The 109,198-nt window shown below is 43.5% G+C and overlaps 1 protein-coding gene across 1 annotated transcript; it reads right to left on the reverse strand.

Moving 5' to 3' along the window:
• Nucleotides 1–43,274: 43,274 nt before the first annotated feature.
• TBX4 (T-box transcription factor 4) lies at nucleotides 43,275–95,443 on the reverse strand (the record flags this gene model as incomplete). Its single annotated transcript, XM_081346705.1, has 8 exons — nucleotides 43,275–43,918; nucleotides 46,712–46,953; nucleotides 54,336–54,424; nucleotides 64,704–64,856; nucleotides 68,235–68,382; nucleotides 70,675–70,794; nucleotides 90,332–90,426; nucleotides 95,288–95,443. 8 exons carry the CDS (start codon nucleotides 95,441–95,443, stop codon nucleotides 43,275–43,277), a joined length of 1,647 nt encoding a protein of 548 aa, XP_081202831.1.
• Between the last annotated feature and the right edge of the window lie 13,755 nt (nucleotides 95,444–109,198).

Consider the following 109,198-nt stretch of genomic DNA (forward strand, 5'->3'; position numbering starts at 1 on the left):
TGTGTTTGTGTGTGTGTGTGTGTGTTAAGAAGAACTCCTTTAAAAGCCTTGTCAATATTTGCTCTGAATTTGGAAGTTGTTTCAGAGAGTACTTCTTTGATTCCCAAAACAAAGAGATTTCTTTTTTAAAAAAAAAAAATACATAGGTGTGTGCACTTGTGCCTGTGTGTACACACATACACACACGCAATGGGACTATGGAGAGGTAACGGACAATCACGCAGGTTTGCTAAGCTTTGTTGTGGCTTCTGGGGATGTTCCCACCGTGGGAGAAGGAGAGGACGTCCTAGAGGCAGAAAAAATTGTGTGGATGTTGATTGTGTTGTTGAACAGCGGGGAAGGTTGTCTGTAGGTTTTAATGGTTGAATTAAATCAATGAGGATGGGGCAAAAAGACCCACCGTTTCCCCTGCAGTCAGGTCTTCCCTCTCAACAACCCTTAACCCTTACTCAGCAGTGACCTGTAGGCAGTAGTGGAATTCAACCAGTTCGCACCAGTTCGGCAGAACCAGTAGCTAATTTTTTCTTGCCCAGGCCCAGAACGGACTTCCGGAAGCGGCATCTGCATATTTGTCCACACATTTGAATCCCACCACTGCCTGTAGGGAGTTCTCGACTTACAACCATTCATTTAGTCACTGTTCAAAAATAAAACGGCACTGAAAAAAGTGGCTTATGACGACGGTCATAGGTTTTCACACTTAACAACCGTTGCAGCATCCCCATGGTCCACATGACCAAAATTCGGACCCTTGGCAAGCGGCCCACTTTCGTGATGGTTACAGCATCTTGAATTTCCATTTGTGACTTTCCCAGCCAGCTTCCAAACGAGCAAAGTCAGTGGGAGCAGCCGGCTCTGCTTAACGACCACTGATTCGCTTAACGATGGCATGGATTCGCTTAACAACTGTGGCAAAAAAAAAAGATTGTAAAATTGGCCACTTGACAACCTCCTTGTTTTTCCATGGAAATTCTGCTCCCAATTGTGGTCGTAAGTTAAGGACTTCCTGCACCGGACTCACTTACAAGTAAGTCAATGCTAGCTAGGCCTTGTCAGTCAAAGTACTGAATCATCAGCTGCAGTTCTTTTAATTCATCACTAGGTGGCAGCAGTGCACAAGGGTATTGCATGGAGCAGTCTCTCTCTCTCTCTCTCTCTCTCTCTCTCTCTCTCTCTCTCTCTCTCTCTCTCTCTCTCTCTCTCTCTCTCTCTCCTCCATCTTCATGAGTCTTTCCAGTTTAAAGCATCCTACTCTCCCTCTCTCCCCCCACCCCATACAATATCTGAAAAAAAATTATTCTGGGGAAGTTAGATGTTCATCCACAGATACTTCATCCCTGATCAATCAATCATCATTGGCCATGGAAGGAAAACCTCTTCCTGTTGAGGTGCTAAACACCTACTGGGAGAACAGAGTAGAGTAGAATAGGATAGGATAGGACAGAATAATTAAAGAACAGAACAGAACAGAACAGAATAGAAATAAGGAATAGAATAGAAATAAGGAATAGAACAGAATAGAATAATGAAAGGATAGAATAGGATAGAATAATGAAAGAATAGAATAGAATAGAATAGAATAGAATAGAATAGAATAGAATAGAATAGAATAGAATAGAATAGAATAGAATAGAATAGAATAGAATAGAATAGAATAGAATTAAGGAGTAGAATAGAATAGGATAGAATAATGAAAGAATAGGATAGGATAGGATAAGATAGGATAGGATAATTAAAGGAATAGAATAGAATAGAATAGAATAGAATAGAATAGAATAGAATAGAATAGAATAGAATAGAATAGAATAGAATAGAATAATGAAAGGATAGGATAGAATAATGAAAGAATAGAATAGGATAGAATAATGAAAGAATAGGATAGAGTAGAATAGAATAGAATAGAATAGAACAGAATAAAGAATAGAATAGAATAGAATAGAATAGAATAGAACAGAATAAAGAATAGAATAGAATAGAACAGAATAAAGAATAGAACAGAATAAAGAATAGAATAGAATAGAATAGAATAGAATAGAATAGAATAGAACAGAATAAAGAATAGAATAGAATAGAACAGAATAAAGAATAGAATAGAATAAAGAATAGAATAGAATAGAATAGAATAGAATAGAATAGAATAGAATAGAATAGAATAGAATAGAATAGAATAGAATAGAATAGAATAGAATAGGAGAGTTGGAAGGGAACTATCTAGTCCAACCCCCTCCTTAAGCAGGAGACCCAACATCATTTCTGACAGATGACTGTCCAGTGTCTTCTTGAAAGCTTCCAGTGATGAAGCACCCACAACATCTGAAGGCAGTCTGTTCCATTGGTTGATCTGTTTAGTGATCATTCAAAGTCACAAAGGCACTGAAAAATGTGACCTGAACAGTCCTCACCCTCACAACCATCACAGGATCCTGATCACGTGATCAAAATTCAGGTGCTTGCAAACCAGCATGTATTTACCATGGATGCAGCATCCTGGGGTCACGTGATCACTGTTTGTGATCTTCCCAGACAGCTTCTGACAAGTAATGGGGGCGAGGGGGGAAGATGGGTTTTTTTTGAATGCTTGCGTGCTTCATTTAACAACTGCAGTGATTCACTTAACGTTTAAGTCTTAAACGTTAAAAAAAATCATAAAATTGGACACAACTTTAACAACCGTCTTGCTTAGCAATGGAAATCCTGGACCCCAATTGTGATCATAAGTCGAGGACTGCCTGTATTTTGAAAAGTAATTTAGAGTAGAATAGAATGCCAGAGTTGGAAGGGACCTTGTAGGTCATCTAGACCAACCCCCCCCCCACACACACAAGCAGGAGACCCTACACCAGGGGTAGGCAACCTTGGCTCCTTTATGACTCGTGGACTTCAACTCCCAGAATTCCTGAGCCGGCGTGGCTCCGCATGGAAACCTCTCCCTTTCCCCTCAGCATGGCTGGCTCAGGAATTCTGGGAGTTGAAGTCCACGAGTCATAAAAGAGCCGAGGTTGCCTACCCCTGTCCTACACCATTTCTGACAGATGGCAGTCCAGTCTCTTCTTGAACGCTTCCAGTGATGCAGCTCCCACAACTTCTGAAGGCAAATCTGTTCTCTTGGTTGTTTGTTCTCACTGTCAGAAAATTTCTCCTTATTTCCAGGTTGAATCTCTCTTTGATCAGTTTCCATCCGTTATTGCTTGTCTGGCCTACAGTTTCTTGACAGTGAGGACAATTAACCGGTGGAACAAATCGTGGGCGCTCCATCACTGGAGATTTTCAAGAAGAGACTAGATAGTCACTTGTCTGAGATGGTACAGGTTCTCCTGCTTGAGCAGGGGGCTTGACTAGAAGGCCTCCAAGGTCCCTTTCCAGCTCTCTTCTATCCCATTCTACTTTGGAGAACAGCTTGACTCCCTCTTCTTTGTGGCAACCCCTGAGATATTGGAAGACTGCTATCATGTCTCCCCTCATCCTTCTCTTCACTAGACTAACCGTGCCCATTTCCCGCAACCGTTCTTCGTTCTTCGTATGTTTTAGCCTCCAGTCCCCTAATCGTCTTTGTTGCTCTTCTCTGCACAGTTTCCTAATTCTGGGAGTTGGAAGTCCACAGGTCATAAAGGAGCCATATTTTGCCCCCCCCCCTTGGTTTAAGCACCTAATGAAGCAGCTCACCCTATCCTCTCCAGCTTTGGCAAGATCTGAAATCCTTTCCGTGGGTCTTCTGCTAGCTGACTTTTACCACCGAGGTCTGTTTTTCCTGGCTGCCTCTGATGTCTTTTATCTTATCAGGTTGTTAGGATTAGCCCAACTTAGTGTTAGACTCTTGTAAACATTGGGAGTCCCTGATGAAACTGGAGTGGAGATACAGGCTAGATAAAGTGAAATCGTCTGTCTCTGTGGCGTAATTAACTTAAGATTTTTAACTTGGGCTGAGATTTGGTGATGGTCATGTCCACTATTTGGAGAACTATAAAATGAGATGAAAGCAATCCATTCAAGAAGAGGAGGAGGAGGAGGAGGAGGAGGAGGAGGAAGAGGAGGAGGAGGAGGAGGAGGAGGAGGAGGAGGACTATCTATTGTCTTCAACCAAGAAACCCAGGGTCCATTTTTAAGCACCCAATCTTACCAAGTCTTCTTTGGTATTATTCAATATTAATGTAATATGATTAAATGCCTGGAGACTAAAACATAGGAAGAATGGTTACCGGAACTGTGGTATGGCTAGTTGAGAGAAAAGGATTAGGGGGTGACATGAAAGCAGTATTCCAATATTTGAGGGGCTGCCCCAAAGAAGAAAGGGGTCAACTTATTTTCCAAAGCACCAGAAGGCAAGATGAGAAACAATGGAAGGAAACTCCTCAAGGAGAGAAGCAACCTGGAATTAAGGACAAACTTCCTGACAGTGAGGACAATCAACCAGTGGAACAACCTGCCTCCAGAAGTTGTGAATGCTCCAATACTGGATGTTTTTAAGAAGGGATTGGACAACCATTTATCTGAAATGGTATACGGTCTCTTGCTTAAGCAGGGGGTTGGACTAGAAGACCTCTAAGGTCCCTTCCGGCTCTGTTCTGATCGATTGGATCTCAACTAGGCATTTTCATCGTCTGCTCTTCACATCTCTTTGTACTGTAAATGCAGTCCACAATGAAGGCAGTTGGTTCAGAACTCTAGCTGAGAACCTCCTGATCAGGAGACCTAAGGTGCATCACACTTCACATGACCAACAACGCCAGGGAGGGAATAGGTAGGAGCAATTATGGGGTCTCCTATCTTTCCTCATTGGAAATTACACATCAATGCCGAGCCAGGTCAGTAGTGAAGGATGCTGGGAGCTGTAGTTCAACAAGGAGGCCAACAAGTTCTTAGAGTAAATGGTTATGAACTTTCTCTGAGTCGGCCGAACTTGCCAGAGACAATCTGTAAAGTATTGTCTCTCCTTCCTTCCTTCCTTCCTTCCTTCCTTCCTTCCTTCCTTCCTTCCTTCCTTCCTTCCCAGAGACAATCTGTAAAGTATTATCTCTCCTTCCTTCCTTCCTTCCTTCCTTCCTTCCTTCCTTCCTTCCTTCCTTCCTTCCTTCCTTCCTCCCTTCCCTTCCCTTCCCTTCCCCTCCCTTCCCTCCTCCTTCCTCTTCCATTTCCCTTTCTTTTTCCCTCCCTTCTCCTTCCGCTCTTTCTCCTTCTCTCTCTCTCTCCCTGCCTCCTTTCTTCGATCCCTCCCTCCCCATGCCCCCCATTGACTCAATCTTTCAGGAAAGCAAAGTCACCCAGAACAATTCAGTAGCACTCAGGTCTTTGGGGACCCACCCTCTTGCTAACACAAAAACCTGCCAGGTTTGGTGAAGCCCTTTCATCCCCTCGCCTGCTCCGCTGCTCCGTTCACAGGACCAGCCCCGGCTAATTGTGGAGGCTTCCTTTGCCCCATGCCAAAAACCACAGAGAGGCAGATGGTTCGAAAGAGTCTAACGGCTAGTGAAATGAATCCTTTTGTCTGTTTTTTTTCTAAAACAGGGACACAAAGAAAACAACCCAACACAAGCCCAAAAGGAAAACATTTTGGCAGGTGTGCTAACATTGCTATTCAAAAATGTGAACATCTCTCGGCCCACATCGAGGTTTCGGTCTTCCCCCATTTTTATTATTTTTATTTTTTTAACAAAAAGTGCTTTCTTTCCTCCGTGGTTGGGTGGGGATTAGAGAAACACCGGCATGCCTTTTTTTTTTTAAAGAATACCCAGAGAAAGTGAGAAATTTGTATTGACAGGCAGTGCTTGACCTACAACCATTATTGAAAAAAAGGTGCACTGAAAAAAGTGACTTAGGACCGTTTTTCACACTTACGACCATTACAGCATTCCACATGGTCACGGTTTCAGACGCTTGGTCACTGATTCATATTTACGACGGTTGCGTGATCCCCTTTTGCCACCTTCCGACAAGCAAAGTCAGTGGGGAAGCCAGATCGGTTTAACCTCTCTGATACTAACTGAACAACTGCAGTGATTCCCTTAACAGCTGTGGCAAGAGAGGTCGTAAAATGGAGCGAAATTCACTTAATGAGTGCCTTGCAGTGGTCTTGTCGAGGACTACCTGTATATGTCTTCTGCTGTTTCCCCCCTGAGTGTCTAGGTCAGGGGTAGGCAACCTCGGCTCTTTTATGACTCATGGACTTCAACTCCCAGAATTCCTGAGCCAGCCATGCTGAGGGGAAAGGGAGAGGTTTCCATGTGGAGCCACGCCGGCTCAGGAATTCTGGGAGTTGAAGTCCACGAGCCATAAAAGAGCCAAGGTTGCCTACCCCTAGTAAAGGGTCTCCTGCTTGTGTGTGGGGGGTTGGTCTAGATGACCTACAAGGTCCCTTCCAACTCTGGCATTCTATTCTATTCTAAATTACTTTTCAAAATACAGGCAGTCCTCGACTTATGATCACAATTGGGGTCCAGGATTTCCATTGCTAAGCAAGACGGTTGTTAAAGTTGTGTCCAATTTTATGATTTTTTTTAACGTTTAAGACTTAAACGTTAAGTGAATCACTGCAGTTGTTAAATGAAACACGCAAGCATTCAAAAAAACCCCATCTTCCCCCCTCGCCCCCATTACTTGTCAGAAGCTATCTGGGAAGATCACAAACAGTGATCACGTGACCCCAGGATGCTGCATCCATGGTAAATACATGCTGGTTTGCAAGCACCTGAATTTTGATCACGTGATCAGGATCCTGTGATGGTTGTGAGGGTGAGGACTGTTCAGGTCACTTTTTTCAGTGCCTTTGTGACTTTGAATGATCACTAAAGAGATCAACCAATGGAACAGACTGCCTTCAGATGTTGTGGGTGCTTCATCACTGGAAGCTTTCAAGAAGAGACCGGACAGCCATCTGTCAGACATGATGTTGGGTCTCCTGCTTAAGGAGGGGGTTGGACTAGATAGTTCCCTTCCAACTCTTCTATTCTATTCTATTCTATTCTATTCTATTCTATTCTATTCTATTCTATTCTATTCTATTCTATTCTATTCTATTCTATTCTATTCTATTCTATTCTATTCTATTCTATTCTATTCTATTCTTTATTCTATTCTATTCTTTATTCTATTCTATTCTATTCTATTCTATTCTATTCTATTCTATTCTATTCTATTCTATTCTATTCTATTCTATTCTATTCTATTCTATTCTATTCTATTCTATTCTTTATTCTATTCTATTCTATTCTATTCTATTCTATTCTATTCTATTCTATTCTATTCTATTCTATTCTATTCTATTCTATTCTATTCTTTATTCTATTGTATTGTATTGTATTGTATTGTATTGTATTGTATTGTATTGTATTGTATTGTATTGTATTGTATTGTATTGTATTCTATTCTATTCTATTCTATTCTATCCTATCCTATCCTATTCTATCCTATCCTATTCTTTCATTATTCTATCCTATCCTATCCTTTCATTTATCTATTCTATTCTGTTCTGTTCTATTCTATTCTATTCTATTCTATTCTATTCTATTCTATTCTATTCTATTCTATTCTATTCTATTCTATTCTATTCTATTCTATCCTATTCTTTCATTATTCTATCCTATCGTATCCTTTCATTTATCTATTCTGTTCTATTCTATTCTATTCTATTCTATTCTATTCTATTCTATTCTATTCTATTCTATTCTATTCTATTCTATTCTATTCTATTCTATTCTATTCTATTCTATTCTATTCTATTCTATTCTATTCTATTCTATTCTATTCTATTCTATTCCCCCCAAGGTGGAGCAGTGGGCTAATGCCTCCTTAAGTAACACCAGCTGCCTGCAATTAGTGCAGGTTCGCATCCCACCAGGCTCAAGGTTGACTCAGCCTTCCATCCTTCCGAGGTAGGTAAAATGAGGACCCAGATTGTTGGGGGCAATTAAGCTGACTTTGTAATAATGCCGCTTGGGGTGTGTGTGAAAGCCCTAAGAAGCAGGCATATACATAGAATCAAGGCTACTGCTAAGCTTGTAAGCCGCCCTGAATCTTTGGAGAAGGGCGGGATATAAATGGAATAAAAATAAAAATAAAAATAAAATAAAAAAGAAGAAAAACTGGGCTTCACTCGTGTAATTCTAGCTGTCATTTTGACTTTCTTTAATACACACAAGTGGGTAAACCTGGTCCAATTACTTATTCTTATTTTTATTTCTATTTATTTGTATCGCGCCTTGATATATAAGTAACTCAACGGGGTGAACATACGCAACATACAGTATCTTCCTTCTCCTATTTTCCTCACAATGACAACCCTGTGAGGTGGTTTGGGCTATGAGAGAATGACTGACCCAAAGTCACCCAGCTGGCTTTCATGTCTAAGGTGGGACTAGAACTCACAGTCTCCTAGTGATTGGCCCAAGGTCACCCAGTTAGCTTTCATGCCTAAGGTGGGACTAGAACTCACAGTTTCCTGGTGATTGGCTTAAAGTCACCCAACTGGCTTTCATGCCTAAGGTGGGACTAGAACTCACAGTCTCCTGGTGATTGGCCTAAAGTCACCCAGTTGGCTTTCATGCCTAAGGCGGGACTAGAACTCACAGTCCCCGGTGATTGGCCCAAGGTCACCTAGTTGGCTTTCATGCCTAAGACAGGACTAGAACTCACAGTCTCCTGGTGATTGGCCTAAAGTCACCTACAGTAGTTGGCTTTCATGCCTAAGGCAGGACTAGAACTTATAGTCTCCGGGTGATTGGCCCAAGGTCACCCAGTTGGCTTTCATGCATAAAGGAGGACTAGAACTCACAGTCCCCTGGTGATTGGCACAAGGTCACCTAGTTGGCTTTCATGCCTAAGACGGGACTAGAACTCACAGTCTCCTGGTGATTGGCCTAAAGTCACCCAGTTGGCTTTCATGTCTAAGGTGGGACTAGAACTCATAGTCTCCCAATGACTGACCCAAAGTCACCCATCTGGTTTTCACGCCTAAGGCAGGACTAGAACTCACCTTCTCCTGGGTTTCTAGCCTGGAGCCTTAATTACTAGACCAAACTGATTCTTCGGTTGCCCTCATCATCCACCTGTCCAGCCTGGCTGTTGGTGACCCTGGCCGGTCTGGGCTGTGAAGTTCAACGACTCTGCAGGCTCCAAGCTTAGAAAAGGAGATTGTGAATCTGTTTGTGCAGAAGTAAAACGCCGGCAGCTGGAACACAAAAGCTGAAAGCAGAAATGGTGTGTTGTTATTGTCAAGGACACTTCATCTTCCCAAAACTGCTTTGCTTTTGGCAGTTTACAGAAAGAACAAACGCTTGAATGGCAGCCGGGTGAAAACATGGGGCCTTAAGAGCTTTCAAGGACTTCCCTGTTTTTAACCAGGGGTCTTTACGCTTGTGAACTTGGGCTGCCCCCTGTTCCTCCTTTGTGCCAATCAGACCCTTACGGTTCCGTTTTTATTGATTTATTCTTATTTTCTTTGACAATTTTATACCCTGCTTTGTTTGTCAGACAATTGCTTTCCTAGAGTTGCAGATCACTCAAAGCAGGGAACGCAGCCCAGAAATAAAACGTCGGATTGCATTGGGCCGTACAGCAATGATGGACACGAGCTGGACGTGGGAAAGCAAGGCCTTCAGCCTGGCCCCTGAATGTAGGTGAATCCACTCGATTCTGTTCCCCACAGCTACCTATAGTTGTGAAGTTTTAAATCCAGTGCCTTAACCACTACACCAGTGATGGCGAACCTTTTAGAGACCGGGTGCCCAAACTGGAACCCAAAACCCACGTATGTCTTGTCGGGTACCGGGTGGGCGTGGCCCATTGGGTGGGCGTGGCTGCAGTGGTAACGGCAGACTGGGTGGGACTAAAAAGTTCAATCAATCAATTCCAAGTTTGCGAGATCTTTCTTTTTCCCCCGCGAGAAATTGAAATTGATTGATTGAACCTTTTTTTTTTTGCACAAGGAGGCGGAGGCCTAAAGCGAAAAGGTTTTATAAAACCCAGCTGAAGGCCTAGGGCAGCGCGCGTGCCCACAGAGAGGGCACGCGTGCCATAGGTTCGCCAACACGGCACTACACCAAACTGGCTCTATATTAAGCACACACGGACCCAAGTTTTATTTTTATCTTATTATACTTTATGGAAGTTTTAATAGTTTGGAAAGTTTTCTAAGCTGCCAAAAGGTGTTGGATTGTGACAGGTAACAAAAACCAATACATTAAAACAAAAACCAATTAACCAATCAATAAATTCCAGAACGGAAAAGGCAGTTCTGCGGAGTCTTCCCAACAATATGAGCTCAATCAGATGAGCCAAACCTGGAAAACAAGGCCTAATGCACTCACCTGATCTGGCTGGTGACTCAGCCCCTCTTTCCAGTAAATTACAAAAGCCATTTTGCATCAATGCAATATTCCAAGCTTAATCTTTCCAAGGCCTTATACAGTGGTATTCACACTTCACTTAAGGCAGCCTAGGATCGCATTACCTTTTTTTGGCAGCTGCCACAACCTGCTGGTTCATATTTAAGCAATTGTCCACTAGGACTCAAAGATCCCTCTCATAGTTACTACTATTGACCCAGGTATCACTATACTGTACCTGTGCATTTGTTTTTTCTTGCCTAAATGTAGAACCTTACTTTTTTCACTGTTGAATTTCATTTTGTTAGATAGCATCCAATGTCCAAGTCTGTCAAGATCTCACAGAATAGAATAGAATAGAATAGAATAGAATAGAATAGAATAGAATAGAATAGAATAGAATAGAATAGAATAGAATAGAATAGAATAGAATAGAATAGAATAGAATAGAATAAGAGCTGGAAGGGACCTTGGAGGTCTTCTAGTCCAGCCCCCTGCTCAAGCAGGAGAACCTGTACCATCTCAAACAGGTGACTGTCTAGTCTCTTCTTAAAAATCTCCAGCGATGGAGCGCCCTTGATTTCTGGAGGCCAGCTGTTCCACTGGTTGATTGTCCTCACTGTCAGGAAGTTTCTCTTTATTTCCAGGTTGCTTCTCTCTTTGGTCAGTTTCCAACCATTGTTTCTCATCCTGCCTTCTGGTGCTTTGGAGAATAATTTGACACCCCCCCCACCTTGTGGCAGCCCCTCAGATCCTGGAACACTGCTATCATGTCTCCCTTATTTCTTCTTTTCTTTAGACTGGCCAAACCCAAGTCCTGCAGCCGTTCTTCGTATGTTTTAGTCTCCAGGCCTTTGATCATCTTAGTTGCTCTTCTCTGAATTTTTTCCAGACTCTCAACATCTTTTTTTGAGATATGGTGACCAAAATTGGCTGCAGTATTTGAGGTGTGGCCTTACTAGCGCTTTATAAAGTGGTACTAATACCTCGTGTGATCTTGATTCTATGCCTCTGTTTATATAACCCAGGATTATATTAGCTTTTTTGGTTGCTGCTGCACACTGTTGGCTCATAGTTAAGTGATCATCCAGCAGGATCCTTCTGTATCTTAAGCCTGTCTTCTGGAGTATTGGCTATTCCTGCCAGCTTGGTGTTGTCTGCAGATTTGATGAGTTCCCCATCTATCCCCTCGTCCAAATCGTTAATGAAGATATTGAAGAGCACTGGGCCCAGAACAGAGCCCTGGGGCACCCCACTACACACTTCCTTCCATGTAGATGCAGTTCCATTGAGGACCACATGCTGAGTACGGCTGGTCAGCCAGCTATGAATCCATCTGGTGGTGATGCTGTCTATCCCACGCTTTTCTATCTTGTCAAGTAGTAGGTTGTGCTCCACTTTGTCAGATGTCTATGGAGATTCTCAGTCATCCAGGTCATGGTGGGCAACTCTTTCGAAGACAGCAAAGTCCACATTTTGGACAGAGAGGACCGCTGCTTTGAAAGAGGGGTCAAAGAGGCCATCTATGTCAAAACTGAACGGCCCTCTCCCAACGAAGGAGTGTGTGTGTGTGTGTGTGTGTGTGTGTGTGTGTGTGTGTGTGTGTTACGACATCATCTATCTTCAGTCTACCACACAGTCCTTTCAGCAGTTGCAAGAAGGCTCCCCATCCATTTGCACCACTCAGGTGACCCTTAGGACACAAGCAAACCTCCAGGTGGCCTCAAAGACTCTCTCTAAAAGAAGGCAAATGACCAGCTGTCTGTAAGGAGTATAAGTCTTTCCATTTTCCCACCATCCCAGTCAGAGCTGAAGAAGCTTCTTGGATGAGAAGCGAAACGTCTTCAAAGAAAAAAACAAGAAAGTCCAGTTGCCTCCTGAAAAAGCACCTATGGGTCTACTTTGTCAAATGCAATTGGAGCACTGCTCGTTGCATAACCTCTCACACCCACCTGAAAGGAGAGCGAGTCCTCGTTTCAATGGCCTGCTGGCTATTTTGTCATTTGGATAAAAAGGATGGCTTTTGCAGATGCCTCTGGGGACGTTTTCTCTCTGCACGAAAGACAAGGGGTAGAGAAATTAAAAGGCAAAGCAAATCCTAGAGAAAAAAAGAGACAAGGCTGGATCACTGCATTAAAAATTGCATAGATTTGACTATTAGTGTCACCCTAGGGCAGGAGTCTTCAAATCTGGCCCTTTTATGACTTGTGGACTTCAACTCCCAGAATTCCTCAGCCAGTTTGAAGACCCCTGCATTATACACTAAAAGCTGCGGTGGATCATGGAGTAACTAAGCAATTCTGGATTCTCCCATTGGCTTTTTTGTGGGAAGGTCACAAAAAGTGATCACATGAGCCCGGGACACTGCTACTGTCATAAAGACATCCTGGTTGATAACTGCCCGAATTTTGATCACATGACTATGGGAATGCTGTGATAACAGTAAGGACCATCAACTAGTGGAACAGCTTGCCCCCAGAAATTGTAGGTGTTTCATTATTGGAGAAGAGACTATAGGGACACGTTGGCTCAGTGGGTTAGGACACTGAGCTTGTTGATCAGAAGGTCGGCAGTTTGGCAGGTCGAATCCCGAGTGCCACGTAACAGAGTGAGCGCCTGTTACTTGTCCCAGCTTCTGCCAACCTAGCAGTTCGAAAGCATGTAAAAATGCAAGTAGAAAAATAGGGACCACTATGGTGGGAAGGTAACAGCGTTCCGTGTGCCTTTGGCATCTAGTCATGCCGGCCACATGACCACGGAGACGTCCTTGGACAAACGCTGGCTCTTAGAGTTGGAAATGACTAGCACGCATGTGCAGGGGAACCTTTACCTTTAAGAAGGGACTAGACAATCACTTGTCTGAGATGGTATAGGTTCTCCACCTTGAGCAGGGGGCTGGACTAGAAGGCCTCCAAGGTCCCTTCCAGCTGTATTCTGATTCTGATTCTGACTGGTCATAAGCCCTTGTAATTACACTTATAATTTTGGAAAGTTGCCAAAGAAATGGTTATAAGTTGAGGACTCTCTTTACTAATGAAGCTCACGCTTCAGGTTGCTGCTGAGCTGCTGTGCGAGGGTCCACCTTCACAACCGTTGTGCATCTCTAGATCAATGTGTGTGAGAGAGACGCGGGATGGCTATTCTCAATAAACGGACTTGTTACCCTTTGCCAAGATGGCTATTTAGCATCCATAAAGCGCTGCCAGTTAAAACCTTCCATTTTGTGTCTCCAACTAATCTATCTCTCCCAGACCGGCTAAGCTGAATACATTAGGAATCTGGGCCAGCCTCCATTTATATTAATAGATGTTGCAAAAAAGGTCACTGAGTGGGTTCAACGTGCTTTAAGTGTTTCCATCTCAACTACATTAGCTTGAACTTTGAGACTCCCGGGGACTTAATATTCCTAATTAAAATATTTCAGCTTGACCCTCACTCCCTGTAAAAGTTGTGATGAATTTATGCCATTTGCAGAAGAGGCCAGTGAGGTGTGTGTGAAAAATATATATATATATATATATATATATATATATATATATATATATACAAGCTCCTTTATCTAACAACCTTATTTCACCTCTCTCCTTCCGTGGCTCCCAAGCCATCCTTGATAGTTCCCCCACCCCCAAACTCCATAAAACTTTTCTAGTTTAATGAACGTCTGGCAACAGGGTCTTTTTTTATTATTATTTTTTTCCCCCTCCACCGGGTTAAATGAATCTGGGCTCCAAGAGACGAAACCTTTTCCCGTGAGTTAAGATTACTGAAATCAGACTGAGATTTTCCAGACTCTGGAAATCAGGTTGCATTTTTGTTAGCTTAACTGTAAATCATCTTTCACTTAAAAAGATTTAGAGGAGGGTTTGGGCAGCACATTTGCCCTCTTAACCGGCCGCAGGGAAAGAATTGAAGCTGTTACCAAGCTTCTGAAAGGATTAATACAAACTCTTGGGTATAAGGTTTAGAGTAGGGCAACGCTGGGGCTGTTGCAAGTGACAAAGGCTGCAAGTTGGCTAGGATACAATTTGAAAAATAATAAAATAGAATAAAATAATAAAGAAATAGTAAAATAAAATAAAATTACAAAACAAAACAAAAATAAAACAAAACAAAAATAAAATAAAATAAATAAATAAATAAATAAAATAAAATAAAATAAAATAAAATAAAATAAAATAAAATAAAATAAAATAAAATAATAAAATAAAATAAAATAAAATAAAATAAAATAAAATAAAATTAAAGTAAAATAAAATAAAATAAAATAAAATAAAATAAAATAAAATAATAAAATAAAATAAAATAAAATAAAATAATAAAATAAAATAAAATTAAAGTAAAATAAAATAAAATAAAATAAAATAAATAAAATAAAATAAAATAAAATAAAATAAAATAAAATTAAAATAAAATAAAATAAAATAATAAAATAAAATAAAATAAAATAAAATAAAATAAAATAAAATAATAAAATAAAATAAAATAATAAAATAGCTTGCACTGATAAAAAGATATGCCTATCCTTTCGTTGCCTGCCACATTATTTTAAGGAAGAGAATTTGCTCAGACTGAATAAAATTTACTTTGTTTCTTAGCTGGCTAAGTATCTGGGCTGCTGTACATATATTTATTGGGAAAGATTTATTGTTGTTTTTTTTAAAAAATGCTTTAGATTGCTTGGATTGTTTTTATACTTCTGCCGCTCCGGGTCTACGATTGAGATGGGTGGCTATAGAAATTGAATTAAAAATCAATCAATCAATCAATCAATCATGATTCTGGTTGGATTGGGTTGACCCTTTCCTAAAACCAAAAAGCCAAATATTTTATTTATTTATTTTAAAAAATTTTTTTTACTCTGTTTGTCTTGGTGGGGCTTTGAACTGAACATACAAAGAGTATTTTATTTGTTTATTTATATTCCTACATTTATATTTAGCAAGGGACGTGGTGGCTCAGTGGGTTAGGACGCTGAGCTTGTCGATCAGAAGGTCGGCAGTTTGGCGGGTCGAATCCTGAGTGCCGCGTAACAGAGTGAGCGCCTGTTACTCGTCCCAGCTTCTGCCAACCTAGCAGTTCGAAAGCACGTAAAAATGCAAGTAGAAAAATAAGGACCACTAAGGTGGGAAGGTAACAGCGTTCTGTGCGCCTTTGGCATCTAGTCATGCCGGCCACATGACCACGGAGACGTCCTCGGACAAGCGCTGGCTCTTCGGCTTTGAAACGGAGATGAGCACCGGCCCCTAGAGTCGGAAACGACTAGCACGCATGTGCCGGGGAACCTTTACCTTTACCTTTATTTATATTTATAAATGTCAAAGTGGTGAACATTAAACCTCTTTTCTCCCTCCTGTTTTCCCAACAACAACATCCCTGTGAGGTAGGTTGGGCTGTGAAGGAGTGACTGGCCCAAAATCACCCAGATGGCTTTCATGCCAACAGTAAGGCGGGTCTAGAAAAAGTCTTCTGGTGATTGGCCCAAAGTCACCCAGCTGGCTTTCTTTTCCAAGGCAGAACTAGAACTCACCACCACCTGATTCCTAGCCTGGTGCCTGTGCAGCAATTTTACAAACTAGGACATTTTGAGTTAAACCTGAGCGTCCAAACTATAATTTCAACGAAGGATTTTCATCAGCACCACCTGGGGAGCAAGGAAAGAGTGGACGGAGGAATCTTGAAATTATTTTCAGGGACAGCAATTAGAAGAATAGAATTAGAATAAGAATTAGAATTAGAAGAATAGAATAGAATAGAATAGAATTAGAATTAGAAGAATAGAATAGAATAGAATAGAATAGAATAGAATAGAATAGAATAGAATAGAATAGAATAGAATAGAATAGAATAGAATAGAATAGAATTAGAATTATAAGAATAGAATAGTATATAGAAAATAGAATAGGAATATAGAATAGTTTATAGAAAATAGAATAGAATAGAATATAGAATAGAAAATAGAATAGAATAGAATTAGAATTATAAGAATAGAATAGAATATAGAATAGAAAATAGAATAGAATAGAATAGAATTAGAATTATAAGAATAGAATAGAATAGAATAGAATTAGAATTATAAGAACAGAATAGAATTAGAATTATAAGAATAGAATAGAATAGAATAGAATAGAATAGAATAGAATAGAATAGAATAGAATAGAATATAGAAAATAGAAAATAGAAAATAGAAAATAGAAAATAGAATAGGAATATAGAATAGTATATAGAAAATAGAATAGAATAGAATATAGAATAGAATAGAATAGAAACAGGAAGAAGAATTAGAATAGAATAGAAGAATAGAATAGAATAGAATAGAATAGAATAGAATAGAATAGAATAGAATAGAATAGAATAGAATAGAATAGAATAGAATAGAATAGAATAGAATAGAATAGAATAGAATAATATACTTTGGAATAGAATAGAATAATAGAATAGAATAGAATAGAATAGAATAGAATAGAATAGAATAGAATAGAATAGAATAGAATAGAATAGAATAGAATAGAATAGAATAAACAGAGTTGGAAGGGACCTTGGAGGTCTTCTAGTCTAACCCCTTGCTCAGGCAAGAAACCCTATACCATTTCATACAAATGGTTGTCCAATCTCTTCTTAAATCTCTTCTCTTCCTTCCTATTAAACCTGGCATTTACTCTTTCTTTCGGATTTGCAAAGGGGTCCCGTAGAAATATCCCAGTGAAATCTTCTGGAAGGCAATCTCTTCCTCCCTCCGGCCCCCCCCCCCCGTCACTCCAAAAAGTAGCGTGATTTCATTAGCTGCAGCTTTGCCTTCATTATTGATAAATGCCTCCCCCCCTCCAAAGAGGCTTTTCGGATTACGAGCTTCACTCTGATTAAAGTGCGCAAACTGACAAACCAGGTTGTCTTTGGGACACGTCTTCTCTAGGCTGATTATTGTCTTTCCGAGTGCGGGACCCTCTCTCGGGCTAATTCCAGCAACCCAGCAATGCCCAGCCCTTGGCTAAGCTCCAGTTGTCAAACTTAAAGACAAGATCAGCCTGGGCAGATTGGGGGCTGGAGGGGGCAGGGGAAAGCGGCATGGCCTTTAAGATGCCGGATGGGATTGAGGGCGTTTGATCATTGGAGATTTCAAATAGGTTTTCTCGGCTAATCCGAACCGCTTTTCCTGCCCCTGGCTCTTGGGCGGGTGGGTTTATTGCAGCTTAAGTGGGAAAGGGATCATGGCTGCCAAGCCTTGAGGCCTTCAGAGAGACGTCAAGGAGGCCAGCTTTGGCCCAGGATCAGTGCACCGGTCTGCGCTTGTGGGCCGATTAAAGAGAATATTTGTAGCTCAGGGTTGAATCGGAGGGTGCTCACTCAGCTTCTTGGAGATGTTTCATGACCCAACTGGGCAACATCATCACTGCTAGAAGGAAGTGTGGTTTGCAGAGAGGAGGAGGAGGAGGAGGAGGAGGAGGAGGAGGAGGAGGACAACTGTGGGGTTCTTGCTGCTCTCTGAGTTTGTTGGCTTCTTGCAGATGTTTCATGACCCAACTAGGTAACATCATCAGTGCTAGAAGGAAGTGTGGTTTGCAGAGAGGAGGAGGAGAAGGAAGAGGAGGAGGAGGAGGAGGTGGAAGAAGACAACTGTGGGGTTCTTGCTGCTCTCTGAGTTTGATGGCTTCTTGCAGACATCTCATGACCCAACTAGGTAACATCATCAGTGCTAGAAGGAAGTGTGGTTTGCAGAGAGGAGGAGGAGGAGGAGGAGGAGGAGGAGGAAGACAACTGTGGGGTTCTTGCTGCTCTCTGAGTTTGATGGCTTCTTGCAGACATCTCATGACCCAACTAGCTAACGTCATCAGTGCTAGAAGGGAGTGGGATTTGAAGAGTGGAGAAGGAGGAAGAGGAGGAGGACTGTGGGGTCCTGGGTGCTCTCCGAACTTGGTGGTTTTCTTACAGACGTTTCATGACCCAACTAGGTAACATCATCAGTGCTAGAAGGGAGTGGGGTTTGCAGAGAGGAGGAAGAGGAGGAGGACTGTGGGGTCCTGGGTGCTCTCTGAGCTTGGCGGTTTCTTGCAGGCGTTTCATTTCCAAACTAAATAACATCACCAGTATCCTCAGTGAGCTTGTGCAAGACTGAAGTGAAGGAGCCTTGACATAGTTACGCCATCTGTAAAACACCTTTCACCTTCGCCAAATATTTTTCAACGGGGTATCTGGAACCCCGTTGTCTCTCTGGAACAATCATGGCTCTCTTGCAACCATGGCTTTGTGGATGTAATTTTCTAAAGGTGGTTTGATTTCAGCCAAGGAAGAAAGGGTGGGATGCCAATAACTTTATTTGTTCTACAACTTTCCACCTTGGCTTCTAGCCAGGTTTTTCGGCCTTGGCAACTTAAAGATCTGCAGAGTTCAACTACCAGAATTCCACAGGCAGCCAGGATCAGTGGTGGGATTCAAAGAGGTGAACAACCGGTTCTCTGTGTGGATGCCGCTTCCGGAAGTCCGTGTTCTGTACCAGCCTGCTACCGGCCTTGCAGAAAAGGCAACCCCTTTACAGACGGCAAGAGGCTGGAATACGTCTGCCAAATTTATTACAAAAACAAACAAGACACGAACCAAGATACCGGAGCTTTGAAACACTATCTGAGCGGTTGCTTTCAGCAAACCAGCCCTCCCCACACATTCCCCTTATATAGAGTTCAGGGCGTGGCTTCTCTCTGCCTCCTTCCGAGGAGCCCCATTGCCTTCCGCTGTTTACTCCTAATTGACTGCCTCCTGCGTCGGGCGTCCTTGAACAGGGCCAGCTGTGGGTCATCTTCATCCACGCTGTCAGGCTCACACAGCTGGGTCTCCACCAGGTGGGAGGGGCCTGGCTGGGGGCTCTGCGGAGCCTCAAAGCCATCATCAGCAAGTTCTTCAACACCCCCCTCCTCCCCCTCATCTGAGTCATCCGACCCAACTGCCGAACCCACAGGCTGACCCTGAATCACAACAGTCCGTTCTGGGCCTGGGCAACAAAAAATTAGCTACCGGTTCTTCCGAAGTGATGCAAACTGGCTGAATCCCACCACTGCATGGATGGATGATAGATAGATAGATAGATAGATAGATAGATAGATAGATAGATAGATAGATAGATAGATAGATAGATAGATAGATAGATAGATAGATAGATAGATAGGCAGGCAGGCAGGCAGGCAGGCAGGCAGGCAGGAAGGCAGGCAGGCAGGCATGGATGCAGTAGTGGGATTCAAATATGTGAACAACTGGTTCTCTGTGTGGATGCCGCTTCTGGAAGTCCTTTCTGGGCCTGGGCAACAAAAAATTAGCTACCGGTTCTGCCGAACTGATACGAACCAGCTGAATCCCCCCACTGCACGTGATCCCCTTTTGCGTCCTTCTGACGAGCAGTCATTGGGGAAGCCAGATTCACTTAACAACTGTGATACTAACTTAACAACTTCAGTGATTCACTTAACAATTGTGGCAAGAAAGGTCATAAAATGGGGCAAAACTCACTTAACCACTGACGTGCTTAGCAATGGAAATTTGGGACTCGATTGTGGCCGTACGTCGAGGGCTCCCTTACCATATGCAGATGTTGTTGTTTAAGGAGGCCAGCTGTTCCCAGGTAAAGCCCCATCTGTGGGATGCAGGTAGCACACAAAACCATGCACTCTCTGGTCCGCGGAAAAACCTCTCCATGGAACCGGTCCCTGGTGCCCGAAAGGTTGGGGAGCTCTGTTCTAAAGAAAAGAAGAAATAAGGGGGACATGATAGCAGTATTCCAGTATTTGAGGGGCTGCCACAAAGAAGAAGGGGTCAAACTATTCTCCAAAGCACCAGAGGGAAGGACGAGAAACAACGGTTGGAAACTGATCAGAGAGAGAAGCAACCTGGAATTAAGGAGAAACTTCCTGATAGTGAGGACAATTAACCAGTGGAACAGCTTACCCCAGAAATCGTGGGTGCTCCATTACTGGAGGTTTTTAAGAAGAGGCTAGCCTCTAGACATTCACCCGTCTGAGACGGTATAGGTTTTCCTGCTTGAGCAGGGGGCTGGACTAGAAGACCTCCAAGGTCCCTTCCAGTTCCTATTCTATTCTATTCTATTCCATTCCATTCCATTCCATTCCATTCCATTCCATTCCATTCCATTCCATTCCATTCTATTCTATTCTATTCTATTCTATTCTATTCTATTCTATTCTATTCTATTCTATTCTATTCTATTCTATTCTATTCTATTCTATTCTATTCTATTCTATTCTAAACATTTTCCTGGGACATGTAGATTCACCTTCATTCATGGTCATCGCATTTTAAAATGTTGCCATCGTTTTTTCTTAAATGGGTTTATGGCCAACTGCTGTTGTTGCTGAAACGCTCATGTGTATACATAGCGTTGGGTTTGCGGTGCATGCTAAACCGGTCTTATGCATTCCCTGAACAGCAGGGGTCGTTGAGACATTAATTCTGCAGCAGGGATAAATCACCCACTTTCCCTTCCCCTTCCTTTCTCAGCTGTTCGGAGTCCTGTTGCATTTCAATAGTTACCTGGATCTGTGGGTGCATTTAAAAATCTCTACAGCTTTGCAAAGGGTAAGAGATTAAAGCCTGTCCCTTTTTAAAACAAAAAACAAAAAAAAAACACAGGGATTAAATAGCAAATTAACCCAGAAGGATAACCAAGCAGATCAACGTGATCAAAGCAAAAGTATCACTAATTATTTAAACGAGGCACTTGCCAGAGAAGTTGGCCGGCAAAGGAGCTGATTCTTTTGCATGTGGATTGAATCAGGAGCAATCCATAATTGATTCTTTACAAGGCCTTGAGCCGGTGAGATGGATTCTATGTTAAAGGCTCTGGCTATTTAAAAAGGCTTCTTCTAAAAGCAGGTTGGCCAGTAAGAGCTATTTTACTAGATTTGACACATTAACCGTATCATTCTGAAATGCTCTTGGCTCTGTGCTCTAAAGCTCAGAATCTCCAGAGGTTTTGGATAGTAAAATTGTGCAAAAGAGGGACTGCTTGAACCGTGATAAAATTAAGACCAGGTGGAGAGGCACTGCTTTATCTTTAGGAATTAGGGACCTCTGGCTTAAATATTTATTAATATGAAAAGGAATCAAAGTACAAATACATATTTGTAGTGTGATTTATATTTATATGTGTATATATGTGTCTCTGTCTCTCTGTCTCTCTCGCTCTATGTTTGTGTGTGTGTATGTTTATCATCCTTCTGTATAACTTGAGACTTTTGGATACTGTTATTGTTATTATATTATTGTTATCCTTGAGATGATACCTGGGGGTCGCCCTAGACAGGACCCTGTCTTTTGAAAAACATATTCAGAATTTGGCTGCCAAGGTTAACAGCAGAAACAACATTCTGCAAAAACTATGCGTAACAACTTGGGGAGCTTCAGCTCCAACTCTTTGATGCGCAGCTATGTAGCGGAATATTGCGCACCTGTATGTGTCGATGTTCAACTTAACTATACGATGAGATTAATTACTGGGTGTATAAAATCTACACCTATTCACTGGCTACCAGTTCTTAGCCATATACTACCCCCGCACTTACGATGACAAGAAGCTCTTATTCGGGAGTATAGTAAGATCCTGCTAAACTCCTCTCTACCCATTCATGGTTAATACCTCTGTTCTTTTAAGAGGTCGACTAAAGTCAAGAAATCCACCACTCCTTACAGCGCTTAAGCTGCTGGCCGAACATCAGAGCACCACACAAAAGTGGATGGAAGCATGGAATAGCTATACCTCCCAAGATATTTTCGAGCATATTAATCCTAATAATATACCTCCAGGGTTCAATTTACCCCGACACATATGGGTGACATACAATAGAATTAGAACAACTCATGGGGTGTGTGCCAATTCTTTGTATAAATGGGGGAAGACATCTTCAGCGCAATGTGATTGCGGGGCTCCCCGACAGACGATCCAACATATAGTGAGGGAATGCACTAATAATATGACCTACAAAGCCCTGAATGGCGAGGGTCCGGGATATCTGAGGGAACACCTGCTGCCGGCATCAAGCTCCCTTCGTCCAGTGCGCTCCCACAGGGAGGGTCTTCTCAGGGTGCCGCCGATAAAAGATTGCCGGCGGATAACACCCAGGGGAAGGGCCTTCTCTGTGGGGGCGCCTGCCCTCTGGAACCAGCTGCCCGTGGAGCTGAGGACTGCCCCCGACCTCCGCACATTTCGCCGGGACCTGAAAACCTGGCTCTTTGAGCTCTCTGGCCCAGGCTGAGAATTTTTAACTGGGGTTTTTAATTCTAGGGATGATTTAATTTTTTTAAATTTGTTTTTAACTTTTGTATTGGTTGTTTGAAATGCCCTGTAAACCGCCCTGAGTCCTTCGGGAAAGGGCGGTATATAAATTTAATAAAATAAATAAATAAATAAATAAAGAGAAGATACCCAGGAGATTTCAAGGACTTCCTCTGCGTAACAACGGCAGCTACTGACTGGATTTCCAAACTCGACATCAAACTCTGAAATGTTATTTCTGGTTTCCTCTTAGGTTTTATTACTGCTTCTTTTAAATTTTTTTTAACTGTTTTAACTTGTAAATATGAAATGTTTTTAATATTGTGTGTGACCAGCCATACGCTAAATAAATAGTAAATATCCTTGAGATGATAACATCAGCCTTATCAGCCTTGGTGGAGCAGTGGGCTAATGCCTCCTTAAGTAACACCAGCTGCCTGCAATTAGTGCAGGTTCGCATCCCACCAGGCTCAAGGTTGACTCAGCCTTCCATCCTTCCGAGGTAGGTAAAATGAGGACCCAGATTGTTGGGGGCAATTAAGCTGACTTTGTAATAATGCCGCTTGGGGTGTGTGTGAAAGCCCTAATAAGCAGGCATATACATAGAATGAAGGCTACTGCTAAGCTTGTAAGCCGCCCTGAGTCTTCGGAGAAGGGCGGGATATAAATGGAATAAAAATAAATAAAAATAAATAAACATGGTTGGGTGGGTGGGGTTTTTTTGTCCCTTTTCTTTCGAGAGTGGGCATTGCAGTTTCATTTTAATGTGTGCCATTGTGTATGCAGAAAAATGACAAAGGTTATCTTATCTCATCTCTTACCTTGTCTTATATTATCTTCACCATCATCATTTTAGCCATGGTCTTATCCACTGCAGGATGAAGGCCTCTTCCGCATGTTTCCAACCAATTCGATACTGAGCTTCTTTTTGCAAATTGAGCCTGGAATACTTGCTGATGTTGGCGATCCATCTTGTTTTAGGTCACTTTCCTGGATGCTTTCGATCAAGTCGGATCCATTCTGTGACTGCCTTGGTCCACCTGCCGTCACTTTTTCTTGCTATATGACCAGCCTCATTTCCATTTCAATTCTAGTACCCTAACGTTCCATCTTAGGCCCAGTACTCTTCAATATCTTCATCAGTGACTTAGATGAGGGAATTGAAGGGGAAACTCATCAAATTTGCAGATGACACCAAATTGACAGGAGTAGCCAACACTCCAGAAGACAAACTCAGGATCCAAAAAGAGCTAGACACACTTGAACAATGGGCCCTATCCAACAAAATGAGTTTCAGTCTGGAGAAAAGCAAAGTTTTACATCTAGGCAGGAAAAATCAAAGATTGGATGAGACCTGGCTTAGAAACAATAACTGTGAGAAGGACCTTGGAGTCCTAGTGAACAGTCACTTGACTATGAGCCAGCAGTGTGCAGCGGCAACCCAAAAAACTAATACAATCCTGGGTTGTATAAACAGAGGCATAGAATCAAGATCATGCGGAGTGTTAGTACCGTTTTATAAAACCCTAGCAAGACCACACCTGGAATACTGCAGCCAATTTTGGTCACCATATCTCAAAAAAGATGTTGAGACTTTGGAAAAAATCCAGAGAAGAGTAAGGAACGGTTGCTGGAATTGGGTATGTGTAGTTTAATGAAGAGAAGGACGAGGGGTGACATGATAGCCGTGTTCCAATATCTCAGGGGCTGCCACAAAGAAGAGGGAGTCAGGCTATTCTCCAAAGCGCCTGAAGGCAGGACAAGAAGCAACGGATGGAAACTAGTCAAGGCAACACCTGCGCCCGGCGTCAACTTCCCTCCGTCCAGTGCGCTCCCACAGAGAGGGCCTCCTTAGGGTGCCGCCGATCAAAGAATGCCGATTGGTGGCCCCCAGGGGGAGAGCGTTCTCTGTGGGCGCACCAGACCTATGGAACCGCTTACCGGTTGAGCTCCGGATGGCCCCCGACCTTCGCTCCTTCCGGCGCGATCTTAAAACCTTCTTTTTCGAACAAGCTGGCCTGGTCTGATGGGATGGGGTTGGGTTTTTATAAATAGCTCTAATTTTAAGATGTATTATTATGGGCATAATGGTTTAATCGCTTTTAATTTTTGTATTCGGTTTTTTACTATGTATTGCCCTGTTCACCGCCCTGAGTCCCTAGTGAGAAGGGCGGTATTCAAATTAAATTATTAAATTAAATTAAATTATTAAGGAGAGAAGCAACCTAGAACTAAGGAGAAACTTCCTGACAGAACAAATAACCAGTGGAACCACCTGCCTCCAGAAGCTGTGAATGCTCCAACACTGGAAGATTTTAAGAAGAGATTGGACAGCCAGTTGTCTGAAATGGTCTATAGGGTTTCCTGCCTGAGCAGGGGGTTGGACTAGATGAACTCCAAGGTCCCTTCCAACTGTATTATTATTATTATTATTATTATTATTATTATTATTATTATTATTATTATTATTATTATTATTATTATTATTATTATTATTAATCAAAGGCCTGGAGACTAAAACATACCAAGAACGGATACGGGACTTGGGTTTGGCTAGTCTAAAGAAAAGAAGAAATAGGGGAGACATGATAGCAGCGTTCCAGTATTTGAGGGGCTGCCACAAGGCAGAGGAGGTCACGTTATTCTCCAAAGCACCAGAGGGAAGGACGAGAAACAATGGTTGGAAACTGATCAAAGAGAGAAGCAACCTGGAATTAGGGAGAAACTTCCTGACAGTGAGGACAATCAACCAGTGGAACAGCTTGCCACCAGAAATCGTGGGTGCTCCATCACTGGAGGTTTTTAAGAAGAGACTAGAGAATCACCTGTCTGAAATGGTAGAGGGTCTCCTGCTTGAGCAGGGGGCTGGACTAGAAGTCCTCCAAGGTCCCTTCCAATTCTATTCTATTCTATTCTATTCTATTCTATTCTATTCTATTCTATTCTATTCTATTCTATTCTATTCTATTCTATTCTATTCTATTCTATTCTATTCTATTCTATTCTATTCTATTCTATTCTATTCTATTCTATTGATATTGTATACTTTCATTTGTTCTCTAATCCATGTGCGGGTCATTCTAATCATTATTATTATTGATGATGATGTTGGAAGGGACCTTGGAGGCCATCAAGTCGAACCCCTGCTCAGGCAGAAAATCCTATGCCAGTGATGGCGAACCTTTTAGAGACCGAGTGCCCAAACTGCAACCCAAAACCCACTTATGTATCATCGGGTGCCGGGTGGGCATGGCCCTTTGGGTGGGTGTGGCCAATTGGGTGGGCGTGGCTGCAGTGGTAGCTGCAGACTGGGTGGGACTAAAAAGTTCAATCAATCAATTCCACCTTTGCGAGAACTTTTTTCCCCCCACGAGAAGTTGATTAATTGAACCTTTTTTGGGGGGTACATGGTGGCAGAGGCCTAAAGCGAAAAGGTTTTATAAAACCCAGCTGAAGGCCTAGGACTGGGGCGATGGTGCACGTGCCCACAGAGAGGGCTCTGCGTGCCACCTGTGGCACGCGTGCCATAGGTTCGCCATCACAGCCCTATGCCATTTCAGACAAATGGCTGTCCAGTCTCTTCTTAAAAACTTCACAGCTTCTGGAGGCAGGTAGTTCCACTGGTTAACTGTTCTCACTGTCAGGAAATGCCAAGCACGTATCTCTCAATGGTTCTTTGCGCCCCTCGTAGCTTTTGTGTTGATTGTGAGGTTAGTGTCCATATTTCACCGGCATGTTATAGCAGGTAGCACAAACCGATCGAAAACTTTTCTCTTCAGGCATAGGAGGAAGTTTTTGAAAACTACAGTATCCTTAGCTTGCCGAATGCCTGCCAGCCAGATTTAACATGCCATACAATTTCCTTTATTGTATAACCTTCCATTGAGATCCATTGGCCCCAAACATGGGGCAAATCTTTATTTCCTGTTTTCAGCCTTATCTCAAAGGCCATCGAACAGGCTGTAGTCACACCGGACAGTTCATATATTTGTGTAAATTACTAACAAAGAATTTAGGGAGACTGATATGCATTTCAGACTCATTAGTCTTCATCAGTCAGTCATACCCTTCATACCCAGGTTCGAATCTCAGAAGGGTATGACTGACTGATGAAGACTAATGAGTCCGAAATGCATATCAGCCTCCCTAAATTCTTTGTTAGTAATTTACACAAATATATATATATATATCTTTCTGCGGTGAATTTATTAAACATAACCTGGCTCTTTTTCAGAGTTAGGTCTTACCTTACCTTAATACAGCAATGCAGGTAATTCTCAAATTATGGCCACCCAAAGTCTCCCTTGCTAAGCAAGCCAATTGCTAAGTGACTTTTGCCTCATTTGAACACCTTTCTTCACGCAGTTGTTACGTGAACCACTGCAGGTGTTAAGTTAGTAACGTGGCTAAGTGAATCCAGCTTCCCCATTGACTTTGCTCGTCAGAAGGTCGCAAAAGGGGATCATGCGACCCACGGTCACATGTATGAACCAGTTGCCAAGCATCTGAATTTTGATCACGTGATCACGGGGGATGCTAAAAAGGCTGTAAGTGTGAAAAACAGTTATAAGCCACTTTTTTCAGTGCTGTTGTAACTTTGAACAGTCAGTAAATGAACTGTTGTGAGTCGAGGACTACCTGCACTTCTTATCAATGGAAGAGAATATTTGTAGCTCAGGGTTGAACTGTGGGGCCCGTTGTGCTCACTGGCTTTGGTTGTTTTCTTGCAGACGTTTCATGACCTAACTAGGTAACATCATCAGTGCTTGAAGGGAGTTGGGTTTGTTCTTATATTTATATATGAGTGGCTTGCCCTGTCAGTGTTGGTGGGAGTGTCCTTGGTGGTTGTTTGATTAGGCTGAGTAGTTTACTGTTAGCTTATGCATCCGAGTTGGTAGTTCCTTGATTGGGATATTGTTTATTTCTCAATTGTTGGGCTAGTGCAGGGGTCCACAACCTTGACAACTTTAAGACATCATCATCATCATCATCATCATAGTTGGAAAGGACCTTGGAGGTCATCTAGTCCAACCCCCTGCTCAGGCAGGAAACCGTACACCATTTCAGACAAATGGCTGTCCAGTCTCTTCTTAAAAACTTCCAGTGTTGGAGCATTCACCGCTTCTGGAGGCAGGTTGTTCCACTGGTTAATTGTTCTAACTGTCAGGAAGTTTCTCCTTAGTTCTAGGTTACTTGATTAGTTTCCATCTGTTCCTTCTTGTCCTGCCTTCAGGTGCTTTGGAGAATAGCTTGACTCCATCTTCTTTGTGGCAGCCCCTGAGATACTGGAACACTGCTATCGTGTCACCCCTAATCCTTCTCATCATTAAACCAGACATACCCAATTGCAGCAGCCATCCCTTATATGTATTAGCCTCCCCTGATCATCTTTGTTGCTCTTCTCTGCACTCTTTCTAGAGTCTCAACATCTTTTTTACATCGTGGTGACCAAAATTGGATGCAGTATTCCAGGTGTGGTCTTACCAAGGCATTGCAAAGTAGTATTAATACTTCACCTGATCTTGATTCTATCCCTCTGTTAATGCAGCCTAGAACTGCATTGGCTTTTTTGGCAGCTGCAGCACACGGCTGGCTCAATTCAATGCCAGAATTCTGGGAGCTGAAGTCCACAAGTCTTTTTTTTTTTATTGAAAAGTTTTACAGTACATTTTATCTTTAACAATCCCCCCCGCCCCCCACCCCTACCTAACCCTCCCTATCCCTCCCCCCAATTCCCTCCTCCCCCCCCCCGACTTCCCAGAGCTAAGTACAAGGTATAAAAACAAAGAACAATCATAAACATCCATATGCTAACAACAATAAACTATTAATTCTATCGCCCTCTAGCTCATATAAAATGACTACAAGCAATACTAATGTTAGATATAAAAAGAAGAAAGAAAAAAAAAGAAAAAAGAAAAGAAAACTTATTCAAATGCTAAATGAAACTTTTTAGTCCCATATTTGTTCTGGATATAATCGATCCACTTTTTCCACTCCATAATATAACGTTCTTGCGAATGATCTTTCAAGTAAGCCGAAATCTTTGCCATTTCCGCCAGGTCAGAAACCTTTAGAGTCCATTCTTCTATAGTCGGCAGTTCCTCCTTCTTCCAATATTGACCTATTAAAAGTCTTGCTGCTGTGATTAAATTCAACATCAACTTAATGTCCACAACAGTAGCATCTGTAATTATGCCCAACAAAAACAATTGCGGACAAAACTTTATCCTTTGCTTAAAGATCTTCTGCATATTCCACCAAATTTTTATCCAAAAAGCCTTAACCTTTTTGCAGGTCCACCATATATGAAAATACGTTGCATCTTCACCACCACACCTCCAACATTTAGGTTGATAATTCGGATACATACTTGCAAGCTTTTTAGGATCTAAATGCCATCTATAAAACATTTTATAAAAGTTCTCTCTTAGGTTTTGGGCTTGCGTGAATTTTACGTTCCTCACCCAGATCTTTTCCCAAGTATCCATTGTAATAACTTCTTGGATATTCTGGGCCCATTTTATCATACAGTCTTTAACAAGTTCTGTTTCTGAGTCAATATCTATCAATGCAAGATAAATCCGTTTGATATGTGCTGGACCCTGGTTTCTAATTTGCTTTATCAAATTTTCATCAGTCATTGAGAAACCAATTTTCTGATCTTCTTTCCACCTGGCACGTAATTGAGTATATTGGAACCAAGTTTGAACGATCTTCTCATCTCGCAAGAGATTGTACGGCTTCAAACACCAGACGTTCCTTTCCAAACTTAAGATCTCCTTATACGTAGTCACATCATGTTTGAAGCCAACATTTATGTTTTCTATTGCATGTTTCGGGATTGCCCACAACGGCATCTTGCAGTCTAACTTATGTCTATACTTCTTCCAAACTCTCAACAATGCCTGTCTTAAAATATGCACTTTAAACACATTATCTACCTTCTTATCATACAACAAATATGCATGCCAGCCAAATAACAAGTCGTGGCCCTCAAGATTTAATAATCTCCCTTGTGTCAAATTAATCCAATCACTTATTCCTGACAACGCAGCAGCTTCATAATATGAAGTCCACAAGTCTTAAAGTTGTCAGGGTTGCAGACCCCTGGTCTAGTGTTAATCCTGGTGAATCACTGCTCATCTGGGTATTAATTGTTTGGGTCTTTTTGTTTCCTTTCTTTTTGTTTGGCTTTTTGATTGTCTCTTTTGAATGACGGGTAGCTGTTGTTTATCTCTATGTGCCTGTGGATGGCCGATATGTCTGAGTGTCAGGCTTCCCGGAATTCTTTGGCATTTTTTATACTTGGTTTGTTCTAGGATGCTTACATTTTCCCATTTGAAACTGTGTTGAAGTCTGTCCCTGGGTTGTGCAATTAAGGAGCTTTCTTCATGTCTTCTGATCGTTAGCTGGTATTCTCGGATGCTCTTTATTTCTTATTTAGGACATGTAAGTAGACATTTTCCATTGAGACAGAACAGGGATGGCATCATCATATTTATAGCTTCTGTTGTTTGAGGTTTGGGTGTCACTGCGTTATTTTATTGGTTTTGTTGACGATTTTTTATTAGATGTTTTATTGAGGGCATTTTTAAACTGTATTTTTACTGATTTACAGTATATATTGTTGGCTGTTGCCTCCAGCTCTTGGGAATTTGAATTTCAAACAAATAAATTGCTACTTCCTGGGAGGTTAAAAATGCAATTATTGGATGTTCCTTAGACTTTGTTTTTCATTGCAGGGCTTTTGAAGCATGATTTCACGAGCGGAAATGATTCACAGCCAGAAGGAAATAAATCTGATTTTAAAGTCATTTAGTCCTTTTTAGTCATTGGTTTAAAGGGGTTTTGTCATTTTTCATTGAGGCTGCCTCCTCTGAATTTTGCAGACAGGGCCCTGGTTAAGATTTTATGACATTTTAAATAGTGTCTTGATTGAGAATGATCAGTCCAACAGGAGAAAGAAATTAAAGGTTGCTTTTTTCATTCCTGGAAGCCACAATGTTTTTCCCCCCCGCTTATTTTTTAATGCCCTTTGAATTAATTTAAATTAATTCTTTTTCCCCCTTTTATTCTTTTAATGTCTCAGAAGGGGGAAAGTCTGCACAGCAACTGAGAATTCTGTTGTCTAATGAAAGTATTGAATTTATTTATGTATTTATGCAATTTATGTCTCATCTTTCCTCCACAGGTTAATGGCAGTACACATAGCAATCTCTCCTTGAATGTTAGCCCCTAAATGTACCTGGGAGTTAAATAATTTAAATAGTTTCCAAATCCCCTTTGCCCCATATGAGTTGGCCTTGCCATTCTTTGTGCAGTTTAAATCACTCTTATTAAACTCCCAAATACAGGTGGTCCTCAACTTACGACCACAACTGAGCCCAAATGGTGTTGTTGTTAAGCTGAGACATCTGTTAAGTGAGTTTTGCCCCAATTTACGACCTTTCTCACCACAGTTGTTAAGGGAATCATGCAATTGTTTAATTAGTCACACGGTTGTTAAGTCTGGCTTCCCCATTGGCTTTGCTTGTCAGAAGGTCGCAAAACTTGATCACACGATCCCGGGACACAGCGACCGTCATAAATACGAGTCAGTTGCCCAGCATCTGAATTTTAATCAGGTGACCATGGGGATGCTGCAATGGTCATAAGTGTGGAAAACGGTCAACAGTCACTTTTTGCCGTGCTGTTGTAACTTTGAATACCCCTGTAGGTTGCCCTGTTTCCTGATTCGAAGAAGCAAGATTCTAGTCCACATTGGGACTGAAATAACTAATAGGATACAGTGAAAATGAGTAGGAGGCAAGACTAAAGAGGATGATACAATAGCAATGCTTGTTTCTGTAACAAAAGATGACGATTTATACTCCACCAGTTCCGTGGAGAAAAGGCTTTTCCACGGACCAGAAAGTGCGTGGTTTTGTGTGCTGCCTGCATCCCACGGATGGGGCTTTGCTTGTTTGTGTGGACCAGTTGCTGGCATGCCATGGCCTGGTACCGGTCCACGGACCAGGGGTTGGGGCCCCCTACTCTAACTCTTTCCCAGATGAAACATTATTTATTTAATTTATACACCATCTATTTCCCAATTGCATGACTTCTGATTGATTACATTTACAGGCAGGTCTCAACTTGCAACCCTTTCTTTAGTAACGGTTCGAAGTTGCAATGACACTGGGAAAAGTGACTTACCACTAGTCCTCACGCTTACGACCATTGCAGTATTCCCCCCCCCCCAGTCATGTGATTAAAATTCAGACATTGGGCAACTGGCATGTATTTAGCACAGCTGCAACCGGTACGGCAAAAAAAAGTTCGGAAAGTTGGGTGCAACTCACTTAAAAGGCACTTTGCTTAGCAATAGAAATGATGGTCCCAATTGCAGTCGTAAGTCGAAGACTACCTGTAATCCTTTCCCTGGTTTCCTTCATCCCTTTCTCTTCAAACTCACTCTCCTGAGTCTAGTTAAATCTTTTATACTTGCAAGATTATCTACCTGCTGCCAATTTACTTGTGCCATTAGCAGAAGCCAACTCCGTTTGTAGTACTGTTGATCAGGGGTCCATCAAAAGGAGTCTCTCCGTGATGCCCACCCTCGAAGAACATTAAGGGGAGCTCTACTTTGACCGCTGATGGATTCTCTTTTGCTTTCGTAGGGTAGCTGATCCTTTAGGAAGCCTCAAATTACTCATGCCCTAAGACTTCTGGGTGTCAATTGCAGTCGCACGATAACCGGATCCTTTTTTTTTTTATGATGAACCTAGCCAGCCTTCAAGCCTAATTTAAAGAGATCTGGTTCCACAAAGTGGAATTCAGCTAGAATTTCATGAGTAAAACCTCAATATGGTTTTGAGTACTTCCATTGCAATGAATATCTGAAGGGCAAGTGCATTTTTTTTAATACCGACATCGCTACAGTTCTCTGGTTTGGAAGGAAAGGGAAAGAAACGAGAGGAATTTTTTCAATTTATACATATCCAAAGGTCCTGGGCATTCTCAGAAGAACATAGAATAACAGAGTTGGAAGGGATCTTGGAGAGCATCTAGTCCAACTCCTTGCTTGAGAGGGAGACCCTGTACCATTTCAGACAAGTGACTGTCCAGTCTCTTCTTAAAAGCCTCCAGCAATGGGGCACCCACAACTTCTGGAGGCAAGTCGTTCCACTGGTTAATTGTTCTCAATGTCAGGAAATTTCTCCTTATTTCTAGTTTGCTTCTCTCCTTGATTAGTTTCCATCCGTTGCTTCTTCTCCTGCCTTCAGGGGCTTTGGAGAAAAGCTTGACTCCCTCTTCTTTGGGGCAGCCCCTGAGATACTGGAAGGCTGCTATCATGTCACCCCTAGTCCTTCTTTTCTAGACTGTCCATACCCAATTCCTGCCTCCAACCCCCTAATCATTCTTGTTGTTTGCCCCTCCATCTCCCTTCTTCTCTTCTCTTCTCTTCTCTTCTCTTCTCTTCTCTTCTCTTCTCTTCTCTTCTCTTCTCTTCTCTTCTCTTCTCTTCTCTTCTCTTCTCTTTTCTCTTCTCCTCTCCTCTCCTCTCCTCTCCTCTCCTCTCCTCTCCTCTCCTCTCCTCCCCTCCCTTCCCCTCCCCTCCCCCCCTCCCCTTCCTTCCTTCCTTCCTTCCTTCCTTCCTTCCTTCCTTCCTTCCTTCCTTCCTTCCTTCCTTCCTTTCTTTCTTTCTTTCTTTCTTTCTTTCTTTCTTTCTTTCTTTCTTTCTTTCTTTCTTTCTTTCTTTCTTTCTTTCTTTCTTTCTTTCTTTCTTTCTTTCTTTCTTTCTTTCTTTCTTTCTTTCTTTCTTTCTTTCTTTCTTTCTTTCTTTCTTTCTTTCTTTCTTTCTTTCTTTCTTTCTTTCTTTCTTTCTTTCTTTCTTTCTTCTTCCTCTCTCTTTGTCCCTTCCTCTTCCTCTTCAGATCTGCCTGCCTCCAATACACCCAGCTGTTGCACCTAGCATTCTTAGCCAAGTCTGTGTTTTTTTAAAAAAACTGCCTCTTGAAAAACAAAAATGGGTACAGGCAACCAAGCTTGAAGAGGCAGTTAAGCTTGTGGAGTGTGTGTGTGTGTGTAATTGTAAAGTGACAATGCCCAGAAATCCCAAGGAAAGGTTTCTCCCCCTCCCCCACCCCTTTTTCCAGCCTGTCTTCCTTCCTTCATAATGATAAATGGCTTCATCAAGTTGGCTGCTTGGTGGGCAGGAGAGTAGCCAGTCCTGGCTGCCTTTGAGTGTCTCGCTAAACCTTTATCGTGGTTTATTTTCTTTCTTCGAGGCTTCTGTTGAAGGAGATTGAGGTGAAGAAAGTTTTATCGGCTGAGGACAGGGAAAGGGGCTTGATGCATTCACTGGCTCAACTACGGACATAAAATACATGACTTTTTTGCCAAGTGCTTTGTTCTGGCTGGGGTCGCATAATAAGGCTCCGGTAGGCCAATGTTTCTTAACCTTGGCAGCTTAAAGACGTGTAGACTTCAACTCCCAGAATTCATATCAAACCACGCAATCCAAGCCCCACCATGTATTTATTTGTTTGTTCATGTACCCTATCTTTATTATTTTTACAAATGAGATGGCAAACACATCCAACACAGCTTCCTATTCCTATTTCCCAACAACAACCCTGTGAGGTGGCTTGGGCTGAGAGAGAGAGGGAGGGGGACTGGCCAAAAGTCACCCAGCAACTTTCATGCCTAAGGCGGGACTAGAACTGATAATCTCCTGGTGATTGGTTCAGAGTCACCCGGCTGATTTTCATGGCTAAGTCCAGATTAGAACTCACCGTCTCCTGCTTTCTAGCCTGATGCCTTAACCACTAGGCCAGGGGTAGGCAACCTTGGCTCTTTTATGACTCATGGACTTCAACTCCCAGAATTCCTGAACCAGCATGGCTCAGTATGGAAACTTCTCCCTTTCTCCTCAGCATGGCTGGCTCAGGAATTCTGGGAGTTGAAGTCCACAAATCATAAAAGAGCCAAGGTTTCCTACCCTTGCATTGACTAGGCCAAACTGGCTTTCAGATTTATATATAATTCATATTATTGTATTGTTTTGTATTGTATTGTGTTCTGCTCTGTTCTGTTCTGTTTTGTTCTATTGCATTGCATTGCATTGCATTGCATTGCATTGCATTGCATTGCATTGCATTGCATTGCATTGCATTGCATTGCATTGCATTGTTTGATTTCTACACAATTAAAAAAGATCTTCTGCCCTGGAGATCTTACTTGGTAACGTAATGAAACATCTACAACTCCAAATGATTCAAACCATATGCAGAAAAGTCCAACAATGCTACATATATTTATCGCTTCAACTTCAGTTTGGCTTCAACACAACAGCTGGAATTGGGTATGTCTAGTAGTTTAATGAAGAGAAGGACCAGGGGGGACATGATAGCAGTGTTCCAATCTCTCAGGGGCTGCCCCAAAGAAGAGGGAGTCAAGCTATTCTCCAAGGCACCAGAAGGCAGGACAAGAAGCAACGGATGAAAACTAAACAAGGAGAGAAGCATCCTGGAATTAAGGAGAAACTTCCTGACAGTGAGAACAATTAACCTGTGGAACAACCTGCCTCCAGAAGTTGTGAATGCTCCATCACTGGAGGGTTTTAAGAAGAGACTGGACAGCCACTTGTCTGAAATGGTACAGGATCTCCTGCTTGAGCAGGGGGTTGGACTAGAAGACCTCCAAGATCCCTTCCAGCTCTATTTTGATTGGTTGACTTCAAGGACTGATTCTTATTTCACAGGTTTCTGCTGAAACACAACCTTTTAGCCGCGTATGACAAATCTGCAGTCAAGTGTTTCTCCAGGGTAGGGACAAAAAAGTCATAAAGGCGGCCACAGTTGTGGCATGGAAGTCCCACTTGGGTTTTTAGGTGCGTTGCACATTAAAAGTTGATTTATTTTATCTATTTTTGGATTTATTTATTCCCTTATTTTATTTTTTTTATTCCCTGCCTTTATTATTTTTATAAATAACTCAAGGGGGCAAACATACATAATACTCTTTAACTCACAGTTTCCTGATGATTGGCCTAGTGTCAATCAGATGGTTGTCATGCCCAACGCAGGACTAGAACTCATCTTCTGGTGATTGGCCCAAAGTTTCCCAGCCAGCTTTCATGCCTAAGGTGGGACTAGAACTCACAGTCTCCTGGTGATTGGCCTAAAGTCATCCAATCAGCTTTCATGCCCAAGGCAGGACTAGTACTCACAGTCTCCTGGTGATTGGTCCGAAGTTACCCATCTGGCTTTCATGCCAAAGGTGAAACTAGAACTCACCATCTCCTGGTTTTCACTAAACCAAGTGGCCACCATCCTGCCTTTTTTTTTAAGAAAACTATACTCTTCACACACCTTTGTTCCTTTATTTTGATCAGAATGGTCCAGGTGGGAGAGGAAGACTTGTGTGCCAAAACCCGAATTTCACTCCATATTTATGAGAACGCCGAAGAAGTGAACAAAGATTGCAGACAACGAAATGTACTTGTGATACAAATCTGGAACCAATGTTACTGTACTGATTTCAGGGAGAGTCTGCTCCGATTAAATCTGGAAGCAATCCAGAATTTGCAGATGTCCTGAGAATTTATTTTGCAGTGGATCAGCCCAAAAATTGTGAACCATTTGTACCTTCTGTCCAGGGGTGCCGGAGAATCCTAATATAGGCTGGAAAAATCCTGCCCTGGGCTTTCTCTTCTTGTAGGAAATTTCTCCTCCCTCTGAAAAGAAACTTAATTTTTTTTCCTACGTATGGCATTATGAATTAATGACATAATAAAAGTACTGTGAAGCAGCTTGAATGTTCCAGATTGCAAAGACTTCCTTTCTCCTTGTTGTAAGCAAATATCTTTTGCCAAAATGTGCCCCTTTTAATTCCAGATGTCGGCTTTTCTCAATTGCAAAGTCTGCCAAAAGTTAATGCATCCACTTTTTTTTTGACTCCATGAAATTAAGTTTCATATATATATATATATATATATATATATATATATATATATATATATATATATATATATATATATATATATACACTGCTCAAAAAAATAAAGGGAACACTTAAACAACACAATGTACTTTATTTAATAGTAGGATGTCTTATCTTGTGTTCCCTTTATTTTTTTGAGCAGTGTATATATATATATAACAAAAAGGCCCGGCATATTTTAACATGAGATTTAAAGATAGTCCTCGACTTACTAGTCTAAAGAAAAGAAGAAACAGGGGACAGGATAGCAATATTCCAATATTTGAGGGGCTGCCACGAAGAACAAGGTGTCAAACTATTGTTTAAAGCACCAGAGGGCTGGACAAGAAACAATGGTTGGAAACTAATCAAGGTAAAAAGCAACCTGGGATTAAGGAGAAAGTTCCAACAGTGAGGACAATTAACCAGTGGAACAGCTTGCCTCCAGAAATCGTGGGCGCTCCATCACTGGAGATTTTTAAGAAGAGACTACACTAGACAGTCATCTGTCTGAGATGGTACAGGGGCTGGACTAGAAGACCTCAAAGGTCCCTTCCTGCTTCTATTCTATTCTATTCTATTCTATTCTATTCTATTCTATTCTATTCTATTCTATTCTATTCTATTCTATTCTATATTCCGTTCTTTCATTATTCTATTCTATTCTATATTCCGTTCTTTCATTATTCTATTCTATTCTGTTCTGTTCTATTCTATTCTATTCTATTCTATTCTATTCTATTCTATTCTATTCTATTCTATATTCCGTTCTTTCATTATTCTATTCTATTCTATATTCCGTTCTTTCATTATTCTATTCTATTCTGTTCTGTTCTATTCTATTCTATTCTATTCTATTCTATTCTATTCTATTCTATTCTATTCTATTCTATTCTATTCTATTAATTCCATTCTTTCATTATTCTATTCTATTCTATTCTATTCTATTCTATTCTATTCTATTCTATTCTATTCTATTCTATTCTATTCTATTCTATTCTATTCTATTCTATATTCTATTCTATTCTATTCTATTCTATTCTATTCTATTCTATTCTATTCTATTCTATTCTATTCTATTCTATTCTATTCTATTCTATATTCCGTTCTTTCATTATTCTGTTCTGTTCTGTTCTATTCTATTCTTACTGTCGTTTGTTTAGTGACTGTTCAAAGTTACAACAGTGCTGAAAAAGGGACTTATGACGGGGTCTTTGCGCTTATGATGTGATCCAATGATCACATGAACAAAATTTGGGCGCCTGGCAACTGGCATGTATTTGTGATCATTGCAGCATCCTGTCATCATGTGTTCAACTTTTGCAAGCTTCCCAGATGGCTTCCAACAAGCAAAGTTGGGGGAGGGGGGGAAGAAAGTTGGATTCATTTAATGACCGCATGAGTCGCTTAATTGCATTGGTTCACTTAACGGCCCTGGCCCAAAAAAAGCCCTCATAAAATTGGGTGTCACTTAACAACCGACTTGCTTAGTGCGAACAGTCACTAAAGGAACTGTTGTAAGTCGAGGACTATCTGTAAGTCCTCCTCCATCTGCCTTAAAACAGGTAGTCCTCAACTTACAACAGTTCCTTTCGTGACCATTCGCACTGAAAAAAGTGACTTAGGACCATTTTCTCACTTAACGACCGTTGCATTTCCCCCAGGGTCACATGATCAAAATTCTGACGTTGGGCAACTGACTCGTATTTATGACGGTCGCAGTGTCCCGGGGTCATGAGATCTCCTTTTGCGACCTTCCCAGCTGGCTTCCGACGAGCAAAGGGGTTAAAGGGAAAGCCGGATTCCCCTAACGACCGTATGGTTTGCTTAAAAACGGCAGTGACTTGTTCCAAAAGGGTGGCAAAAAAGGATGTGATTCACTTAAAACCATCTTGTTTAGCGATGGAAATTCTGATCCCAATTGTGGTCGTAAGTCAAGGACCAGAATAAACAGTCCTGCACATTACAAGTGAACTCCCCAATGGTTTGGTTTTTTTTAAACAAAAAACAAAAATTCACTCAAGGAAGTTTCCACTGAGTAACCGCAATCCCAGCATCTATCTTCTAATCCAGGGGGAGGCAACCTTGTCTCTTTTATGATTCGTGGACTTCAACTCCCAGAATTCCTGAGCCAGCCATGCTGAGAGGAAAGGGAGAGGTTTCCATGCTGAGCCATGCTGGCTCAGGAATTCTGGGAGTTGAAGTCCACGAGTCATAAAAGAGCCAAGGTGGCCTACCCCTGTTCTAGTCCATGGGTAGGCAACCTTGGCTCTTTTATGCCTTGTGGACTTCAAGTCCCAGAATTCCTGAGTCAGCCATGCTGAGGGGAAAGGGAGTTTCCATGCTGAGCCATGCTGGCTCAGGAATTCTGGGAGTTGAAGTCCACAAGTCATGAAGAGGCCATAGTTTCCCCAAGCTGGCTGAGAAATTCTGGGACTTGAAGTCCACGAGTTATAAAAGAGCCAAGGTTGCCTACCTCTAGTCAGTGAAAGCCAGCAGTTATTTTTATGTACTGATATGCAAAATAAAAAGTTCATATTATAACAGGTGTTTTTTTTTTAAGAAAAAAACCAACAAACAAGAATCTCTTTTGGTTTCTAATAGAGATTTATCTGTAGCATATATATGTTATGTAACCAAATCTTAAGTTTTTACAACAGAGAATGGTGTAAATAATAATGGGGGGGGGAATCCTTAAATAGCTCTCTTTTTTATTTTTATTTTTAAAAAAACCTCCTTGCAACATTTCGTTCTTTTACTAGGAATTTTATCGTACAAAGAGCAAAAGCTGAATGGAACACGTGGGCCTGCGTTTGTGAGAAAGATAATACATATTTTTATATAAAGATACATAGGTATATAAATAACTATTCAGCATGCAACATTGGTAGTGATGCCCCAATTTTGATTATTATTTTCTTTTTTTTAAAAAAAGAGCCAATCTTCTGTATGAAAAAATAACCCTTTCTTTAGCAACCTTGATGACAGGAAAATATCTTTTTTTTTAAAAAAAATCCTTCTTCCCCCTGCCAAAAAAAGTACTTTGTGTTACTGACTTGTCCCTTACTATACAGATTCCTGTAAAAGGATGGGCTGGCCAAAAAAAAACACCTTGATAAAACTTGGAATTTTTAAGAAGTTCAAAAGTTGCTTAGATCGTGTATTAACTTTCCATCTTTCATTCTTCTTTAAAAGCCAGGAATAAGAGTAATTCCAGCCAAGCTACCATTGGTTGGATGCTTTGAAGATTATTGTTTGACTGGTATGGTTTTCTGAGTGTTGAAGACTCCTAATATATGTGTATTTTGTTTATTTATTTATTTATTTTTATGTTATTTTTATAAATAACGCAAGGTGAAAAGCAACCAGATATCCATTCCTATTTCTATTTTCCCCATAACAACAACCCTGTGAAGTGGGTAGGGCTGAGAGAGAGTTACTAGCTCAAAGTCGCCCAGCTGGTTTTCATGGGTAAAGCAGGATTAGAACTCTTAATCTCCCAATGATTGGCCAAAGTCACCCAGCTGGATTTCATGCCTAAAACAGGACTAGAACTCACCATCTCCCGGTGATTGGCCCAAAGTCACCCAGCCAGCGTTCATGTTTAAGGTGGTAATAGACCTCAGAGTCTCCTGGTGATTGGTCCAAAGTAATCCACACGGTTTTCATGCTTAAACCAGGACTAGAACTCACTGTCTCCTGGTGATTGGCCCAAAGTCACCAAGCCAACTTTCATGTCTAAGGCGGTACTAGAACTCGCAGTCTCCTGGTGATTGGCTCAAAGTGACTCAGCCAGCTTTTGTACCTAAGAAGGGACTAGAACTCACAGTTTTTAACCTGGTGCCTTCGCCACTATGTCAAACTTTTATGGAATAAATCAGCTGAATCCACTCTGTGTAAGACAAGTCAAAAAAAGTCAAGATGGCGCTCACACCCACGATGTGCAAGCCATGTCAAAAAGGGGTGGAGCTTCGGTCACACTGTTCAGCCACCATCTTGATTTTTTTTCCCTTACCCGCTTCACCTGGGATGTCCCTGGTCATTTCTTAATGCAAAAGGGTCAGCAGATGGATTCGCACAAACCACACAACCAAACATCCAGGGCTTGTTTCTGGGATAGGGTGACATGTGAACGCAGCCTGTATTGTTTATAAACCAGGGTTTATAGCTTAAAACATTGTGTAAGCCTATCTATGATTATTTTGCTAACCATAGTTAAATGAGTTAAGGCCTAACCTATGATGTGAACATCGATACTTAGTGTTGACCTTGCTTAACACACTGCTCGGATGGAAAGTAAGGCAAATTATTGGTTAGAAACCATTTCTGAGGCGTTCTCTGATTTAAAAAAAATGCTCCATGAAGTTCAGGATAAAGCATCTAAATCTATTCCCTGCTGTGCTAGCTTTCTAGTTGCAGAGAGTTCTGAAACTTCCATCCCAGAACATTTCAGAAGTAGAAAGATTTTGCCTTGGGGCTAATTCCCTGCAAGAAAAAGAGAAGGTTAAACACATTTTAAAAGTATTTAAAGTCAATTCTCCGATACAGATGGTCCTTGACTCACAATGATTAGTTTAGTGACTGCTCGAAGTTACCACAGCACTGAAAAAAAAGTGACTTACGACCGTTTTTCGCGCAGCCATTGTAGCATCCCTGTGGTCACGTGATTAAAATTCGGATGCCTGACAACTGACTCATATTTATGATGGTCGCAGTGTCCCAAGGTCACGTGATTTTCTTTTGCGACCTTCTGGCAAGGAAAGTCACTGGAGGAAGACCGATTCTGTTGCTGACTTAACAACTGCAGTGATTTGCTTAACAATTGTGACAAGAAGGTCACAAAATGGAGCAAAACTCACTTAACAATGGTTTCAGTTAACAACAGAAATCTGGGGCTCAATTGTGGTCGTAAGTCGAGGAATGTCTGTACAAATCCAGGCTGGAAATTGGAGGCGGGCCTTCACTATTTCATAACAAACCTGACTTTCTTACTAGGCAACACTGCCTCCTTTGCTGAAGGAGCTACAGCTGTATAATATTTCCGAGGGACAACTTCAACATTCACAGCTTCTGTATTTAGAATTTAGCTGGAATAATTTTCCGCGCTTCTCGATCGAGCCTCAGGATTAAGGATGGATTAAGGGACATTGCTTGGGTTGTGGGGTGTTTCCCCAAGGACGGAAATTCCATTCTCTGCAATCCAGGAAATTAGAAAAACATGACCTCATATTTCTTTGGTTTTATCCAAGACAATTTAGCATCGCTAAGAATTTTGCTTATTTTAAAAAAAAATGGCAGAAAAACACTGATTTGTTTCTGCTCTTGGGCACGTGGAAGGCAGAACGTGGAAGGGGGGTGGGGGTGGCACTTTACACCACAACGTTTGAGGGAAACCATTTAACGCTTTTAGAAGCGACTCCATTTTAAAAAAACACCCTCTCTTCTTTTTTTTTGATGATCAGGTCTCCTATCACCCTAAATCAGAGGTCCCCAACCTTGGCATATTTAAGAGTTGTGGACTTCAACTCCCAGAATTCCTCAGCCAGCTTGGCTGGCTGAGGAATTCTGGGAGTTGAAGTCCACAAGTCTTAAAAGTTGCCAAGGTTGGAGACCCCTGCCCTAAATGGCTTAGGTTTAAGCAGGAATGGAGTGCATTGTACCTGGTTGTGTGTGTGTGTGTGTGTGTGTGTGTGTGTGTGTGTGTGTGTGTCTTCTGTCTGTCCTTCAAACCAAGGGCACCCAAAGTGGGTTCACACACCCTCACATTTCCCTGCTGCTTCCCTTGCTTCCGGGCCACCAAGCCGGAAAGATTGGAGAACTCTGCTCCATCATGAATCTGGAGTCCCTTCCTGCCCACAAGAGAGGTAAGTTCAGCCCACCTTAAATTCCACTGACTCTTATCTACTGCCCATTTGCTTTGACCCTTAGTAGTTCAGACTGTTGTAGAGACCTTAAGCTTGCAATAAATCTTTATATTCATTTGAACTGCCTGGACATCTTGATTTTCCCCGCTTGACACTTGCCAGCAAAAAAACAACACTGGCCTTTTTTGTTGTTGTTGTTGGTAAGTGATAATAACCAGAGGTAAAATCAGCTGCAGCTAAGGGGAAAAAAATTGTGGTGTTTTTTTTTTTGCTGCCCTCACCTCTGGGAGCCCAAGTTATGTCTATCGACTTTTCTTGGATAGAGTGGAAGACCCTGGTTTTGACAGACAATCAAACGAAGCTTTGAGCGTTTTAGGAACTGTTAAGAGAAGGAGAGGCAGAGTCAAAAGAGGAATCAGCCTGGAATCGTTATGTTCCCACAAATGGTCTTAAGCCCAATCCCTCTTGAATTCCTCTGACTTTTATCTACTTAGTACTGAATGTTAGTTAATTAGATTCTGGTGTGCAGGCATGAGCAATGAATCTGTTTAACTGGAACCTAACATGTGATCCTGATTCTTCGCACCTGAAAGGAACTCAATGAGGGATGTGTCTCTCTAAGAGGCAAATACCCAACTGGATCCCTGGGACGGGGGTCCATGCTGCTAAGCCAAACCTCTTCCACCGAACTGACCCCACCCAACAGAGTTCATCTGGCATTGCACAGAAAGTTCCCAACGCCAACAGAAACACAAGTCGGCGTAGATGCTGCAGGTGTGCAAGGCCTCAGTGGATATTCACACCGAATTAAGCGTCCGGGAGCAGCGAATTGAAATCTCCTGACGACGCGTGGAATCATCCGTCAGTCCAGTTGTCCACTGTGCTCACTCCTGAATGGTATTGCAAGGAGGATTCCCTTGACAGGGAGAAAGTCTGGGAGTAGAGAAACTCGTTGGCCGGGCTTAAGTGGGGCGACGGAAGCTTCCTCTCTCCCATCCGTTCTCTGGGGAAGGGCGATGCGGGAATCCTTTCGCGGGGTTGGGAGAGCTGATTGTAGACAGTGAAAGGGCTGTTGCCCGGCAGCTGTGATCCTTGACCGGCTATGGGTGGGAGGCGTGGCATCATGGTGGTGGCCGTGAAGTGAGCGGGGAAGGGCTGGTAAGGGACAGTCTCCATGGTCTGGACGCTGTAACTGGTGTAAGGTGCAACCGAGGTCCACATATTGCAGCTCAGAGGGGGAGGGGGTGGGGGAGGAGGGGGAGGAGGAGGTGGAGGAGGAGGAGGAGGAGGAGGAGGCAGATCTTCCACTCCTGACACGCCTGCAATTTCAGACCCGGAGTACATGCATGCTTCTCGTGGGGTCACCTCGCCGCAATAGGGGGGGCTCAACATCTGTTGTTCGTAGGGTGGAGGTGACCGGAAGTAGGGGTCTTCTCCAGCGGAAGAGGTCGGTTCCAGATACGAACGTTTGCAGGGTAAGTCCAGATGCCGGGCGCCTTCTGTGGAGGTGCAAAGAATTCTGTTTAATCCTCACTTTTTATTGGCTAGGTCAGAGGTCCCCAATCCCCGGTCTGTGGACCAATACCGGGCCGCGGCATGCCAGCAACTGGTCCGCACAAACAAGCAAAGCCCCATCCATGAGATGCAGGCAGCACACAAAATCACGTCCCCTCCATCCACGGGAAAACCTCTCTCCACGGAACCGGTCCCTGGTGGTGCCCAAAACATTGGGGACCTCTGGGCTAGGTAGTTCTCATTTAACAACAGCTCGCTTAATGACCCTTCAAAGTTACAATGAACAGGTCGTCCTTGACTTACAACTGCCAGTGAGCCTAAATTTTCCACGGCTCAGCAAGACGGTTGCTAGATGAATTTGGGGCCATTTTACGACCTTGCTTGCCACCGTTCTTAAGGGAATCGCTGCAGCTGTTCTGTTAGTAGTACGGGTGTTAAGCAAGTCTGGCTTCCCCCATTGACTTTGCTTGTCAGAAGGTCGCAAAAGGGGATCACGTGATCCCGGGATGTTGCAACTGTCGTAAATACGAGTCAGTTGCCCAGCGTCCAAATTTTGATCACGTGACCATGGGTCATAAGGCTGAAAATGGCCTTAAATCACTTTTTTCCCCCAGTGCTTTTGTAACTTCGGACAGTCACTAAACAAATGGTTGTAACGAAGAACTACCGCTAGTCCTTAAGTGTGTAGGATAATTTTTTAAAAAAAAAAATCGATCTGGAACATAATAAATTGCTTAAGGAACTTCCACGTCCACAGCATCTCACCACCTTTATTTTATTTTTTTCCTCAAAGGATTTTCCTTGTTAGCCAAAAAAAAAAAAAAAAGAGCGCAGCCAGGGTCCAGCTAATCCTATCAATCTTAATTTTCAGGATTTTGTTCCATCAGCTGAGCATTTCAGTAACTTGGGCACCCGCTGCTTTCTTACATCCAGCGATTACTTTTTTTACAGACTTTGACAAGGAGCATGCCTCAGTGTTTTGATACTTGTGTTCAAAGGGGCCTTAAACAAGTACCGTGAGGGCTTTCCAGCAACGAAAACATGTTTTACATTTGCCAGGAGCCCTCCTTAGGAGACTGAAGAAATCTTGCAAGATAAAAATAAGGGCTTACTCCAGGAATGGTACAAAAAAAAAAAAAAGACAAGACAAGACCAGGGGGAAAAAAATCTAGTTGTTCAGAAAATATCTCCTTTCTTATCTGACAGTGTTCTGGGGTCAAGACGTTTTGTTAACTGTCATAGGTTGCCCTGAGATGCTTTTTAAAATTGTTATTATTAGATTTGTATCCTGCCTTCTTTTACACACACAAACACACAAACACACACACACACACACACACACACACCTCAAAGTAGTGAAGGTGCCTAATATTCCTTCCTCCTCCTGTTTCCCCACAAGAATAACCCTGTGATGCAGTTTGGGTTGAGACAGAGAACCTGGGCCAGAGCTACCCATCTGGTTTCCATGCCTAAGGCAGGACTAGAACTCACAGTCTCCTGATGATTGGCCCAAAGTAACCCAGTCAGTTTTCACGCCTAAGGCATAAAAGGTGGGACTAGAACTCACCATCTCCTGGTGATTGGCCGAAAGTCACCCTTCATGCCTAAAGTAAAACTAGAATTCATAATGTCCTATTGATTAGCCCAAAGTCACTCAGTCGGCTTTCATGCCCAAGGCAGAACTAGAACTCACCGTCGCCTGATGATTGGTCCAAAGTCACGCAGCCAGCTTTCATGCCTAAGGTAAAATTAGAATTCGCACTCTCCTGGTTTCTAAGCCTGCACCTTCACTATGACACCAAACTGGCTCACTTATGTTGAAAGTGAATGGCACAAATTAATTTATTTTTGACAAAGGGTTTTAAGAGCTGGCAATATTAATGATTTAGTTTGCTTTCGGCCTAGTAACCATGTTGCTAATCTGTCTCTCTGTTCTTCCATCCTGCTTATGCATTACTAAAAATAATCTCATTGCAGTATCTCAGGGTTAGTTTCCTAATGCTGACGAACAAGCCAAACAAAAATTAAATAGTAAGCATTCTCTCAACCAATCAGGAACCCTTAGAGAGATTCAGTATAATCCCAGCTAATGAAGAACCTTTGAGAGGTTCCTGATCCCAACCAATCAGGAACCCTTGGGAAGGTCCAGCACGATCCCAGCTAGTGAAGAACCTTTGAGAGATTCCTGATCCCAATGAATCAGGAACCCTTGGGAAGGTCCAGCACAATCCCAACTAATCAGGAACCCTTGGCAGGTTCAGCATGATCCCAACCAATCAGGAACTCTTGGGAAGGTCCAGCACGATCCCAGCTAATGAAGAACCTTTGAGAGATTCCTGATCCCAACCAATCAAGAACCTTTGGCAGGTTCAGCATGATCCCAACCAATCAGGAACCCTTGGGAAGGTCCAGCACGATCCCAGCTAATGAAGAACCTTTGAGAGGTTCCCGATCCCAACTCATCAGAAACCCTTGGGAAGGTTCAGCATGAACCTTCCGCCCTGAGTCCTTCGGGAGAAGGGCGGTATAAAAATTTAATTAAATAAAATAAATAAATAAATGATCCCAACCAATCAGGAACCCTTTTAAGGCTCTGCAGCCAATCAGGAAGCCTTGGAAGCTTCCACATGCTCCAAAGGCCTAGTTCATTCCTTGACCTGGATTACTTAAGATGTCAAAAATCCCAGGCCTGCCTCAAGCCTGACCCTCTCCAGCAGAAGATTCCCCCATGGATCTGTTCAAAAAAGATCTCTCCCAGTTCCATTTCCTTGCCTCACCTCTCCGTTTCAGACAGTGGTAAAAGAGCCCAGATTCCCTCTGTCCCGAGAAGGTGTTAAGAGGCAGATCCTGGGCATCTGAGGCGGCAAACTGCATGTGAGCGCCATTCTCGTACTGGTAGTGGTGGAGGGACTGGTGGCTGCCGTGTGGTGGGCTGAAGTCCGATTTTCCGGAGAGTTGACCGTGTGTGGACACCAGCCTCTGCCTCATGATGGTCTTCGAGATCACAGGATACTCTTTGCTGCAAAGGTTAATAGAAAAGCGATGAAGTTTCCCTTGGCTGAGAAACAAAACGTTTTGTTCTTCCTCCTCAAGGAAAAACGAAACAAAACAGTCCAGTTGCCTTTGGAAAAAGCGCTTTTGAGGTAACTTGTCACCTGGATGACGGAGAATCTCCACAGGCAGTTAACTGGATTACAGGTAGACCTCGACGTACGACCCTGATTGATGCTCAAATTTTGGTTGCTAAGCAAGACGGTTGCTAAGTGAGTTTTGCCCCCTTTTACAACGTCATCCAGGTCATGGTTGTCCCAAAGGGGCTTTTTCAGGAGGCCACTGGACTGTCTGGTTTTTCTCTGAAGACCTTTCACTTCTCATCCAAGAAGCTTCTTCGGTTCTGACTGGATGGTGGGGAATGGAAGGATTTATACTCCTTGCAGACAGCTGGACATTTGCCTTCTTTTAGAGAGTCCTTGAGGCCACCTGGAGGTTTGTCTGTGTCCTCACGGTCACCTGAGTGGTGCAAATGGGGGTGGAGCCTTCTTGGAACTGCGGAAAGGACCGTGTTGCAGACTGGAGATGGATGATGTTGTGTCCCTCCCCCTCTGTTGAGAGAGGGATGTTCAGTTTGGACATAGATGGCCTCTTTGACTCCTCTTTCAAACCAGCGGTTGTCTCTGTTCAGAGTGTGGACACAGATAAACTTCCAAGTAGCCTCAACGACACTAAAATAGGGGTCTTCAAACTTGGCCCTTTTAGGACTTGTGGACTTCAACTCCCAGAATTCCTCAGTCAGTGTGCCTAGCTGTCTTAATAGGGCCAAGTATGAAGACCCCTGCTCTAAAAGAATGCAAATGACCAGCTGTCTGCAAGGAGTATAAATTCTTTCGTTCCCCACCATCCAGTCAGAGCTGAAGAAGCTTCTTGGATGAGAAGCGAAACATTCAAAGAAAAACAAGGAAGTCCAGTTGCCTCCTGAAAAAGCACCTTTGGGACTCCTTTTACAGCCTCTCTTGACATGGTTCATTCAGACGCTCGGCAAATGACTCATATTCACGACAGTTGCAGTGTCCCGAGGTCACGCGATCCCCTTTTGTGACCCTCTGACAAACAAAGTCAATGGGGGAAAGCCAGATTCATTTAACAAGCGTGTTATATGAATACTTGTATAAGGTTTCCTTCTTGCATAGGGGGCTGGACTAGAAGACCTCCAAGGTCCCTTCCAACCCTATTTGTGCTGGTCAGAGTAAACACCTATTGTAGGAATTAAGAACTGTCCCCTTAAGGGATAGCCTTCTGGGTAATGTAGTTTTAAGTCACTTGGTCACATCTGTATTTCGGATTGGCCATTGGGAGGGACTCCTGATTGGCTACCTGGGATTTCTGGCTATGTGCAGATCAGCAGGGTCTTTATGAATTCCAGCCATGCTCCTTCAACATGGGAAATACTATCTCTTTTCTGGGATCAGATTATGAAATGTGCTTCAGAAGAATCTCTCCAGTAACTGTGAGTTAATGTTTAGAGAATGCCTGATGAATTAAAGTAATCTGCATGAAATCCTTTCCGTGGAGTTTATCTGCCTGTATCAAGTAATAGTAGTTTCCTTTACTTGAAACAGAACACTATTACTCTGTGTTTTATGTTCTAAAGATCAGGCGGGTCTACAAATTTCTCCCTAGTGTGCTAGCTGTGGATGTACGAGAAATATTTGACGCAAGGGACCCATTACATTGTTTGATGCAAAAGCCTCTGAAACTGTGTTTTCCCAAAAATAAGACCGGGTCTATGTATTAATTTTTGCTCGAAAAGACACATAATCAGGGCTTATTTTCCAGTTAGGTCTTACATTCAGGTACTAAATACGGTATTAAATGCATCCTTCTGTCTGACAGTCTTAACTGAGGCTTAATTTTGGGGTGGGGCTTATATTACAAGCATCCTGAAAAATCATGCTAGGGCTTATTTCCCGGTTAGGTCTTAATTTTGGGGAAGCAGGGTATGTTCATGTAGATTTAAAATCTTTCTTTTGCAACACTCAGAACCTCCCAGCTTTCAAAGTTTTAAAGTTCAGGGGGAAATTATAGAGTTTGGTGCCCTGATTTCAGTTAGGAAACGGGCGTGGGGTGGGTGAAGGTCATTTTGCATACCATGTAAAGCTATTATGACTTTCGTGAATTTCAAGTTCTGACATTAATGTACACTTAAGTGCCTACAGGTAGTCCTCAGATTACAAACCACAACTGATCCTCAAAATTCTGTAGCTAAATGAGTCAGTTGTTAAGTGAGTTTTGCCCCATTTTACGATTTTTCTTACCACGGTTGTTAAGTGAATCACTGCAGTTGTTCAGGTAGTAACACAGCTGTTAAGTGAATTTGGCTTCCCCATTGGCTTTGCTTGTCAGAAGGTCGCAAAAGGTGGGGGAGTCGCATGACCCCGGGACACTGCGACCGTCATAAATACGAGTCAGTGGCCAAGAGTCAGGATTTCGATCACATGATCATGGGGATGTGGCAATGGTCATAAGTATGAAAAACTGTCATAACTGCCTTTTTAAGTGCTGTTGTAACTTAGAACGGTCACTAAATGAATGGTTGTAAGTCAAGGACTACTTTATAGGGGACAGTGGTGGAATAAATAGATTCTTATTTGGGAATCTGTAACTTTGTAGTTACTTTCAAAATTTACTAGATGTAGCAGTAGAATACTCTGTGATATGTGCAAAGAATTGACTGGGAAAGCAGAATAGAATAGAATAGAATAGAATAGAATAGAATAGAATAGAATAGAATAGAATAGAATAGAATAGAATAGAATAGACTAACAGAGTTGGAAGGGACCTTGGAGGTCATCTAGTCCAACCCCCTGTTCAGGCAGGAAACCCTATACCATTTCAAACAAATGGATGTCCAGTCTCTTCTTAAAAACATCCATTGTTGGAGCATTCACAGCTTCTGGAGGCAAAGTTGTTCCACTGGTTAATTGTTCTAACTATCAGGAATTTCTTCTTAGTTCTAGGGTGCTTCTCTCCTTGATTAAATCCTCTCTCCTACTGTCATCTCCTACAGCAGGGGTCCCCAAACCCCAGGCCACAGCCTATTCGCAACCAGACCGCAGGCCACTACACAAATGTGCACGTGCAGCTCAACTTGTGCAAGTGATGGGTCAGTGTTTATGCGTGTGTGCATGCAGCTCCACTTGCAGTAGAGCTGCATGCGCAGGCACATGCGCGCCGGCCTCCCGCTCTTGCGAGTCAAGCTGCGCCTGCACATGCACGCCTGCACATCACACACACAGTCCAATTCCCCTCTTCCCCCCCCCGCCGGACTGCCAAACTGCAAAGTAGCCTAAATCCCTGGTATCTTATGTTGTCCATTTGCACCCTCAGCTTTCTTTGCAAAGCATCTGTGGCCTCAGTCCTCCCCAAGGGCCAAATGCTTTGCAGTTTGCAACGTTCTTCAGTGTGCAACATGCTGCTTGGACGAAGGCCCATATGGACTTGGCAGAAGTGGACTATGAATCAGTGCCATGTGCAATACAGATGGGAAACAGATTCAGGGTGAGGTGTTTTGCCTGGGGCCACCCAAATTTCAAGAACTGAGCTGTGCTGTTAGACAGTGGATCCCCCAGGCTGAGAGAAGTCAGAGGCCGCTGGGTCGAACGGCGGCAAGCAAAAAAGCCAAGGCAATCCTAAAGTTGCATTAACAGAGGGATTCAATCAAGATCGCGGGAGGTACTAATGCCACTCTATAAAGCCTTAGTAAGACCACACCTAGAATACTACACTTGGAATAGGGCATCCAGTTTGGGTGTCACAATATCAAAAAGACGTTGAGACTCTAGAAAGAGTGCAGAGCAGAGCAACAAAGATGATCAGGGGACTGGAGGCTAAAACATATAAGGAACGGCTGCTGGAATTGGGCATGTCTAGTTTAATGAAGAGAAGGACGAGGGGGGACATGATAGCAGTCTTCCAATATCTCAGGGGCTGCCACAAAGAAGAGGGAGTCAAGCTATTCTCCAAAATCCCTGAAGGCAGGACAGGAAGCCACGGATGGAAACTCATCAAGGAGAGAAGCAACCTAGAACTCAGGAGAAACTTCCTGACAGTGAGAACAATTAACCAGTGGAACAACCTGCCTCCAGAAGTGGTGAATGCTCCAACACTGGAAGTTTTTTAGAAGAGATTGGACAGCCATTTGTCTGAAATGGTATGACCTCCAACGTCCCTTCCAACTTTATTATTATTGTTGTTGTTGCTACTGTTGTTATTGTTATTGTTATGTATTGGGCTCACTTGTAACACCATGTGGTAAGCTGGAGCAGCTAACAGCTCTCCAGCAACTCAGACACCCCGTCTCCAGTACGGCTATTGGCTGCCCCTAGGCGGCAATAGGTTGCTTCAAACCTATTGGCTGCCACCTAGGGGCCAGGCTATAAATTGCCGCAGGCTGCAGCCCAATTCTCAGTTCAGATCCTGCAAGCAATAAACCATGAGCTTTGCTGAACTCACTTGCCTCGTCTCCTTTCCTGCTCAACGAACTCACTACACAACACTGGCGACGAAGGTGGGATCCTGCTTCTCCAAAAGAGCTGAAGTTCACTAGGGGAGAGGCAGCGCACACCTGGCAGAAAAAGGCATTTTCCCCCTACCCACGGTCGTTTAGCCAGACATGCTAGCAACCACATGCTCAGTGGATCAACCCTGGGCCTTGGAGAAGCAGGATCAGAAGATGCAGGAACCAGCCGAGAAGACCAGAAGAATGTCGAAGGTCGGAAGGCTGCGCAAGTTTGATGTTAAGCATCCAGAGGGATGGCCATCCTATTTGTCCCAGGTAGAAAACTACCTCCGGGCAAACCAGGTCGCAGAAGACGGACTGAAGGCCGCCATGCTGCTCTGTGTGTGCGGCCCAGCCACATTCAACCTGGCTGAAAATCTCTTTGCCCCGACGCCGCTGGAGTCAGTCTCCTACGCTGAGCTTAAGAAGAAGCTAGGAGAACATTTCCAGCCGAAGATGTCGGTGATTCCTTGGCGTTACACATTCGAACAGCGAATGCAGCAGCCTGGTGAGACAGCGTCAGAATACATCGCGGCCTTGAGGCAGGCCGCACGCCTGTGTAAATTTTCGAACGTTGAAGAGCGACTGCGAGACCGGCTCGTCTGCGGCCTACGAAACCGAACGCTCCAGCAAAGACTTGTTGCCAGACCAAATTTAACCTTCACTGAAGCCCAGGACGAAGTCATGGCAGACGAAGCTGCCGGGGGTGCAGTCCAAACAGTCCAGCCCGCCAAAACAACAAAACACGAAGAAACAGTCCACCATGAGGACGCCAAACGCTCAGAGGAATCTTCAGAGGAAGAAGATCCTGAAGTGAACAAGCTTCACAAGCAACCCGACCCACAGCACCGCAGCAGCAAGCAGCAAGAGACTCCTTACAAGGCAGTTCTCTTACCTAGATGTAAAGGTTGTGGCGGCAGCCACCAACACGCTGATTGCAGATTCCGGTCAGCCACGTGGAGGGCCTGTGGCAAAACAGGCCACATCGCAGCAGCTTGCAGAGCTTGCCAGAGGGACCGGCCAGCGAAACACCAGTCAGAAGATCTGACCAGGAGAGGTACCAGGGCCCAGGGAATGTTTAGTGTGGGGTTTTGTAAAAGCTGCAGAAATGTATGCCGCACCAGGGCCCGACGCCCCCTTAAATCAAAAATTAAACTGCAGGTGGAGCTACAAGGTGTCCCCTGTAAAATGGAGTTGGACTCCATTATTTCCCTGGACATTTTTAATTTCGTGTGCAGTCGCAACAGAAAATGGGCCAAGCTAAGGCCCTCCGACATAATTTTAACTGATTTTCAAAACGCTCAAGTCAAAGTTAAGGGGGAAGCCACCTTGGCTGTACTAAAAAGCAGAGACATCACCATGTCAACAAAAGTGCATATAGTCAAGGCTATGGTCTTCCCAGTTGCAATGTATGGCAGTGAAAGTTGGACCATAAAAAAAGCTGAGCGCCAAAGAATTGAGGCCTTTGAACTCTGGTGCTGGAGAAGACTCCTGCGAGTCCCTTGGACTGCAAGGCGATCAAACCGGTCAGTCCTAGAGGAGATCAACCCTGACTGTGTTATGTATTGGGCTCACTTGTAACACCATGTGGTAAGCTGGAGCAGCTAATGGCTCTCCAGCAACTCAGACACCCCGTCTCCAGTACGGCTATTGGCTACCCCTAGGCGGCAATGGGTTGCTTTAAACCTATTGGCTGCCGCCTAGGGGCCAGGCTATAAATTGCTGCAGGCTGCAGCCCAATTCTCAGTTCAGATCCTGCAAGCAATAAACCATGAGCTTTGCTGAACTCACTTGCCTCGTCTCCTTTCCTGCGCAACGAACTCACTACACAACAGTTATTGTTATTATACTGCAACCAGGTTTGGTCACCACACTATAAAAAGTTGTTGAGACTCTAGAAAGAGTGCAGAGAAGAGCAACAAAGAGGATCAGGGGACTGGAGGCTAAAACATACAAAGAACGGTTGCTGCAATTGGGTATGGCTAGTCTCGTGAAGAGAAGGATCAGGGGAGACATGACAGCAGTGTCGCAATATTTGAGGGCTGTCACAGAGAGGACGGGGTCAACCTATTTTCCAAAGCCCCTGAAGGCCAGACAAGGAATTAATGGATGGAAACTGATCAAGGAGAGATTCAACCTAGAAATAAGGAGGAATTTTCTGACAGTGGGAATAGTCAACCAAGGGAACAGACTGCCTTCAGATGTTGTGGGAGCTTCATCACTGGAAGCTTTCAAGAAGAGACCGGACTGCCATCTGTCAGAAATAGTATAGGGTCTCCTGCTTGGGCAATGGGTTGGGCTAGATGACCTTCCAACTCTGTTATTCTATATAAGAGCAGTTTTGTCCCCCTCCAATTGAAAAGGCAAGAAGTGATCATAGAATAGAATAATAGAATTACAGAGTTTGGAAGGAATAGAATAGAATAGAATAGAATAGAATAGAATAGAATAGAATAGAATAGAATAGAATAGAATAGAATAGAATAGAATAGAATAGAATAGAATAGAATAGAATAGAATAGAATAGAGTAGAGTAGAGTAGAGTAGAGTAGAGTAGAGTAGAGTAGAGTAGAGTAGAGTAAATGAAAGAATGGAATAGCATAGTGTGGCGTAGCATAGCGTAGAGTAGAGTAGAGTAGAGTAGAGTAGAGTAGAGTAGAGTAGAGTAGAGTAGAGTAGAGAATAGAATAATGAAAGAATGGAATAGCACAGCACAGCACAGCACAGAACAGAATAGAGCTGGAAGGGACCTTGGAGGTCTTCTAGTCCAGCCCCCTGCTTAAGCAGGAGAACCTATACCATTCAGACAAGTGACATTTTTTTTCAAAATTTTCCTTTTATCCCACCTTTGTAATCTTGCCACGCGGAGATCGGTGTCGTCGCTCCCTCGAAAGCCTTTGGCAAACGGGTTGTTCTCTATCTTCAGCTGGGTGATCTATCGAGAGAAAGAAGAAGAAGAAGATGAGAAAGTTACATCCAGTTTGACACAACTCAGGATTCTTGGTCTGTTGAAGGCAAAGAGAGGTTTCATAGCTTCGGCAACTTAGGAACAGGAAACGGCAAACTTTATCAGGACATGGAGCCTGTTATAGGTAGCCCTCGGCTTACAACGGCAATTCAGTCCAAAATTTCAGTTGCTGAATGAGGCAGTTGGTAAGAGGCTTTTGCCCCATTTTATGAGCTTTTTGCCGCATTAGTTAAGCGAATCGCTGCAGTTGTTAAATGAATCGTGCAGTCATTAAGCAAATCTAGCTTTCCCCATTGACTTTGCTTGTGGGAAGCCGGCTGGAAAGGTTACGAAGGGTGATCACTTGACCCAGAGACACTGCTAGGTACCGAAATTTGGATCAGGTAACCGTCGGGATGCTACAACAGTCATAACTGTGAAAAATGGCTTTCTTCAGTGTTGTTGTTTCCACCTTTGGCATGAATCTGGGTGACTTTAAGCCAGTCACCAGAAGACAGTGAGTTCTAGTTCCATCTTAGGCATGAAAGCCCACTGGGTGACTTTAAGCCAGACATGTCAAATTCGCGACGTCACGTGACGTCGTGCAAGGCATCAGGACAGTTTTGCCATTGCCGGCAATGGGGTGGGCGTGGCTTCTGCGCGACGCGTCCGGCCTGCAGGCCGGCAGCTTGACACCCCTGCTTTAAGCCAATCACCAGGAGACAGTGAGTTGTAGTTCCATCTTAGGCATGACAGCCCTCTTTGGTCCAGTCACTCTCTCAGCCTAACCCAACTTATATGGATGTTGCTGTTGGTAAAATAGGAGAAAGGAGTTTTACGTTTGCTGTTTTGAATTACTTATAAAGTAATAATGGTGGGGTTATATATATATATATATATATATATATATATATATATATATATATATATATATATATATATATATATATATATATATATATATATATATATATATATATATATATATATATATATATATATATATATATATATATATATATATATTTGTTTTCTGAGGTTTTCGCGGGTGTTTGTATGTGGATCTTTGGTCATTCGGGTTTTTCCCCACGTAGAATTGAAGGTGTAAGCGCAACGTTTCGACGGAATCCCATCCGTCATCCTCAGGCTGGTGGCTTTAGCTTCCTTCTTCTTTTTCTTTTTCTTCTTCTTCTCCCAGAAGAAGGAAGCTAAAGCCACCAGCCTGAGGATGACAGATGGGATTCCGTCGAAACGTTGCTCTTACACCTTCAATTCTACGTGGGAAAAACCCCGAATGACCAAAGATCCATATATATATATATATATATATATATATATATATATATATATATATATATATATATATATATATATATATATATATATATATATATATATATATATATATATATATATATATATATATATATAATGAATGTTGACAGCCCAATTTGGGGCTTTAGAAATAGATAATAGGAATATTACAGCTCCATCTGTTTTGCTTTACTTCCCTCTGCCTGATTCCCCAAAACGGAAACAAAGAAACAGCCAAAAAGTTCAGCCTTTGCTATAACCGCCACACAGCTGGTCCATTGCCTGTGGTCTTGGCAGGGCAAAAGAATCCTAGAATCATAGGGCTTGAAGGGACCTTGAGGTCTTCTAGTCCAGCCTCCCCACCCCCATCCAAGGAGGAATCCTATACTATCCCAGACAAATGGCTGCCCGACCTTGCTTGAAATCCTCCAAGAATGGCCTGTGGGAAGTCAGCCCCCCCCACCAGAGAAGGAAATATTAAAAGGGCAGAATATTATATTTCCTCAAAGGATCTTAAAGAGGCAGAAAAGCATGCCCCGTTTTTCTTAATAGCCCCAACTCTCCCTCCCCCAAGCAGAAACCAGCTCTGTAGAAATGCAGATGTGATCATCCATTCAGGAAGGTTGGAGCCTTAAAATCTACATACCCCACCCAAACTGTAAGACAGGACATAATAGGATTAACCCACAGATGCCAAAGGGGCAAACTCAGACTCAGGTCAAAGTTCATGCCACAGGAAATACAAAGCCTCAAACAGGAACGGGAAACAACCTCAAGCGCCCCAGAGGGTATAAAAACCCACTCCCTACATGTGCTCGCTCTCTTTTCTTCCAGAGCCATCTTTCTGTCTGGCTCTCCTCTTCAATTAAACTGCAACCTTCTTTCTAAAGCAGTCACCACGTTGTTTATTCCCGGCTTGGACTGAACCCTGATGAAGACTTTTCCTTCCACAGGCCCCTTCACAACTCCAGGAATAAGGCGAGTCTACGCTGAACTTGTCGATCGGAAGGTCGGCAGTTTGGCGGGTCGAATCCCGAGTGCCGCGTAGCAGAGTGAGCGCCTGTTACTCGTCCCAGCTTCTGCCCACCTAGCAGTTCGAAAGCACGTAAAAATGCAAGTAGAAAAATAGGGACCACTATGGTGGGATGGTAACAGCGTTCCGTGCGCCTTTGGCGTCTAGTCATGCCGGCCACATGACCACGGAGACGTCCTCGGACAAGCGCTGGCTCTTCGGCTATGAAACGGAGATGAGCACCGGCCCCTAGAGTCGGAAACGACTAGCATGCATGTGCGGGGGAACCTTTACCTTTACCTATGGTAAACACTACAGGTAGTCCTCACCTTACGACCACAATTGAGGCCAAAATTTCCGTCGTTAAACAAGACAGTGGTTAAGTGAGGTTTTGAGCCATTTTACAACTTTTCTTGCCGCAGTTGTTAAGTGAATCCCTTCATGTGTTAAGTCAGTAACACAGTTGCTGAGTGAATCTGGTTCCCCCCCCATTGACTTTGCTTATCAGAAGGTCGCAAAAGGGGATCATGTGACACACACACACACACCCAGGACGCTCAACCGTCATATGTATGAGTCATTTGCCAAGCATCTGAAGTTTGATCACACGACCCTGGGGATGCTGCAATGGTCCTAAGTGTGAAACCATAACTCACCTTTTTCAGTGCCTTTGTAACTTTGAACGGTTACTAAGTGAATGGTGGTAAGTCAAGACTACCTATATTTCAAACCTCAGTTCTGTCCCAGGTATATTATTCTCTGAATATTTATTTGTTTGTTTAGCGAATTTATATCCCATCCATCTCACTGTCCAGCAAAGCAAGGCAGCTTAGCCCATCGTAAAAGCAAGCACAAGAGCCTAAAGCCTTAAATATTAAAATTTAATATTTTAAATTTGGGTCTGGGTTATCTTGGGTCCGGGTTATCTGAGGGAACACCTGCTGCCGGCATCAAGCTCCCTTCGTCCTGTGCGCTCCCACAGGGAGGGCCTTCTCAGGATACCGCCGGTTAAGGAATGCCGGCGGGTTATTCCCAGGGGAAGAGCGTTCTCTGCCGGCCCTATGGAACCAAATCCCAATGGAACTTAGGACTGCCCCCGACCTTCGTTCATTTCTCCGGGACCTGAAAACTTGGCTCTTTGAGCTGTCTGGCCCAGGCTGAGGGGTTTTAATTTTATTGGGTTTTAGTTTAAATTGGGGACTTGATCTAATTAATTTTAATCTGATTTTAACTTTTGTATGTTTGTTTTTAACTCTCCCTGTAAACCGCCCTGAGTCCTACGGGAATAGGGCGGTATATAAATTTTTTTAAAAAAATGAACAGAGATTAAATTGGTAACCTCGCCTGTTCCTTTGTTCAACAGAAGGTGGCAGCCTTGACTCAACCTTGGCTGATCTCCAATGCTAAGGAGGATGGGAGGATAGGAGACCACTTGGAGATCCCACAGCTGGAGCTTGACCATCCCCTGCAGATGTTCCTCAAGCAGTGCCTGAAAAACTATCTTCTTGTTGGAGATGAGGACTTCCTACTCTGAGCAGCAACTTAATAAATCCCTGCAGACCACAAAAGACCATCGCTCTCCTTGTAAACCAGCATGCAGCCAAACTTATCTTAACTTGGGGTTTTTTTTTTGTGTGTGTGATGTTATTCACAAGAAGCGTTTCCCGGCTGCAGCTGGCAGAATTTTCTGGCTAGGAATCTCTTTTTCCATTTCCCTCTTCCGAGCTTCTCGCTACAAGAGATTTACAACCAAGTTCCCTTTTCCCCTCCGTTGCTTAGTGTTACGCACAACCCGGAGTCCTTCTGCTCTTATTCTTGGTGGGCTAGTTATTTATTTTATTCCCCTTGCATGCCCCCTCAGCCCTTGACACGATAGAGAGAAATTTAATAGACCCACAGTGAGTCTTAAAACATATTGCACTAAGCCACTGGAAAAAGTAGGTTTTTTAAAAAAAAATATCACAAAAAAAGGGGAAGCAAAATAAAGTTTTTCCACATCCCTCTAAATGTCATCCGGAACACTTTACAGGTAACACTTTAAGGTGAGTGGACTTTAATAACTCCCAAAATTCCCCAGCCAGCATCCTTCTGTGGACTCAGGAACAACAATCAAAAATACTCTCACCAGATTTCTCCATTTTTGCCACGATGAGGCTACGATCCAATACTTAAAACCAACATTCCAAGTTAAAGAAGCATCTCTGTTTTGACCTGGAATTTTGTGTACCTTGGCTTAATTTGAGGCAGCCGAGTGCTCAATAGTAAAAATAAACTGCTTTCTTTTTCGGAAAGAGAAAATAAACCCTGTCCAAAAAAATAATCAAAGTCCAAGAAAGCAGAGGCCCGAATTGGCCTACAATGGGGATTCTGGACCATTTTCTGATGTACTCTTATATCACAGGAAGTTTACTAGATCGGGCTTCCCACCCCCGAGGGTGGTCCTCAACCCAGGTGCTGATAGAGCAAAAAAATAATAAAATAAAAATCCTGTCACACTGTGTTAAGGCCCGTGGTGGCGCAGTGGTTAGAATGCAGTATTGCAGGCTAATTCTGCCCACTGCCAGCAGTTCGATCCTGACTGGCTCAAGGTGGACTCAGCCTTCCATCCTTCTGAGGTTGGTAAAATGGGGACCCAGATTGTTGGGGGCAAATATGCTGACTCTGTAAACTGCTTAGAGAGGGTTGTAAAGCTCTGTGAAGCAGTATATAAGTCTAAGTGCTATTGCTATTGCTTCCTTCCTTCCTTCCTTCCTTCCTTCTCATGGTGACAGTGGTTAGAATGTGCTATTGCAAGCTAATTCTGCCAACTGCCAGCAGTTCGATCCTGACTGGCTCAAGGTGGACTCAGCCTTCCATCCTTCTGAGGTCGGTAAAATGGGAACCTAGATTGTTGGAGAACAACATGCCGACTCTGTAAACTGCTTAGAGAGGGCTGTAAAGCACTGTGAAGCAGTATATAAGTCTAAGTGCTATTGCAACGATAAAGGGAGTAACAATCTGCCCATTGTTTGTATGCCTGAGGGCACGACAAAATTCCAAGATTCACGTGGCCCCGGATGCTTCCACCATTGTGAATAACATGCTAGTTGCGCCCACATTTTGATCACATGACCGTGGGGATGCTGCAATGGTTGTACGTGTGAGTACTGATTGGATATCACTTTTTCCCCCCACGCTGTTGTAACTTTGAATGGTCGCTAAAAAAATGCTTGTAAGTCGAGGACTTCCTGTATCAAAATAACCACAATGTTAGGAGTCTCTGGAGATTTTCCATCCTCCTGGTCAGGGTTGTCCCAAAGGTGCTTTTTCCAAAAGGCCACTGGACTTTCCTGGGTTTTCCTTGAAGGCGTTTCGCTTCCCATCTAAGAAGCTTCTTCGGCTCTTCTTCGGTTCCATTCTCCACCATTCAGTCAGAATTGAGGAAGCTTCTTGGAGGAGAAGCGAAACGTCCTCAAGGAAAAACAAAGAAAGCCCAGTTGCCCCTTGGAAAAGCACCTTTGGGACACACAGGGATAGGAAGAGACCCGTTTCTTTTATCTCATTTTTTTGTCCAGGTTTTTGTCTCTCTCTCTCTCTCTCTCTCTCTCTCTCTCTCTCTCTCTCTCTCTCTCTCTCTCTCTCTCTCTCTCTCTCTCTCTCTCTCTCTCTCTCTCTCTCTCTCTCTCTCTCTCTCTCTCTCTCTCTCTCTCTCTCTGCAATTAGGCACCAAACGAAGCTTTTTTTTTTGCTTGATTCCTATAAAGATGGAAGCCAACAGAAGACACAAGAAATACCAACTGTGGAAGAATGCCAGATGAAAATGATGGACTATATGGAACTCGCTGAGCTGACCGGGAGAATCCGTGACCAGGGAGAAGAGTCGGTGGAAGAAGTTTGGAAGAAATTTAAGGGCTATTTGAAGAAATATTGTCATATTAATTAGTTTGAAATGGACTTGGAAGTGCTTATAGGTTGCAGTTTTTTAGAGTTTAATGTTTAGTATTAAGGATAATATGAAAGAATGATTGTTAAATGATAAGAAATTAAATATAGATAAGATATTAAATATGATTTAGAATTATGAAATAGAAATTGCTAACGATGATCTACGATGAAACGCAGATAGGGGGGGGACTTGAGGAAGTCACCTGAAAATGATTCGAAAGATTAAGAATAATGGAAGTTAAGTATACTTTTTGTATTTTTGTTGATTGTATTGTTTATGTTCTGGTTTGTTTTTATATGCATTTTTGTTTATTATATGTTTTTATAAAAGCAATATATATATATAGCTTCTCAGCTAACAAAGTGAGATAGAGCTTGTGGCCTAGAGGTAAAAACAACTGCCTAATGTGCAATCAGCCCAGGTTCGAATCTCAGAAGGGTATGCCTGACTGATGAAAACAAATAAGTTTGAAATGCATATCAGTCTCCCTTTAATTCTTTGTTAGCAATCTAAAAATTTACACAAATATGAGCTGTCACTGTTGTGACTACTGCCTGTCGATGGCCTTCGGTTAGGCTGAAACAGGAAATAAAGATTTGTCCCATGTTTGGGGCCTAGCAAGGTAATCTAAATAGTTAACAAGCATATATATATATATATATAAAGATGGAAGCCAACAAGCCTGAAACGATCTGTGTGCCTGGAGTGCCAGGAGAGCAGCTTTGAAGCCGGGCGCTAAGAAAGCCATGTCTCAACCTCATTTAATGTAGAAATATTACCCGCTCCTCAAGACTGACATTTTAAGAGGGTCCCCAGGCTGATCCCTTTCCTTAAAGGTCCTCGAAATGCAGGCGGCTTCTGGACAGCTTCACTTTGCAACTGACAATTCTGCCCCAGGTGAAACAAGTTATAGGGGCTCCCGGTTCCTCCTGGCTGCTGCCTTGATCAAGCATTTTTTTTTAAAAAAAATTGGTCTGTTTTCTGCTAAAGCAGGATCATTTCTCCCAACCCCCCCCCACCCCCCCACCAAGACCTCTTTTCCTTCTCCCCACCTCTGTATCCGGCCTGGCTTTTCCTAAAATGACACGAACCCTGTCAATTTTTTTTAAAAGCCCGTGCTTTAGATTTCATCAGGAAGCAAGCCGCCAGAGGGGGGGGAGAAAAAAAAAATTCACCGAGCCAGTTCCTTCCATAAATTTAATGGCTCTTTAAGCTTGCAAGTCCTATTTTTTTTTTCTTCCCAGGACTCTGGAGGCATCTGGAGGTCTCCTTTTAAAGCCCGGGTGTGCCCCCCCCCCCCCGCTTCATAAAAAGGAAGCCAGGCCTGGATTTACCAGGGTCAGACCGATTTGCAGAAGATTCTGGAAGACTTTCTGACTCTCGGTTGATGGACAGTAGCAGATAAATAACGATCAGCTGCCAGGAAGCAGAGCATCAAATGGGGCGGGGGAGAAGGAAATCCCCTCAGGAACAGATTTTTCTCTGTGAAAAGATTTCAGGCCTAAGTTGGGGAGGGAAAAAAGCCCCCACACCCCCATTTCTAAATTGTCTTTGGCTCCAGTTGGTGCCTCATGAAGGATAGCAAGAATTACGGGTAGTCCCTGACTTGCGACTGCAATTGAGCCTAAGCGAGACAGTTGTTAAGTGAGTTTTGTCCCATTTTATGACCCTTTTGCCACGGTTGTTAAGTGAATCACTGCAGTTGTTAAGTGAGTCACACGTTTGTGGAGCCAATCTGGGTTCCCCGACTGACTTTGCTTGTCAGAAAGGCCGCAAAAGGGGATCACGTGACCCCGGGACCCTGCAACCGTCATAAATATGAGTCAGTTGCCCAAGGTCTGAGTTTGGATCATGTGACCGTGGAGATGCTGCAACCTTCATAAGTGTGAAAACCGGTCATAAGTCCCCTTTTTAAAGTGCGGTTGTAACTTTGAACGGTCACTAAACGAATGGTTGTGTGTCAAGGACTACCTATAAGAAAAACAAAGGAATTCTGTTTTTTGGTGGATCGTGAAGGGTGAAAGTGAAGGAAAGCCACCTCAGGCCCAGCTCTGGGACCTGACAGGAGAAACATTTTCAAAATTTTCTTTCTTACTCTGGATTTGCTGAGTCCCATCCGGATCAAGGTTGACTCAGCCTTCCATTCTTCCGAGATCGGTAAAATAAGGATCCAGATTATTAGGGGCAAGATGCTGACTCTGTAAACCGCTTAGAGAGGATTGTAAAGCACTGTGAAGCGGTATATAAGACTAAGTGCTATTGCTATTGCTTCCTTCCTTTCCTTCTTTCTCTCCTTCCCTTTTCTCCTTCCTTCCTTCCTTCCTTCCTTCCTTCCTTCCTTCCTTCCTTTCCTTCCTTCCTTTCCTTCCTTCCTTCCTTCCTTCCTTCCTTCCTTCCTTCCTTCCTTCCTTCCTTCTCATGGTGGCGCAATGGTTAGAATGCAGTATTGCAGGCTGACTCTGCCCACTGCCAGGAGTTCGATCCTGGACAGCTCAAGGTTGACTCAGCCTTCCATCCTTCCGAGGTCGGTAAAATGAGGACCCAGATTATTAGGGACAAGATGCTGACTCTGTAAACTGCTTAGAGAGGGCTGTAAAGCACTGTGAAGCGGTACATAAGTCTAAGCGCTATTGCTAGTGCTATCCCGGGTCTGTCTTCATGCTAACTTTCCACAATATTTCAAGAAAGCAGCCACAGGATCAGGCAGAGGGCAAAAAAGTCAAAGCTTGGACCGCATAGTTGTGGCTTCCATCTTGAGAGTTTGGACACAAGCAAAAGAGGGTGGGGCTTCAATCATCTGGAGAGGGTGGGGCTTCAATCATCTAGAGAAGGTGGGGCTTCAATCTTTTGCTTGTGTCCAAAAACTCAAGATGGCAGCTACAATGATGTGGTCCAGGTTCTGCAGCTCTTTGAAGTGTGGGACTTGAACCCCATGTTCTGACTCCCATTTTGACTTTTTTGACCTGGGCAAGGCAATGGACAAATCTTTTCCAATGGCTTCCATTCTAATTCCACTTCCCCCCCACCACAACCCACTTCCTTGACCCTTACAAAAGGCTCCACCTTTTCTTCATGTTCAAATTGCAAGAGGCTTTATATATTTATTTATTAAAGAAATGTATATGGCCGCCCAACTCACAGATAGGTGGCTCTAGGCAGGTCACCACACTAAAACTCCACAACATGGCTGGCTAGGGAATTCTGGGAGCTGAGGTCCCCCCATCTTAAAGTCGCCAAGATTAAGGAACGCTGTTTTGGGCAGTGCACAACATTAAAAACAGTGAGAAGAATAACAGGTCTTGAATAGAACAATTTCTGGATGATGTTCCTCAATACAGAGAACCCTAGGATTATTCAGTAGTTAATTTTTAATTTTTTGAGAGCAGTTTTGATTTCTCAGCATTTGGGAGGAAATGAAACCTAACAGAATTAGACCAGATTAATAACTGGTTGGGGAAGCTGAAGAGAAAATCCCAATACTGTAGCCTAGCCTGAAATGATATTACAACAATGAATGGCAACTATTTCCTCCAGGTTGTTGCCAAAAAATTATGTAGATTTTTCCATTAAATCAGCAGGCGTTGAATGAATTTCAAGTAGAAATTTAATTTGGGGCTTATTTAAACTCTACTGTTGAGAGAGAACAAAAAAAATGCTTTCGTTTAATTTTGGCCCAATACTATCTTATTAAAAAATTAATGCTTAAATAAGGTCAGAAGAAACAGGGGGGGAAAATTATACTGTACTGCCTACAATTAATTTCTGGACTGCACACAGCCTGCACATGTGGAAATGACCAAGACAGTTGTGGGAAAGAAAACTTCATATTTTTGAGAGTGATAATTCACAATTCACATGAGCTTGCTGGGATGAAGATGAATTGACCCTTTCAGATTTAAAGACATTCTAAAAAAAACCCCTTACCTTGTTGATGTTTAATTTGCATCTTACATCGAATTCACAAAGCAAAAAAAAAAGGGGGGGTGGGTGGGCTTTGAAGTGAGCTACAAACCTACCTTATGATTTTGGTAGGATGTCACGGATATAAAGGAGGTTTCTGGAAATACGTGAGTGCAAAAAGCTGTGTTCTTTGAGCCAAATGCGTTGTTTTCATCCGCTTTCACTATGTGCAACCTGGGCTGGTATTTGTGCATAGAATTAAGAATAATCTGGGGGAGGAAAAGAAGACGGGGGGGGGAAAACAATTATCAATAAAAGCCTGTTCTGCTAAAAGAAATCATTGGAGCAGAGCAAAACTTAAAAACAATTGAGTAGATTGCATTTGATTCCAAAGAGGAAGGCGAGTGTGTTGCTCTGCGATTGGTGCAACTGTGAAATCCAGTTGAGTCTAGAGGTAAAGGCACCAGCCTAGGAACCAGGATGCAGTGAGTTCTAGTCCTGCCTTAGGAATGGAAGCCAGCTGGGTGACTTTGGACCAATCACCAGGTGAGTTCTAGTCCCAATTTAGGTATGAAAGCTGGCTGGGTGACTTTGGGACAATCGCCAGGAGACGGCGAGTTCTAGTCCTGCCTTAGGTATGAAAGGAAGCTGGGTGACCGGGCCAATCACCAGGAGACAGTGAGTTCCAGTCCTACCTTAGGTATGAAAGCTGGCTGGGTGACTTTGGATCAATCACCAGGAGACAGTGAGTTCTAGTCCCACCTTAGGTATGAAAGGCAGCTGGGGACCAAGCCAATCACCAGGAGACAGTGAGTTCCAGTCCTACCTTAGGTATGAAAGCTGGCTGGGTGACTTTGGATCAATCACCAGGAGACAGTGAGTTCTAGTCCCACCTTAGGTATAAAAGGCAGCTGGGTGACTTTGGACCAATCACCAGGAGAGGTGAATTCTAGTCCCACATTAGGCATGAAAGCTGCCTGGGTGACTTTGGGCTAATCACTAGGAGACGTTGACTTTTAGTCTTGCCTTAGGCATGAAAGGCAGCTGGGTGACTGGGCCAATCACTAAAAGACGGTGAGTTCTAGTCCCACCTTAAACATGAGGAAGATCTACCAACTTGATCCTTCAAATGATGCATCCATTATTACTGTAACTCATGGCTGGGGAATTCTGGGAGTTGAAGTGTCCTCAAGTGTCTTAAGTTTGAAAAAACACTGCTGAAATTGATTCTATCTACTTGGTTGCCGGTTGTCCTCTTCTTGTCCTTTCCACCATATCCAACGTTAAAGGCTTCTCCAGGAAGTTAGGATCAATTGACCCTGGAGAATTCAAATTCTCATTGGGGAAAAAAGCATCCAAGGAGACACTTTTCTCCATTTCAGGATCTCTCTCCAGCTGACCCCACTTCATGGACCCCAGTACGAAGGTTAGAAGAAAACAGAAGCTCTTTCTTTGCGGGATTGATGAGCCTGTCCATTAGGCTGGGATCAGCTTTTTAATGCCCCCCCTTTTTTTTGAAATCTGCATGTTTAACCTTACTCACAGAAGCAACTGCATCTTATACCCCCACCCCGAAATGCAGCTTTTATTGATGACATTTTCCAGATCAGGTCTCGCCCCCTCCTCTTTGAGAGAGAAGGAGAAAGTAGCATTTCTGAGCCTCACATGGCGGTGTGGGGGGGTGTTTTTCTTTTAACTCTTTTGCTGCAGCCCGGGCTTTGACCAGAAAAGAAAAAAAAGTATGTACCGTTGACAACATCGATGTTCTAGCTCCGCGAACCTATGGCACGCGTGCCACAGGTGGCACGCAGAGCCCTCTCTGTGGGCACGCGCGCCGTCGCCCCAGACCTAGGCCTTCAGCTGGGTTTTATAAAACCTTTTCGCTTTAGGCCTCCGCCGCCGTGTGCAAAAAAATAAAAAGGTTCAATCAATCAATCAATTTCAACTTCTCGCGCGAGAAAAAAAAAGATCTCGCAAAGTTGGAATTGATTGATTGAACTTTTTAGTCCCACCCAGTCTGCCGTTACCACTGCAGCCATGCCCACCCAATGGGCCACGCCCACTCAATGGGCCACGCCCACCCGGCACCCGAGGATACATAAGTGGGTTTTGGGTTGCATTTTGGGCACTCGGTCTCTAAAAGGTTCGCCATCACTGTTCTAGCTTCTCCTATTTGGCACCCAAAGGTCCTTCAAGGAGAACCTCACTGGGTTTTATAAACATCTCTAAAAGCATTAATTGGTAGAATAAATTTGATGACTTAAGACATGGGCGTTCTGTGATTCAAGAGTCACACAATAACAGAATAACAGAGTTGGAAGGGCCCTTGGAGGTCTTCTAGTCCAACCCCCTGTTCAAGCAAGAGATCCTATACTATTTCAGACAAGTGGTTGTCCAATCTGTTCTTAAAAACCTCCAGTGATGCACACACAACTTCTAGAGACAAGTCGTTCCACTGATTAATTGTTCTGTCAAGAAATTTCCCCTTAGGTTTAACTTGCTTCTCTCCTTGATTGGTTTCCATCCATTGTTTCTTGTCCTGCCTTCAGGTGCTTTGGAGAATAGGTTGACCCCCTCTTTGTGGCAGCCCCTTAGATATTGGAAGACTGCTGTCTACATGAGTCAGCAGTGTGTGGCAGCAGCCAAAAAAGCTAATACAATCCCTGGTTGTACACACAGAGGCATAGAACCAAAATCATGTGAAGGATTAGCACTGCTTTATAAATGCTTAGTAAGACCACACTTGGAATATTGCATCCAGTTTACAAAAAAGACTTTGGAAAAAGTTCAAAGAAGAGCAATTAAGATGATTTAAGGCCTGGATATGAAGAACGGTTGCAGGAATTGGGTATGGCCAATCTAGAGAAAACGAGGACTTGGGGGTGACATGATAGCAGTATTCCAATATTTGAGGGGCTGTCACAAAGAAGAGGGGGTCAAATTATTTTCCAGAGCACCAGAAGGCAAGGCAAGAAACAATGGATGGAAACTAAGCAGGGAGAGAAGCAACCTGGAATTAAGGAGAAACTTCCTAACAGTGAGAACAATTAACCAGTGGAACAGCTTGCCGATAATAGAATAGAATAGAATAGAATAGAATAGAATAGAATAGAATAGAATAGAATAGAATAGAATAGAATAGAATAGAATAGAATGGAATGGAATGGAATGGAATGGAATGGAATGGAATGGAATGGAATGGAATAGAATAGAATAGAATAGAATAGAATAGAATAGAATAGAATAGAATAGAATAGAATAGAATAGCAGAGTTGGAAGGGACCTTGTAGGTCATCTAGTCCAACCCCCTGCCCAAGCAGGAGACCCTACACCATTTCTGACAGATGGCAGTCCAGTGTCTTCTTTAAATGAATAGAATAGAATCTGAAAGGGACCTTGGAGGTCTTCTAGTCCAGCCCCCTACTCAAGCAGAAGAACCTATACCATCTCAGACAGGTGACTGTCCAGTCTCTTCTTAAAGACCTCCAGTGATGGGGCACCCACAATTTCTGGTGGCAAGCTGTTCCACTGGTTGATTGTCCTCACTGTCAGGTTTCTCCTTATTTCCAGGTTGAATCTCTCTTTGACCAGTTTCCACCCGTTATTCCTTGAGTGAAGCTAGGAGAAATGTTAGAAATTTCTCTTACGTGTCCAAAGGGATCCAGGTGGTTGTTGGTGAGTTTTAGCTTCTGGAAAGACACCAGTTGTCGCATCCAATGGGTTCCGGTGGCTGGAGAGTCAGGGTGAACATATAACCGGCCCGGCATCGCAGGTTCAGCTTTTCCAGCCACCATCCTAAGTGCAAAATACAAGAAGTTAAATGTCCCTACAGATAGTCCTTGACTTACGACCACAGTCGAGCTCAAAATTTCTGTTGCTAACTGAGACGTATGTTCAGTGAGCTTGGTCCCCAATTTGCAACCTTTCTTGCCACCGTGGTTAAGTTGGTAACACAGTTGTGAAGTGGAACTGGCTTCCCCCATTGACTTTGTGCAAGTTGTGTTGGAATGGCTGTATTGTTGTGTCCATTTAAATAATGGATATTGTTCAGCAACCAAAAGCTAATGTTGGTACTCCTCGGCTTATGACCACAATTGAACCCAACATTTCTGTTGTTAAGTAAGTCTGCTTTGTCACAATTCGCAACCTTCCTTGCCACTGTTGTTAAGTGAATCACGGTGGTTGTTAAGTGAGTAACATGGTCGTTAAGTGAATCTGGCTCTCCCACCCATTGACTTTGCTTGTCAGAAGGTCACAAAAGGGGATCACGTAACGCTGGGACACTGCAACTGTCAAAAATACGAGTCAGTTGCTAAGCGTCTGAATTTTGATCACGGTACCCTGGGGATGCTACATCAGCCGTATGTGTGAAAAATGGCTCTAAGTTACTTTTTTCTGTGCCGTCGTAACTCTGAACACTCACTAAACAAGCTGTTGTAAGCTGAGGACTTCCTTATTTATAAGTTGATCAAGGCAGCTAGCCAACTCTTTGATAAAACCCAGCTTCCTTTTTTCAAATAAAACATTCGTACGGGGCAGCCATTTACACCAAATAACAGTACGGATAGTCCTCAATTTATGAATGCAATTGGGACCAGAATTTCTGTCGCAAAGCAAGGGGGTTGTTAAGAGAGTTGTCACGCATTTTACGACCTTTTTTTTTTAACCACAGTTGTTAAGCTGATCACTGCAGTTGCTAAGTTAATGATGTGGTTGTTAAGTGAATCCAGATTCCCCCACTGACTGCCTGTCAGAATAGCATTAGCAAAAGCACTTAGACTTATATACCGCTTCACAGTGCTTTGCAGCCCTCTCTAAGCGGTTTACAGAGTCAGCCTATTTGCCCCCAACAATCTGGGTCCTCATTTTACCAACCTTGGAAGGATGGAAGGCTGAGTCAACCTTGAACTGGTCAGGATTGAACTTGCGCCGGTGGTCAAAGTTAGCGCACAATACAGTATTCTGACCACTGTGCCACCATGGCAAGTAAGTAAGTAAGTAAGTAAGTAAATAAGTCAAAGGGAGAGAGAAAAGAAGGAAGGAGGGTAGGGAAGAAGGGAGAGAGGAAGGAAGGAAGGAGAAAAGGTAGGGAGAGAAGGAAGAAAAGGATGGAAGCAAGCAATGGCAATAGCACTTGACTTATTTACCGCTCCACAGTGCTTTACAGCCCTCTCTAAGTGGTTTACAGAGTCAGTATTATTGCCCCCCCCAACAAACTGGGTCCTCATTTTTCCGACCTCGGAAGGATGGAAGGCTGAGTCAACCTTGAGCCAGTCAGGATCGAACTGCTGGCAGTCGGCAGAGTTTGCCTGCAATAGCAATAGCACTTAGACTTATATACCATTTCACAGTGCTTTTACAGCCCTCTCTAAGCAATTTACAGAGTCAACCTATTGCCCCCAACAATCTGGGTCCTCATTTTATCAACTTCAGAAGGAGGGAAGGCTGAGTCAACCTTGAGCCAGTCAGGATCTAACTGCTGGCTGTGGGCAGAGTTAGCCTGCAATACTGCATTCTAACCACTGCGCCACCAACTTTACTCATATAAAATTGCCAGGTCTTTAAAGAGTGGGGTTAGATACCCAGCATGAACACAACCAGGAGGGAAAATCTTTGGGACAAAGTTAGCAAAGCCATGAAAACAGAATTGATTTTTTTTAAATCCCATTTATATCCCGCCCTTCTCTGAAGACTCAGGGCAGCTTACAATCTAAGAAGCACAAATCAATGTGCTTAGCAGTAGCCTTCATTCTATGTATATGCCTGCTTCTTAGGGCTTTCACACACACCCCAAGCGGCATTATTACAAAGTCAGCTTAATTGCCCCCAACAATCTGGGTCCTCATTTTACCTACCTCGGAAGGATGGAAGGCTGAGTCAACCTTGAGCCTGGTGGGATGCGAACCTGCACTAATTGCAGGCAGCTGGTGTTACTTAAGGAGGCATTAGCCCACTTCTCCACCAAGGCTCTAATTAAACTTATAAGACTCTAATGAGCTGAAGAAAACCATTACGAACAGATTATACATTTATTTGAAACTGAGATCCTGCCACAAAATTATGTCAATTGTGCTATTCATCACTTACCACTTGTTATCGCAGAATTTGTACCGATGATCATCAGCTGGGACGATATCAATCAGCAAGATGTACTTAGTCTTGGGGTTCATGCCGGTCACTTTCACTTTGTAGCTTGGAAACATCCTCCTTATGGAAAGGATGAAAGAAAGGAGGAGGAGGGGATGGGGATGGGGGGAAAGAGGGAGGAGGAAGAGAAGATAGAGATGGAGAGGAGGAGGAGGAGGAGGAGGAGGAGGAGGAGGAGGAGGAGGAGGAGGAGAATCAACATTAGACATACTGAAAAACCAAATCAGACTATAGACCATCTTTCTGTGACTTGTTTGGGATTATCATTCCCAGAATTTCTACGTCATCAACTTCTATAGCAACTGGAAAGGAAAAAAAAAGAGCTCGTTGGGGCAGGAGATCAAAAATGTCCGGCAAATGATGCCACACACCCCTTTTAGTGTAATGCATATAAAAGGTAAAGGTAAAGGTTCCCCCGCACATGCGTGCTAGTCGTTTCCGACTCTAGGGGCCGGTGCTCATCTCCGTTTCAAAGCCGAAGAGCCAGTGCTTGTCCGAGGATGTCTCCGTGGTCATGTGGCTGGCATGACTGGACGCCAAAGGCGCACGGAGCGCTGTTACCTTCCCACCGTAGTGGTCCCTATTTTTCTACTTGCATTTTTACATGCTTTTGAACTGCTAGGTTGGCAGAAGCTGGGACGAGTAACAGGCGTTCACTCGGGATTCGACTCACCAAACTGCCGACCTTCTGATCAACATATGCGAGACATTAAAAAAAAGTGGGGCTTTGGTCATACAGTTATGGTCACTATCTTGACTTTTCTGCCTCTTCCCCCCACACCTGGTTATCACTGCTGGGACGTTTTAGCCTCCCCCATCATACATCTGAAAAACACACAGGTGGAGAAGTCTGTTTAGATCGCCTTCAAACTTTCATGGGAGAAAAACATTCATGGGATCCATCTGGGTGACTTCATGACTTCACCAGGAGATGGTGAGTTCTAGTCCCACTTAGGCATGAAAGCCAGCTGGGTGACTCTGGGCCAATCACCAGGTGATGGTGAGTTCTAGTCCCACTTAGGCATGAAAGCCATCTGGATGACTCTGGGCTGATTACCAGAAGACTGGGAGTTCTAGTCCAGTTTAAGTTCATGAAAGCCATCTGGGTGATTTGGGGCCAATCACCAGGAGACAGTGAGTTCTAGTTCACTTAGGCATGAAAGCCAGCTAGGTGATTCTGGACTGATTACCAGAAGACTGGGAATTCTAGTTCAGCTTTAGTTCATGAAAGTCATCTGGGTGACTTTGGGCCAAACACCAGGAGACGGTGAGTTCTAGTCCCACTTAGGCATGAAAGCTGGCTGGGTGACTTTGGACCAGTCACAGTCTCTCAGCCCAGACTACCTCACAGGGTTGTTGTTGGGAAGGGAATAGGAGGAGAAAGGTGTGTTAGATATGATCGCCACCTTGAGTTATAAATAAAGATAATAAAGGAGGGAAATAAATAGATAACAAGGAACATTCATCACAAGGACAATTGATATGCCCAAAGAAGAGAAAGCAGAGGTCAAACCACAGGGATGTGCAATCACAATTGAGTTGTAGAATTCTTACTCTCAAGGAGTGGCTATTTTTGGTCAATCTTTGTATTTGGAATTTCAGCTGGCCTTTTTCTTGTCATCCTCTCTATTGTCCACTGTGCCCTCGGCCCTGAGAATTCAGCCTCCTGACAATGGGCATTCTTAAAACTCAATGTGCAATCAAAATGGCCATCTTCACTTTTTTGACACCTTCCGTGCAGTAAGCAGTATAATAATAATAATAAAGTTGGAAGGGACCTTGGAGGTCATCTAGTCCAACCCCCTGCTCAGGCAGGAAACCCTATACCATTTCAGACAATGGTTGTCCAGTCTCTTCTTAAAAACTTCCAGTGTTGGAGCATTCACAGCTTCTGGAGGCAGGTTGTTCCACTGGTTAATTGTTCTGTCAGGAAGTTTCTCCTTAGTTCTAGGTTGCTTCTCTCTTTGATTAGTTTCCATCCATTGCTTCTTATCCTGCCTTCAGATGCTTTGGAGAAGAGCTTGACTCTATTCTTTGGGGCAGCCCCTGAGATACTGGAAGACTGCTATCATGTCACCCCTCGGCCTTCTCTTCGTTAAACTAGACATACCCAATTCCCACATCCGTTCCTTATATGTTTTAGCCTCCAGTCCCCTGATCATCTTTGCTGCTCTTCTCTGCACTCTTTCCAGAGTCTCGACATCTTTTTTACATCGTGGTGACCAAAACTGGATGCAGTATTCCAAGTGTGGCCTTACCAAGGCATTGTAAAGTGGTATTAATACTTCACGTGAAGTATTAACGTGATTGCTTAGTCCCTAGCGGCAAAATGGCTAGGGACTTCTAACAGCCTATGTACAGGTAGTCCTCGTTTACCAGGGCTTTTTTTCTCATAGAACGCTCAGAACGGAGTTCCGGCACCTTTTTTGGATGGAACCTTGTAGGCTAGGCAAGGCAGGTTGTATAACATGTGTGAGTTCCGGCACCTTTTTCTTTTACAAAAAAAGCACTGTCGTTTACCAACTGGCTCATTCAGCAACTGTTCAAAGTTACAGTGGTGCTGAAAAAAACCTTTCTAATATTGTTGACCCAGAATTAGGAGACAGCATATAGGAAGTATCAATTGTGAATATTTGCAGATGGCCCTGGCTGTCTTTGGGCACTTGCAGAGTCCTGGATGCAGGGTCGTGAAAGGACAGCAAGGAAAACACCCAATGTCCTAACACACCCGAGAACGTACGATATCCTTAGGGAAACACCCAAAAGGGAACATGTTTAGCTACTTCTGCTTTCTCCCTTCTTATCTACAATGTGCCAGACTTACTGGGTGAAATCTTTATCTTATGTTTGTCAGCTTTGCTGGGTGGGTGGCTTATGTAATCAGAAATACAAGGATTTCTTGTCATTTGGGGCTTCTCTCTTTTAGAGGAGCCCCTCCGTCTTTGTTCAGCTGAATAAAAATGTAAAGCTTAAAGGCAACTTCTGGTTTCCTGTATTTTTTTTATCAAGCAAAACCTCAGAACCTGCACAGCAATGATAATAATAATAATAATAATAATAATAATAATAATAATAATAATAATAATAATAATAATAATAATGATGATGATGATGATGATGATGATGATGATGATGATGATGATGATGCTGATGATGCCTGTGTCCGAAAAGTTGTGGGAACATAGGGTGGAAAAAGTTGTCGAGAATGAGAGGGTGAAGATCTTGTGGGACTTCCGAATACAGATAGATCGCCATTTGGAACACAACACGCCAGATATCACAGTCGTAGAGAACTGAAGCGTACAACTGATTGATATCGCTGTACCAGGAGATGCCAGAGTTGAAGAAAAAGAACTGAAAAAAATTACGAAATACCGCGACCTGGCCATCGAAACTGCGCGATTATGGATGAAACGCGTAACAGTGATACCCATTGTCATCGGGGCACTGGGAACTAGGTCCAAAAACTTTGCAAAACACATCAAGAAATTGCAGCTTCCTGCAATAACTCCAGCAAAGCTACAAAAAACTGCGCTACTCGGAACATCTTACATTTTAAGGAGATACCTGGTTGATAGCTAGGACTAATGATTGACACGGGTTGCTGCCAGCATCCTAGGTATCAACCAGGTATCTCCTTAAAGTGTAAGATGTTCTGAGTAGTGCAGGTTTTTTTATATATATATAACTCCAGCAAAGCTATGAAAAAACTGCGCTACTCGGAACATCTTACATTTTAAGGAGATACCTGGTTGATACCTAGGATGCTGGCAGCAACCCGTGTCAACCATTAGTGCCAGTCAGTTTGAGTGTTCAGTTGACTGAGTTTCATGTTTAATGAATAAAAGTTACTAAATAATAATAATGATAATAATGTTGGAAGGGACCTTGGAGGTCATCTAGTCCAACCCCCTGCTCAGGCAGGAAACCCTATACCATTTCAGACAAATGGCTGTCCAGTCTCTTCTTAAAAATTCCCAGTGTTGGGAGCTTTCGAGATTTAGCTTCAGTCTCTGCCCTTCCAAAGGACAGCCAGGGGTTGATTTCCTTTCGGAGTGGCTGATTAGAGACACCCTTAGACACGCAACTGCAAAAATACACTTCCGTATTGTAATTCTGCCGAGCGATTTGAGAGACGAAACGGGGTGGGGGTCGGGGGTGGGGAAGCGGAGAAATGAAATTGCAGTGCCGTAATCAATCAATAAGGGACGCGGTGGCTCAGTGGGTTAGGACGCTGAGCTTGTTGATCAGAAGGTCGGCAGTTTGGTGGGTCGAATCCCGAGTGCCGCGTAGCAGAGTGAGCGCCTGTTACTCGTCCCAGCTTCTGCCAACCTAGCAGTTCGAAAGCACGTAAAAATGCAAGTAGAAAAATAGGGACCACTCCGGTGGGAAGGTAACAGCGTTCCGTGCGCCTTTGGCGTCTAGTCATGCCGGCCACATGACCACGGAGACGTCCTCGGACAAGCGCTGGCACTTTGGCTTTGAAACGGAGATGAGCACCGGCCCCTAGAGTCGGAAACGACTAGCACGCATGTGCGGGGGGAACCTTTACCTTTACTTTAATCATTTTTTAAGGCTGAGGTTTTTTTTTTCCCTTGCCATTTTTGGTTATTTTAAACTAAGGTTTAGCAAACCGTTCATGTGCACACGAGGACCCACAGACGGACGGGGCAAAGGCGAAGTTTGTTCAGCACAATTGTAAACAGAGCGCTGCACAAGGCTATTTTATGAGACCCGGGTTAGAACCGCTTCCTCTCCTTTTTTTTACCCACCCTATCCAAACCGAAGGGCCTTCGAAGCTACTCAAGGAGCCAACCTCTGAAATACTGTAAACCGTTAAGTGCTTTTTAATGGCATTTAAAATTAAGCTGCGGCATATGGACTTCATACGGGAGAGACAAGTCGGAGTTAATAATGTCCCGCAGAAGAGGGCTGTAAAATAAATAGCGCGAGCCGAAGTCCGACCGTAATATATACAAACTTTGGAATTTTTCTCGGCAGAACAAATGGGGAAACTTGCGCCTTCGCCCAGGTGTCGTTTAAGCGGCGGCCAGCCGCGCCGCAAAAGCTTGGAATAACACTTGAGCGCCACAAATCAGGACCGGTCAACCACCCAGAGGCACCTGCCCGATTTTCACCTCCTTTTTCTGGGGGTGGGGTGGGGGGGTGGAAGGAAAAAAAACCCATCACGGAGGGCTCCCCACCTCCCTGCTTTTAGCTCCTGGCCGTTTCATCCTCCTGACAGGCTGGTGCGTTTTTAGGCACCCTCAGCAACAGGGACCGGGGGTGTGTGGGTGGACCCCAACATTGTCACAGTATGAATAAAGACGCATCGTCGGCTTCTTGGTACAGCTGGGAGCTGCAACCAAAAATTGGAGGGAGGGGAGGGAAGGGAGAGACAGGGGAAGGGGAAGGAGGAAAAAGGAGGAGAGGGCCGGAAGGGGAAAGGGATAAGGGAAGGGGAAGTGGTAGGGAAAGGCGAAGGGGGAGGGGGAGGGGAAGAGGAAGGGAGAAGGGGAGGAAGAAAGGGGAAGGGAGACAGGAAGGAAGGAAGGGAGGAAGGGAGGAAGGAAGGAAGGAAGGAAGGAAGGAAGGAAGGAAGGAAGGAAGGAAGGAAGGAAGGAAGGAAGGAAGGAAGGAAGGAAGGGAGACAGGAAGGGGGAGGAAGGAAGAAAAAGAATGGAAGGAAGGAAGGAAGGAAGGGGAAGGAAGGAAGGAAGGAAAGAAAGAAAGAAGGAAGGAAGGGGATGGGAGACAGGAAGGGAAAGGAAGAAAGAAAAAGAATGGAAGGAAGGAAGGAAGGAGGGAAGGAGGGAAGGAAGGAAGGAAGGAAGGAAGGAAGGAAGGAAGGAAGGAAGGAAGGATGGAAGGAAGGAAGGGAGACAGGAAGGGAAAGGAAGGAAGAAAAAGAATGGAAGGAAGGAAGGAAGGAAGGAAGGAAGGAAGGAAGGAAGGAAGGAAGGAAGGGAGGGGAGACAGGAAGGGAAAGGAAGGAAGAAAAAGAATGGAAGGAAGGAAGGAAGGAAGGAAGGAAGGGAGACAGGAAGGGGAAGGAAGGAAGGGGATGAGAGACAAGGGAAAGGAAGGAAGAAAAAGAATGGAAGGAAGGAAGGAAGGAAGGAAGGAAGGAAGGAAGGAAGGGAGACAGGAAGGGGAAGGAAGGAAGGGGATGAGAGACAAGGGAAAGGAAGGAAGAAAAAGAATGGAAGGAAGGAAGGAAGGAAGGGAGACAGGAAGGGGAAGGAAGGGGAAGGAAGGAAGGAAGGAAGGAAGGAAGGAAGGAAGGAAGGAAGGGGATGGGAGACAGGAAGGGAAAGGAAGGAAGAAAAAGAATGGAAGGAAGGAAGGAGGGAGGGAAGGAAGGAAGGAAGGAAGGAAGGGAGACAGGAAGGGGAAGGAAGGAAGGAAAGAAAGAAGGAAGGAAGGAAGGAAGGAAGGAAGGAAGGAAGGAAGGAAGGAAGGAAGGGGATGGGAGACAGGAAGGGAAAGGAAGGAAGAAAAAGAATGGAAGGAAGGAAGGAGGGAAGGAAGGAAGGAAGGAAGACAGGAAGGGGAAGGAAGGAAGGAAAGAAAGAAGGAAGGAAGGGGATGGGAGACAGGAAGGGAAAGGAAGGAAGAAAAAGAATGGAAGGAAGGAAGGAGGGAAGGAAGGAAGGAAGGAAGGAAGGAAGGAAGACAGGAAGGGGAAGGAAGGAAGGAAGGAAAGAAAGAAGGAAGGAAGGGGATGGGAGACAGGAAGGGAAAGGAAGGAAGAAAAAGAATGGAAGGAAGGAAGGAGGGAAGGAAGGAAGGAAGGAAGGAAGGAAGGAAGGAAGGAAGACAGGAAGGGGAAGGAAGGAAGGAAGGAAGGAAAGAAGGAAGGAAGGGGATGGGAGACAGGAAGGGAAAGGAAGGAAGAAAAAGAATGGAAGGAAGGAAGGAAGGAGGGAGGGAGGGAGGGAGAGAGGGAACACCATCAGTGCTAGAAGGGAGTGGGATTTGCTTCCTCCTTATATATAAATGGATTGCTCTGTCAGTGTTGGTGGAAGAGTTTTTGATGCTTCCTTGACTGGGCTGTTGTTTGCTGTTAGATTGTTTGCCTTAGTAGGTGGTTGCTTGATTGGGTTATTGTTTACTGCTTGATTGTTTTGTCTAGTTTAACGAAGAGAAGGACGAGGGGGGACATGGTAGCAGCCTTCCAGTATCTCAGGGGCTGCCACAAAGAAGAGGGAGTCAAGCTATTCTCCAAAGCACCAGAAGGCAAAGACAAGAAGCAACGGATGGAAACTGATCAAGGAGAGAAGCAACCTAGAACTAAGGAGAAACTTCCTGACAGTTAGAACAATTAATCAGTGGAACGACCTGCCTCCAGAAGTTGCGGATGCTCCAACACTGGAAGTTTTTAAGAAGAGACTGCACAGCCATTTGTCTGAAATGATATAGGGTTTTCTGCACTGTACAGGGGGTTGGACTAGATCAGGGCTTTTCAACCACTGGTACGGGTACCACCTGTGGTACATTGGCACCTGGCAGGTGGTACATGACCATCCTAGAAAAGTGGTAGCGGGGGAGGGGAATGAGCTGAACTGGTGGCAGCACCGCACAAGCCTGAGCGAGAGACGGCTGGAGCTGCAGGGCTGTCAGGGCTCAGCAGAAGCGCCAGGATCAGCGCCAGGTTTCAGCTGGAGCTCGGCGCTGATCCTGGCGCTTCTGCTGAGCCCAAAAGAAGTGCCGATCAGCTGGAATGTTGCAGCATCTCCAGGGTCTTGTGATTTGCATTCAGATGCTTGGCAACTGATTCATGTTTATGATGGTCACAGTGTCCCAGGGTCATGTGAAGTGACCAAAACCTGCTGCAACCACCCAGCAGACGTGGGGAATAAAAACCAACCCCCCACCCCACCCCCGCTGCCAATCCTCAACAGAAATGCTCACAAAGATGAAAACCTCGGACAGGAGGAAGAGTGCTGCCGGCCGGGCAGGCAGGTGTCTTGCTCGGCTGTGGTTTGGGGGGCACTTTTTTCAGTGCCATTGTAACATCAAACAGTCACTGAGTGAACTGTTCTAAGTCGAGGACTACCTGTATTTCATCACTTTTTTCTTTCTTTTTTTGTCATCAAGTTTTTGACACCTTGCTAGGCGACTGGTGGTCCTCGGATGTTGCCATATCCTAAAAGTGGTACAATGGGTGAAAAGGTTGAAACGCCCTGGACTAGATGACCTCCAAGGTCCCTTCCAACATCATCATCATCATCATCATCATCATCATCATCATCATCATTATTATTATTATTATTATTATTATTATTATTATTATTATTATCAACAACTACAATCATCATCATCATCATCATCATCATCATCATTTTGATGTTACAGTTACAGTCTGCTAATCTGGGTGTTGACTGCTGGCAAGGAACGCTCCCATCAACCCTGACAGGGCCAGTCGCTGGTATATAAACCTCATGGTTGCATCCCGTCCATCTCAGGATCTCCTCTGCCATTAAGAGTTGATTCTTTGGAGAAAGACTTTCCAGAGACTGAAATCTTTCTTCATTAATTGGAGGAGGAGGACAGCTGTTCCCCACCAGCCAACTCCTTGATCTGCCATATCTAAAGCTTCACATCTGGCCCTGAGAAAGTAAACTGGGGCAGGGTGGGGGGGGGGTGGAGAGGAAAATGTGTACTGGGAGTGGAAGTCCGCCCATCTTAAAGTGTCTAAGGTTGAAAAACACTGATCCACAGGGAACAACTGTGCAAAGGCGGTTTCATGGACAAACTCTTAGGCAATACACAAAAGTACCTCGGCAATCAGCAAGTCACATCACATGTTTAATCGATATCTGTCCACTCTTTGTCTTAAAAAGTGAGGCTGGTAAATTCTAAGACAGGGTCCAGTCTAGGAGTAGATACCTTATCTAAAATAATATTTACTCACACCCACATTAACGCCCCAATTTTGTGCAATTTGCAAAGCATGAATTAAACCAACAATCCAAGGACTCAAAGATAAAATTGAGGGAATACTGCAAGAGTAGCAATCACAAAATTCCTCTTGAACAGAGACGGACATCTCTCTGTTTGTGTTGGTGCTGGCATCCAGCTGCCAACCAATAAGGGCCTTAGATTCTTGTCAAAATATCAGGACACACTCCAGCTTCCCATGATTTCAAAAACCTACTTCCCACTTAGAAAAAGCTCCTTATAGCCCAAAGGCGAATACAACTAGTCCTCAACTTACAACCATTTGCTTAGTGACAATTCGAAGTTAGGCACTGAAGAAATAACTTATGACCATTTCCCACACCTATGACCATTGCAGGTGGTAACGCGATCAAAAACTCAGATGCTTGGCAGCTAACTGGGCTAATGAACAGCAAAAGCCCTTCTGTGCCAACTCTGAAGATGCTCCATCAATCTCAAGAGACTGCCATCTTGGTTTCCTTGGCTGAGATTAGAGCAGCTGAAGATGAGCGGAATTTTCACGGTCACCCAAACTTTGGGTGATACCAAAGAACGTCACCCTAGCCCAGGGGTAGGCAACCTCGGCTCTTTTATGACTCGTGGACTTCAACTCCCAGAATTCCTGAGTCAGCATAGCTGACTCAGGAATTCTGGGAGTTGAAGTCCACGAGTCATAAAAGAGCCGAGGTTGCCTACCCCTGACCTAGCCTTTGCAATCCCAACCCTATCGTAGCAAGGATACTCGAAGTGTCCCTAAAAGAGGATACAGAACATAGATTAATGGGGTTGGAAGGGGACCCCTCTGCTCAAGTTGGAGACCCTTATACCATCCCAGATAAATGGTTGTCCAATCTATTTTTAAAGCCTCCAACGGATGGCGCATCCACGACTTCCGGAGGCAAAGCTGTTCCACTGGTTAATTGCCTTCCTTGTTAGGAAGTTTCTCCTTAATTCCAGGTTGCTTCTCTCCTTGTTTCCTTTCCATCCGTTGCTTCTTGTCCTGCCTTCAGGTGCTTTGGAGAATAGCTTGACTCCCTCTTCTTTGGGGCAGCCCCTGAGATACTGGAACACTGCTATCGCGTCGTCCCTAAATTCTCTCTTGGTTGAGTGCCTGAATGACTACAGACCTGTTGCATTAACGTCTGTAGTGATGAAATGCTTCGAAAGACTGGTTCTCCAACATCTTAGGACATGCCTCCCACCGGACTTTGACAAACATCAATTTGCCTACAGGGGGATCAGGTCAACAGACGATGCCATAGCTACTGCTCTACACCAGGGGTGTCAAACTCAATTTCACTGAGGCCCGCATCACCATGGCGGTTGCCCTCAGGGGGCCGACTGGGTATGGCCAGGGTGGGCGTGGTCTACTGGGTGGGCGTGGCTAGAGTGCGTATGGCCTACTGGGTGGGCGTGGCCAGCTCTACATCGTTGGCATCAAGCGTGCCTATGGGGGCCTGGGCAGGAGTGGGACAGATCTGGGGGTCTCTGGCAGGAGGAGGGTCTCTGGGCCAGGGCCAAGGCAGTAGCGGCCATTCCTTCACTGTTTCCAGGATGGCTTCGTGGGCCACATGAAACCTCTTTGTGGGCCGGATCTGGCCCCCGGGCCTTGTGTTTGACATGTCTGCTCTACACTCTGTAGCAAGCCATCTGGAGAAACCTGGAAGCTACGTCAGGATGCTTTTCCTTGATTACAGCTCGGCTTTCAACACCATTTAGCCGAGCATTCTTATTGAAAAGCTGACTCACTTGAATTTCCCCCCCTCCATCTGTGATTGGATTAAAGACTTTCTAAGGGCTACAAACAGTGAGGGTCAGGTCTGTTTTATCCACACACACCCCTGAAGCTTTGCTCCGGCTCACCACAGGGCTGCATGCTTAGCCCCTACCTGTACTCATTCTACACATACGATTGCGTATCGTCCAACCCATTTACTGCGATAATTAAGTTCGCAGATGATACCACCGTAGTGGGTCTTATTAAAGGTGGAGATGAAACAGCGTACAGGGGGGGAGGTACAAAAACTATCCACATGGTGTTTAGAGAACAACTTGCACCTGAACATCAGCAAGACAAAGGAGATGGTGCTAGACTTCAAGAGAGGAACCAGCCCCACTTTACATGGGGGGTGGGGTGGAGAGAGTCTCCTCCTTTAAATTCCTGGGAGTCTACCTCTGTGAAGATCTGACCTGGAAAGTTAACACAACCCAGGTGGCTAGAAAGGCCCAACAGAGGCTTCACTTTCTTAGGGTCTTGCGGAAGAACAGGGTAGAACAACAGCTAATGACCCTCTTTTACCGGTCTACTATAGAGAGCGTCCTCTCGTACGGTATTGTGGTTTGGTATGCTGGTCTGACAGCCGCGGATAGGAAGGCATTACAGAGGGTGGTGAGCACAGCACAAGACATCGTGGGCTGTCCCCTGACACCACTGGATGACCTCGCCAGGGCTTGCTGGCTTGGAAGAGTGAGGAAAATTCTCAGGGACAACTCACACCCTGGTCGGTACCTCTTTACTCTCCTACCGTCGGGTAGGAGATACTGTAGGAGTATAGCCAGACATGGTGTAACAAGATGGTGGGTTTGTTGTCACTGTGAGTTGTGGTGGTGGGGTTGGGGGCATGAAGGGAGGCTCAGCCAATCTCAACGTATACATGGTTGTACTTTGACAATAAAGGTCCATTCATTAGGCTAGTTCCCATGATCGTTCATCCCACGGCTTAGCCTCCAGACCCCTGGTTATCTTTGTTGCTCTTCTCTGCAAAGCTGGCTGAAACAGCAGAGAAGCAAGCCGTGGTCACTGAGACCGGCTTCCTTGTTGGCCTGTCTTTAGAGACCCACCTTGTCCCATCCTTCTCCCAGAGGACGTGCCCCGCTGTCTTTCTACACAAACAGCCTGTTTTGGCAAGCCCTTGACCAACTCTGCTGGTGGCCAAGAACAAAGCAAAATCAAGGGAAAAGGGGAAGAAAAAAAAAGATATAGAAAGAAAAGCCGAGGTTAAAATAGCTCGGCGATGAAGTGCGAATGACTTATTCCTGTATAATGAAGTGCTCTCTGTGTTGTTCGGTTTGTCCCAGGAACGCCGGATCCTCGCAAATGGCTTTTAAATGAACTGTGAGAGGAGAAACTTCTGAAGATTTCCATGTTTTACAGCTGGGCTTGCGATCGTGTTGGTCGTGGGGGTGGGTGGGGATTTATTGATTTATTTGTCTCCCAGAGTCAGCCCACAGCTCTCGACTCCCTGTCAACAGGCACGGATTCAGAATGAAAGACTAACCAAGTTGAAAGGGACCTTGGAGGTCTTCTAGTCCAGCTCCCTACTCAAGCAGGGAAGCCTGTATCATTGCAGACAAATGGTTGTCCAGTCTCTTCTTAAAAACTTCCAGTGTTGGAGCACCCACAACCTCTGGAGGCAGGTTGTTCCACTGGGTTAATTGTTCTCACTGTCAGGAAGTTTCTCCTTAGTTCTAGGTTGCTTCTCTCCTTGATGAGTTTCCATCCGTTGCTTCTTGTCCTGCCTTCAGGTGCTTTGGAGAATAGAATTAGAATTAGAATAATAGAGTTGGAAGGGACCTTGTAGGTCATCCAGTCCAATCCCAACACCCAAGCAGGAGATCCTGGCAGATGGCTGTCCAGTCTCTTCCTAAAAACTTCCAGTGTTGGAGCACCCACAACTTCTGGAGGCAAGTCGTTCCACTGGTTTATTTTTCTCACTGTCAGGAAATTCCTCCTTAGTTCTAGGTTGCTTCTCTCTTTGATTAGTTTCCATCCATTGCTTCTTGTCCTGCCTTCAGGCGCTTTGGAGAAGAGCTTGACTCCCTCTTCTTTGGGGCAGCCCCTGAGATATGGGAACGCTGCTATCATGTCACCCCTTGTCCTTCTCTTCATTAGACCAGACATACCCAATTCCAGCAACTGTTCTTCATATGTTTTAGCCTCCAGTCCCCTGATCATCTTTGTTGCTTTCCCCCGCTGAACGCCACTCCAAAGATATTCACTTATGGACACCAAGTCTCAGAAGGATGTTTTTTTAAAGAGAGAGAGAGAGAGAGAGAGAGAGAGAGAGAGAAAGAGAGAGAGAGAGAGATGGAAGGAGAGAGAGAGAGAGAGATGCGATGGAGATGACATAGGAAAATAATCTGGCTGATGGAAACTATTTGAGCAAGATCAAAGGAATTTCGGTCCATGTCCCTCCGTTCCCAGGGCACCGCACTCTTCCTACGCCAGCTCCGCTTATCATACCACGCCGCTCGGCTCTGACGTGTGATATACAAAACGAGGACAGGCCCTCTTTGAAGTACAGGATTAGCCCGGGCCTGATCCTTACTCCAGAATAACAAACAATACAGGTTCAAGAGGAGTTCTCCTTGGCTAGTTCATTTGTCAGCCCCAAATTCATTCTCAGCACCCATCAGCACCCTTGAACTCGTGGCCCGTGGACAGATCGAAGAGATTTATCTGGTGGTGGAGCCCTGGCCGATAACGGGGATGGACCGTTTCTAAATTTGGAGATAAATCTAGACAGGGAGGGAGAGGCAGAGACAGAGCGTACCATCTAGGATTTATATAAACCACTGTCTTTCCCACTCCAGCTTTTCTTTAAAAACTTTTTTCCCCTTCCCTAGAAAATAGAATAGAATAGAATAGAATAGAATAGAATAGAATAGAATAGAATAGAATAGAATAGAATAGAATAGAATAGAAAATATAGAATAGAATAGAATAGAATAGAATAGAATAGAATAGAATAGAATAGAATAGAATAGAATAGAATAGAATAGAATAGAATAGAATAGAATAGAATAGAAGAATAGAATAGAATAGAAAATATGGAATAGAATAGAATAGAATAGAATAGAATAGAATAGAATAGAATAGAATAGAATAGAATAGAATAGAATAGAATAGAATAGAATAGAATAGGAATCTTTATTGAGAATAGAATAGAACAGAATAGAATTAGAATAGAATAATGAAAGAATAGAATAGAATAATGAAAAAATAGAATAGAATAGAACAGAACAGAACAGAACAGAACAGAACAGAATAGAATAGAATAGAATAGAATCTTTATTGAGAATAGAATAGAATAGAATAGAATAGAATAGAATAGAATAGAATAGAATAGAATAGAATAGAATAGAATAGAATAGAATAGAATAGAATAGAATAGAATAACAGAGTTGGAAGGGAACTTGGAGGTCATCTAGTCCAACCCCCTGCTCAGGCAGAAAACCCTATACCATTTCAGACAAATGGCTGTCCAGTCTCTTCTTAAAAACTTCCAGTGTTGGAGCATTCACAGCTTCTGGAGGCAGGTTGTTCCACTGATTAATTGTTCTCACTGTCAGGAAATTTCTCCTTAGTTCCAGGTTGCTTCTCTCCTTGATGAGTTTCCATCCGTTGCTTCATCTCCTGCTGGCTAAGTTACAGGTAGTCCTCGTCTGACGGCCACAATCAAACCCCAAACTTCTCTTGCTGAGCAAGACGGCTGTTAAGTGAGTTTTGCCCCATTTGATGACCTTCCTGGCCGCAGTTGCTAAAGGGAATCGTTGCCATTGTTAAATTAGTCACACGGTTGTTAAGCGAATCTGGCTTCCCCATCGACTTTGCTTGTCAGAAGGTCGCAAAAGGGGATCGCATGACACACACACCCCGGGGAACCTGGCAACCGTCACAATTATGAGTCAGTTGCCCAGCATCTGAATTTATGAACGTGTGACCCTGGGGCTGCTACAACGGTCGTTAAGTATGAAAAATGGTCAAAAGTTTCTTTTTTCAGTGCTGTCCTAATTTCGAGCATTCACAGAGCGAATGGCTGTAAATTGAGGACTACTTGTAGACTGTCAGATTTAAAGAGAATATTTTGCCTCTTCTAACCACTGGTTGACTTCTCTTAGCTTTCCAGCCAGGCCTCTAAATTGAGCTGGTTACTTTCTGCCCGGCAAAAAGTAATAATAATAAAAATAATTTTAAAAATCCCCTGTCTCTCCAGTCTTGACCACTCAAAGCATAACAAAGCTAAAATTAGATTTCCACTTAGCCAAAGGTAAATCTTCAAGAGGGCTTCGTAAATACTACACAAGTGGGGGCATGGTTAATGACACTGCTGAGTTTCATAAGCAATGTGCAGGTACTGTAGTCCTCAACTGACCACCCCAATTGAGCCCAAAATTTCTGTTGCTGAGCAAAACAGTCATTAAGTGACTCTCCCCCCCATTTTATGACCTTCCTTGGCACAATTGTTAAGTGACTCGCTGCAGTTGTTAAGTTTAAAGCAGGGGTCTTCCAACTTGGCCCTTTTAGGACTTGTGGACTTCAACTCCCAGAATTCCTCAGCCAGCGTGCCTGGCTGAGGAATTCTGGGAGTTGAAGTCCACAAGCAGGGGTCTTCCAACTTGGCCCTTTTAGGACTTGTGGACTTCAACTCCCAGAATTCCTCAGCCAGCGTGCCTGGCTGAGGAATTCTGGGAGTTGAAGTCCACAAGCAGGGGTCTTCCAACTTGGCCCTTTTAGGACTTGTGGACTTCAACTCCCAGCGTGCCTGGCTGAGGAATTCTGGGAGTTGAAGTCCACAAGTCCTAAAAGGGCCAAGTTGGAAGACCCCTGCTTTAAAGTAACACAGCTGTTAAGTAAATTTGGCTTCCCCGTTGACTTTGCTTGTCAGGAGGTCACAAAAAGGGGACCTGGCACCCTGCAACTGCCACAAATATGAGACGGTTGCCGAGCGTCTGAATTTTGATCAGGTGAACAGCGGTTGAGTGAAAAATGGTCATAAGTCACTTTTTTCAGTGCTCTTGTAACTTTGGACGGTCACTACAAGTAAGTGAAGGAGGACCTGTAATTGCCTCCATCAGACAAAACTGGCATTATCCAGGTTAGCAAAAGATGGGCTTCTAAGCAAACTGTCTACAAACCTTCATTGATAAGCAATCTTTTGCCCGACTGCTTTAATCAGGGTTAGTCTTGCCAATGTGCAAAGTCATCCTAGCTTATTAACTTTATATCAGCTGGCTCAACCCCAATGCATGAAAAAAAACGCACGACGAAACCAGATTCTCGGTTCAATCACCAAAAGCCACACTGAAAGCAATCTGGCACTTACAAACCCATCACAAACCATCATGACAAATAATAGCTTCTTGTCCAACTACAATTAAGCCAAAAGCAGATCAGAAGATGGTTCAACCCTCAGGTAGTCCTCGACTTAACGACCACAACTGAACCCACCATTTTGTTTGCTTAAGCGAGGCAGTTGTTAAAAATGGCGTTTTGCCCCATTTTATGATCTTGGCACTTGTTAAGTTAGTAACATGGTTGTTAAGTGAAACTGGCTTCCCCATTGACTTTGCTTGTCAGAAGGTCACAAATGGGAGTCACGTGACCCTGGCACTCTGCAACTGTCGTAAGTACATGCCAGTTGCCAAGCATCTGAAATCTGCTCACGTGATCACTAAGATGCTGTAATAGCCGTAAGTGTGAACAAGAGTCATAAGTCACTTTTTCCAGTGCCCTCGTAACTTCCAATACTCACTAAATGAATGTTTGTAAGTTGAAGACTAGCTATCACGGACAAACCCTGGTAAGTTGATATTTAATTATGGAACTTTGATTCTCCCCATCCGTTTGGCTTTAAGAGCTAAACAACATACTTGACATACTAAGAATTACCGTATGATCGCTATTGTTATTCCACGCTCTTTTTCACACATTAACCAGTTCATTCAATCCTAGAATCGTTTAAAGGACTGCAAAAAAAAAAACCACAACCTGGAGATTCGGAGGCTTAACCCACTGCCTGTTTCCCAAATAAATAAATATTTTTTTCCCAAAAAAAAGCTACTCTGGGTGCCAAGATAAAGTCATAATAAAATCCTGGAACTCAAAAAGTGCGTAGATTTATGCTTGGAGACATTCCACGTCTTGTATACTGGATCTTCTCCGTCTTTTATCCGCCAAACAGTCACCTCGTTTTATGCAAAGTTCAGGGAACTTGGTTAATATAAACTCCTTTTTCCCCCCAAATCTTTTGATGATCTTAATATGAAATAATCTCTCTGGTTCCCGCCCGCCCCGCCCCCCGCCCTCCTCCTGTAACTAAAACAGCCAAACATCGGAAAGATAGTGGGAGCATTTTAAAGATGTTTCCACTTTATAAATCACACATTCTTGGCAAACTGGCCTATTGTAGCAAGTTCTGATTTTTTTTTTTATCCCTGGGTCTAAAAGGGAGTCAAGAGTCGGTAAGTAACATCTATTACTAAGATGCTAGTAATAAATCCTGGCTAATTTATAGACCTGCTTTCTTCTTGCCTTGTGCAAACAGCAGATGAGAGTAGCAAGCTTCTGTGGTTATTCTTTTACTCTGCTTTAAGTTGGGGGTTTTTCTTCTTCCTTTTTTATGTATAAGGCAACCTCACTTTGATCGTGCCACTATCTTTTAAATCAGCCAAGCTTGGACTTCTTCAACCCTTCCCAAGAAGTCTCCTTCTTTCCTGCCTTATCTTCCTGATAAATTTCCATCACTTATTTTGCCTTCTTCGCTTGGCAATCTGCAAAGTGTTGTCATTCCTGGATGAGCCAGCTCCCTTTTTTGGAGATGAAAATGCAAAGTGGAGTGTGAGCCAGTTTGGTCTCCTGGCTAGAAATCAGGAGATGGTGAGTTCTAGTTCCACGTTAGGCATGAAAAAACCCAGCTGGGTGACTTTGGGCCAATCACCGGGAGACTGTGAGTTCTAGTCCCGCCTTATGTATGAAAGCCATTGGGTGACTTTGGGCTAATCACCAGGAGTCTGTGAGTTCTAGTGGCGTCTTAGGCGTGAAAGCTGCTGGGTGACTTTGGGCAAATCACCCAGGAGTCTGTGAGTTCTAATCCCGCTTTAGGCATGAAAGCCAGATGGATGGCTTTGGGCCAATCACCAGGAGATAGTGAGTTCTAGTCCTGCCTTAGGCATGAAGGTTGCTGGGTGAATTTGAGCCAATCACCAGGAGTCTGTGAGTTCTAATCCCGCTTTAGGCATGAAAGCCAGTTGGATGACTTTGGGCCAATCACCAGGAGACGGTGAGTTCTAGTGACGTCTTAGGCATGAAAGCTGCTGGGTGACCTTGGGCTAATCACCAGGAGACTGTGAGTTCTAGTCCTGCCTTAGGTATGAAAGCCAGCTGGATGGCTTTGGGCCAATCACCAGGAGATGGTGAGTTCTAGTCCTACCTTAGGCATGAAAGTCGCTGGGTGAATTTGAGCCAATCGCCAGGAGTGTGTGAGTTCTAATCCCGCCTTAGGCATGAAAGTCAGCTGGATGATTTAGGCATGAAAGTTGCTGGGTTACTTTGAGCCAATCTCAGCCCAACTTACCTCACAGGGTTGTTGTGGGGAAATTAGGAAGAGGAAGGAGTATTAGATATTTATGCCATCTTGAATTATTTATAAAAATAATAAAGCAGAATAAAAAAAAATTAAAAATCCAAAACAGGAATCACATGCTCTCTTAGGATCAAGATAAGGTGCAGAGGCACCAAAGCTTGGGCTTGCAATGGTAATTAACCTGCAAAATGTGGATGCTGGAACAGTCTGGAAACCGTGGTCAGGTATGATTGTAGAATAATTAATGCAAAGAATTGTAACAGTTTCGCCATCATGAATTGGTGGGAAGCAGTTCCTCCCTCTACCTCCGGGAAACATAGGCAGTCCTCGACTTACGACCACAGTTGAGCAAGAAATTCCCGTTGCTAAGTGAGGCAGTGGTTAAGTGTACGTTTCGCCCCATTTTACCACCTTTCTTGCCACGGTTCTTAAGCAAATCATTGCACTTGTTAAGTCAGTAACGTGGCTGTTAAGTCAACCTGGGTTCCCCGAAGTCACAAAAGTTGATGACATGACTCCGGGACACGGCAACCGTCATAAATATAAGCCAGTTGTCAGGCGTCTGGATCTGGATCATGTGACCACGAGGACGTTGCAATGATCATAAGTGGGGAAAATGATCATAAGTCACTTTTCCCCCCAGTGTTGTTGTCAATTTGAAGGCTCACGCAATGAATGGGTTGTAAGTCGAGAACTACCAGGATTTTCAACTAGGAAAAGTATAAGGACAATTCGATTGATCCCAGCTTTCTTCCAAGGAATTCAGAAAAGGAGCTAGGCCAGGGGTAGGCAACCTTGGCTCTTTTATGACTCATGGACTTAAACTCCCAGAATTCCTGAGCCAGCAGGGCTCAGCATGGAAACCTCTCCCTTTCTCCTCAGCATGGCTGGCTGAGGAATTCTGGGAGTTGAAGTCCACGAGTCTTAAAGTTGCCAAGTTTGGAGACCCCTGAACTAGGCCTTACACAGCTAAACTGGCTAAGCCAGGGGTAGGCAACCTTGGCTCTTTTATGACTCGTGGACTTCAATTCCCAGAATTCCTCAGCCAGCGTGGCTCAGCATGGAAACCTCTCCCTTTCTCCTCAGCATGGCTGGCTCAGGAATTCTGAGAGTTGAAGTCCATGAGTCATAAAAGAGCCAAGGGTGCCTATCCCTGAGCTAGGCTGTCCCTTTGCACCCTGACAACAACCCTGTAAAGTAGGCTTATCAGCAACAAGACATGCTAAATAAAAACTGGAAATAGAGGTAGATATTGAAACCGATTGTTGTAAAAGCAAAAGCAAGCTTACCTCCCGGCTTTAGTTATGATCATCTCGGTCCCGGCTTCGTGAAATTTCTTCCATAGCTCTTTTTCATGCAAATACACCTTGATATTCTCAATGGTCTTCCAATACATCGAGAAAGAACAAAAATTAAAAAGTGAGATAAGATGCTGGATTGTGGAAGGAGACAGTTGGCGCCTCTTCTCTAATAGAAGAGCGAGGAGTCCTCATTGGCTTGGGCCGAAACAAAGCCCTACAGGTCGTCCTCAACTTACAGCAATTTGTTTAGTGACCGTTCAAAGTTACAGCGGCACTGGAAAAAAAGGGACTTAGGATCCTTTTTCACACTTCACAGCCGTTGCAGCATCCCCCATGGTCACGTGATCAAAATTCAGAGGCTTGCCAACTGGCGTGTACTTAAGACGGTTGCTGTGCCCCGGGATCACATGATCTCATTTTGCGACCTTCTGACAGGCCAAGTCAAAGGGGAAGTCAGATTCACTTAACAACCATCTTATTAACTTAAGAGCTGTGGCGATCCCATGCGGCTAACTTAACAGCTGCAGTGATTCACTTAGCAACCGTGGCAGTAAAGGTTGTAAAATGGGGCAAAACAGCCACCGTGCTTAGCAACCGACATTCTGGGCACAGTCGGCCACTTTAAGCATGGCTGGCTGGGGAATTCTGTCCGTTGAAGTCCAAAGTCTTAAATGGGCCAAGGTTGGACACCCCTGTTTAAGACCATAGCCTTTGCTGATCTTTTTGCAGCCCAAACTTCCTTTTCTAAAAATATGGTTCCTCATTCACTGATATTTCAAAAAAGAGCAGATAGTTGTAGCTATAAGCTTTACCCTTTTGATTCTGACCCCATCCACTTCTGAAATAAGCAGATTTTTGACAGACTCTACCCTACATTTTTCTCCCTGCATGATAGGTAAGTCCTCCACTTGTGATCCAATTGGGATCCAAATTTCCATTGCTAAACAAGGCAGTGATGAAGTGAATCAGGCCCGAATTTATGACCTTTTAGGGGGGGCACAGTTGTTCAGCGAATCAGTGCAGTTCTTAAGTGAATCAATGGTCATTAAACAAATCCAGCTTCCCCGATCGGCTTTGCCAGTCCGAAGTCATCTGGGAAGGTCACAAAGGGGGATCACATGATCCCGGGATGCTGCAGTTGTGGTAAACTATATGCAGGTTGCCAAGCAACCAAATTTGGATCACGTAACCGTGAGGATGCTGCAGTGGTCTTAAGTGTGAGGACTGGTTGTAAGTCACCTTTTTTAGTGCCAATTGTGACTTTGAATGGCCGTTAAACAATTGGTTGTTTGTTGAGGACCCTGAGGATTGGGATAATTTAATCTTCAAAGCTGAGTTTGGATCCCCCATTTTAATAGAATAGAATAGAATAGAATAGAATAGAATAGAATAGAATAGAATAGAATAGAATAGAATAGAATAGAATAGGAATAAGAATTAGGAATAGAATAGAATAGAATAGAATAGAATAGAATAGAATAGAATAGAATAGAATAGAATAGAATAGAATAGAATAGAATAGAATAGAATAGGAATAAGAATTAGGAATAGAATAGAATAGAATAGAATAGAATAGAATAGAATAGAATAGAATAGAATAGAATAGAATAGAATAGAATAGAATAGAATAGAATAGAATAGAATAGGAATAAGAATTAGGAATAGAATAGAATAGAATAGAATAGAATAGAATAGAATAGAATAGAATAGAATAGAATAGAATAGAATAGAAACTGGAAGGGACCTTGGAGATCTTCTAGTCCAGCCCCCTGCTCAAGCAGGAGAACCTATACCATTCAGACAAGTGACTGTCTAGTCTTTTCTTAAAAACCTCCAGTGATGGAGCACCCACGATTTCTGGTGGCAAGCTGTTCCACTGGTTAATTGTCCTCACTGTCAGGAAGTTTCTCCCTAATTCCAGGTTGCTTCTCTCTTTGATCAGTTTCCAACCGTTGTTTCTCGTCCTTCCCTCTGGTGCTTTGGTGAACAACCTGACCCCCTCTTCTTTGTACCAGCCCCTCAGATACCGGAACACTGCTATCATGTCTCCCCTATTTCTTTTTTTCTTTAGACTGGCCAAACCCAAGTTCCTCAGCCATTCTTGGTATGTTTTGGTCTCCAGGCCTTTGATCATCTTAGTTGCTCTTCTCTGAAGAAGAAAGATACTAACAATGAGGGATCAAAATATGTGATATTTTGATGTTTTGACTTCTGCTAAGGCAGACAAGCTGATTTTTTCCTGGAATTATTCCTGAAGCCTCAGAAGCGATCTATCCCAATGAAGACAAGGCTTAGGAGTGACATGATAAGCCATCTTCCAATACTTGAGGGTTTGTCAAAGAGAAGATGGCGGTCAACGTGTTCTCCAAAGCACTTGAGGGCAGGATGAGAAGTAACAGATGGAAGCTTATCAAAGAGAGATCAAATCTAGAATTAAGGAGAAATTTCTTGACAGAACTTTGGAATCAGTGGAACAGCTTAATGTAGGGGTCTGCAACCTTGACAACTTTAAGACTTGTGGACTTCAGCTCCCAGAATTCGTCAGCCCACTGGCTAGGAATTCTGGGAGCTGAAGTCCACAAGTCTTAAAGTTGTCATAGTTGCAGACCCCTGGCTTAATGTCTATGGAGATTCTCCATCATCCAGATCATGGTTGTCCTGTAAGGTCACTGGCCCCTCATGTAAATTTGAGATACCATTAAAAATCTAATCAGGCAACTCAAACAAAGGTTTCTTGGGAAAACAGTGCTTTAGTAGAACAGCTGGGTGGCAAACAATCCGGAATGGTGGCAGAGTTACATCCATAAGTGCCACACCTTGGAAAGTTAGTAGCATGGCTTTATAAACTTTGTTAGCCAATCAAAATCAGACAAGAGAGCCATTACATTATAAGGAAGACATCAATCATTCCTGTACACTCCTTTATTCCCTTCTTCAGTACATCCCATCCCTGTACATGTTTCCCACGCTTGCATGAAATTGGTCCCTGACGCAAACGCTGATTACAGAAGCGAGATAGCAATAGTTAGGCTAAGCAATTTCTTTTTCTTCCAGTTACAGGACCCTTCAGTCCCAAAGATGCTTTTTCAGGAGGCAACGGGACTTTCTTGTTCTTCTTTGAAGACGTTTCACTTCTCCTCCAAGAAGCTTCTTCAGCTCTGACTGGGATGGTGTGGAACGGAAGGATTTATACTCCTTGCAGACGGCTGGTCATCTGCCTTCTTTTTGTATCTCAAACTGAAGTGCAAATTGTTCCTATAGACTGCAATGTTTTCTGGAAGTCCGTTCATACTCCTGCACACCCATTGGCACCACTCAGGTGACCCTGAGGACACAGACAAACCTCTAGCTGGCCTCAACGACTCTCTGAAACAATGCAAATGACCAGCAGTCTGCAAGGAGTATAAATCCTCCCGTTCCCCACCATCCAGTCAGAGCTGAAGAAGCTTCTTGGAGGAGAAGTGAAACGTCTTCAAAGAAAAAACAAGACAGTCCAGTTGCTTCCTGAAAAAGCACCTTCGGGAGTGGTTTGGGCGTCCATAGCTGGAGTCCTAAAGGTGCTTTTTCGAAAGGCAACTGGACTTTCTTTGTTTGGCTTGAAGATGTTTCATTTCTCATCCAAATTCTTCCATTCTCCACCATTCAGCCGGAACTAAAGAAGCTTCTCGGATGAGAAGCAAAACATTTTCAAGGAAATGAAAGTCCAGCTGCCTTTTGAAAAGCACCTTGGGGACAACCAGGACCTGGATGACTGAGAATCTCCATAGACATCCTAGTTGGAGGTTTTCAAGAAAAGATTGGACAGTTGTTTGTCTGGGATGGTATAAGGCAGGGGTAGGCAAGCTTGGCTCTTTTATGACTCGTGGACTTCAACTCCCAGAATTCCTGAGCCCGCATGTCTCAGCATGGAAACCTCTCCCTTTCTCCTCAGCATGACTGGCTGAGGAATTCTGGGAGTTGAAGTCCACGAGTCACAAAAGAGCCAAGGTTGCCTACCCCTGGTATAAAGACTCCTGACCTGGGCAGGGTGTTGGACTAGAAGTCCTCCACGGTCCCTTCTAGCCCTATGATTCTATGATTACAGAATTTCAAATAGAGAGAAACACGCCAACCGTTGTGACCTGATCATTTTTATTGGCATTTGTCACCAATTCAACTATGGAACTATGGAACATAGAAATTACTTTGTCTACAACAGGGGTCTTCAAACTCGGCCCTTTTATGACTCGTGGACTTCAACTCTCAGAATTCCTCAGCCAGGCATGCTGGCTGAGGAATTCTGGGAGTTGAAGTCCACGAGTCATAAAAGGGCTGAGTTTGAAGACCCCTGGTCTATAAGCAGGAACCTGACCACCAGAACGGAGCCACCTCCCAGCCATCAAAGTTGTTCCTCAGAAAATGTCTCCTCCAGGAGATCTGATGATTGACAAAGTAATTTCCCAGGAAACAAATTAGATCTTATTTGCAATTTTAACACTGCCTCTCCCCATTTCTGGATTCTGAAGTGCTGGGTCAGTCTGGTGGCCACGTTTCACAAACTTGGCAACTTTAAGACATGTGGACTTCAACGCCCAGAATTCCCCAGCCAGAAACTTTTAAGAACTATGGACTCCAACTTCCAGAATTCCACAACCAGCAGCTTTAACATGAGTAAACTCCAACTTCCAGAATTTTGGTTGGGGAATTCTGGTCATTGAAGTCCAGACGTCTTAAAGTTGCCAGGTTTGAGACACACTGGCCTGGCGTGGTCTTCTAGCTTGAGGGCTGGCTAGAGACTTCTGGGAGTTGAAGTCCAGATGTCTTAAAGTTGCCAGGTTTGAGACACACTGGCCTTGTGTGGCCTTCTAGCTTGATGGTTATGGAATTCTGGGAGTTGTCCACATTCCTTAAAGTTGCCAAGCTTGAGAAACATCCGAAAACTTCTTTCATGTGCTAATTGCTTACCTGTTCTGCATCTGGGACCTGAGGACTGTTCAGGGGTGTGCTGCTGACACCTGCGACCCCAAGAACTGGAGACCCTCCCGTGGCTTCAGCATGGGCAGGGCCCTGAGGCACCACAAACCCATCCTCCACGTCCGACAAGCTTTTCTCCTGGAGCATCTCCTGAAAGTGAGCAAGCCAACAGAAATCAATCGATTTGCTGTAGTCCAGGTGCCACCCACCAAAGAGATTCTACAGAATTGGGTTGTCCTTGCCTTCAAAGTGAAGTCAGCCAAACTTTTGCCCTTGATCACTTTCTTTTTACAGTAAATTGGTGTGTTCCCCCACCCCACCCCCAGAATGGAATGGCTGAAACGAGCTCCAAAAAGCTAAGCTGGTGGCTGTACCTGTGAGATATCCGCCTTCCTCTCTTTCTCTGCAGTGCAATGGGAAGGAGAGGTGGAGCTTTCACCGAACAGATATAGCAGTCCTTAACTTACAACCATTCGTTTAGCAACTATTTCAAGTTACAACAGCACTGGTAGAAATGACTTACGACCACTCCTCACCCTTACAACCTGTCACAGCATCCCCGGGGTCACATGATCAAACTCCAGGTGCTTGGCAACCAGCCTGCCTTTATAGCATCCCAGAATCGCATGAACTCCGTTGGCGACCTTCCCAGGGAGATTCTGACATGCAAAGCCAAGGGGGGTGGGGGCAGGGGGATATGGATTCAATTAACAGTGATTCGCTTAACAACCATGTGATTCACTTAATGGCCACATGATTCATTTAACAGCTGCAGTGATTCAATGAACAACCACATGATTCTCTGAGTAACTGCAGGGATTTGCTTAACAGCCCTGTGATTTACTTAGCCACATGATTCATTTAGCAACTGAAGCGATTCACTAAAGAACCACGTGATTCACTTAAGAACTGCAGTGATTCGATTAACAACCATCTGATTCCCTTAACTAATGTGGTTCACTTAACAGCCATAGGATTCATTTAACAACTGCAGGGATTCACTTAACAACCACGTGATTCACTTAACAGCCACATGATTCATTTAACAAATGCAGGGATTCACTTAACAACCATGTGATTCACTTAACAGCTACCATGATTTGATTAACAACCACGTGATTCCCTTAGCTAATGTGATTCGCTTGACAGCCACACAATTCATTTAGCAACTGCAGTGATTCACTTAACAACCACATGATTCTAGTCCTAATTATGGTCATAAGCTAAGGACTATGTGTACATGTCCACCAACTTCACTCCTTTGAATCTTCCTATGTATTATCCCAGTGGTCCCCAACCTTTGAGGCTTGGGGGTCTGGCTGGCGGGTGGAGAAGGGAACTGGACCACACTAGCAATGGGCTGGCACTCGCTCACACACAGCCATTCCACAAGTGACGGGCCAGCGCTCACGCGTGTGAGCACCCACCAACTCACTGCTCATGGAAGTTGACCTGCACACGTGCAGGCTCCGGCTAGCCACAGTAGTGGGGTTGGGGACCCCTGAATTATCCTATTCTTTGCCATCTTGACTTTGGTTGCCAGCTGTTTTGATGGACAGGAAAATTCTCTCCATCCATGGAAGATACTCATGTCGATGTCAACGCTGCTAATGTCGGATGTCCTTGCCTTGACAACGTATGGAGATGTGCAGCCATTTTCCTTCTTGTGTTTTACTCTTAGAATTAGAGTTAGAATTAAATGATACTGGGGGGAGGAGGAGGAATGTGCACGAGAGTTTAGCTAGACATAACAATACTGAACCTAGTGTGAGAACCAAGGTTATTGAAATAAGAGATAAGAATTGGCGGGCTGGAGAACTGGAGGGGAAGCCCGCATTTCAAACTAATTGGAGAATGTGATTTATGACTGTTAATTAGAGGAGGGAATTGTGCTTTGATACTATGTGCTCAGGGAAGAAGTTTTGGCTTCAATTATGTGAGTACCGATGCTATGCTGCTCAAATAAAGATTCTTTAAGGTAAACAATGCCTCGAAGTTCTTTGAAGAGTTTCATCTGTCAGAACCATGACGGTCAATTTCCCAGGGTTTCCCTTTTGGAAATAAAGGAAGGAGGTGGATTAAAATCTGGGCCCACCAAAAAAAGAATTCTTGGCTTACGACTCATTTGTACAATAGTCCTTGACTTACAGCCATCCACTGAGTGATCCTTCAAACAGCACTGAAATAAAGTGACTTGTGACGGTTTTTCACACTTTAACGACCCTTGCAGCATCTCCACCGTCCTGCGATCAGAATTTAGATGCTGGGCAACCGACTTGTATTTGTGATGGTCGCAGTGTCCCGTGTGAAAGTCATCTTTTCTGACTTTGTGACAAGCAAAGTCAGCGGGGAAGCCAGATGCATTGAACACTGCGACGTCACAAATATGAGTCGGTTGCCCAGCATCTGCCTTGGTGGAGCAGTGGGCTAATGCCTCCTTAAGTAACACCAGCTGCCTGCAATTAGTGCAGGTTCGCATCCCACCAGGCTCAAGGTTGACTCAGCCTTCCATCCTTCCGAGGTAGGTAAAATGAGGACCCAGATTGTTGGGGGCAATTAAGCTGACTTTGTAATAATGCCGCTTGGGTGTGTGTGAAAGCCCTAAGAAGCAGGCATATACATAGAATGAAGGCTACTGCTAAGCACATTGATTTGTGCTTCTTAGATTGTAAGCCGCCCTGAGTCTTTGGAGAAGGGCGGGATATAAATGGGATAAAAAAAGCAAACTGTGTGACTAACTTAACAACCGCATGGTTCACTTAGCAACTGTGGCAAGAAACATCGCAAAATGGGGCAAAACTCACTTAATGATTGTCTTGCTTGGCAAGGGAAATTTTGGGCTTGGGTTGTGATCGTAAGTTGAAAATCACCTCTAGTCAAGGGAAGAACAAAACTCTCATTTATCATGGCAGAATAGGAAAACCAGCAGAGCCTCTTTCCAAAAGCATAACTAGATGGAGGTAGACATTTTGTATGATTTGGAGACAATTTTATTGGCAGAGTAAAACCACACCTTGTCACAGTGTATTTACAGGTAATGGCAAGGTAGCAATAGCACTTAGGCTTATATACCGCTTCACAGTGCTTTACAGCCCTCTCTAAGGAGTTTACAGATTTAGAATAGAATAGAATAGAATAGAATAGAATAGAATAGAATAGAATAGAATAGAATAGAATAGAATAGAATAGAATAGAATAGAATAGCACTTATGTACCTCTTCACAGTGCTACACAGCCCTCGCTTTAGCGGTTTACAGGGTCGGCCTATTTGCCCCCAACAATCTGGGTCCTCAGTTTACCGACCTCGGAAGGAGGGAAGGCTGAGTCAACCTTGGGCTGGTCAGGATCGAACTGCTGGCAGTGGGCAGAATCAGCCTGCAATACTGCATCCTAACCACTGTGCCACCATGGCAAGAATAGATTAGAACGGAACGGAACGGAACGGAGTGGAGTGGAGTGGAGTGGAACGGAACGGAACGGAGTGGAACGGAACGGAACAGAACAGAACAGAACAGAACAGAATAGAATAGAACGTACAGTATATACCACTTCACAGTGCTTTACAGCCCTCTCTAAGCAGTTTACAGAGTCAGCATATTTGCCCCCAACAATCTGAGTCCTCATTTTACCGACTTCAGAAGGATGGAAGGCTGAGTCAACCCTGAGCCGGTTAGGATCGAACTCCTGGCAGTGGGCAGAGTCAGCCTACAATACCGCATTCTCACCACTGCCTCATCACAGTAGTAACAACCGTGGCCAGAAAAAGTTGTAAAATGGGGGCAAAACTCATTTAACCACTGCCTTGCTTAAGAAGGAAAATCCTGGGCTCCCTTGTGGTTATAAATCAAGGACTCCCTCTACTCCAAAAGCGCATTGCTCCAAGGTGGAAGAAGGAGCCTTCTTGGCTTTTTAAATCACCCTCGCCGGGCATATAAAACACAGTAGGCCTGACCACCCAGCGGCCTCCTTTTTCCTTATTTATTTATTTGGTTTCAATAGCGGCAGCCCACCCACTCGCCCAGATGAACACATGGAAGCGGCACTCCATAAAAACAAGCCGGACATAGCAGCCAAGCCAAATAAAAGAAAGAGAGAGAACCGTTTTTAAACAAATCGTAACGCAGGAAGAATAACCAGCAGCAACATTGGTGGAGGTGGAGGCAGAGCAGCAAAGAGGGCCGTAAAAAAGCCAGCTCTCAAATGATAAAGGCGGGGATAGAAAGAAATGCATCAAAAATGCAAATGGCGGCCCGGCCTGCAGGAGAAGCCGATATCCGTGCCAAGGTGTCACCATAAAGAAGGCCCCGGGGGGGGGGGTGTTCAATTTTTCTCAGGGCTTTGGGACACTGTGTAATCTGATCAAAGGCCTGGAGGCTAAAACATACGAAGAACGGTTGTGGGACTTGGGTTTGGCCGCTAGTCTAAAGAAAAGAAGAAATAGGGGAAACATGATAGCAGTATTCCGGTATTTGAGGGGGTCACGTTATTCTCCAAAGCACCAGAGGGCAGGACGAGAAACAATGGCTGGAAACTGATCAAAGAGGGAAGCAATCTGGAATTAAGGGGAAACTTCCTGACAGTGAGGACAATCGACCAGTGGAACCAGAAATCGAGGGCGCTCCATCACTGGAGATTTTTAAGAAGAGACTAGACATTCACCTGCCTGAGAAAGTATAGGTTCTCCTGCTTGAACAGGGGGCTGGACTAGAAGACCTCCAAGGACCCTTCCAGCTCTATTCTATTCTATTCTATTCTATTCTATTCTATTCTATTCTATTCTATTCTATTCTATTCTATTCTTTCATTATTCTATTCTGTTCTTTCATTATTCTATTCTATTCTATTCTATTCTATTCTATTCTATTCTATTCTATTCTATTCTATTCTATTCCATTCCATTCTATTCTATTCTATTCTTTCATTATTCTATTCTGTTCTTTCATTATTCTATTCTATTCCTATTCTATTCTATTCTATTCTATTATTCTATTCTATTCTATTCTATTCTATTCTATTCTATTCTATTCTATTCTATTCTATTCTATTCTATTCTATTCTATTCTATTCCATGCTACGCTATGCTATGCTATTCTATTCTATTTAGGAAAAGCTTCATATTGATTTGGTTGTTACTTGTAGAAATACTAGAAAAATGTCTATATTCAATTGTTATCTACTAAAATTGTTAAGAAATGTACTAATTTAAGGTTGATAAAAGAGGCTACTATTGGAAGAAAAGGAAAGCTACTACATGGAGTATGGAATTATAGGAACTAATTGTTATTGATTGTTTGTAAATCTAAGCCCAGACAACATGCCGTTTACCAAACATTAATGGTGATTGTGTTAAAAAATAATTAGTAAAATATATTAAAGATCCCCCTCCCCCTTCAGAAGTCAATTTGCAGCTTGTCTTTGACCTTTGCCAACTGTTCAAAGTCATAACACGGCTGATTAAAAGCAACTTATGACCCTAATTTCTCGGAATTCCGACTGTTCCAGCATCCCTATGGTCAGGTGATCTAGCAAACAACTACAGATAGTCCTCGTCTTACAATGACAACTGAGGCCCAAAATTTCTGTTGTTAAGCGAGACATTTGTTAAGTGAGTTTTGTCCCATTTTTACGACCTTTCCTGCCGCCATGGCTAAGGGAGTCACTACAGTGGATAAGTTGGTTACCCAGCTGTGATGTGAATCCGGCTTCCCCATTGACTTCGCTTGTCAGACGGTAGCAAAAGGGGATCAACCTGACCCCGGGACACTGCAACAGTCATAAGTGTGAACCAGTTGCCAAGCGCCTGACTTTTGATCACGTGATCATGGGGATGCTGCAAAGGTGGTAACTGTGAAAACTAGTCATACCGTATTTTCCGGCGTATAAGATGACTTTTGAACCCCTGGAAATCTTCTCAAAAGTTGGGGGGTCGTCTTATACGCCGGGTCGTCTTATACGCCGGAAAATACGGTAAGTCACTTTTTTCAGTGCCGTCGTAACATTGAACGGTCACTAAATGAGCTGTTGTAAGTAGAGGACTACCTCGGCTTACAACAAACCAGTGCCTACCCTGGGAAAGTGAACGGGTAAACTCTATTATCACCAGCCTTATTTCTTAAAACTCCTTCAGCAGGTTCGCCAACTGATAACGATACGATAGTTCAAACAGAAATTTGATGGACGGGAATTGCAAGCTTCTCTCCAATAACAGAAGAACATTGGAAACGCTGGAAACACATACACACAGTGCTTTTTTTGTAAAAGAAAAAGGTGCCGGAACTCACACATGTCATACAACCCGCCTTGCCTACCCTACAAGGTTCCATCCAAAAAAGGTGCCGGAACTCTGTTCTGGGGGTTCTATGAGAAAAAAAAGCCCTGCATACACATACAACCTCCCAGTGAAAAAAACAACAATCCAACCAACTTTTTTGCTTTTCAGGGGATCTTGTCCCATCTTATCCAAGAAAGTCAGCTGGGTGACTTTGGGCCCATCACCAGGAGACGGTGAGTTCTAGTCCCACCTTAGGCATGAAAGCCAACTGGGTGACTTTGGGCCAGTCACCAGGAGACGGGGAGTTCTAGTCCCGCCTTATCCGTGAAAGCCAGCTGGGTGACTTTGGGCCAATCACCAGGAGATGGTGAGTTCTAGTCCTGCCTTAGGCATAAAAAAAAATCAGCTGGATGATTTTAGGGCTATTCCCCAGAAGATGGTGAGTTCTAGTTCTACCTTTGAAAGCTGACTGAGTGACTTTGAGCCTCTCTCTCTCTGTCTCTCTCTCTCTCTCTGTCTGTCTCTCTCTCTCTGCCCAACCCACCTCACAAGGTTTCTGTTGTTGGGGAAAATAGTAGGAAGAAAGACTATTAGGTATATTTGTCAAACAGCACTTTGAGTTGTTTATAAAAATAATAATAAATAAATAAATAATAGTAATAAAATAAAAATAATAAAATAAATAATAATAAAATAAAAATAATAAAATAAATAATAATATAATATAATATAATATAATATAATATAATATAATATAATATAATATAATATAATATAATATAATATAATATAATATAATATAATTAATATAATATAATATAATATAATATAATATAATATAATATAATATAATATAATAATATAATATAATATAATATAATATAATATAATATAATATAATATAATATAATATAATATAATATAATATAATATAATATAATATAATATAATAATATAATATAATATAATATAATATAATATAATATAATATAATAATATAATATAATATAATAAATATAATATTGCTGTGTTTTAAACCACTCTTTTGTGATGAAAAACAGTACAGTAATCTTGTGTGCTTGCATTTGTCTGTGTGCTTCAGATCATTTTCTCACTGGAGGCCAAATGGCTAAAACTATTTGTGTTTTTTACAGTTGCGTTACCATTTTAAGTACGTAGAGTAAGGGTTATTCCAGAATAATTAACTTTTCAGAATAAACATTCCCATGTTTTATTTAAATACATTGCCGCATTTTAGTTCGATGATCATTTCCAATTCTCTTTCCACCCCAATTTCCTTCAGATGTATTGTTTCGAATTTTGCCAGGAAAAAAAAAATCGTAATAAGGCTAAAATATCATTATTGTATCATAATGAGAGACCGCTACAAATGCTTCATCCTCTCTTAGTCTGGGTAGCAAGATATTATTCTTCTACTCTTAAATTCATTTGCTTAAGAGTAAAGGACATTTTTTTTTCCAGGAAAACCTCTTTTCCTATATTTAAGAGATTTAGGAGCCAACTTACAGAAGATCACAGCACTGTTTGAAATTGCACAGACGTAACATTGAAAAAAAAAATCACCAAATACCGTTTCAAGTGAAACAATGGAGAATCCAGCAAGATCACTCCTTACTCCGGTTTTTGATCATCACAGTGTTCCAGTCAGTATCTCAGGGGCTGCCGCAAAGAAAAGGGAGTCAAGCTATTCTCCAGAGCGCCTGAAGGCAGGACAAGAAGCAACGGATGGAAACTCATCAAAGAGAGAAGCAACCTGGAACTAAGGAGAAACTTCCTGACAGTGAGAACAATTAACCAGTGGAACAACCTGCCTCCAGAAGCGGTGAATGCTCCAACACTGGAGGCTTTTAAGAAGAGACTGGACAGCCATTTGCCTGAAATGGTATAGGGTTTCCTGCCTGAGCAGGGGGTTGGACTAGATGACCTCTAAGGTTCCTTCCAACTATTATTATTATTATTGTTGTTGTTGTTGTTCCGATGCGGTCTGAAGACCCACTTATTCGAACAAGCTGGCCTGGCCTGATGGGGGGATTTTAGGGTTTTTAATGGGTTTTTATACTGTATTGTTTTATTGGGCGATTATTTAATTCTCTTTTTAATTTTTGTATTTGCTATTTATATGTGCCCTGTTCACCGCCCTGAGTCCCTCGGGAGAAGGGCAGTATATAAATTTAATAAATAATAATAATAATAATAATATTATTATTATTATTATTATTATTATTATTATTATTATTATTATTATTATTATTATTATTATTATTATTATTATTATTATTATTATTATTATTATTATTATTATTATTATTATTATCCTTTGACTACTTCTTCAGTGAAGGAATCCCTAGAAACTTTCCATCTGCCTGGAAAATTTACCCAGATTATTTGTTCTAAAAATGCCGCCTGTGCCGGTTTTTTTTTTTTTAGAAAAATTATCTTTATTTTTTCCCCCCTTCCCCGCAGTTTTAGAATTTTTGCAGCGTGATGTGGTTAAAGGGAAGCGTTATTTGAGTCTTCCTTTAGCACTGGCACATACAGGTTGTTCTCAACTTACGATCACAATTGAGGCCCAAAATTTCTGTTCTTACGGGAGACCTTTGTTAAATGAGCTTTGCCCCATCTTACGCCTCTTTCTTGCCACGGTTGTTAAGCGAATCACCGCAGTTGTTAAGCCAGTCACCCGGTTGTTAAGTGAATCTGGCTTCTTCTCCCTTGACTTTGCTTGTCAGAAAGTCGCAAAAAGGGGATCGCGTGATCCCGGGACACTGCGACCGTCATAAATATGAACCAGTTGCCAAGCGTTGGGATTTTGATCATGTGAATATGGGGACGTGGCAATGGCCACAAGTGTGAAAGACGGTCACAATAAGTCACATTTTTCAGCAGTGTTGTAACTTTGAACGGTCGCTAAACGAACTACTGTAGATCAAGGATTAGCCATATAGAATATGGCTTAGTAGAATCTGTTTTCATCGGGAGAGAAAAATATTTTTTTGGACTTTGAAAAAAAAAGCTGCATTAAGCTGCAATTACACAGAAATTTACCAGGAAGCAAAGTCTGTTAAAGAGAATTCTTATTTCTGAGAAGGCCCCTAGCTGTCTGCATTGAGGATCATTTTATTTTTCGACTACCCACCTCCCCACCCACCCACCCCTTATTTAGAAAGATGGAAGGCTAGTTGTTTTTAAGATTCTCCTCTCTTTCCCCAAGTTCCTTATCTGGAATCCATTTTTAGCATTGGTATTAAGGCTGGAGACAGACCCACGGATGCCTCCTCGCTGTAAACATCCCAAACGGTGAATCTCACTCAAGATAAAAGAGAGAGACTGGGAAAAAAGCAATAAAGATTTTTAAAAAGAAGGGGGAGGGGGGGGAGAAGGGAAGGAAAAACAGCCGAGAAGTTGCATTTCCTTCATATTTAAAAGGAATTACACCCTGTTTCCAAAAAAAAACAACCCACCAAAGCCAGGATACTAAAACCCGGGAATTGTGTTTTTGGCAGTTGTGTTGATCCTTCTTTATGTTTTCCCAGTAACAGGAGGACCCCCACAAACATCCTCCAGTTTATCTTGGTTAATTTAATTTCTTTCCCCCCTTTTGCGACAAGGATTGTCTGGAAGTTGAGCACTCTTAGGAATGACTTGGGAATGGGCCCCACCGGCGATCAAACCGGTCAGTCCTAGAGGAGATCAACCCTGACTGCTCTTTAGAAGGCCAGATCCTGAAGCTAAAACTCAAATCCTTTGGCCACCTAATGAGAAGGAAGGACTCACTGGAGAAGAGCCTAATGCTGGGAAAGATTGAGGGCAAGAGAAGAAGGGGACGACAGAGAATGAGGTGGCTGGATGGAGTCACTGAAGCAGTAGGCGTGAGCTTAAAGGGACTCCAGAAGATGGTAGAGGACAGGAAGGCCTGGAGGAACGTTGTCCATGGGGTCACAATGGGTCGGACACGACTTCGCAACTAACAACAACAACAACAACAACAACAGGTATTGCTCATTTCAGGGCGAGCAGCTAAGAGTAGCTAAGATGTAACCCAACAGATTCAGACAGGGTATGCATTGCAAGGAAAGTTGCACGTTGTCGGTAGAGTTTACACAACTTGGGGTCAGCTCAAAGTCTAACCCGTTAAGCCAAATTATCTTGCTGGATTTCTTTCGGGTTTGAGTTGCCGTGCGAACTCGGAAAAGCGGCTAATCCGTTAACTCCGGCGAGCAGGTCTTGTGAACGTGGAAGTCAATTCTGTGTTTAGCTGGAGAGAGAGAGAGAGAGGGCAATCCTCTTCTTTGTGGGTTGTGCACATTCCTTTGGACCCCCTTCAAGGACCCCCCCCAAAAAACCCTCAAACAAAAGAGCGAGGCGTCTCCTAAATCCATTAGTTTCAGCCCCTCAAGAATTTACCCCAAAGGTTTGAGAGAGAGAGAGTGAATGAGAGAGAGAAAGAGAAAGAGAGAATGAGAGAAAGAAAGAGAGAGAGAAAGAGAATGAGAGAAAGAAAGAGAGAGAATGAGAGAGAGAATGAGAGAGAAAGAGAGAGAGAGAGAAAGGGAATGAGAAAGAAAGAGAGAGAGTGAATGAAAGAAAGAGAGAGAATGAGAGAAAGAATGAGAAAGAGAGAGAAAGAACGAGAATGAGAAAGAGAGAGAGAGAAAGAGAATGAAAGAAAGAGAATGAGAAAGAGAGAGAGAGAAAGAGAAAGAGAAAGAGAGAGAGAGAGTGAATGAGAGAAAGAGAGAATGAGAGAGAAAGAATGAGAAAGAGAAAGAACAAGAATGAGAAAGAGAGAGAGAGAGAAAGAGAATGAAAGAAAGAGAATGAGAAAGAGAGAGAGTGAATGAGAGAAAGAGAGAAAGAGAGAATGAGAGAGAGAAAGAATGAGAAAGAGAGAAAGAACGAGAATGAGAAAGAGAGAGAGAAAGAGAATGAAAGAAAGAGAATGAGAAAGAAAGAGAGAGAGAGAAAAAAAGAAAGAGAAAGAAAGAGAGAGAGAGAGAGAGAATTAGGGCCCAGCTTACAGCCACTCTGCCCCTCCTCACCAGGCAGGACTACAACTCCCATCATCCCCATCTCTTCCTGCAGGAGCCCCGGGTGACCCAGCTTCCCCAGTACGGCCAAACGGCTCCTGTCCCAGGTCTGGCCCGGCCTGATAGCCCGTGGAGCCCCACCTCAGAGACCTTTCACCTCTGAAGCTGCTGCTCATTCTTGCGAAGGCGCCCCTGCTCCACCCCACCCCACCCCTTACTTCGGAGCAGCCCCGCAGAGCCTCTGACGAGCCAAATCGGATTCGAAAAGGCTCCCTTAACCCAGGAAGGTTCAACCACGGCGACTTTTAAGAGTTGTGGACCAACTCCCAGAGAAGTCCCCAGGTCTTCAAAGTCGCCAAGACCGAACACCCCCTGCCTTTCGCCTCACAAAGCCTCGCTTAGTTAGGATCGCTTGAAATCCCCTCGGTCCCCCCCCCCCGGCCATCCTAGGCTCCGGCTTCGAAGGAGGCAGAGGGGCGGCGGAAGGAACCGCCTGGCGGAGTGACTTCGGATTTCAGAATAAGAGGGCAGCAGAGTTGGAAGGGACCTTGGGGGTCTTCTAGTCCAACCCCTCGCTCCAGCGGGAGAGACCCTATGCACCGTTTCCTAGCGGTGGTTGTCCAGTCTCTTCTTGAAAACCTCCACGTGATGGAGCCCCCACGACTTCTGGTGGCAAGTCGTTCCACGGATGAAATTGTTCTCACGGACGGGAAGTTTCTCCTTGGTTCCAGGTTGCTTCACTCCTGGATGTGTTTCCATCCGTTGCTTCTTGTCTTGCCTTCTGGGTGCCTTGGAGAATAGGTTGACACCCCCCCACACACACACTCTTCTTTGGGGTAGCCCCTGAGATACTGGCACGCTGCTATCACGGGAGCCGGGGCGATTTCTCCCTCCTACGCGAAAACCTCCCTCGTAAGGAAGGCCAGCCGCCACCTTCTCACGGTTGGAAAGCCGCTTCAAACCCGATCGGGCGCGAGGGGGGCTCTTCCGACATTTATTTTTATTTTTTTTATTTTATTTTTAATTCCATTTATATCCCGCCCTTCTCCGAAGACTCAGGGCGGCTTACAAGCTTAGCAGTAGCCTTCATTCTATGTATATGCCTGCTTGTTAGGGCTTTCACACACACACACACACACACACCCCAAGCGGCATTATTACAAAGTCAGCTTAATTGCCCCCAACAATCTGGGTCCTCATTTTACCTACCTCGGAAGGATGGAAGGCTGAGTCAACCTTGAGCCTTAATAATAACAACAGTAATAATCATAAGAGTTGGAAGGGACCTTAGAGGTCTTCTAGTCCAACCCCCACCCCACCCCACCCCCTTCTCAGGCAGGAAACCCTAGACCTTCCCCCGGGGTTAAAGCGCGAAGCCGGAGTCCAATTCGGATTAACACCCCCTCCCCCTCCCGCTTCTCATTCCAAAGACGCACCCGCTCCGTTCCTCTCCAGTTAGCCAAAGCAGGATCACGGCGCCGTTTCGTGACAAAAAGGCCGTTTGAACGCGACCGCTTGGGGGGGGGAGCAGAAGCCGGCCATAGCGCCAGCGAGGCTTTTTGACTAAGCCCCCCCTCCCCCCTCCACACACCCCAAAAAGAAAAAGGGGGGGAAAGGGGCGCAACCGAATTTGCTCCAGAGGCAGGAAACAGATTCTCCTGGCCTTTGGACATTTCCAGAAGTAAAACCCCTGCAAGAAGCTAATTTGGGGAGACCTTAAGAAATGCTTTCTCCCCGTTCCCCTCTGTGCTTCCACACAACCGCCTTTGCTGCGTGGCGAGAGCCCGGCGGCCAAGAGGCGCGTCAGGATCTCCCGTTTGGCTTTGGAGAGCTGATCCGCGTTTCTCCTGCCTTGTCTATCTTTTTTTATTATTGAAAAGTTTTAAAATACATTTTTAAAACATATACCCCATCTACCCCACCCCTTTCCCCATCCCTCCCATCCCAACACACCCCCCCCCCACTTCCCAGAGCCGAATACAGGATATTACATCATACAATCTTACTCTAAAATATTCTAATTACTATAATTACTCTTTAAAGCCTATCGCACTTTAACTCTCCTTAACCATAGAAAAGAAAAATTAATATAGCCTCTAATGACAATAACTAATAACTATTCAAATGCTAAACGATAGTTTGTAGTCCCATATTTGTTCTGAATAAAATCAGTCCATCTTTTCCATTCCACTATACATTCCACTCTTGCGAGTGATCTTTCACATATGCCGAGATTTTAGCCATTTCTGCCAAGTTCGAAACTTTCAAAGTCCATTCTTCAATAGTAGGCAGGTCCTCCTTCTTCCAGTACTGCGCTACCAAAAGTCTTGCAGCTGTTATTAAATTCAGCATCAATTTGGTTTCTATAGCCTTAGCAGCAGGGGGTTGGACTAGATGACCTCCAAGGTCCCTTCCAACATCATCATCATCATCATCATTATTATTATTATTATTATTATTATTATTATTATTATTATTATTATTATTATTATTATTATTATTATTATTATTATTGATAATACCCAACAAAAACAATTGTGGTAATTGCCTTGTCTGTCTTAAATGGACAGGAGTCCCCCCGGC

The sequence above is a fragment of the Vipera berus genome (assembly GCF_964194415.1).
Source record: "Vipera berus genome assembly, chromosome: 1".
NCBI lineage: Eukaryota > Metazoa > Chordata > Lepidosauria > Squamata > Viperidae > Vipera > Vipera berus.